This window comes from Argiope bruennichi, chromosome 2 (genome assembly GCF_947563725.1).
Source record: "Argiope bruennichi chromosome 2, qqArgBrue1.1, whole genome shotgun sequence".
NCBI classification, from domain to species: domain Eukaryota; kingdom Metazoa; phylum Arthropoda; class Arachnida; order Araneae; family Araneidae; genus Argiope; species Argiope bruennichi.
In genome coordinates this window covers 54,336,536-54,480,714 of record NC_079152.1, presented here as the reverse complement: position 1 = coordinate 54,480,714, position 144,179 = coordinate 54,336,536, and the positions used below count along the sequence as shown (strand labels likewise).

At 27.9% G+C, this 144,179-nt stretch overlaps 3 protein-coding genes across 4 annotated transcripts; 2 read left to right on the top strand and 1 right to left on the bottom strand.

Moving 5' to 3' along the window:
* Window positions 1-18,321: 18,321 nt before the first annotated feature.
* On the top strand, window positions 18,322-22,668 carry LOC129959648 (signal recognition particle 14 kDa protein-like). The gene is made up of 5 exons (XM_056072538.1): window positions 18,322-18,435; window positions 21,153-21,225; window positions 22,205-22,326; window positions 22,406-22,438; window positions 22,528-22,668. Exons 1-5 carry the CDS (start codon window positions 18,412-18,414, stop codon window positions 22,615-22,617), a joined length of 342 nt encoding a protein of 113 aa, XP_055928513.1. The 5' UTR covers window positions 18,322-18,411; the 3' UTR covers window positions 22,618-22,668.
* Window positions 22,669-32,480: 9,812 nt separating this feature from the next.
* LOC129954480 (uncharacterized) lies at window positions 32,481-107,081 on the bottom strand. 2 transcript variants are annotated; one of them, XM_056068146.1, is made up of 17 exons: window positions 106,912-107,081; window positions 98,692-98,762; window positions 92,449-97,695; window positions 86,037-86,192; window positions 84,764-84,858; window positions 81,183-81,210; window positions 78,157-79,081; window positions 49,170-49,311; window positions 47,397-48,343; window positions 44,765-44,816; window positions 44,140-44,226; window positions 43,799-44,001; window positions 41,070-41,211; window positions 39,339-39,446; window positions 37,687-37,793; window positions 36,539-36,650; window positions 32,481-33,238 (listed from the first exon to the last, which is right to left on the bottom strand). In XM_056068146.1, exons 3-17 carry the CDS (start codon window positions 97,673-97,675, stop codon window positions 33,149-33,151), a joined length of 8,421 nt encoding a protein of 2,806 aa, XP_055924121.1. In that variant the 5' UTR covers window positions 97,676-97,695; window positions 98,692-98,762; window positions 106,912-107,081; the 3' UTR covers window positions 32,481-33,148. The 2 variants fall into 2 exon arrangements, with proteins under 2 accessions (XP_055924121.1, XP_055924120.1); XM_056068145.1 differs by having other exon boundaries at window positions 32,486-33,391; window positions 106,912-107,079.
* Window positions 107,082-120,781: 13,700 nt separating this feature from the next.
* On the top strand, window positions 120,782-135,204 carry LOC129959009 (zinc finger Ran-binding domain-containing protein 2-like). The gene is made up of 9 exons (XM_056071774.1): window positions 120,782-120,990; window positions 122,648-122,700; window positions 122,806-122,911; window positions 124,300-124,382; window positions 124,958-125,034; window positions 128,819-128,932; window positions 131,344-131,609; window positions 133,679-133,759; window positions 134,818-135,204. Exons 1-9 carry the CDS (start codon window positions 120,932-120,934, stop codon window positions 134,855-134,857), a joined length of 879 nt encoding a protein of 292 aa, XP_055927749.1. The 5' UTR covers window positions 120,782-120,931; the 3' UTR covers window positions 134,858-135,204.
* The last annotated feature ends 8,975 nt before the right edge of the window (window positions 135,205-144,179 follow it).

The window sequence follows — 144,179 nt, the reverse complement described above, 5'->3', positions numbered from 1 at the left end:
TCTACTGCTTGACGTATACGTTGCCAGAATAGCACTGATATCCAAATGCAGTCAATTGTTTTCTCTGTAATACTCCCCAATCGCCATTTTGAAGGCACTAGACTATTAGAAGAGTTTTATTGATGAAGTGACGGATAAAGAAAATACCATTGTATAGCTATTTTCACAAGCAAGTGATTAAAAAAAATTTTAATGCATTGTTTTCAAATTTATTATGCTGTTATAAGCAGGCTATTGTGTTAAAGACTGTGAGGGCCTAATTTCTGATACACACTTTGGTGCAAAGTGCAATAAGGAAATTTAAATTCATACTGGCTGAATTTCAACTATACATTTTTGTTTAATTAATAATAAAACAGTTATGATAGCCTCTCTAGTTCCACCCTTTTTTTTCTTCCTAATTTAATTACAAGAAGAAGTAACAAAGTTGCTCTTCAGTTACATAAAAAATAATGCTATGCTATATTTTTTATTGAATACATGAATTTATTTCATTGTTTTAAGTAAAATAACTATAATTATAACTATAGTTATTTTATAATACAACTTATAGTTAATAACTTATATATAACTTATAGTTATTTACTATATAGTTTATATAGTAAAGTTACTATATTTATTTAGTAATAATTAATAATACACGTAATTTAAATTTAAAAATAATGTAAATAAATTTTTCTTGTAAAATATATTTTATCTCTGCGCTTTTCTTAGGTTGGTGATCTCTACGCGGAAGTTCAAAAGGTAATTCGGCCCTTCTACGATGTCATAGGAAAATTAGATATGACAGGAAGCAGTGATCAACTGAAGCCAGCAAATGACGCCTACGGTTTAACGATTCCTGGATTTTACTATAAAAAATACCTTAAACTCAGACAAGCTATAGTAAGTCTACTTTATTTAATCTCTTCTTTACGATTAGTGTAGATGCTGTACCAAAATAATTTTTCTTTCGGTTTACGAATTGATTCAATGGCATAAATACAGCATCACTGACGCAGAGTTCCTCTTTTTAGAGGTTTACTCATAACCACTTAAACTAGACTCAACCAGAGGGAATCTTTTAAATTTGGAGACAAGAAAGGGACTTTTAAAATATAAATTAGATTTTATTTATGCAGAATTAATACAGGATTTAAGCTTTAAATTTTCACTTTAAATTATGGCATAACTTGAGCAACAAATTTGAAATAACAATAAATGCTAAAACTGCCAGTACCGCAACTCTTTTCATCCCTTCTAAAATTTTTATTATACAGAAACTATTAAAGATTTCTTGTTAGGTACAGTTGTATTACATAATTTTTCAGAAAATGTTGAGAAAAAATAAGTTTTGTATAATAAAGTTATATATTATAATTTTGTTTGAACAATTTTTTAAACACTATTTAATAAGTGAATCCTATAAGTAAAGATTCTCATTTTTCAAACTTTTATGACATTTTCAAAAGCACTTGTATTAATGAATAAAATTATAAGAAGAAATTGAATAAATCATACCTTCGATTTGAAAACAAAAATCATATGTGATGATTATTTTTTTATCTAGAATATTATTCGAGTAAACAAAATTGTTATTAACATAAAAATTATTAAATTTACTTCAAAGTATTTGTTTAAATTTGCACATAAGTATTTTTACATTGCATTTAAAACATTTTGTCAAATGCTATTTGCACATATTAAGACAGGCCTTCATTTAAAATTTCTTAAATATGGGAGTTAATAGTATATATTCTCTGAACTTTATCCATTTATTATGAATATGGGAATTCTCATTTATCTGAAAACTTTTGAATCTATCTTTAAACGAAAAAAATAAGAAGGTATCTTTGAAAGAAATATTTCAGTCACTTAGTTTAAATTTATGACAGTTACAAAAAAAAGGAAAAAAATATTTTAGAAAAATATGTATAGTTTACATACCAAATAAATTTCGAATATGAACAAACAAAAGTCTTATAAATTTGGAAGCAGCAAAAAAATAATAAAATAACCTCAATAATATTTTTTTAAAAATCGCTGCTTAAAATATATATTTATTGCTATTAAGTAGAATTTTTCATTTTAATTATTTTCTCCTTTTCACCTTTAAATTCATAATTCCTTAGTATAAATCTCAGAGTCTAAATTATAATAATTATATAAAAACTAAAGTCATATTTTCTCAAATACGCTTATCAGATGATGTCACTATAAGGGGAAAAAATTTTATATCATTAGTGAATTAACCATAAATTAACTTCGGATAATTTAATATAAATAATATAATATCTCGAGAATGCACACATTTATAAAATTTTAAAAATCTAAAACATCAATATCAATCGGTTTCATTCAAAACAAATGAAAAAAATTAAGTAAAAATATAGTTTTTGTAAAAGTCTTAATCTTAAACTAATTAATACTTGTACCTCACATGCAATACTAATAAATATTTTAATATCTTTCAGGCTAAAGACCAAGGAGGTGAGTTTGATGCTTATCTGCAATAATTCTTAAATTTGATAATAATATTTCAGCAAAGTATATGTTTTCTTAAAATGTATTTTACCATCAAGTAGTTTATTATTGATTTAAAAAGGAAAAAGTTATTTATCATAAATCATCAAAATGAAATTACAGACAAATGAAGTTGATTGGAGTCATTCTTTTCAGAATTTATTTTACGAATCGTGTTTAGAGAACTCGAAAATACTATTGAGTTTTTAATATTATAAGCTTATGAGATAGTGAAGCTACATTTGTAAGTGGATATATTTTAACCGCAAGTAAAAAGTGTTGTGGAAACACATTTCACGATAAAACTAGGAAGTAGGCAGACTAGTTTTACTGATTATCATCTTCAGTATATTAATTGTGGATTTTGTCGTTTAGAATTTTATGAAAAAAAGGTGTTTTTTTTTTTTTTTTTCATTTAGGGGCATTTTTATAATTATATTCACTGTAAGAATAGTTAGGGATATGCAAGTTAACAGTTTGAATTATATAAATTTCTGAAAGTTGAGCCATTTTTTTCAAAAAATAAAATTATTTTAATTTAAAGATTCTGTTTACAGTAATTCAATTATTTATTATCAATGTAACAATATTCATTATTATAATTATAAAGGGCGATTATTAGTTAAAAATAAATTGTTATAAACAAATAGTCATTTATCTTTCCTCAAGCAATATGCTGAAATTTTAAAAATTTTATAATATATTTCATTTGTATGAATAGTAAAATTCAGATATAATTTCATTAAAAAAATTAATTAATTTCTATAAAATTAATGTATAAAATGATAACAATAGAACATGATGAAGTTCATTTTTCACCTCGTTTTCGGAAAACAGTAAAATATGAAAAAAAAATGTGCACAAAATTTTATTAAAATTTTAATGAAAATTTTTATTTGAATTCAATATTTTTACAAAATTAAAATATATTATTACGAACTTAAGAAGAGCTGCAATTATTTATTAAAGGAGCTTCAGACTGCTGACTCCTAAGCTAGACCAAACATATCAAGTTTGTGTCTAAGATTAATTTTTTGTTAAAATAATAGAAACCTGCAATAAGTATGTAGAAAATGTTTTTAGCAATTCAGACTTTTTTTTACAATTTACTTTTAGAAAAAAATTTTGCACCTATGGGAAAAAATAAATTTACTATGACGAGCAGATAAATTTCATTCGGAGTTGGCTTTGAAGAAATTTCTGTAATGAGAAATTTGCATCAAAAAATTTATAGAAGAGAAATTTATAACAAAGAAAGCAAAATTCAAATTTTAAAAAAATGCAGCTGAAAAAAACAAGATTCATTTTAAATGCCATTTTATTTTTAAATCTCTACTTCTCGAAATACATATTCATCTCTATAATAACTGAGCATTTTGTTTGTTTTTTACCCATTTTCAACCTTGTTGTTAGACTCTAAATTTTATATCTTTGGCTCAAAATATTTCATTGTCCTTTGCCAATCATAATTTGGATCTTTTCCCATGTAGCTTGGACGATGAGTCGGGGAAACGGTGCCACTTACATCCATTGGGGTAAAACCAACTGCACAAGCGATGCGGAGACGATGTCCAAAGGTAATGCGTTGGGACCGTCCGACTATGGAGGTGGTGCCAACTTTCTCTGCATTCCAGATAAACCCGAATTTGGTGACCCTCCTGCAAACCAGAAGGACGCAGCAGCACTACAAAGTAATCCATGCTTGAAAGAATTAATACATTCTTTTTTAGGCTACAGATTTTTATGCAATTTCGTTAAAATTAGAAATTCTATATACTTGTACATTCCATACTAAACTTAACATTCCTTCCAAAGAAAAATAAGAAATCAATCAGTATGGGTTCTTTTTCATTACTTTGGTATTCCTTTATATACTGTCCGTTTCAGTATCCTGAGATGACCACTTTCCGACAATTCTATCTCACTAAGAGGTGAGAAGTGGAAGAATGTTCGCATTTCCGGAATTTACTTGATTATTAAATGTAAACATCTCCTCCTTTCATCTTTCCTCTGGCCCCTATTTTCTAGAATTAAACTCATCCTAGCGCATCACGAAAGTGCGGAATGTTTTAGAATACGTTGGCAAATGATATTTCAATGTTTTCAGGATGAAAGAGATTGCAAATAGATGACGTAATGATCGTTAGCAGCATAATAATTAGCTTCTAGAGGAGAATAAATTAAATATGTTAGATAAAAAAATACAGCCTTAAGTCAAAAAATCATCAGAAACATGATTGAATTTTTTTCACATTTATATAATTGAAAAATAAAATGATTAGGTTAAGGAATAAAAAGATTATATTAAACTATCTAAAGCATTATATATCTTTGTCCTGTGCTTTTGAACACGTAATATCAAAGGGATGGAAAAAAGGAAATATGAGCAGAGTAAGTGGTTAGTATTATTTTTTTAAATATCTATCTCTACTTTTGTAGATTCGGGTGCTTTAATTTTAAAATCACAATTCTTCTAGATTTCAAATAATGAAAATTTTCCAAATTAATTACATTTGAACAATTGAACTAATAAATGATTTAAGGTATTTCTCTTCATTTTCTAAACATTCGGAGTTTCGAAAAAAAATTTCAAACGTAGTATGATGATTGGAAGAACTTCGAATAACTATGAACTAAGCACAAGGACCGCTGCACTTTCCCTAAAGGGCAGATTGGTTATATGATTATCTCCGATTTCAGTCTGATATCAACAAAATAAATGCCTGAAAAAATATATAGAAAATTATATATCAAAGATCTGGAAACAAATTGTTTTATTTTACATCAAAATGTCAAATTTTTTTGTGATTATTGATTCAACTTAAGATAGAAAATATACTTAATAAATTATATAGAATGAAAAAAAGAAAAAAATCTTATCTTAAAAGATTTTAAAGTACATTGATCAATATCATGTACATATAAACAATATCTTACAGAGTGCATCATAAATTCGAATAAACTTCGACGGCTCATTATAAAAGAATTAATTATCGAGAAAAAAAATTCCATTTATATGAATATGATCAGAGGGATACTGAATTCTTTCTTGTATGCATACAAAATAGTCTCAAAAATAACCGAAAGAAGGCACTCAAACGCAAATATTGAGAGTTCTATGCAAATCAGGCAAACACAAACAGACAATGTAAAAACATCACAATAACGTAACACTGTTCATTTACATGAAAAATGTTCAATAGGACTACCACCGCAATGTATTTAAAAAGTAAAGCGCGTCACAATGTTTATTGCAACTGAATGTAACATGTTGACATCGATGCCACTGATGGCCTATCAAGTTTCAGTTCCAAAGTGACTGTAGATACTCGATATATACGAGACTTCAAGTATCTCTACAACCAAAAATCTGCAGATGTCAAGTTTGGTGATCAAGAGTGTCAGTGAAACTTGGAGCTTTGACTTATCACAATGTCTTCAGTGAAAGTTTCCATCAGGAACGTTGACTTCAGATAAACTTGCTGGGCACCTTCCTGCATGGAGATGATTTCAAATGATGCATATCTGTTCTGCAGTGTAGACATCGACATTTCAGAATCTTCCACATTATTCTTCTAGTTTCGCTAGCAATATTACTCCCATTGATGTTTCGATTGTCAATTCTTCCATCACACTTTCGGCAACATGGACAAGTTTTTAACTCAAGGCTGGTCTGAAACTTTGTGACAATCCTCCAAACTCCCCATTTCCTTAAAACGTCGTACTGAATTCAATATCCCATTCAATAAAATAAAGCGGTTTTGTACATTTAGTCCTTTTTACGAGCAAATACTCCAATGCAATAGTTCACCATTTTTTTAGAAAAGTTTAACTACCTACAATAGTTCAGGTAACGATAGAATGCCACAAAGATCGAATGAAGAATTCCTTTCCAGACAGATGATAATTTTCTTACCCCCGATTTGCATAAATCGTCTCAAAATGATATGTAAGCTCCTTCATTCAGCTACTTTTCTATTCATTTTTTTATGCGTGGAAAAAAAATATCCAATATCCTACCGATCATATACGCGCAAATCGAAATTTTTTCCGCATATTACTTTTTTTATTATAAATTTGTGATGCGTTATAAACGAATTTATAACGCATCACAAAAAAAATTGCATACATATAAAAATCAAAATTATTAAAATACTTTTTTCATTACTCAATTAAAAATCTTTCATTAATTTCTTTTTGTAGAATTTTCATTTCACTTCATATTCACCATTAATATTTCATGTAGAATATAAGTTATCCAATTTAAACAGGAAGTGTTTAGACTTTTCTGTAAGGAAAATTACTCTAACAACTTCTCTCTAATTTCATACACGTTTACTTGAACATGCATTTTCGATTTCTGAAAGAAAACGTTTAGTTCATAGTTCGGCCGGCATCCTGGCATAGGGGTAGCGCATCTTCCCCTGATCTGGGTGTCCTGGGTTCGAGTCCCGGTTAGGGCATGATTGTTCTATCTGTGAGATGTGTGGATGTGCCCTCCTGTAAAAAGGAGCAGTGCAAGCGATTGAGTGATGGGTGAGTGGCAAAGTCGTACTCTTGGCCCTAGTTGGCGCTACTATAAAAACAAGAGACGCTCTCCCACCGGCTTAAAATCGCTGTCTTCGTAACAGCGGACTTGTCCATGGCAAGTGCCATAAGAAACAACAACAATAGTTTATAGTTCGTCCGATAGGGAAGGAAGCGGTTCTCAAGAGCAGACAGCTTACATATTTTTTAACATGCGCAGCTTCCCCTATCTATATAAAGAGCACCAAAACATTTTTCTTTTATCGAACGAGTGACTCCCTCTTGAAACTGATTTTGCCAGATCTCCAGTTACCTATAATGTTTTTTTTATCGAGGGAACAACAATGCTTCTGTTTGATATAAGATATTTTGGTAGGTAAAGAGTTTTATTTAGTGGCATCTGACAATTATAAATATTCTAAAAAAAGACATTAAATTTTGGAGGCTACAACGTTCGCCCTAAACCCGGACAAAGCAGCAATAGTTGTAGAAGTGGCAGTTGCTTTAGTAGAACAACGTGCAGCAAGTGTACATGCTATATCATGGGAAATCGGACATGTAATATATAAATATGGCAGAGTAGGTAATTATGAGAAATGTTTTGAAGTTATATTCGTTTAAGACGTCCCACGCGCAACTGTTACTTACTTGCGATATTGAGGTGAGAAAACATTTGTTTCGATGTTCATTTCACATATTACAGTGGATTACGATGAATGATCTTTGCAGGAACTATGGATTAGTGAACTTTGTATACACACATAACTATCGTATAATAATTGTAAACACACATAACTGTCATATTTGGTCGAACACAAATTTTCACATTCATTAACAAATTCAGCTACAATGTTTCAAAAATGATAGTGTGGTATGGCTTCATCTCATCTTCCGTTATTGATTCTTACTTCTTTGAAGAAAACATGGCCTGGTGGCTGATGATACATTCTGTAATTGATAGATAATCCAAAACTTAATCATCCCAACACAGAAATTGTCTTTAAATGCAAAATGGCAAATGCAATGCTTCATGCAAAATGGCGCACTCTTGTTTACTGTTCAAGAGTTTTCGACAAAACATTTCGAAGGACAGAGTGATTAGCAGGTTATTTTCAAAGTCTCGGCAGCTTCAGTCACTCGATCCAACCTTTTTTATTTCTGACTATAGGAAAATTTAAAGAGCTGCATTTATAAAGGCAATGTTCTGAACTTAACTATTTTAAAAGACAGAATTTCGCTACATGCTTGTCATGCTTATATTATCTTAAATAGCATTTTTTCCCTTAAATTAGTTATTGGTTAAGTATGTATTCATTAAATGTTTCCGTTAAATATGAGTGAAAAAAACTGTTTAAATTTCCAATTTATTTTTGCAGCAACAACTTACCAATTCCCTAATGGAAAAAATATGGCGCTGACTTGTTCTAATTGTCGACTGGCATCAAGAGGGACAGTTCAAACATTTGTTGGAAGAACACAATGCCCTCAAGAATGGGACTTCGTGTATGAAGGCGTTTTAATGAGCGGATCGCGCAACACTCTCTTCACGAATTTTGTTTGCTTGGACAAGAATCCTGAAGAAGGAGACGAGATCGAAACACGAGACCCTCTTATCCCTGATTGGGCAATCATACCAAATGAAAAGAATGATGATGATGAAGAAGAAAAACAACTCTTGTTTACGTGTGTTGTTTGCGCCAAATGAGTTTAAATTGAATGAATGTACTCATTTGACTTAATATTAATTGTAAAAGTATACAAAATTTCGGAGTAAGCGTTTTTAGGTAGTTATGAATCCTTAACTTATTAATATTGCATTTCATATTCCTGAGTATTTTATAAATTTTATTTATACTTTTGTTCCTTTTCGTGTATATTATTGTATGAATAAATTAATAAAAACATTTGTAAATGTGTATCTTTTATAAAAAAATATTTCTTTATAGGATAATTTCAAATTACATCATCAATTTTTTTTTTTTTTCTTCTCGAAATGAAAATATAATTTATCAAAAACTAAAGCGATCTTTTAAGGTTGAAACTTTTAACTTCCACAGCTCCCAAAGAAATGTTTGTAGCCCTTTGAAATTTCTAAAATGGCTTAAAAAAATTTTCTCACCTAGAGAATGAGGTCTGGACTTTAAAATGTATAGAAATATAGAAAGATTACGCACCCAACAAATTCATTTAACACTGGTACTAATAATAATATAGAAACAAAACGTCATAATAATATAGAAACAGAAATTTGAATCAACCTTAATCCAGTATATACGACCTGTAATTATTTTTAATAAAAAAAACATATGCTTAATTCTGGATTTGATAAAATTCTATTTTTACTTTGTATCAAGATGAAAGCATCTTCAGCAATTAATTTTTAATTCAAATATCAACTACAATTCAAATGTATATTTAACGATAATAAATAATATCAAATATCGAGATTTGAATTAAATCTTTTAAATTAAGTCGCATGACCAAACGCTTCCAAATTTGGCACATATATACATAATTTGAAAAAAAGAATATACACCTCGATGTAATTTTTTCGAATTATTATTTAAAATTTTAAATGATCAATAAATAAACGAGATTCTGACATTTTCCTTCAATAATTTCAGAAAACATTATTACACAAGAAAAAATTTAACTGTTTTAAAATTTTAAAAAACATGCCTTTTTATCACACCCATTTAACAACTATACTATCTTTTCCAAAATTTTGACAAAGTATTTTTGAGGGTAATTTTCAAAAATTACTTTTTTTGTTGTAATGGAATGTAAACGATTTTCATTGTTTCATCATTTATATAATCACATGATTTTTCTTTTTGAAAGCAAAGAAAGGAAGATTCTGTTCATATCTGCTCAATTTACATCAGGAATAGGAAAGTGAAGTTTAAGGTATCATAATGGACAATGAGCAATTAAAAATTTAATTACAGGCGCAACTATACTTTTAATGACAATATGATATCATGGGATATGACTTCATTAGGAAAGATTATGTGCTTAATAATGTTCAAAGTTTATGTGCTTAGTAATGATCAAATTAAGACTACTAAAATATCTCGTTTTATGTCTATCCCAATTTGATGCTTGGGCTTGTGTTTAGGATACTTGAAATTGTGCATTACAAATTTTTATTGAAATTGAACAATATTTCCGCCGAGTTATAATGATAGCTAAAGGCGACTAGTAATAAAAATTGCGATTAAGTCTCATATATTTTTAGAAAAAAAAATACGTATGAAATTCAAAGAAAGAAATTCATTCTGTTGAAAGCTTTTTAACTTATAAGAACGAGCTCATAACGCATTAACTTCATTAGCTACCAAAACATTCAATGTCTTTTCATTTCATTTATACATCAAAAATTAGTTCAAATAGTTTCATCTTTTATGTGCTTTGGTGAGATTTTTTTCTATATTTTACAATTTAATTTTTTACTGTTTTACTCAATTAAAACCTTCCGCATTCCAGAGATTAAATACCTTTAATTATTAAAGTACAGTAGACTCCCGATTATCCGCGCCTGCCACACTAATTTTTTTTTTCTTTTTTTCTTCCAAGCAAAGAGAAAATGCTTCCAAAGCAAGAAGCAAACACAAATGACTGATTTCTTCAAAAAGGTGCAGTTTTACAGTTATGATTTTGTAATTACATAATACATTACAGTATTAAAACAGTACATATGTATTCATTTTTCTGTGTATCCTTGACGCCTCTCGTAAGTACAAAGCACTTTTCTGTTTTCATTAACAAAATGCATTTTAGGTTAGTTTTGAGTGATATACTAAAATATTAAGCGTTAGTTAAACGTTTCCTGCTGTTTATTTTACGTTTTATTGTACATAAAACGATTTTTCAAAGTTGGAATGACTGTTTTCTCTGTTGCTATACCCGTTTTTAGCTTTTTTCGGATTATCCGCGATTTTTGTTATCCGCGGCTGCCGCGCCACCCAATTCCGGGGATAATCGGGAGTGTACTGTAGTTCACAATGCGATATCAATAATTTAATTCGGTAGATGAAATGAGCGCTGAAGATGGCTAGTTCATATTCAAAAATGTTATATATATATATATATAAAACATTTCATCACTAGTTAATATACCTGGTGTTTCTCGGTATTAAAATTTTTTCACGTATAACATTTTTAACGAAGGAATTTCTTCATTACATAATTTTATAAAATACAGATCCTCTTCAAGTTATATGTATTGAAATAAAAGAGAAATTTTAAAAAAAGTGGCGGATCATTTTAAAGTGACCAACAAAAAGGTGCCTTTAAATTCGGTTATTTCAAAATCATCTACGATAAAAAATAAATAAATAAAATTAAACAATAGTTTTGAGAAAAAATTGCACAAAACTAAAACTGGAATCATTGAAAAAAATTAAAATTTCAATTTTAAAACAATGTAAATATTTTTGAATAATTTCCTCCGGAAAATCTGGAGGAAAAGTTAAAATATTGGTTTATTTCTCTAGTGTAAGGCCACTGCTATTGTTGGATATCTGTTCCGTTTGTTCGCAAGCTTACAAACTTTTTTTAGCTTACTTTTCGTGCTTCCATTTAATCGATTGGCTCATAACTATCTTTAAGAATTGTTAAATCACTATTTTGAAACAAATGAAACCCCATCAATGAGTTAAGTATTAAAATGAAACAAAAATTTAAAAAATAGTGATAGAGTAACATTAATTTTAATGCGTTTAAATTTATTTAAAAATTATTAACAATTGAAAGAAATATTGTATAGAAATCAAATTAAGATCATTGATATAATATAATTTTAAATTTTAAAATGATTTACAAATATTTTTTTCTAGAATAATTTCTTCTGAAATTATTATTGGAAAAAATACAGCAAAATTTGTTTGAATTTGTTCCGTTTGTTTGGGAGGAGATATGAAGAGTAAAAATACATTCTTAGCCACAATGACTTTTATTAAGATTAGGATTATTTAGATTAAATTATTATTCTATTTTTGGCCGCTTCAATTAAAGGTTTCAAGGGCAGACCGATATGCGGATTGCAGTTACAAAAAAATGTGCACTATGCACTTTGCAAATGTGCCTGTGCACTATAGCGAGAACATAGACTCGGATGGCCAAGAAATTGGATGTCTTTTGACGTCCAAGAAGTCATAAAAATTTCAGTTATTAAATCTACGCATTAAAGACCTTTTGTCAAAGCTCTTGTCTTTTGTTCTCTCCTAATGTAAAAGGTTAAAGTACATTTAATCTATTTTAAGCATTTTTAATGTTTAACAGTTTAATACGTAATGTAAAATGTTTTTCCCCCTATTCTTTTGACGTCCAAGAAGTCATAAAAATTTCAGTTATTAAATCTACGCATTAAAGACATTTTGTCAAAGCTCTTGTCTTTTGTTCTCTCCTAATGTAAAAGGTTAAAGTACATTTAATCTATTTTAAGCATTTTTAATGTTTAACATTTTAATACGTAATGTAAAATGTTTTTCCCCCTATTCTTTTGACGTCCAAGAAGTCATAAAAATTTCAGTTATTAAATCTACGCATTAAAGACATTTTGTCAAAGCTCTTGTCTTTTGTTCTCTCCTAATGTAAAAGGTTAAAGTACATTTAATCTATTTTAAGCATTTTTAATGTTTAACATTTTAATACGTAATGTAAAATGTTTTTCCCCCTATTCTTTTGACGTCCAAGAAGTCATAAAAATTTCAGTTATTAAATCTACGCATTAAAGACATTTTGTCAAAGCTCTTGTCTTTTGTTCTCTCCTAATGTAAAAGGTTAAAGTACATTTAATCTATTTTAAGCATTTTTAATGTTTAACATTTTAATACGTAATGTAAAATGTTTTTCCCCCTATTCTTTTGACGTCCAAGAAGTCATAAAAATTTCAGTTATTAAATCTACGCATTAAAGACATTTTGTCAAAGCTCTTGTCTTTTGTTCTCTCCTAATGTAAAAGGTTAAAGTACATTTAATCTATTTTAAGCATTTTTAATGTTTAACATTTTAATACGTAATGTAAAATGTTTTTCCCCCTATTCTTTTGACGTCCAAGAAGTCATAAAAATTTCAGTTATTAAATCTACGCATTAAAGACATTTTGTCAAAGCTCTTGTCTTTTGTTCTCTCCTAATGTAAAAGGTTAAAGTACATTTAATCTATTTTAAGCATTTTTAATGTTTAACATTTTAATACGTAATGTAAAATGTTTTTCCCCCTATTCTTTTGACGTCCAAGAAGTCATAAAAATTTCAGTTATTAAATCTACGCATTAAAGACATTTTGTCAAAGCTCTTGTCTTTTGTTCTCTCCTAATGTAAAAGGTTAAAGTACATTTAATCTATTTTAAGCATTTTTAATGTTTAACATTTTAATACGTAATGTAAAATGTTTTTCCCCCTATTCTTTTGACGTCCAAGAAGTCATAAAAATTTCAGTTATTAAATCTACGCATTAAAGACATTTTGTCAAAGCTCTTGTCTTTTGTTCTCTCCTAATGTAAAAGGTTAAAGTACATTTAATCTATTTTAAGCATTTTTAATGTTTAACATTTTAATACGTAATGTAAAATGTTTTTCCCCCTATTCTTTTGACGTCCAAGAAGTCATAAAAATTTCAGTTATTAAATCTACGCATTAAAGACCTTTTGTCAAAGCTCTTGTCTTTTGTTCTCTCCTAATGTAAAAGGTTAAAGTACATTTAATCTATTTTAAGCATTTTTAATGTTTAACAGTTTAATACGTAATGTAAAATGTTTTTCCCCCTATTCTTTTGACGTCCAAGAAGTCATAAAAATTTCAGTTATTAAATCTACGCATTAAAGACATTTTGTCAAAGCTCTTGTCTTTTGTTCTCTCCTAATGTAAAAGGTTAAAGTACATTTAATCTATTTTATGCATTTTTAATGTTTAGCAGTTTAATACGTAATGTAAAATGTTTTTCCCCCTATTCTTTTTCTGTATCAATATGCGTTTTCTCTTGAGCGTCTTTTGTTGTTTGCTAGTTCTAATGTCATCAAATAGCGTTTGTTCCTTCGTGCTAGGTGGGATTACTCTTCGGTAGCCTCCTCAAGTTTCCCGCATGGCCTCTAGCTAAGTAGGGGTTTTGCTTGCATGCCATTTGCCAAGATGAGAAAATAACAAAATGGGCCGCTTTACTTTTAATATCTTTTCTCAGAAAAAAAATAAATAGATGTATTCGCTCTTATTATTTTAAAAGATTCGATTTGAGTAGAAGTAGAAGGGTGAAGATTATGACGACATTCCCCACTATATTTTTCTTTTCCCTGTTCTTCATCGTTTGAGGAAATTTATTTATTTAAATCTCAACAAAATGTTTCCCAAATTTTATCAAATAAAATATTGACTTAAGAAGCCCAAGCTGTCTTGGCTTTCCTATGTCACAATGAAAGCTGGATTTTCCTAATGGAATAATAATGTTTTCTGGTTCTTTTCGCTGTCTGAACTAATTTTCCTTATTTTGGACTTTGTTTTCAGTCGAGCCATATGTTATTTTATTACAAAGAAAAAGGTACTTTTTGTTGGTAATACCTTGTTGTATACCATTTTAGTGTTCTTCTTAATGTTTTCAAGAATTAATTTTTTTTAACAGTATCACCTTTTATTCGACCCTGATTCCCTAGCCTTTCAAAGAATGCATAAAGAAAATCAAGTATCATTAAAACTAAAGAAAACCCGTAAGAAAAAAAAAATGTAAAATCAACTTTTTTCCTAGCCTTTTGTTCCTCAGCACGGATTCTACAAGACTGAGACAATGTATATATTTATTTCTTCTTGATTATTTTTCTTTCTTTTTCCATTTATTTATTTATGTTTTTTTTTTCTCATTTCTCTAAAACTCTTTTATTATTATTATTATTATTTCTAATTTTCTATCAGCTTTCTAAGTTTAAACTGCCTATCTTTAGTGCATTTTATTTGTATTGATTATTTTTGGATGATAGTTATTGTTTAATGTTACACAGGTTCTACTGTTTGCATCATCTAGAACTCCTCGTTTTCCTTTTATTTTCAGAACTCCTCCTCGTTTTCCGCCAGTCCTTTTATTTTTAGTTTTGACTTTTTATTTTCTTTGGCCGTCTTTAGTTTCCTTTGTACCCAGCACATATGCCTGTGAAACTTTTTTAAAATGTTAATCCTGAGATAGCTTTTTAAATTCTTTTTTTTTTTTTAATCTTAATGTTGAGCTCTTTGCCGGCGTGACGAGTAATACCACCTTTGCCATGCACTTAATCATCATCAGAATATTATTTTATTTAAGTGACATTTAGTGAAGTTATACCTCTGTCCTGCGATCAGCAATTTATCGCCTTGATTTAAAACTACTCTTTCTTTTTTTATCATGTTCTGAACAGAAGCGGCGGTAGCAGGGGGACAAAGGAGGCAATTGACCCCCTATAGGCAACTGCTTGCCTCCACTCAGTCGGCGAGAGGTTGAGAGTTTCTTTGTCAAAAATCGTTAATACTTCTGGATGGTTGTGGAGAACTGCACATTCTCGAATATGATAATGTATAAATTACCTTAATATGTTGTAAACATTTACTATATAAGTATATACATTTATGTAAGTTAATATGTTGTAAACATTTCAAATATTCAAGTAATGCTTTAAGAGGTTTGACTGTATTTCGCAAAATAATCGATAGGGTGGCAGATCAATAAATACCGCATTTTGCGGACAATTTTTGATGGCCGACTTAGAACTGAATATGATGGATGTCGACGTCGTTAAATCCACAGAATTTCAGATATCTGATTCAAATGTTGTTCATTCGGCTTTTAATTTGCACTACTTTTAACAATATAACCGACAAGATAACAAGATATCCATAAGGTGATAGACAAATTTTGCTGACAATTTTTGATCAGCAGACTTTGAACTCAGGGCAGTGGATATCGAACACTAAGTCCGTAGATTTACGGACATCAGGCAGAAATGTCACTCAATAAGCTTAAAATTTGCACTATTTTTGACAATGTATCCGACAAAGTGAATAATATAGTGAATTCTGCCGACAATTTTTGGACAACCAATTACGAACTGAATTCGATGTATGTTGAAGACTAAATCCATAGATTTTCAGACATCTTATTTAAATGTCGTTCATCACAACATACTCAGCACTACTCTTGGCTATATAACTGAAAAGGCGGCATGTGAATAAGATATTGCATTTTGCTAAACAATTTTGATAGGGTGACTAAGGACTCAATGCGATAGATATCACTAATTTTAAGTCCGCAATTTTCAGACATCTGATATAAAAGTCGTACATTCAGCTTATAATTTGTACTATGCTTAGCAGAAAAATTAATAATCTGGCAAGTGGAAAAGATGTGGCATTTTTGCCGACTAATCTTTGTCTTTCGAATAATATATTATCATGGGTTATGGAAAAAAAATTTTTCCATCGAGTACTTCGATTACCTGCCAGTGGAATTATGTGGAAAATTTAAGCTTTTATATTATACTTGAATAGGGAGATAGAGTTGTTTTCCCTAATTCAACATTCAAATATAAGTTCTAAAATTCTCTAAATCTAAATATATTCATTTTATTCATCTAAGTGATTCTTCATCAGTTAAGATTTGGTAAATTTATTTCACCGTGAGGATTGTCTGCTTAAAATCTAATTAATGGTGAACTAAATTTAATAAAATACTCTTTTCTCTAGACGCTTTTGCACAATTTGCATGTCAAGAAGGGTTACTTTGCTGTAACCAAATCATGTGAATTCTTTAAAAATCGCTGGAGTAAGTAAATTGTATAGTTGTAAATGAAGTTTATTTAACAATGAATTATCTGTTTTTCTTTTTTCAATCTAATTGTTCAGACTGAATTATTACACTAAAGAAATATTACCGACTACAGTTGACGACAATAAATAAATACATGTGGTATGGTAGCTTTTTAGTACACTTAAAGCGTTTATCCAACTGTGCCCTAAATTTGTTAAATAAATTGTTACCGAAATTCTTCAGATTCTGCATTCAGTATTATAACTATGTAGTCGGGAAGCGTATCTTTTTTATTTTTTTATTTCCATTACTCTTCACAGCGAAAACTATATAATTTCAGGTGTTTCTAAATTTTTAATACACTTTGGTTCAGGATGACAAAAGGATGATTAAGATAGTTATTTTATAATATTCATATCTAACGAATACCCTTGATATACGAATTTACTTAACTTCTTAATTTGATGGTAGATTTTATTTATGGTGTATTTATTAATATTATTTTATGGAGGTTACGCTAAAAAAGTCGATTTTGGGCGAAAACGAATATTTTTTATTTATTATTCTGGATTTCTATAGAATTCCTTTCCAAAAAAAATTTGAATTCAGTTCTTCAATTCATTTTTCATAGCTTCCATGATAGGAGCATACGTTTGTTCATTTAACTTGATGCATCATTCTGATGAAATCTGTGTTTTGATCTATATACAACAATAATATATCAATAATCCTTCAATATATAACAATTATAATGAAATATAATCATATTTTTTGTAAAATTAGATCTCAGTGCAATTAAATTTCAAAAGTCGCATAAAAACTACACTCAAATATTGACAATATTTTGATGGTCAGTAAAAGAAACTGAGGACATTTTTTACAAATATCTTTGTAAATATTTAACAATGAAAGAAAAGGTCAATATTTGAATAAAAAAAGCTAAAATACATAATTTAATTAAATGTAAAATTGATTATTATGAGTTATTTTAAAGCTAATTGGAGATATTGGACTTGTCCCCTTGTCGGATTTTTACCCCCTCCCGTCGGTAAACCACTGAAGCCGCCATGAAAAAGGCGTTGAAAGGGTTGCTGCCCGTAACAATGATGATTCCAATTTTTGATTCAAGTGGTTCTTTTTATCGATTGAATTTTCTGTTCAAGAGCTATTATTAAAAATGTCGTCATTAAGTTCCTTTAACCATCACACTTCTTCAGTTGCATTCATCAAATACACGTCATGAATATACCATCATACGAAATAACTTCATGTATGAAATGCGCACCCTCATATGAAATAGTTTCATCTGTTGTTTTACAAATGGACCTGCATACTTCTCTGTTACCAGCAAAGAATCTAATGCCACTCTGTGAATATTATTTTGAAATAATCGGGGAGAATAATTGTTTTAAAATGCACTGGAACAAAGCCATTCATCAAACAATATAGATGTCCATTGTATTATGATGACCTCTAATTATTTGTTGACTCTGCCATGAAGGCGACTTTACAATTATTCCATGATCTTTATAAACATAGGATCCATAAAGAAATGAAGTGAAGAGCTACGTACACGACGAAATCCCAAAGCAATGCTGTAAACAGAAACTTAGCAACATGGTACTGCTTGAAAATGAAGCTGTAAGTTAAATTCTTAAATTGCGTTGCATTTCAAAAGGGTGTAAATAATTATATTTCACGCAATATGCGTCTTCAGAATTTTTATCAAATTTCTTAATGACTGCTTTGTTTCATTTAATTAATAATTCTTAATCTCATTTTTCTTCGAAAGCTTTGACATTTTTAATTAAAATTACTTTTTTATTTAAAAATTAGTCAAAGAATTGTTCGTATAATTCGAATGGTCTAATCCTAAAAGAAACAACGTTATTTTAATGTTATACAAAATATTGAGCTTCTGATAAACTTCAATGCCATCTGTAAATTATTTTGTAAATGCGATAACATTGTACTGTTATCATTTTTAATGTTAATTTTCAGTGCAAAGAGAATCTGTTTGTTAAATTTTAAATTAAGTTTTTAACTTATAAAAATTTGGAAATTTAAATAAAGATTTTTTTGAAATTCATTATTAGTTCAAGGACTGTAAAGTATATGGATTTTTTTTATTATTATTATTTGTGAACTGATGTATATATTAGCAATTCATCCAAAAATTTGTTTCACTTTAATTTGAGTGTAAGGATTATACATCATCTTATATATTTCTTTTTAAAAAAAATTGAGCAATTAATATTGATAGTAAACATTTCGCTAAATTATTGTTATTTTATATACTAGGGTGTATACTTCTATATTATAAATAATATAATTTTAAAACTGTTTCTAGTGCTTTTGCTGTATTAATTTTAGTTTGCAGCAAAAATTCTTGATCTTGCAGAAATGTAAATAATTTTAACTATCAAAATTAAATAAGTCTGTGTAACATTAATAAATTAAAATTAAATCAATTGTGTGTATGCGATTCCCCCTCCCAACATGTTATTCATTGTTCAAATTGCATCTAATTCAAGTACTGTCTTTTTTTTTTTTTTTTTTTTTTTTTATAATTGTCTGAATTCAATTGCTGACATGTTAACTTTGTGAACCCAATTTGCTATCAATTGCTTGATGGGAAAAAATTCCATTCTTAACATATAAAAATTGATTTTGCCAATTTCTTTCTCCCTTCCCTTAATTAATATTATTGGGATTTCAGTGCACATTTGCACTCCAATTTTTTTAAAAAACGAGAATTAAAATCATAGAATTAACATCAGTAAAATTATTTTAAATCAGCTTCTAGATAAAATAAATATCTTCACTCAGGATTTACACATACACTTGTATATGTATATATACACACAAATGTGTGTGTGTGTGTGTGTGTGTGTGTGTGTGTGTGTGTGTGTGTGTGTGTGTGTGTGTGTGTGTGTGTGTGTGTGTGTGTGTGTGTGTGTGTGTGTGTGTGTGTGTGTGTGTGTGTGTGTGTGTGTAATATAATTTTCCAGATGCATGACCAATAAAGAAACTCTTTTGGAATAAATTTCTATTTATTTTTTCATGGAAGATCATAATTTGAAAACAGGAAGAAACAATGCCATTATAGCCTAACACAAGAGCAAAGTGAAAGAGTTTTTTTTCATTTGTTCATTATAATAAGATTTATTTGCATGTGTCTATTTAAGAAAGGAAACCTTGGGTGTCTTTGAAAGAAATGCTTAGGTTTAGGGATTTTAATCCCTTCACTTGCAACATGAAAAATTGTTATGTTCAGCAATTGTATAGATCATGCATTAAAAATAATAAAATAGATATTTGGATAGGGAAATAAGAGTAAATTTCACAATAAAGTGCCATGAACTAATTTAAGATTTTAAAATTTAGGATATAAATTATATATATATATATATATATATAATACTGAAGTATTTTAAATAAAAATGGCTCTTTTGACTTATTTTTACCTATTGATTTAGAAAAATCAAACATAAACTGATGCTGACAATATTTTCACAGCTCATGATCTTGATTTCATTTTGAGGTATAATGTATAACTTAATTCTCTGAATAACATAATTTTTTTATGTATATTTCAAAATTAGATAATTCCTATTTAATTAGATATTTTCTTTAACATACATGGATAAATTGTTCTTCTAATTTCAGAAATTGGGTTTATCAATAAGAAGTTTAGTTTATTCACTTTAAAAATTAATATCTAATCTGAAAGCTGTATGATCAAACTAAATGTATGCTTGGAAAGTTAAGAATCCCTATTATCATTTCTATTGTTTTGCTAATAAAAAGTACTTCATAAGGAATCAGTAAATGTATTCACATTTCTAAATATCATAGCACACCTAAGTACACATGTGTTATAATTTTTTTTCTCCCTATTTATTGATTTTTTTTACTTAAATAAAATTTAACTTTTTTGTGTATTTGGAAATGCTTTAAAATTATAATTTTCATTTATATCACTTACTTTTAGTATGTGACTCAAAACAAATTCACTAGGTACAGTTGATAGATATATGTCTTGTTTATTACTTTTATAATGCCTTTATTTACCTTAAGGATGCCAAGGGTTTTTCTTGTATATATATATATATATATATATATATAAAAGAAAAAAACCTTGGAACCCTTAATATGCCCCTTAAAACCTGCCTTTCTTCCTGCTTATATCCTTCTTGGAATCCTTATATATATATATATATATTCTGTATGTTTATTATGTTTTACTAAAAGATTAAATTTTAATAAATTATTTATTTGCATTTTGATGATAAAAATTATATTAATTTTGAAAAATATACGATTTTTTTGTAAAACCAAGTCTTTTATTATTTCAGTTTCTCACTGAGCTGACAAGGCTTTTTCAAAAATCTAGAAGTGCTGGATCGATATATATAACAATGAAAAGATGTATGTATATTGGCTGTTAAGAAATTAATAATATATTTCACAAAATTGATTTTTAGTCTTAAAATTAGGAATTTTCAATATGTCTTTAAGTATATTTTATATCTTTTATCCTCTTAATATTTTCCAGTATCTATTTTTCAATAATTGAATATTAACTATGAAATTAGGAAAGTTTTTTAAAAGAGCACTTTTACTCTTAAAGTTGAATGATTTTATATTTAATCAGATAACTAAAAACCTTTTAGTTTATTTTGCATTTTTTATAATGACATTCAAATGTTTGTGGATTTATTTACTCTTTTCAGGAGTTTAAAAGTATTATGTTACTAGTATCCATATTCTTTACTATTTGTAAAACTTTTTTCTTAAAGCAAGTCATGTATCTGCTGTCAAAAAATAATTATATATAATTCTGTGACATGACAAGGGAAATAGATGACACTTCTAAGTATCACCTCACACCTCTTACTTTGATATTTGATTTCAAAATCAGGAATAAATGAAAAAATAATTTCCTCCTCATCGTGGACTCATGTTGGAGCAACTATATACCCACAGATATTCATTTTACCAGTCAGCAAGATCAGCTGTCACTTAAATAATATTTAGTAACAAATAGAAATTTTCTTTCTAGATTGCAAATTTAGTCAAACTAAGATTAATCTTCTTGAAATTAATTCTTAAATGATTTATTTATTTATTTTCTATGTTTCTGTAAAAAAAATTGTCTTTAATCATGCCCACCAAACTCTGTCTTTAAAAAAACTAACAATTTATAAAAACTGGAACAAAATTTACAGTAGAAATGTTTTTTGAATATTAAACTGTATTATTGTTTGATAAAAAGCAATATATTATGGTATTAATTTGATATAGTTTGAATAAAAAGAATAGTTATTTAATAGAAAGAATTTTCTGCATAATCTTTATGAAATTATGTTATATTTAAAAGGGTTGTAATTAAAGTCTATTATTTCAGATGATGGTAGAACAAAACCTAAACCACGGCCATCAAAATTAGCTACAAATCCATTACCACCTGTATCTGAATATAAATGTTTAATTCGAGCTCATCTGGGAAATAAAAAACTTAGTACTGTAGTAAGTGAATTAATTGTATTTATTGCTGCTCTTCTTATATGAATTTATTACTTATTCATATTTAAACTTATTTTTTCAGGTTAATGCAAAAGATGTGAACAAATTTCAATTAGTAAGTTAATATTTGCATTATATTCTATATAACTGATGCAAATGTTTCTAAATATTCTTCTAATTTTTGCTTAACATTTTCATTAACAGGCTTATGCTAATTTATTGAAAGGAAATATGGATGGATTAAAGAAAAAAGACAAGAAAAAAGTAGGAACATCTACTAAAGCCACTCAATAACCTATATATAATTGTGTTCTCATTTCCTGTAATAAATGGACCTATTAAAAATACTGTTGATTTTTATTCCCAGAAAAGCATTCCATTAAAAAAAATATTTCATTCCTTTAGAAAGGTCATGCAATCTGATTATTAAAAAGATGTTGAAATCATGTTGATCTTTTTCATTAATGTTTAAGCAGTTTGTTTTATTCAAAAATGTAATAATTCCATTAAATAGTGTGTATTATTCCATTTCAGTAGTATGTCATGATATTTATTGCGTATGTTGAAGAATTGTAGTTGCACTAAAAAAATCATATTGAATTTCTGTATTAACAGTTGATCTAGCTTTAAATGTAAAAGGAATTAAAAAACCAAATTTAACATGCTTGCACTTTCAAATTTTAAAATCATGCATCATACAGGCAGCTGATATTATACTTAAAAATATATGTATGTACATATAAACTACATAATTATAATTTTTATTTGGGCATATTTCAGTCATTTAACTGCATATTTAGATAATAAGTTAGATTTTTTCAGACATTGGCATTAAAAATAATTTTTTAAAGAATTCTTTGCTTTCATTTTTTTCTGTCTCCCTCTTTCTCTCTCTTTTTAGTTCATAATAAATCTAATTGTAAAATTTGCATTTATTTTACTTCAAAAGAAGAATAGATCTTACATTAATCATGCATATAGTATTAGAATAAAAATAAAAAAATAAGAGAAAAATTTTTACCCCTCTCTACTGTATAGAAAACATTTTTATTGTTTAATAGATAATTATTCAGATTTGGATGATACAGTTTATTGTAATTGCTGAAAGTTTAATTATTGAACACGGAAAAATTATCAGATTGTTATTACATTTTTCAGTTAATAGCAAGTCATAACAATTTGAAGCATTTAGTAATTTAAAAATCTGTTTGATTAATAATGCCAAGCTAAAAAAAAATTTAATGAATGTTGCTTGAATTTTAAATTTAAATTATTTAATTTTTGTACTGTGCTAAGGTAGTTTTTAATAACATTAAAATCTGTAATTTAATGATAGAGAAAATCCTATTGAATTTCTGATTTAACATTTGTTCTTATCACATATACAGAGGAGAGAAAAAATTACTCACCAATGTGCAAACATAAATAAAACTTTATTTACTTTAGACACTTCATGTATCAACACAAGGCAATTAATAAGATGCAGTATATTTGGTTTTTTTAATTAATGAAATCTGAAACGTAATATGCTTCAATTTAGAAACTAAGCCTAAATATTTTCTGTATTTGCATCCTTGCACATTGTGATATCTTGATTATTGATATTTTATAAAAAGTTTGTTGAAAATAAATAGATGCAAAGAAATTAATACAGTTTTCTTTCTTTTCCAAAATACTATATTTGAAATTTAAACTTGTATCCATTTCTGTGATTGGTGCCAATAAAAAATGTTAATGTATACATACATTTCACTTGAACAATTTTTTGATTTAATAAAGTATAAGAGATGACTTTCAGTCTATCCAATTCCATACACTCGAATCTGTGCAATAAAATATCTTGTGACAAAAATTATTTTTGAAAATATAGAATTTCTGTATTTGCGAGATGTATACGCCTGTCAACTTGTTTTCTAATTTTGTCTTAAGTATATTATTCAGATATTAATTGTATAAATCAAATGTCAAAATAAAGAATGCTTTTAAAAAAAATTATCAGATTATAGTCAAAAAATTATGAGCTACAAATTATACTCATTAAAAAATATATATGTGCAGATTTGAAATCATTTTTGAAAAACTGCAAGGGATAAAAAATTCCAATAGAGGGATGTTAAAAAAATTTTATATTCCATTTGTTCCCAGTTAGTACTTTATTTTTAATATCTGAAATCCTAATTCATCATCTTTATTTGCAAATTTTAAATCTGAATCTAATACTTGAAAGGATAATTTAAAAGCAGTTGTGCATATCAGAATGATTTTAGAAATCATTCTGAACTTTTACTACGTAATAATATATTGATACAGTAACTCTCAAAATTTGAATTTTCTCCTGTTTTTAAGAAGACAATTTAATACTTATTATATTATGTTCAGTAAGCTTTTTAACATTACAAAATGTAGTAAAACTTGTGCAAATTTTCAATAAATTAAAAATGATTTTTTTTCCCCATATTTGAGAGCCCGAAACAATTTAAGACTAAATTAAATGAATATCAGAAAATTAGAGCTCTTTGAATACTGTCATGTATCATATTAGTAGTTTGAATCCTTATGCTAATGAATTTTGGAGTTTTAAAATTTCATTGTTTAGGGAATTGTTGATGTAGAAATTGTTGATACAGAAAACATTCTGATTCCTGCTATCAAAGTTTTTGTGTGCCTGATAATTAAAAAGTAACCTGGTATTAGCCATTCTGGATATAACTAATGTAATTTTAAAATTTGTATAGATACTATAAAATAATCAATAAAATTGTCTTTTAACCTCTTAACTATGATGCCCAAATGTGGTTATACAATGAATAATCAAATTCAAATAATAAGCTAAAATTAAGCCATTTACAGACATTATAATTCAATAAATACATACATTATATAGAATCCATAAACATCCCAAGTATTCCAGAGACTTTTAATTAAATCAATACACCATTATCTTTCCAAATCCAAAAATGTTGTCTAATTAGATAGTGAGGAAAATCACACAGGTAAGCGGTTAATATTTGAGCATTTATCTGATTTTTCATCCATGATCTTTCAAATAAAAACAGCATATTTAACTAAATAAAATTATTAAAATCAGCAATATGATTTATAAATATTTCTAAAATTTAATATTACATTGCCTTATGAAGCAGCTATTTGCCAAAGTGTTGTGTATTTTTATTTATGATGAATGATTCTTTGAAGGATAATGTATAAGCATTGGTGTATCTACTGATAATCAGTTCTGTTACCTGATTAGGAATGCTTTTCAGTCAGCAGAAAATAGAAAAGGCAGATTCCTTTGCACTAAAATTATTGTCACTTTATTTGTATTTGCTTCATCTGTCGAACTCACATCCATGTTGCAATTTTTGAGATGAATGTCTCCATATTTTAAAATTGTATTGTATTGCAGTTTAATATCGCAATTATTCAATCAAAAAGTAAACAAGCAGCAGAAGGAGATTCAAAATGTAAAAGTTTTATCTATAAATCAAGCCGAAAAAAGTGGTGTCTTGAATTGTAATTTATTTATTTATTTTCTTTTCCCCCCTTTATTTTGTATGTTGGTTTCAAATGTGAAAATAGTTATCCCTTTCAGGTCTGTGTATTGATGTAACTGAATTAAGGAATGTTTGGAGATTTAAAAACAAATTATTCCATAAATTAATTAATCAGGTGATGAATGAAAAAAAAAATGTGAACTATTGTGTTTGCCTAAGAGTAAAATAAGTTGTGATGGGTGATTTATATAGATTTAAAAACAGTTCACTTTCAATTTGATCAGAAAAATGGGCTACATAAAATATTCTTAGTCCTTCTGTTGATGGGATAGCAAAGATTAATAATTTGAATTTGATAAGAAAAGAGTGGTCTTCTAAAGGGAACTGGAACTTTTAGGAGAAAGAAATGACAATGATCCCTTAGTTGGTGCAGACGTCATCATCTTGATTCCATTGCAGATAAAGTTGTGTTAAAGCAACATTATTTGATAGTTCTTGCTCGGGATGACCCTTGCTTTGTACATGTTGGATCAGAAAAGCTGAAATAAGTACCCAAAAAATTAAAGCCGATTTTTTATATTCCTCAAAGCAAAATCTTCTCTTATGTCCACTTCACTTCTTAAATATTGGATATGCTCATATTAGCTTACAAATTATGGGTGTCCAAAGTGAAAATAATTTTCAAGATCTCGTGAATGATTCTCATTTCGTGAATTCTACAAATCAGAGGGGAACGAAAAATTTAAATCTCATTCATCTTTGGTAAGAATTTTCTGGGCAATCAAAAGGTGGAAAGCTATACCGATTCCAAGACCTTAGTGGTAATATGAATATTATCCTGTTATTAAAACAGTTTTCAGGAAAATCTTGGCAACATTAGTGAAGAAACCACCGAGAGTGGTCTCCCGAAAATTTTATCACATACTCTAATAAATATGTTACCCCCATTCCCAGCATAAAATTGAGAACTTTTGAGTAAGGCCGTGAATGTTTAGCTTGGTATTCGCAGACAATAGCTACGAAATACTCTTTGAATCACTCTTTGATTCTTGGCGATTCATTTCTTGAATGGGGTTAATAGTAACCAAAAATAGAGTGCGATTTAGATATTGTGGTGAAAGCTTATAAGCCAGTTAACATCTACGCTATCTGAGCTAATCTACACTGAATAAGCTGATAGTTTCTCAAATAAAAACATTCACTAAACACTATCGTGTTGCTTCAGCAGATTGAATGTTCCGACTAGAGAAATGTATTCCATTCTTTCATGCAGCTACAAAAGTCTCACGTATGCTCATTAGTTGCAGTTGGGTTTGTGGTGAAAGCTTATAAGCCAGTTTACAGTGACGCTACACGGGCAATTGCTTTTGTATCGTGGTTATGTTACTGGACTGCGAACCACAAGGTCCCAGGTTCTATCCTCGCTCATAACAATCCGCTAGAATATGTTTTTTCCAACCGACTGATACAAAATTCGACTAAACTATCTTTTAAATCAGGAACCAAATTTCATACATTTAAATCGTTGCGTTTTGGAGTTGTTGCGCTTACATACTTGTGAAAGTATAGAGTGACAGAAAGTCGATCTTTAACGGAATGGTTTCCAAATTCTACACTCTAGAAGTTAAATGTGTGTACTAAATTTTCTAGATCAGATCTAACTTTCTTCGCTTTGCAGTTGTGTTAATTTATAATATTCGGATAATCAGACGGAAAGACTTTCTCGGATTCCGCCCGAAATTTAAAAGAAATCTGCATATTTGGTGTGCATCAATTTCATCAATCGAATTCAAAACGTTTTTGATTATCTTTATCAAAGATTGGTAGATACAATGCCAAAGATGTGTTTTTCGGATTCAATGAGACCTAAAACATAGAAATTCGTCAAAATCTCGAATTCGAATTTTTTGTCAATTACAATATTTTCTCTTTGTATACCTGAAACATCTATGAGACAGTAAAAATATTATTTAAAACGTAATGTAGTTAAAATACATTTCCAAGCAAAACTTATCTTGAGTTTCACGAAATCTAGCAAATAATTTCCGTATTAGATATTTTGATAGTTTTGTTCATGATTTTTTTGTTTGATGAAAGAGCAAAATCAAGTGGATCGAAAATCAATGTTAAAAAAATAATAGCAATAATACTTTTTTCGGAATCGGGCAGATCTAAAACGTAGAGATTTACTAAAACTCTCTAATTCAAATTTTTGGGGATTACAGTACCTCCTCTATACTCCGTATATAAGAAAGTAAAAAAAAATGAACGATTTCTCCAAGACATAAGAATAAAGACACACTCATTATGTTCCTAATTTCAGTAGGAATCTATAAAGAAAATGTATAAGCATCAAGAAATCAAAGAAGACATCATGGTAGAACAAAACTTTCCCTTAAGCTATTGCAAACTCACAGGAATGTTATAATTTGTTTTAGTTAAATATAAAATGATTTACAAACTTTATTAAGAAAATTTTAATTAAATAGCATTGGCATTTGAAACGTTTTTCTGAAAAAAATTGATATTATAATGAAGAACAAGATAAACAATTTCAATAAAAACCTAAAGACCATGGAGAACCAATACCAAAATAAATGTGATATTCATATAAAGGAAAATTATTGTTAGAAAGGTAATAAAGAGACTTTAACAAAATTCACTGTGAAACGTCAAACAAAAGAAACTTTCACAATGGAACAAAACTTTCCCTTGTATTTTTATTTGATTCTTGTCGTTTCTAATTAAGCTATTGTAGATTTACATGAGCATGTCTTGAAAATTATAATTGCTTTACACAATTTATTAAAAAAAAGTTTTACTTCAACGCTTGTACTTTTCTAATTTAATGTGTTTGCTTGATTAAGCCTTGTTTTCATGGCATGTGTTGCTGCAGATCTAGCCATGAATAAGCCATTCTTCTCTTCGTTGATATGCAAATATCTGCTTCTTTTCATTGGGCATCTAAAATGGTCCAGCCTTACCCACATCATGTCGGCAGTACTCCATCATGTAATTGCCAGTAAATGAACGGATGATAGCATACGCTCCATTAAAACGGCGTAACTCGGTCACCAAGTATTATTTCAGGCAAATATACTCCGCGTAAGGCAACAAGCTTCAAATCTTGCAAACAAGAACTGATGATCAGCCATTTGTTTCAAGTACGGGTACAACCGGAGTTTAACCCCCTGCTTGGTGCAATTTTCAAAAATCGCCAACAACGGTCATGCGCCGTGTTTTGCGAAATGTTCAAAAGAGATGAATCAGATGTCCAATCATAGCGCATAATAAAGGCGAAAGATAATAGGTTTGCCAATGTAGAGAAAACGGAGGCTGCCAGCTTTGGCGCGTTATCGCATCTTGGCGAAGAAGGGGGGTTAAACTCCGGTTCAACCCAAGTGCGTAAAACTGTTTCAAAAAAAAATATACATGTTTCCTTTTATAATTAGTGACATTTCAAGTTGAATATTTAGACAGCTATGCGGCATATTTTTACAAAAATTTAAATAATCCTGAACATAATCCTAATATATTTTAAAACTAGCTGTATTTTAAGAATATTGGTTGGGTTTAATTTAAAATAAATCTGACTCATTCATGATTCCTTAACAAAATTTTGTCCCAAATTGTAATAAGGCAGTCATTTTATTAGCATTACATCTGTTCCATTTATTGTGTTTGTGAATATTCCTAATTAAGTTAATTATCATGGCATCATAGCGCACTTAAAAACATAATATTAGCAATCTATCTTTCAATAGCACCCTGTCTTTACACTACTGTAACTACACTTACTTATTTGCTACTTTAGATGTGTGATTAAATATTTGATGGAACAATGAAAATGGTTCGAATTTCATTGAAAACAACGAAATATAAGGTATATATATATCTTTTTTTAACTAACAAAATTCGGGGAAAAGATAGCAAAATAACTAAACTGCTATAATTCAAAATAATTTTTGAATTTTAAATTAGTTTAAAAATTATTTTAATGCAATATTTTCGGAAATTAGCATGGAAAAAATCTCATCTAATTTGAAATAAAATTTCAAAAAATGATTTAAATTGAATATATATATATATTGCCATATCTGACCCAATCCGATGGCTCTATGTCAAATGTCTATCATACAGTGCATCAACAAGCAAAGTAATGAATATTTTCTTTTATTATAATTAGAGATAGTTTTATAAAACCAAAAATCCATTCTTTAGATACCAACACTATTTTTAATAAAGTTAAAAAATAGATTTCTTTTTCTAATCCCAAGATATGAAGAAAATTAGGTCACTGAAAACTAATTGTAATTTTTTCATTTTGTAATGTAACTAACCCACTGTAGTAAAGAATATTAACGTAAACAGAGCATAAAATGTTAATAACTTCTGAATGAATGTGGAATACATAAATGTTTGCACAATTTCAGGACAATTAAATGTGCAATGTCTTAAATAGTTTGTATCCCCCCAGCAAGATTAGTTCCTGCCAGCAATTATTTGACATTACATCTCAAATACATTCATTTAGCCATATTATATCAGTTTTTCGTATATAAATCAACCAAGACATAGACTACGTTAACATAAATGAATGAGCAGATATTAAAGATTTAAATTTACAAAATTATTACAGATAATATAATCAGTAATATATGGAAATAAATCATAAATATATATTTGACTTACAAATGTTTGGTGAGTAAACCTACATAAAATCGAAAAACATAGTGGAAACTCCTTGTTTAGGTAGATTATGAATGTCCAAATCCAAATAAGATGTTTGAAATCCCATTAACATCTTGTTTTTATTATTAATCTTGAAGTTGCGGACATAGCCATATTTCAAACATGCCCAGATAACTGCCCCGCATTGAGCAGTGTTAAAAACAAAATTTTGATTTTTTTTATACATTATTTTTATTATATGTAATAGATTTGAAAATATAATTTTTTTAATCCAGTCTTTCATTTATACTAACCCTGTATTTTCTATGAATAAATACTTGGAAATGTTACATTTCTGTAAAGATAAATAAATTTTTAGGATATTTAAATGAAAACAAAACCATTTATGCTAAAAAAATTCCCCTTTCCTTTGGAAATTCATTCAAAATTGCCATTTAAAACCAGTGCTTTACATGCTGCAAAAAAAAAAAAAAAATAAATGTTGCCTTATTTGATATTTTTATTAGAATTCTAAAAATATATGTCATAAAGCATCTCTTAACAGACATAATATGAATATTCTTTTCTAATCCTTTGCATGCATCACGTCTGAAGTCAATTTAGTCATTAATTTTAATTACGGAATTTCTTTATCTAACTAATTTTCAACAAGTCTGTAAAACACAAACCTCCTCAAAAAAAAAAAAAAAAAAAACTCCTCATATATGCAAAATATGCAATGGAAATGAATTACATGAAGAATGAATTATACACTTTCAATCTTCACAACTACAAATTTATTAATTAATTTTTCTGCACAACTTGGAATAGTTTACATTAAGAAAGCATACACGTTTATTTGTTTTTTCAATATTTTATAATAAAATATTGAAAAAATCAATATTTTACTATAATTAACCACGCATTGCTTTATATATTTAGAAAAACAAAGCAAAAAAAAAAAAAAGGCATTCATTCATGATATATTTACCTCTATATGTATACTCTTTTAACCTGTGAAACTTTATTTCCTCTGTGATGCACCCTCGATCATGCTTTTGCTTTCCATTGTTTGTTTCCAATCTGAGCATCCAAAAGTAATCATTAAGCACGTTGACATATCTTCCTTAGTATTGTCTCATCCCGGTGAAATCTTTCAATCTGCTCTTCACTATAGGCTCCTCAATTTTTGGGAAAACAGCTACTATGCATATGCAAGAAATGAACTTTTAAATTAATTTCTTACATTTGCAATCATTACTTACTTGCATCCTTAAGTTTCATATATTATCAATTTGAATTATAAATTGTTTTTGTATAGATTTAAGCATTCTTCCAAAACATGTGTATTACATTCTTTAAAGCGATTCATGATTCTTTTTCTTTGTCCTCCAATGTTTTTGAATAATGTGAATCAGGCAACATTTTCGTATATTGAGGATAGTAAAAACTTGCTCTAGCAACTTGAATCCCGATAATTCTGGGAAGTTGGAACACAGATATCTTCTACATCTTTAAGCAATGATTTAATAAACTACTTCAAGAATCCACATTTCGAATTGGTTGCAGGCCTGCATTATCAGTGGGGATTAAAATTTTGGCTATCATTACCTAGGCACTTCTGATAATACAAATAAACGGATAATGTAACAATCATTAAGTATATTATTTAATTTTGTGTGCATTCTCTTTCAAATGATCACTTTTAGAAAGTGTTTATCGATAAACATTCCTTTTAAGTTCCACCACAAAGAAAAATTCATTGTGAGTAACACCTGGTGATAGTTTTACAAAATACCATCAAGCTATTTTATGATTCAACAAAAATGAATTTTGATTGCATTCATTTTGAAATTTTAATGCAGTTTATTGTTTGTAGAATTATAATTAAAAGTTGGAACAACCTGTAAATAAACTTGCATTGAGGTAGGTATATTAGTAACATCTACAAACAATTTGAATACTTTTCTGTGAAATTTGTTATTTTTATCCAATAAAACCAATGATTAAAAAAAGTAAGGCTGTAACATACATTTTAGATCACATATTACCATCTAAAAGTTATTAATAATCCATACACCTGATATTTATTTATGATTAATAACTGCAAACTTACACAACAAAGAAATTTTATTTACATGAATATAATCACAGTTAAAAACATTTACATCTTTCGCATCACATTTATTACATTCTGTACAATTTTATACATAATATTCATATGTAATTTTATTTTACATTGTGCTGATTTTGCAAACATAAGTAGGATTACAATGTTACAAAGCATTTTATCCTTATATATCCATTAATATATATAACATACAAGAGTTCAACAGGAAGTTCTAAGTAACAACTATGGTTTTTACAGCAATATTTTAAACAATTTTTTAAAATGTAACAAAAGACATATATCTAAGACCATACTTCAATTATTTTCAATGAGAGGTAGACAAGGGTCCAAGAAAGACCATCATACATAAATAAAAACACAATACATGATAGTAACAGCTGCCTATGGTTACATTTCCAGTATGTTACAACATTAAATGGAATTTTTTCAAACAATTTTTGTGCCAAAATCTGGAATAAATTAACAAAAACATTGTTTGGCATTTTTTACAGTATAATGGCAAAACTAAAAATATGTCCACTAACAAAAATTATTTCCGGGTGCTACAGAACTCCTTCCAAGAACTTCTAGCAGCCCATTTCATTTCCACTCTGCTTTCGGGGAATAATGCAACCAAGCCCTTAAAAAGATTTTCGAAAGTAAGCTCGTTTGAATTTTCCATTTCTAAAAATTTTGGAACACATTGACTTTCAGCTATGATACCCCAACACAGATATTTAAGGTTCTTACAACTTGAAATAGCATGGAATAAATTTCTATTTACAATTGCTCCCTGAAAAAGAACAGTTCATAAAAATCAAAAAAATTTGAGAGATATAAAAATAAAATTTTAATTTATTACTAAAATACTAAAACACATTAATTTGCATAAATGATCTGCAATTAAAGAGAAATTACAGATAATAAGAAATTAAATAAAAAACTTTTTGAACTTTAAATTTGAAGGTTTGTAGTTCCTTTCAAAAGTTAGAATGCAAAAAGTAGTAATGAATAAATAATTAAAAGGTATTAAATGTTATTAAAGTTATATTGGTAAATTTCTTCATAAAGATATATATAAAAGATATAAAAAAAAAGAGTTGGGGGTGCCATCTAAAATTTGAAAGAGGGGATATCATTGTAATTCTTTTCATTTCACTTTCAAAGTTGTATTTCATAAGAAAATATAGTTAATATTTAAAGAATTTCTAATACCAATACAGTTTGAATTATTAGAATTATTAGTACAAAAATAAATTATTAGAATTATAAAAATAGAATAAACATAACAAATTAATATTCCTTAAAAAAACATACTAGTAAATAAGCATGCTTATTTATTTCAGGAATATTCATACCTTGTAAAGAAAGTCTATACTGAAACAAACTAGTATAATTAACCACATATTCCATTAAAAATGCTTTCAATGCATCTGGCAGTTGTTATAAATTAAAACTGTAATAAATTCATCTTCATACTACTAAAAAATTAATCTCTTATAATTTAAACATTATCAGTTAACCCTTTAACTGTTATGCAAGATACATTTAACTGGCTCCATTTTTTGACAAAGTAAGCTCATTACATATCTTTACTTCTTCCAAGACAAATTATCATGGTCACCAAAAAAAAAAGAATTAATTTTTAGCTTGATTCCATATAGGAAGTTTACTATAGTAATGGTTCAAATGATTTAAAACAAGAAAAATTTCTATACATTTTCTTTGCTTATGATTCTTAGAGCCTGAAACCACTTTTTGTTTAAAATATATTATTGGTATACTTTGCTCATGCTATTTAGTAAATATAATAACTAGATTAATTTTGACTGGATTTGAATTAATACAGAAGAGAGAGTCAAGATTTTGGGTCAGTTAGTGAATGGGCAATTCAAAAGCAGTAAAAATTGTGGATGAAATTTTAAATTTCCAATAAAATACCTTATGACTGAAAATAAAGATAATTCAAATTATATGAATTTTGTCCAATCATAATAAAAAAAAAAAAATTGTATTTAAAGTTTTTTGGAAGCTGCATTCTCTTAACTTTAGAATTACAGCAGCCATCATTTTGATTAGAAATATAATTTAATTAGATACAATAATTTAATTTTCTTATTTAAAGTTTTGATATTTTTTCTTTCCTTCTATTTAATTTTGTTAAACATAAATTTGCATACTCATGTATACTCATGGGGCTTTGACTGCAAAAGATCTTTCTATATGAGTTTAAAGCTGAAATCCTGGGGCCTGACATTCTTTATTGAGGCAGCAGCTTGGAACAGATTTCTCGAAATTATGCAGTATTTGTGCTATAACAAGAAGTCTATTACATCCTAAAGATTACAAACAGATCTATTTACCTTGTTTCAGATGTTTCAATTACATTTACAGAAAGTTGATATGTAATAATTTAGAAGAAATTATATCAGGGAAAGAACAATCGATTTTCATGAAGATTCAATGCCAATTTATTCCTAAAAATAAATCCTAAAAAACCTGATATATTTGGCATTAAATTTTAACACTATTGATGTGCAGCCAACATAATCTATTGAATAAATATCTCTATTTGGCAAAGATGAAACAAGGCCAACTAGAGAAACAGTAGGTGAATATGGCGTTTCCTATTTGTTAGAATTTTATTACAATCTTGGAAAAAAAAACAACAGACAATTTCTTTAGTTCACTGCAATTAATGAGTACGGCAAAAATACTGTGTTGCCACAATAAATCATTTACGGAAAAAAGAATCTTGCTAATAAAAAAAAAATTAGCTGAGCAAGATTCTAATAAGATTGCTAAACATAACAATATATAGCCTATGCAGTAACAAGAGAACAAAAAAATTAAAACATCATACTCATAAGTACTCCACACCAAAATAATGGAAATTATATCTAAAGTAGTGATATTTTACAATTCAGACAAATAGAATTGATGTTTTGAACCAGATGGCCAGGAAAGTGGTAAAATCCATTCATTGGTCAGTTCATTTTAACTTTCTTGATAAAACTTTAATAAATATAAAGAGGATATATTGATAACTTGCATAAACCACTGGATATAAAAATACTAGCTAATGCGGTTTTATTCTGAATTTGATTTGAGCCTTCAAAACTTCAAAAGCATATATTACTTTGAACCAACCCCCTAGAAAAAAGAAAATTGATAATTGTGAGACCTTTTCTCATGAATGCAAATAATGCAACATAATAAATAAATACAAAGGCAACAAAATAATAATAATAATATAAAAAAAAACCTGCAAAAAATATATTTGTAGAACTCCAATGAGAACCAATTAAGAAATCAGTAATCTACATACATTCTCAAACTGAAAAATGTAAGTAATACAATTATATAAATTTTAATATATTTATTTCATAATGAAAATTAAATTACAAACAAGTTAAGTGGTTTTCTCTTTTTCTTTCTAATTTAGCCTTTTCTGTTTAGTTATTCTTTGTTTGCATATGTTTATTAATTAAATAAGTAAACTGTATATTTAAGACACTTTCTTTGATATTAATAAAAAATTAATCTTTTCTTTTAATGAGAGCAATCAGTCAAAATGACTACTGATCATAATTTAAAGTATATGAGAAACACCATGATGCTAAAGATTGAAAAACAATATTCACACCATAAGTTTTAATTTGACACCATTGTTTAATATGTTAAATTTCACACCATAATACCATATTAAGAAGCATAACACCTCATTAGTTGCATTCTCTTCTACCCTTTATTTTTATATTCCTAATCTTTGTGAAATTAGAAGTAAAAATATTGGCAAATACATGAGAATTTTCTTTTCCTTCTATTCATAGGCAAAAGAAATCTAAATTTGCTTTACAATTTATAGATACTAATTTCTCTTCTCAGAGTAATATAAGGTGTATTAAAAAATTAATTTTAACATTTTATAAGTACTAACCTTTTCTGTATTATCTGGCCAAACATTCAGATGAATCAAATGTTTTAACTCACTAAGAGATTCAGATAAATTTTTGGAAATCTTGAAATTCATCAACTCAAGTACTTCCAATCTATAACATTTGAAAATAAAAATAAATGATTAAAAAAATTTATAGATAAAAACTTACACAATTTAAAGTAAGTTAAAAGTAAGAATCACTTTATAATCCAAATACAAATTTTCAGATATAGACTATTGTATTTAATTAGTTTACAATAAACATAAGCAATATTATTATTATTTGCACTAGCTTCATTTTTTTGGCACAGAAAAGATTTTACATTTAATAAAACTGAAATGCAGTTTCTTTATAGACATAGCAAAATTACAGCACCCTCGTCTTTTTTTTTTTTTTTTTTTTTTTTAAGAGTAGAAATATAATTATTAACTTTCGTATATTAATATGTACATTCATAAGCAATAATGCCCTATTCTTTTTAGATCTTTCACAGAAGATAAATCACAAAAAGTAAATAATCTTTTAAATAGTACTGATTTTTGCAGCTGCATTTAATGTTAAATGAAAAATTAATCAAAAAATTTTATGCTGTAAATGTTTTTCATAAACAAACATGAAAATTAAGTAACTACCAGTGTTTTATTTTAATTTTATACATTCACGATTTTTTATTTATTTATTTATTTTTATTTTTTGAGAAAGGTTGAGTAATTCTTTATAAATGAGACTAAAAAGTGCAAGTTAATACTTACTTTAAAATTCGTTTCTTTTTTTAAAAAAAATAAATTAAAAATTAATATTGCTCAATATTGCTTATTAATTTTAACCTATAAGAAGATAAAAAAAATTTCATAGTTAATATTTAAAGTATGCAAATTTAATTACAAAAAGCAATATTGAGCTTTTCAAAAGGCATCAGTGCAACAGCAAACAAGCCACCATTGTTGAAATGAGACAGTCAGTGACAGAATAATAATAAACTGATTACAAAAACAATAGGTAGTATGCAAAACAAAGGTTTTAAAAGCATTTAATGTTGACATTAATTTTAGCTTTGGAAAACTATGAAAATAAGTCACAGTAAAATTGAATTAAGAGTAAATCAACTAACCAATATAATTCTTATAAGAACTGGGAAATAATTTACCCTTTAATATTTAATAGTGCTTCAGATAATCTATAGTCATCCACATTTCCGCCATTTTCTAAACGTAATCTCTTTAAATTAGTCAAATTTTCGAGTAATGAATAAATCTGAAAAATAAGACATTAAATGGTTTAATATAACTCCAAAATTTTAGTAATGAGCCATGTAGGTTAACAACACAAAAATAATTAAACTGCAATACTAGAAAATTAATATAAAATCCTTTTCTATTTAAAGGATATAAAAAGCCTACAATAGTTAAAGTACTAATGCTAAATTATCAAATACATTTCAGCATTAAAACATAATAAAATATATCATAACCCACATTACATGTTCCTTATATCTTTAAAATTACATGGACATATTAAATCTTTTGCAATGCATGTATATATGTAATAAACATTTGCAAAATTGCAGGCAACATGCCATTTATATATTGCACACAAGATAAAATTACTTCCACAAAATTAACTATCTAAAGAAATATATATATATATGGTGTAAATCAAGTATGTATAATTTAAAAACACCTGATTATTGCTTAACAAAAAGGGCAAAATTAAAAAATGCCAATAAAAAGGCTTTTTTTTTTTTTTTTTTTCTTGATATAATGATTGGTTTGAAGAATTTTGTCAGGCACACAGTTTTTCAAAACTCTTGAAAGTACCTTCTCTTTCTATTTTCATCAACTTCCATTGCAAAATCAAACAATTCCATTATGTTTTTGAACAATTTATTTATCTTGATTTGAGTTACGTGTATTCTTCTAATTTTTTTAGTCTTCTTCCTACAATATTTGAAAATTTTTTGCCATGCATCACTATTGTAATTTATATGCTTTAAGTTTCAACAACTTCTGGCAAGACAGCAGGTACATAATGGGTACTCCACAGTAATCCATGTATGAATAAAATTGAAATACAGGCCAAAAAGCAAATAAAAACTATTAAATCTTGCATTCTGTAAAGCTGCACTCATTAAGTCTCTCTTCTTTCAATTTATATTTAATCAATTATACAAAACAAGATGCAGAGTACATAATAATAGCTGAAATAGCTTTGAAGCTTAATGTGTTATTTGCTATTTTAACTGAAAATTAGGGAACGGAGGTGAGGAATTGCTGGCTGCTGCCAAAAAAACTTTTAAACATATATTCTTTAATGCTGAAACTTAAAACTAACATTCCATAGGAATTGTGTTCTGATTTAATAAAATTTTTTAAAGTGCAAAAATAGAAGAGGGGGAAAACAAAACATATCAACCCTTCTGCTAGTAGAAAATGAATTCAGAGTATTTGTTAGCAAAATTCATTCATAGTCTTAATAGCTAAAAATTATGTAACAGTTTTAAGCAATAATAGAAAAGAAACAAAAAATAGTATTATGCATACAATAAAAAAGTTGGAACTTTTATACTTGTCAAACAAAAATATAATTTTTAATGAGGGAAGGTGATTTCCAAGTTTTAAAATGTAAAATAATTTATTATTTAAGAAACAAAAATATCACAAAATTATGCCCACAACTATCCAAAGTTGAGTTCTCATAAAATAGATTTCCAAATGCAAATTTAAATTTTAGAAAGAAGCCCGCAAGCACTAAAAATAAAAGCAGAGTTTTAATGAAATAATTAACAAATAAAAACATTACCCCTGGTTCTATTTCTTTGCAATCTCCTAACTCAAGAGAAATCAGTTCTTTCTGTTTTGAAAGACTCTCCAAATTCACATTGGAACAAAAGTTGAAGCCAGTCAATGTCTGTAATAATGAATTAAAAAAAATTCTTTAAAAAATTAATATAATTATCCGTTTGTTAAAAATTAAACAAAAGTCAGCAACAGTATTGTTCATATAAATTTACCTACAGAAATGTGGATTCAAAAAAATTTTTTAATAATTTTACAAACAATTTAAAGTAATAAACAAGATTAAATAAACATTTTTTTTAAACAGTAAATAAGATAATAGAAAAGAGGAGAATACTAGTAGGATATAGTTAGAATCAAATTTAAAGAAACAGGTTACATAAAAAATTATTGAAAAAGAATTCTAATGTTGCACACATCCATAATTAATTTCTTTATTATATAAACGTAGTCGGTTGAGCATTAGATTAGAATTAGTTCAATTACACACAGCAAACAATATATAATTTTTAAAGATGAATTCAAAAATCCAAAATATGGCAATTTGATCTTGGCTGCATAACTAGATCTCTACATTATAAGATCATTATGAATAAAATAAATTGCCATGAGAAACTACAATACAGTATCAAGTTATAATATAAATAAGGAAATTTTCATAGCATAGTAAGATTCTCAGAGATGCTTTGCATTAAACACTTAACATCCATTGCAACAGTAACTATATATATTTCTATAATGAAGGAAATCACTTTTCTATATTTCATAGGATATATATTTTCAGAAATAATAATTTTTAGTTGTGATAATATTTGCCATAATGCCTTCATTCTATCACACTAAAGAAGATCAGGAGTGTTTGTGGGACCCCAAAAAATCCCCTGAAACTTTTACGGACTTACTACCGACATTTTGGAGTTTCGAGAAGGGGGGGGGAGAAATGAAAAATTACGATTATGAAGTATTGAATGACCTAATTATAAAAGTCCGATGAATTACTTTTTTTGCAAAATTAATAACCATTAATTTTGCAAAATTAAGACGTGATCACACATCTGGTCGAACGAAGTCTCTCCCTTTTTTTTCTGCCGCGCCTACTTGCCGAAAAGAATTCAGAAGAGAATGTCCGAGAACCGGGGGAATGAGTCATAACTCGCAATAAGGAAAGAACAAAAAAGAAGTTTTTTCCCCCTTTTCACGCATTATCACTGCCTTTGGAGAAAGAAAGGAAAAGTTTTCACTACACACACTGACCTTGCGTTTTCTGCTTTCAAAGCAAACAAAATTAATCAGATCAAAATAAATAATTCATTATTATTCCTACTTCCTTTTGAACGACGATCCCCGGAATTTCCGGGTATCGAAGTTCAAAATCCCCGGAATTCCGGGGTTTCCCCGGAGCACAAACACCCCTGGAAGATGTAGTTGAATTGTATTAAATATATTGCTTTTATAAAGAAAAAAAATCACTTAACTAATTTTATAAACAATTTGATTATTAGTCTTTGATCGAAATCTGAAAAAAGATATAAAAATCAAATTTCCTTTATTTTGAAATGAAATAAAGGAAATAACTATAATGCATAAAACATAGTACTCACTCTATATTTCATCATTATACTTAAATAGTTTAGATGTTCTTTCATATATTTTACTGAAAAAATATATGAATTAATGCATTTTTAGTCTTTCTTTTATGCAATCTAATCACATTAACTCATAAATTAATTCTTACCACGTGTCTAAGATGTGGTAAATAAGGCATGACAAACTCTTCGCTATTCTTTAATTCAATTCTCGAACCAGAGCCAATTTTCAATTTTACAAGTCTTCCAAGGTATCGTAATGAAGATAATTGCAATTCACATGGGACAGTCCTAAAATTAAAAATGTAGAAGGAGATTAATTCTTAAAACTTAAAAGGTGCAGATAAAATGAAGTTGCTAAACATTCTTAGCTTTCCATCCACTTGAACTACTTAAAACATAAAAGATATATAGCATATTAAACTTCAATCATAAATACAGAAAATGAAACTACACATTTACTTTGTCACACAAAAATGCAATATATCATTATATTCATTTTACATATATTTTAACATAATTACATCTGTGCTATAATTTCATGGAATTTCTACTTTACTATTTTGAGTAGTTATGAAAAGTTTTTGTGATTATTACATTTCAATTTCAAAATACTTATATAACAATACTTTTATAAAACTTTTAGAGGGTTGCCACACAAATCTGGAAAAAAAAATTCCCTGTACATATATTCAAGATACAAAAAAAAAAATGAAAGAGTACCACTCGCGTGTTAGTTATAATGCAATATCATTTTAAGGAGTGGGAAAAGCAACGAAAAGAAGTAACAATTTAATATTATTCGAAATTATAGCATATTAAAAGAATTTTGATATTTGCTTACAAAAAATAATTCTCTTTATTTATTATCTAGAATATAGCAAGCCAAAATTTATATAAGAGGGGGGATACTACCTCTCATGCTCTTTAATTGTAAATTTAGGATCCGAGTGAAATAAAACGCAAAACATTCTTGTAATCATATACAAATAATTTAATAATTACTTAACAAACAACAAAAAAACACATTACAAAGCAAAATTACTTTTATTTATTTATTTTGCCAATTCATATATTGGGTATCAATTTCTGCAGATTTTTCAACTATCAGTTTCAAGGAGCTAATCCTTAACAAATAAGTATGGCATTTTTGTACAGCCTAACATACATTTTTTAATTACTTCATTTTCAGTAAACATATGTGAAAATATTTCCAATATATCATGAAATGCATTAAAGGATGAATGTGAAGCAACAAGTTTTAATCCCTTAAAAATTCAGCTTTGAATTATGGTTCTTGAGCTAAAAAAGTTCGAAATCGGTTTATTTTCGGACACTGCATTTGACATTTTTGGACTTGACATATCACCTTCTCCTTCATTTCTTCAGGTACAAAGTCTAATATTAATTATGACTTTTTTTAATTGACTTGCAATTTTGTTTTCCTCTTTTGGCATGATTAATAAGTGTCTGTTTTCCTCATATTACTTGGGCTTATTATTTCCTTAGAAAATGAGCAGTACACAACAAATGAATTTTGAGGATCTTCTTGAACCCACTCAGCAAAATAAGGTTGTTTTTTTTAATCCATCCAATTTTTAATAAATATGGATTTTGAGCAGCTCAATGTTATAAAAAGATGGGCAAATCTACTCTGAATAGGCTCACAATTTCTCAAATGATAAACAAACCATTTAACAAGCTCACGTATGATACCAGTAATACCATTATGATGTATCCGCAGATTGAATTTAGCTATTCGTACCAAAGAAATGTATTCTAATCTTTTACACAGTAATAGAAGTTCCGCCCATGCTCATTAGCTGCAGTTCAGAGATCTTATGGAAAAAGAATAACTGTCTCACAAATCAAAACTGGACTGATCTATACATAAAAAAGGAGAGAGTAGAAAAGGTACAAGTTTCTGCATTACACAATCACAAATGGTATTGTTTCTTTTTTGGACGCAATGACTACAATCGTTTATTCTTTAAATCTTTAGAGATTGGCACTTTTTAGATGGGCAAAATAAATAAATAAGAAACTTGAAATTCCCTGTATTTTCCCAGTTTTTATGAAAATTTTCAAATTTCCCTGCATTTTCCCAGTTTTTTAAGTCAATTTTTAAATTCCCCATGTTTTTCTGGTTCTCTCGGTGGCGTGGCAACCCTGTTTGAAGTTGTGTATATATTAATTAAATAACAAAAACATGCAAAATATTCGTTTGATATTAAAAAAATAAGCCCAACATTAAATTGACAGAATATAACTGTAATACATATGATCAAATGCATATTGATAAAATATATCAGACTGAGTTTTAAGCATCCAATAAGCTACAATAACTTTGAAACTCTTTAGCCAATAAAGGTAAAATACAAAATCACAAAAATTTAAAAAAATAAGTTAATCATCAAGGATACCTATACATAATAAAATATATTTCTAAATAGCAAGTTATGTTCATGAAATTCTTATATAAACACAACCCATATTAACCAAATTAATATTCTAGTTCAAGTTTCCTAACAGGTTACTAATAACAAAAAATATTATAGCTAATAATAATTTAGTTTTCAAAAACAAACTGAAAACAATATCAAAACCTAGAACTCATTTCATTATATTCTCATGAATATAAATGAATCTGATCACTATTCATTTAATGAGCAGTATGTATATTCGAGTCGGATAAATACCAGAATTCACAACCCACAAAGAATGCTCCATACATAAATATTTTTCTATTATATTAAAGAGCTTGTAAAGACAGCATTTAAAGTGAATAAAGGATATACACTATTCAGAAATAAATATATTACATTATAAAACACTTTTCTAAAATATAAAATAATAATACTACAACAAAAAGATTTACCATATTTCGGGTTCTGAGCAAGCAGTTGTTACAAAATGGCACTCAAACTTGCGCAGCAGAGGCAAATTTAAAGAAAGGCTCTTTAAGAGAGATGGAGTTATTTGATCAAATGTTAACTCTTCAATTCCGGCTAAATGAACTACATGAATTTCCAAATCTTTACAAGAATTTGTCATATTCTGCTGCACAATGCCATGCAAATCCTATTTTTTTAAAAAGTATAATCTTTAATAAAATACAACACAAAACTATATCTATATTTTGTATTGATCTACAATTATTACACATGAAAAAAAAATACAAAGAAATGAATAAATAAACAGGTATTTTGTTAATCTTACTATAGTTTTCGTTCCATTTTTTTTCAAAGTAAGACAGCATTTTTCCCAGTTTGTGATAGAAAGTCCTTGAAATGAAACTCTTTCCCACTAAGAAAAAAATTAATGCAAAAAATATATTATATATAATTTAAATTTCATAACTCATGTAAGGAAAGTAAAACAACATTTTTTATAAGCCTGTAGAGATAAACTATAAAATGTATTAATCAACTTTACATTAAGTTCTAATATATTACAATCAAAAATTTTAAATGCAGAAGTTAAAAATAATTTTTTTCTAGAAATTCTATGCATTGAATAAATACAAAAATGGGGGGAGGGGGCTTAGTATCTATATCCAGAACTGTAAATATTTGCAGCGAGTGTATTAATCATATCTGACATTGATTCTTATAAATGAAAAAAACATATAAATTATGCTCTCTACAAAACAAAAGTTTTGACTAATTTTTCAGCAATAAAAAATGTAAGCATAAATCTAGAAAATCTACACTTAAATTAGAAATACCATCTGAGTAAACAAACAGAACAATGAAATTAAATTAATGAATTCTTAAATATTCATATATTTTAAAAACAATTTACTATTATGCTACTAAAAGTAGAGTTGAAATTAACTACTTACTAATACACTTTGTGATGCTACGTGTTTCCAACTTGAACAAACCTGGCCTGCCCTGAAAAAGTCATAGTTCATATGAAAACTGCAAGATCTAATGCTTTTTTAATTTAAAAACCTAAACATTTTTTTCAAATATATTATTAAAAATCTTAGGGGAGAGATTACCACAAAGAAAAAATATGCTATGGAAGAATGTCCAATACTTGAAATCCTAATGAACTGACTGCATAATACTAAATCCTGATTAAATATTTATAAATCCATGAATAATAATTTCAAAAGCAGTTTTTTTTCCCCCCACAAAACATTCATTACATTGATGGTATCAATTAAGGTGGGATATATATAATCAAACTAATTTTTATCTACAAATGTTTTGTTTTTTTAATATTTAAAAAAAAATTTTTTTTTAAAGGCTGATCTTAGGGGCTTTAGTGTTACTCACCCCATGTACACCGAAATTAATTTTTAGTTCTTTGTAAAAAAAAAAAAAAAAAATTAATGCTTAAAAGGCAAAAATACACTATATTTAAAGTTATAATATTTTATTCCAATTAAATAATTAAAATTATTCACACATTCATTTAGGATCTGAATGGATTCCAGATTAATCTCCAAGATTATAGTGGCATATCTAGCATGTATGCTGAATTATTGATTTTTTATTATTTAAATCAGCAATTAAGTGGAGAGAATTAAATAATTTAAAATACAAATGTCACTTTGAAAAGCTTTATTTTTAATGTTCTCTTTGTTATTATAAGGATAGAAATAACAATGAATGCCGAAATTAGGATGTATCATCTAATTAAGATATTAAATAAGTTCATAGCACAAAGTTACACTCCCATCTAGGAGCATAGAAGTGGTGACACTTTTTGATGATTTAAAGCAGATATTACAGCCATTAACTTGTTCTTATGATACTAAACAGACAGAAAGGATTAATAGATAGGTTTAAAAAATTATATTTGAAGGGACAAAGAAAAAAAAAAAAACATTTTGCATATTTCTGACAATAATATGAAATTTAAAGCTAAATGGCACAATGATCCAAAGCTTAAGCATTCTACTGAAGATTTTATGTTCTGCAAAGCCATTTTATAGCATTTCCCTGGGAACATTTATACCAATGATCTTACTGTATCATAAATAACCGAACTTCATTAAATATAAAATAAAAAGAAGCTGCTAAAATTTAGCTTTATTGCCACAAACTGGTTTTCAGCAATGTCAGTTAAAGTTCTATAAATGCCTTTAATTATCCTTAGTTATAACAAGACATATGGTATCCACTTTTACTAAACATGAAAAGTCACTGTCAACTAATTTATGGCTAAAATTAAGAAATTTTTTTTATACAAAAAAAAAATTAATGACTGTATAAATTTTTTGAAAAAAATTATACAGCCAAAAAAGATTAATAGCCTAGTTAAAATTAATCCAAGCAATAGAATTTATGAATGAAAATTGTTTTGCTTTTCATCCTCGAGAGAATCTACATTCCTCATTACAGTAGTGCCTGAAGCAGCTACAAATTTGCCGAATATCTAAAATTGGCCCTCTTTATATTTCTATAAATAAGTGCTTAAATATTAAGATTTAAAAAAGAGAGAGAGAGAGAAATAATAATACAAATAACAAAAGAAGTAATATAATAATCTGCATTGAATTTTTAGCAACAGCAACATATTTCATATAAGAGGGGGGGGGGGGCAGCATTAACAACCGATTGATAATTTTCACGAATATTTCATTAGGTATCCGCAGTCAAGCAAGAGAACAATTATTTCAAACAGAAATACATATAATTTCTCAAAATGAAAAAAGAAAAAAAAGAAAATATTTTTTTTAAAAGTTAATGCATTTAACACAATGCATACATTAAGCTCAAAATTCAGTTAGAAAAAAAAAAATTAACACAAAATTTTTACATATAAAGGACATTTAAGAAAGATCTGTATTATTCTAATTATTAACATAAAAAATATAAAAAGGTGAATCAAAATAATTGTTACAAAAAAAAATGAACAGTGAGGATAGTTAAATAATATCTTTTCCTTTAAACCATTAATATAGGAAACAGATATATAATGTTCTTCACGTGATTCCAGAAGAAGAAATCTAGGAATAATAGGTGATGATCATAATGGCCAAATTATTAACAGTTAAATATCTTATCAAGTAATTCAAGTACAGAATATACCCAGTATTGCACAGCACCATTCTGCAGAAATGATTGGAGTTTCAATTGTCTGTTAACTGCAGATATTTCAATAGTGGAATAATGTAAAACTCAAGAAGATCCCAATGCATACTTGCAAAGCACTTTGTAAAAGACCTCATTAAATATTATGTAAGAAGTTCTTATTCATGTTCCATCCTAATAGATGGATTTTTCAGATGCAGATACCCCAATGTTATGATGATAAAGCATAATGAAAAATGACAAATTTTCTTATTCATTTACAGTATACTGCATTTCATTTCAACTTTTTGTAATTTTGTTATTTATGTTTACAATAACAGATATTTCTTGCGCACTTTGTATTATAAAGATTATTCAAAATTTCAATGAAAACTACATTAAAAATTTATTCTAAATAAGAATGAAAAGCAAACAAGAAAAAATTACCTTAATAGATCAGGAATGCTTAATCTTTTAAAAATATTAAGCAGGTATTTGCATGATGTCTCATTCATGTCCCAAAACAAAGATGATTCAGATGTATTATTTGAAGTAGATGATGATTTGCAATTCTTTGAGTTTAATTCATGCTTGGTCTTCAAATTAGTCAGCAAATTGGCTGCTCTAATAGAATTAATTGTACGATCTGTAGGAACAAATTTCACATTCTGAATATTATACTTATTCCCTATACTACCCGATGCTTTGCCACCCGATTGATTAGTTATGCTTGAAAATAAATTGCCATTTACATGTTCAGAAATGTTACACAGAATCTGAATATTGGGATTAATATTTGAAATGGGATTTTGTGAAGCAGAATTATTAATATTATTCAGTGAAGATAGAATATTAGTAGAGCTACGCACAGCTATTTTTCGACCATCGGGTAACTTTTTAATGGCTAATGGCATTGCTGCAGAAATATTTGTTCCAGGAGCTAGCACACCACACTGGAAAAGTCTTGATGCAGTCTCTTTTGTAATCAACATATGAGACGAACTATTTAAATTCTGATTTGTTGGCTTAGATACAACAGTCAAAGCACTAGAATTTAACCGAGCAGTTGGTTTTAATAAATGAGATAACAGATGTGGTGAAGATGTAGTACGATTTCCTTGCTGCACATTTTTTACTACATCTGATGAATGATGAATGATTCCAGATGGTCCTTGTGGAATGTTTGAAGAAGAGTTCTTAGAAAGAACATTACATTCATTTGTTAACGGAAGTGTAACTGATCCAGTCTGTTCATTGAGTATAACTTCTGGAGATAAAAGTGACATGTCTATATCCGAATCAAAATTTAAGGAGTCATCAGGTAGAGAAGGTTCTGAAGCACTAAAGGGTTTTCTTTCTTTTTCATATAATGCCAATTTTTGCAATGTGCAAGACTGAAAAGAAAATATTTTGATTAAAATTATTTGCAAACAATTATACAAAACTCAATTAATGCCTAGAATTTAAATACACATACATAAAAATATTTATTCAGTTAAAAAAATGCATTAAAATCTGAAAATTGCAATTTGAAAGCTATCAGCAATTTCTTTTTATTTTACTAAACATAATTTTAAACAATTTTTTTTTCTTAATAATGATACTTAAAGATTATCTTATTCACCTCAAAATGATTAAAAATAAAAATTATTGACAGATTCACTCACAAAAAAAAAAAAAAAGTTAAATTACAAAAGAAGAAAAAAAAAGTATTGTGATTTATTATTACTTGATTTCATCTGTAACATTAATGCTATGTTTTGAAGCTATATTTGTAAAACAGAATAAAACTCATAATTTGGATTGCACAAAATAACAAAAACAAATCTTAAGATTGCAATACATACTTTGAATCCCAAACAACTGCTAAATGCAAGAATGCTTTGACTTTTTCTAATACAAAAAGCAACAAGATCATGCAAAGACTGGCTTTAATAAAACTGAGATAACAAAAAATCTAGTCAATCTTTAAACCATATACCCAAATATCTTAAAACAGATCACTGCAAAAAATTTATTTAAAATTATATACAAAACTGAACAATGCATAAAATATTATTGATAATATTTCATTATTATAAATACCTGTTCCTAATCATTAAAAAAATCGATGCATTTAACAACAATAACATGAAAAGGCATACATGCATAAGAATAAATTACAATTTTCATTTCATTCAGAAAGTAAGAATCTACACATTTTTAAAATAGTGTACCTACCTTACAAGCAAATATAACCTTTTCAGCCAATTTTGGAATACAATTTGGGTGGAACAAACAAAGACATATAGCACACTGAATTGTAGGACGCTGAGGAATAGAAATAGCACATCGAACAGAACAAGGTGGTTGAATTATTCCACTATTAAAAAAAAAATTCAGAACTGTAAAATATTTAGAGCTATACAGTTTGAGTTGTATCATAAAATTTTACAAATAACATTCCAATAAAATGAAAATAATTTAACTTTTAGATCATGGATTAGAATGAAATTCTAAAAATTCTAACTAAAACAATGAACTCATATTCAAACCAAAAATGCTTCCCCCCCTTTTTTTTTAAACAACTGGGCATAACATTGGTATTTTCCTCAACCAATTATAAATTTACAATTCTTAATTTTCCTTTTAACTTACGTTCTTATTCTAGCAAACTATACATTACACAGATTACTGCAAAAGGAAAGGTTAACTGGTAAAACATCAATACCTCCTATTGGGAAAAATAAATAAACTTTCTCAATCTATACTATCTAAAAGAAAAATCTACACTTTCATTTTTAAACTGAGAGTATAAAATTTAAAATTTTTATCTCCATTATAATAATTAATAAAAGAGTAATGATAGAGTTTCTTTACTATTTTTTAGTCAGTTTCAGGAATCAGAAAAAAATTATATAATATAAATCAAAAACAGTCAAAAATAATGTAAAAATAAATCTTTAAAATGAAAGCGGTATAATCAAAATTATTAGCAAAACATCTATATCATAATGATGTCAATTTTTATATTATTCATTGTAAGTTATGTTAAATCAACATTTTGCACTTATTTCTACTAACTAGTCAATAAAAAATAAAACTTATATATTAGCTACTGATTTACTTGAATAGTTTCCACTCCACTTTGCATCTGACTTTACAGTATTTATTGATGCTTAGCATTATACTGATCCCCCCCCCCCTCTATAAGGCATGAACTCAATTTTAATGGAGGAGAATGAAAGAAAAATTTATTTAAAAAGCCTATTTTGAAATTGTCCAAATTTTCTGTTATTCATTTATTTTTTCTAATTATGTGCAGAAATCAGTTTTTAAATTCTTTTTAAATATTTTATTACAGTTGATTAAAAATAAGTCTTTGGAAAAATGAACCAAACCATTCGGAAAGTATACATTTCAGATATAATAATTTGACACATAATGAGCAGAACTTGAACTCAAGTAATTAAAAACTAAACATGGTCTTAATTATAAGCAACCAATAATTATAATAGGAACATTTTAAGAGGAAATTTTTAATAATGAATACATAAATCTCAATTCAAATTTCACTTATCTAAAAGTCAAATTAAATATGCTATAAAAATATTCTACATCATTATGCTATTGAATATAAATTGTTTCAAATACACGAAGGATCCACACAAACTACTTTAATAGGTCAGCACGCTACAATTGTGGCACAAATTAGTAACAAATTCAATATTTAAAAATATTGTTTTATACAGAAAATTTGATTATTAAATATGATAGTGTAATACATACTTTTTATAGCTAAAAAAGAATTTATACAAAATACATCATAATAATTTAAATGGGACTTATTCAAAGCTTGGGACTTGTTTTCAAATCAAATTTATAGTTCCACTTCTAGAAATCGTTATATATGGCAAATATAAAATGTGCATATTTTATTAATTACCAAGACAAAAGATTTGAAAATTGATGAAAACAACACATACTTTTAATAATAATATGCAACTTAAAATAATAAAGCTCCTAAATTAAATTAATGCTCCTGCTTGTTTATATATTTAATAGAATGATAAAATAGACAATCCCATTTTCAATTAATAAATCACGTTTAATTTTATTTTAAAGTTGAAGAGAAATCTATTAGCAAAATTAAAACAAATTAGAATAGAATTAGTTAATGTTCATTAATCAGGCTTGATTAATAAAATAATGTGATCATTCCAAACTATTTAAACATCATTTTAAGACAGACATACAATGAAAATTCTTATAGGCATGCAGAATAAATTGTAAAAACAAGCAAATGCATAAAAAAAATACCAATAAAATAATCCAATTACATTTTTTAATACAGAATAAAATTATTCGGCAAAAATCATTAACTGAAAAAAAAAAGACATTCAAATAAATTTCAGAGTTGCCACTCAAATCTGAAAAACAAGCTTCCAGTATTTTCCCCCTATGTATGTAAGGAAGCATGCAAATAGCACTTGCATGCTAGTCACAATAGAATAACAATACCCCTAGTTTTTATCAGTATAAGAAAAAGAAGTAAGCAACATTATTTGTGAGGGGAAAAAACATTATTATTATTGCCTGGAGTGAATAAAGCAAATTCACTTGTTAAGAGAAAAAAGATACTAATTACTTACCTAATTTAAAGTTACATAAAATTAAGATCTCAGGTGAAATAAAACAAAATAACATTCTTGCTATCTTGATAGAAGGCATTTATTGATTACTTAATAAAAAGCATTACAAAACTTTTTTTTTCTTCTTCTTTTTGACAATTTATGTGAGTATCAATTTCTATGGATTTTTAAATTACTAGTTTTATTCTCCCCCTGCAAGAATTTCAATTTTAAAAAGGTGTTTTGCATTAGTTTGATTTTTAATTCTTTTTTTTTTTTTTTTTTTTTTTTCTTCTTCTTCTTTTCTAAAGTTTCATAATTCCTCATTCTGCATACTGCAGCAAATTGATTGAGATCAGAACATTTAAGACATATTCATAAAAGTTTATGGTACCATACTCAATTTATAGACCAATGAAAGAATCTTCTTTAATAGAATCATCAAGCATATCCTAGTTGATACCATATTAAGTTTCCATATCCGTATTGCCAATACAAGGATTATTTTTATGCTTTCCCCAAATTAAAAAAATACTTTGAACCTTAAAACAATCATCTCAATGAATTTCTTCGTTAAATGAATCAATCTGTTTCTTGTATTTGTTTTTTTAACTTTTATTGGTTAATTTCAAACTGGATCTTTGCAAGTGCTGAATATACAGTAGATATTTGTGCTTTCGAAAAAAGAAACAAATCAACCTTTCATTCTTTTCATAATACTGCATTATTTTTCAATAAACATGGATTTCAACAAGAAGCAGTTTTTAAAATAGCAAAGTTTTTGGACATGAATTCAAATACTTTGCTCAGTTTCCACTAAACAATAAATGCCTAAAATATTGATTGTATAATTATACTTGCATAACTATATAGGTAATCATATAAAACCAAATTGCTTTTTATTCTAAAATTTTTCTAGAAATAGTTTTAAACTTACAAGATGATTACAAGAGATGTTAACTTTTACAAGATGAAATAATAGTTTCATATATTAACCCTGTATTTCTTAAAAACCATACTGAAACAATTTATTATTTAAAATAAATCTTGAGAAAAAAACTTTTCAAAAAGAAAATGATTCTGAAGACACTAAGGAAAAACTGACAGCGGACACTAAAATTAATTAGAATTGAATGATGAGTATGTTATTAAAAACAAGAGTTGCTTCTGAAACGTAAATTTTTGTTCACCATAAATAAAAATTCTAAATGATATACATATATAAAAACAATAATAAAAATGAATTATCATTAATAAATTTAACTGTGATTACACATTAATCCTATGAGCCCTGATCACCTAATATTGCCCTGTTCGACAGGGTCCTGACTCGGGTGCTTTGGGCCGGTTAAATAACATTAAATGAGCGCTCATCGAGAAATACCTTTCACCGCTTAAACTGGCCCAAAGCGCCTGAGTCAGACAGGCCCCTGTCAAATAGGGCGATATCGGATAGTCAGGGTTCATAGGGTTAATCCTGCAATGAAGGAATTATACAATATATAATAATTTCTTACAATTATATTATAGGAAAAGAAAACAATACATTATATAAACCAATGTAAAGTACTATTTCCTCAATATACTTGTACTAGGATCTTTTCTGCATAATTCACATATTAGATTATAGCAGCTGCTACTTTAAAAAACATCACAAAAACTGCAATCTTTAAAAATTTAGCAATTAATTAACAGTTTCAGTTCTATTCATGATTTTTTTTACAGATTTTGTTCTATCTGAGAACTTTAATTATAATATCAATCAGCTATATTTTAACAATAAAGCATTTTTCTTTTAATAGTTATTTAAGTCCTGTGGTTCAGCCAGCCTATTTAAAATATTTGGAACTTATGTATTAACCACAAGCCATTAATGAACAAAGTCATATGATATCTTTAATGAATTTTTTGTCAATTAATTTCTGGTAGCAATGAATATGATATTTTTAACAATTTTAACTGGCAATTAGTCACTGGCTTGCAATTAATACAAAAATGCCAATTTTTTATACATATAACTGGAAACCAAATAAAATCAGCAATGACTACAGTATCTGTAATCAGATTAAAGTTTGAGTTGCAATAGCCAAATTTAGCCACCTCCACCATTCTGTTATAAAAACAAAACTGCTTTAACACACATTCCCATTTTTTTTTTTATTTGTTGAAAAATGCATGACATAAAACATTTCGGCTTTTTACAAACAACTTCTGTTCAGAAATTAAAATTATTTTAAATTGTAAAATCAGAAATATCAACTAAAACCAAATAAAAATTCTTTGTCGTTGCTTTGATAAGAAAATGGCAAAATGATTGTCTGGACCTTCAGAAAAACTCAATTTTAGGGGATCCTCTTCAATATTAATAAAAGAATACATAAAAAAACACCTTTCTGAAGAAACATCTGTCTCTATTTTAATATACTTCGAAGTAATGCTTTTCTGTCTAAGAAAACCTCGTAATTCTTGGAATGCCACTGTTCTATACTGTTGTTGTGATCCACTGATTTTATTGACAGATTGAGAAGAGATATGCGATGCAACAACAGGTATTGCACTGAAATCAAAAATACAGTATTTATTTTTTTCCTCTTATGAATTAACAATCATAAATAGAATATAAATTCCTTAAATACTGCATAGAATTTGTCATTTTAATAAATATATTTTATAAAAAGGAAAAAGTCAAATAATAGCATTTTATTATCAGTCTGCTAACAGAGAAGAAATGAATTAAATGTTATTAAAACCTTGACAAGGAAGTGGCTCACTAGTTGAAGATAAATATTAAAGTTTACATTTAATTTCTTTTAACAAGAACATGTTAAAAATTAATTGCAAAAGTGATATCTTCTATCAAAAAACTTCGTTTACATTTTACATCATTTTGTTAAACAAATTAGATAAAATAGAGACAATATAAACATTTACAGCCAATCATGAATTTCAATATTAGAAGCGTACTCACGATTTTGTTCCATCCTGCTGTTTATCCTGTACATCTGTTTTCGACGATGTGCTCGGCAATACTTTTCTAGCTCTGGGAGACCAAGAGAGCTTTTTCCTAAATTGGAATTGTGTTGGTACAGAGCCAGGTTTCAACATACGGCGTTTTGTAAATGGGCATTGCGAAAAGCAATCTTCCTCGAAATGATCGGAGCATAGAACACTGTAATATGATGGTTTAAAGTCTTCTCTGCGAATCTGTGCAATCCAATGTTTTAATAACTCGGGATTGTTTAGCGGAAACTTAAAAAACGTTTTTGTTCGACAATCTGCTTTTTCTTTTGTATTGAAACAGCCCAAGGCCGCACAATAGCGCATTTCTGTAACTTCAAGTGCTGACAAATAGAAGCTCAAAGACAACAGATTGATAACATGCGCAATGACGCTTACCACGTGACTGTGACGTCACACAAATAAAGTCGTTACATGTGACGTCGCAGTCACGTGCGAAGCGTCACTGCGCATGTCTTTTAACTTATGTCATCTGCTGCAAGCCGTGCTGTGGCGTCACTACCTTTTCCTCCCTCAACATGCGCAGTGGATTCCGAAAATAACAGAAGAGGTGCGCATCACCCATTTTTGTTCGCAAATTATTTGTCTTTATAATGTAAATAGATGGGGGAGGGGCAGATCCGAGAATGTTGTCATAAGTATTTCAAATAATAGATGCATATTAAATGATGTACATATAATAAATTTAAAAAAATTCTTGAATTACAGATAACAGTGTTAAAATAAGTAAATATTAATCATCTAAAAAAATAAATCACCATTCGATCACAAACACTCGAAGTATAAAAAAAATCAGAATGAATATATCACTATAAATTAAACGTGTTTATCTTTCCACAATAACAAAAGAACCTATTCGTCTTTTTTCAATTAATAATGTATATGTTATGTATCATCATCACTACTCAAAAGAAAAATGGCTTTGATGCATACCTAAAAGGCAAAACCCAGACACATTATTGATTGAAACAAGACGAAATGATTGAATGAAATCATTTATGTAGTAATATTGTATTACAGCCACAAATTACATGAGGCATTATACTCCATTTAATTGCAGTATTTTATTGGTTAATTTAAATGATGACTCTTTCTTTCGATGCAAAAGATTTTGGACGTTAAGGTGGGGAAAAAAATTAAAATTTCGATTTCGGTTACTTTTTTGTTAGTTCGGTATAAACGTTGGCGTGAAATCCCGTCTTCTGTAAAGTGAAAACCGCCAAAGTGAGAGCGCGCACCAAATACAGCAACACAAAGCAGGGAAGTTCGTTTTGCATTATGAGGTTTCTGTATTGCAACGGTATATCGGCTGATGAGGAAGCTAATGAAATTACTTCATTTGGAACATAATTTTCTACTTAATGACCTTTCAATGATTTTCCAAATATCACACTAGAAACTCAGAAAGGCACATTTGTATTCAATGTACGATGTAAATAGCAAATAATATTTTTCAGTATATTCGTGTTTTTTTAATTAATAAAAAAGATCCAAGCGAAATTATCTCTTCCCGGCGACCTTCACAGCCACACCCTTTCGGGTAGGCGGGTCGCCGTGGGGCAAACCTAGACAGAAATGATTCGAAAAATTACTTTCCTTGAATAATTCCGAAAATCATGGATTTTGATAAGGGAGAGCAAACTTATTTAAACAAAATAAGTTGGAAATAATTTCTGCCCATTTCATCTCAAACTAAATTATTATAAAAATAATTAAAATATGGCAGCATTATTAAGATTTTCGATTATGTAGGCAAACAAAATTATGAAATGACATCGTTATTTTAAAGCCTTACTTAAACTTTTGTTTATTTTGTACACAAACTTTTCTAATGGAGACAATCCTGCTAAATTCGAGGTACTGTTACTTCATTTTTTCATATGTAATATAAACTACGCAGACATTAGACATAATGCTTTTTCGATAATTGGAGAGGTGAAAAAATTGCACGTTAAATTTTTTTGCTGAAGCAATGAAAACGGTTTGAATTTTGAGGCAACAATTTAATGTATATTGTTGGAAGTCAAGAAAAAAAAAATCTTTCAAAATTCAGCTAAAATTTGTCAGATTACTAAATTTGTAACATTAAAAAAAATTATTTTAAAGTACACATTGCTACTCTCGAACAAAAATATTCATCTTTATTATTATTATACTCAGTGTGCGTGCGTGTTACTGCTCTACATTCCTGACCGTTTGATCTACACCTACCAAATTTAGCCCAAATATATTTTCTACTGTACATTTGGGCCAAATTATTGGAAGTTAGGTATGTGTAACTCGGAGGTAGGTGTAACTTTCTGAAATTTTAATTAATTAAAAATTAAATTCCATAATAACTTCCAAAAATGTTATTGCACAAAAAAATGTATTTTATGCCGTTTCAAAATTTTAAAAAAAAATTATTTTTTGAATGATACAAAATTTAATAGACATATGATTATATTTTTTTTCTGAATTTGACAATTTTATTTTATTTTTCATTTATTTATTCATAGCCAAATTTTCAACAATAAGCTACATTGTTACCATGAAATTCAAACCGCTTTCATTGTTTCATCAAATTTTTAATGACGTGTTTTTCTTCCATTGTTTAAAGATTCAGTTTAATATATGTATAGTTTACGTGTCAATTCGGGGGAGTAATCTCCCTAAAACTTCCTCGCACTCTGCAATAAAGATGAAATCTCCTCCCCCCCTCCCCATATAAAATTATGGGCAAGACCGTAAATGTCTTGCAGAACATTGGCGAATAATGGTTACAAAATATAGATCTTTGGTATAAATGTAGCATTATTATTAAATCTATCGCGTAATCCTTGGCTTTTTTTTTGAGAGAGAGAGAGGGGGGAGAGTAACTAATCTCTGACATGCGGTCGATGGTAAATCCATCCCGAAAATCAAATTTGTGTTTTAGACAAGTTTTTTTCCAATTGATTCAAACCGAAATTTGACACAGAATTACAATTGCACTCATAAAATCACAAAATGAAATTCATACATTTAAGTCACTACATTTTCGCGTTTAAATGCTTGACAAAGTAAAGACCAAGAAGTCAACTCCAGGATGGATTCATTCTAAATTTGATGGGTACCCATACTTCAAATGTTAAAATGAGTACCAAATTTTATCCATCTAGCTCTTTTCATTTCATAGTTATATTAGAAAAGACAGCTTTTGTCTGAATGGATTTTGCTTAAAATTTGATAGAAAACTATAAATATGGTGTTCAGATCATACATCAAATTTCACTTGTCTAGCCCAAATCGTTTTGAGTTATCTTTGCCACATACGGACATAACATACATAATCCAATAATGTTTGCTTCTCAAAAGGAAGGTCTAAAAGGTAAAATTTCGTCAACATCTCATATTCGAATTACACTTACATTTTTTCCCCCTGGTGATTCGGAGAGAGCAGTGGACTGTATACTTTTTCCACACTATATTCCACACTTCTGCGGTGAGTTGTTCATGACTGATTGCGGCTGGCTTTGTTAAGCCTAACCAACTGTTTACAGCTTCCGTGGGGGCTGGAGAGCGGATGTGGGTCAACGTTCTAATGAACCCCTGAAAGAATCGACCGGAATTGCGGGTAAAGGGGTTGCCGTAATTTTAAGATTGCCAAGTTTGGCGTTAAGCGACATTCGCGTGAACACCCCCTATATTTCGCATACGGAAAAAGTGGTACGCAATAACGCAAACCTTAAAATATAAATGAACCGCACATTTTTGTTTTTGACAGTGCTATGATTTTATGAGACTGATCTCCACTAGAAAGGTTAATATAAACAATGAACAGTACATATCATAGGTAAATAAAATTACATAACTTTAATGTCCGGCAATTTAATACAATCATGGGCATGAAGTTCTATCTAAACAGCTTATCTGAAATTAAATATAACCAAATAATGTCAATGAGCCTGCTGGTCATCTAAGATGACTAGTTATATAAACATTTCATCATTAAAAATAGAAAAATTGGAAACCATACAAAACGGAACTTGGTTATTAAACTATTACTTTATGTTTGGAGACACAATTATATGAGATGTAAATTACATTCTATAAATTTATATCTTCCACAAATATACACGCCAGATCAGCATATAAATTTTAACAAAACAAATGAAATTGGCGATAGTAAATTTGGAATACATGAATAAACAATATTATGTTTAGAAACTTGCCTTTAGACAGTTCCACAGGATTGGCGGAAGCACAATAAACATGTATATCAAGTTCACATATGCTTCATTTAGAAGAATGCCACAATACATTTTTTTTTTTTTTTTCTCAATAGATTAAAAATTCAAAATATTTCTTTGAGACAAAATGCCATAATTTTAATTTCAATATTTATGACAAGAGAAGCAATCTTGCAATACAGCCATTCTGTTATTTGAAGGATGATACGCCTAAAGAAGCAAACTTGAAAGGCTTCTCAAATTTTCCATATTATACCAACCTTTTTCAAAGAAAACAATATTGCTGACACCATCTTTATAAATCTTTTGATTATGCACATACATCCAACTAAAGCAGAGTTTTTAACAACAACAAAAAAACAAACAAAAAAAAAACAGGTAAATGTCTATCACTCTTTTTAAGAACTAAGAAGATAAAGATCTGTTTTTTCTATCCATCCATCTTCAGATGAAAAGCAAGAATGAAAATTAAGTTTGAAGGAATTTTCTGTTTGCTCATTGTAGGAGCATTATCCCTCTCCAAGTTCTGAGATTTCCCATTATCTCCCCTCTTTCTGATAAGCCAGTGTATTAACGATGCAATCTCAATATTATTTTTCCAAATGTAATATTTAAGTAAGAAATATAATGCAATCCAAACAGCATCCACAATATGGAAACTTAATCTGAAACATTTTTCATTGCAGAAAAATATTCTTCATATATATATATAAATAAAAAAAATTAATGACATGGTAGATTCAGATGTCAAATACATTTTTTAAATTTTAATATTGGTGATTGGCCCCTCTGCACTAGTTTACACTCAATATTATAGATCCAGTACTATATCAATATTAAACAGGATGCAATATTGAGAAAATTTTTGCAGAAGAAATGTCATTTAATATAAATTTAGTAAAATAATATGTCATTAATATAAATTTAATATCACAAAAATAAAAGTATTTTAACCAATTTAGTAAAAGAAAAAATAACTGGAAACGATTTTTAAAAAATATATTTGATTTTGTTTGTTTATTTGTTTTCTGATACACAAACTAAAATCATTGCATTTTATAAATAAAACTATTTTCTAACATTAGTGGAAATAAAGCAGTAGCTATATTTTAAATATTAAATTACATAAAAATGAACTCAAACGAATTTAAATGCAAAATCTACGACGTTAATTTCAACTCATTAATCTTGCATGAAATATTTGACTTACTAATTTTATAAATAGCAGCACTATTTTGCAGAAGACGATTAAGAACCAGCAGAAGATAGAAATAAAACTGATTTTCAAATGTTACAATAAAGGTTTTGCATAAAGCAAAGTATGAAATTCAATACAAATTCTGTGGATTTTCAAGAATGAAAGATAAAAGTTCAGCAGTACAATTATTATTCAAGAGCTATGTATTTTATTGTTTACAGCCATCTTTGGAAATCGGTAGGTTTGTCAGATAAATGTTCACTAAAATTTTCAATTAAATGTTTTATGTAAATTTGTTTTAATGATTATAATATATCAGTAAAATATTTTTTAAATTCAAATTGTGACAGTTATATAATTAATAATATTTTAGAAATCTTACACCATTCTGTTCTTTATACTATGCATTTCACTAATTTTCTTTCATCTCCCCAAAAATTTGAGCTAAAACCAAACATGATATTAAAAATATGAGAGCAGAAAAGAGAATCATCAAGAATTGATGTGTACCATCTTTTTTTTTTTTTTTTTTTTTTGGCAAATTATGAAAGATTTAAAGAAATAAAAATTTTAGTGATTCAACATAAAATTCAGTTTTACTTTGAACAGGATTTAAATAGTATAATTAATAGCATTTTCTTTTGTTTTAGTCAATAAATGTACTGCTGCAAATGTTATTAAGTCTAAATTTGCACAGTACTTTAATCGTATGAATCATATTCAATAAAATATTAGATTTTAAATTTAAAAAAAAGAACATTTCAACCTTCCACAATCAAATCTGAATGTATTATGAAGTCTTTAATACCATTATTTTAATAAGATCAACAATTTCATCAATTGAGGCGTATCAGCCTTGGTAAAACTCTAAGCACTAATTGACATATATTCTTTGAGATGGTAAATGAAGGAATCTAAAATCGTACTTTTTTTTTTAAAAGAATGGTATAATTTTTTATTAGTAGTTCAAGAATATTTTATTAAATATTAATGCTCATAAGACCAAAGTTCAGTATAAAAATTTAAAATTCTGTAATTCATTACAACATTTATTTGCTCAAATTACAAAAAATATATTTTCTTTACTCAGATTATTTTTTCTCATTAGAGACACATGCTAATTACTAACAGTTTAGAAATTGGCTATTGGGCACTGATTAAAATGGATATTTTGTACATATTATAATTATACTTGTCTTAATTCAGAATTATTCAATTAATAATATAGACATCACAGAAGCTTTTTCCTTGTATATATTTTTCTACATAATATCGTGTTTCATATTTAAGTCCTTTCATACACATATGTGCTAAAAATACAATTTTTCTGGTCTTAATTAACAATGAGAGGTAACTTAATCTTTTAATTTGAGTTTTTGGCAACGTCATGGCAACATGTATATAAAAGCTAATTTTTCATATGAACATGTAGCATGCTTGTGCAGGTTAAAATTTATTTTTATTTAATATTAAACATATTATTGACCAATATGCTTAAACTAATTTTTTAAAACACTAATTAAAAATTACAGCAAAAAAATAAATAAATAAATAAAGTATCATTAATTTTTTTTTTTTTTAATTTTAAGATATAAAATCCAATTTTGTGCTATCATATATTCAAAAGCTATTGCACAATGCCAAACTTTCAGATACTTTTTAATTCATTAAAATTCTCATAAATTTTTAATTACTCTAAAATATAAATTGTAACCTCTAAAGTATATATGTACCATGTTTGGAAGCTCTGGGTTAAACAGTCTCACTTGTAGAGTGCCAACAAGAACACAAACATTCATCTTTATTATAAAGTGATTAGGCTGGAATAAGTTAAAATGACAAAAAAGAACAAAATGTTAATGAATAATAGAGAAAAGAGTTGTGCATGTGTATGTGTGTGACAAAAATAGGTTTAATATGCAAAACCAAGTACTTTTAATAATTCAATTAAATTTCAAAGTAAAATTTTACTGAATTTGTTTGCTTATAATGCCATTTTAATTTTTGACGACAAAAATAATTATTTTAAAATATTTATAAAGTCCTTATTAAAACATCATAGAAAATCATCATGTTAGTATATTTCGGTAACATATAAGCTTTTAAACAATAGCCAGAATATCTAACATTTTTTCTTAATCCAATTTCTAACTGAAATGTATTGGTGAAGGGGAAAAATCAAGATTTGTAGAAACCATTGCAATGGGGGGGGGGGGAGTGTGGTGAATGAGAAAAATCCTGTGATCTTGAAACGCCTACTTTATTCATACAGATTATAATTGTGTACACAGAAAAACAATTTTCTGCAAAATTAACTTTCGATTGGAAAATATGTTAAGTATAGTTCAAAAAAACAGAAACAACTTACAACTTCAAAAACCAATATATTGTACAAATTAAAAGAGATAAATGTTATTTAAAATGAGTTTTGTCACTGTTTAATAAATAGGTGCATTAGGTGCATAGTATAATGTTTTTTACAAACTAGTGCTTTTGTTTAAAAATGACAAACGAAAACTTTAAAAGTTATGCTTCAGGAAAACAAAATTTTCTCAGAGTCTCTGATGATTTAGTTTCTTTCTTCATTAAGGTCGATTTTTCATAGCGTGATATTACAGTCAGATAATTCTAGGACTTTTATTAATAGTTCCCCATTCTATAAAGTATTGTACACTAATGAAACTCCAACAGAATCTAAAGAAAGAATGCCTGTTAGAGTAAACATATTAGCAGATATTGAAGAATTGAAATTAGGAAGAGAAGGATTCGTAGGAAGTAAGAATGTTGGTAAGATATCATGAGTGAAATACTTAATAAATTTTTCATAAAATTTTGATTACTGAAGCTTTGTTAAAATTTCGGATACCATAACTTCCTTTTTTTTTTGTTTGTTTCTTTAAATAAAATAAATGTAGCAGCGGTTGTGGCAGTCTCTAAACACCTCACAAGATGGCGCAGGCGCCGCCAGGAAGAACGCTAACTCTAGTGAATATTGAATGAGACTAGAGATCGGGTGCCGGAGTGTTCGGGTTGAATGGCTGTGAACCGTGGTAGCAAGATTAGGTACCAAAATTGTAAATATATACAACAGAATATATTTAACCCCTAGACACCGTTTTGTAGCGAGTTCTTTCAGAGGATGGACAAATTCGCTCCCACAACTTGGGGATTCGGCCTCGATCGAAACCGAAACTAATAGGTGAACTGAGAAAAACAAAATTTATTTTTATGGGCTTAAGAGAGCCGAAAATTTACTTGGAACAAACGGCAATGGGTGCCGCAGAGCGAAAAAAATCATCTTCGAACATTGGATTACCTGTTTAGAAGGATCGTGTTGAGGTCAAGTGGATAATACAAAGGTAGGAACTTTTCAATTCTAAGAATGGTTAGTTTAAACAAAGCAAAGAAAGAAAACTTTTTTTAATTTGGCCAAGTAATTAAACATTGAGGTGCCGGAATCTGTCATTATATCAATACTTAAAGTGTTGATAGAAAAATGACTTTTATGAAAACGATTCCGTGTACACGTGAAAGATTTACTAAATACTGTAATAGAGGAGAGAAATTTGAGGAAGAAAGACGGCGCGAAAGTAATTTGAGTTAGAGAAGATTGATCTTAGTAGAATTCAGGCCGAATTGGAACTTCAAAACACGCAAAACTAACACTAGTAATGGAAAGGTCGGAGTCAGAACCAAGTAGGTTCCCAGACCTGGAAAGCTTAATAAAATCAGTTAAAACTTTAGCACTAGCAGTTCCTTCAAGGTCAGAGAATTTCGCATTATTTTTGAAATTGTTCGAACGAGCATTTAAAACAAAAAAAAATGTGCCGGAAAATTTGAAAACCGAAATATTGATTGCAATTCTTGAAGAAAAAACCAATAATGCGCTGTTGTATATTGGCGATGAGGAGTTAAAATTACTGATTTTGCGTGAATTCCAACTTTCTCTACAGGAGTGTTTGTAAAATTTCCGACGTGCAAAACGAAAGTCCGATGAAACACATGTCCAATTTCAAACAAGAATAAGATCTAATATTGAATATTATCTAAAACTGCGAAATGTCGCGAGTTTAAATAGCTTTGTGATTTGATTATTTCTGATAAAATATTCGAATCCCTATCTAAAGATACTGCCGTCCATATTGCCATTCGTCAATCAGATTCATGGTTTGAGCCATTAAAGCTCGTAAGAGTGCGACCTATATTTTGTTTCTAAAGAAAAATCGTTGCATGAAACGAAACTGCCACATTCAGGTCCTGCAAGTTGGCAAAATCAGCAAATAAATCGTCAGTCAAAACTGAACTATCGTGAACCTAATTATAAAGATAACTTAAGTAATTCCGAAAAAAAAAATCCGGTTGTTTTATTTGCGGACAAATTTCCCATTTCGCCAAGTTTTGCGATAAAAGCTTTAAATGAAACGAAGCGAAGTAGCGAGAAAACGTTACCATATATCAAGTTGGTGCGCAGAAGAAAAAGATTTCGGATGGAGAGCTATTTCAAGATGTGGAATTCGCTAATCTTGTTATTAATGTAACACCGACGATCGCTGGTAAACGTACCTAAACAACCTGACCGATTTATCGAACTGAAAAGTTGCTTCGGACAGACTGTTAATGCAGAAATTCATTATTTCGAAACTACGCTGGAACAAAACAAAAAAGTTAAACTTCCGTACGCAGTAACTAATCAACTAACGCAAAAGAATTATGAGCATTTGCTCGAACAGAATGGAAAAACAAAATTAAATCCTCCTCTGACAGAATTATTCCCAATATGCCAGAAAAAATAAAAAATAAATCGAAACAAAATTCTTTCTAACTTTTTTTTTTTTTTTTTTTATCGTCGGAGTAAAAAGATTTTCTTTCCGATTTACTTTCAGAGCAAAATATAATTGAGAAACACGGTGTAAAGAGTATTTGTAAAGATTCTTGTTTGCTGTGTGAAAGTGATTTTTTATTGTGTGAACTTGATTGTTTTATTGAAAATATGAATAAAGTTGATTTATTGTATATCACAGATACTTGCGTTAAGAATGAAATTAAGGAATTTGTAAATAGCTATTCCCCGAATAAAATTAAAACAACTAATATTGAATATGAGAATAAATTTATTGAAAGATGACCCAATTTATTCAAAGTCGAGGAGGTTAGGATTTTATGAAAAAAATTTAGTTGATAAACAGATAAAAGCGTTACTAGAGGAAAAAGTGATAAAAACTAGTAACTGAATATTCATCCCCAATAGTTCTATGTAAAAAAAAAAGGACAGATCCACACGGGTGTGCTTGGATTTTCGTTTAATTAATAAGATAATGATAAGAGACCGCTTTCCATTGCCAATTGGTGATTATGTATTAGATCAATTGCAGGGAGCTACCGTTTTCTCAACCATAGACCTAAGAAATGGGTTTTTCCATGTAGAAGTCCACCGAGACAGTACTAAGTACACAGTCTTTGTCACAATTGCAGGACAATACGAATTTTTAAAAGTCCCGTTTGGCTTAGCTAATAGTCCAAATGTATTTCAGAGTTTTGTTTACACTGTATTCAGTGATTTAATTAATGAAGGTATAGTAGTGATATACATGGATGACATAATCATCCCATCAAATAATAAATTTGAAGGTATACAACGTTTAGCAAAGGTGCTAAAGACTACCTCGGAGTATGGGTTAGACATTAATTTCAAAAAATGTCCGTTTCTTAAAACTACAGTTGAATTTGTAGGCCATGTCATTCACAGTGGAACTATAATCCCCTCACCAAAGAAAACTAAGGCTGTACAAAAATGTCCAGAACCTAAAAATATCAAAGTTTCTTGGGACTTGCCGGTTATTTCAGAAAATTTATTCAGGGCTATACTATTATAGCAAAACTCATGTGATTTGCTGCATATTAATAGGGACTTTACATTTGGAAAGGAACAAAAACAAGCCTTTAAAAATCTCAAGGACATTCTCTCTACAAAATCAGTCCTTCATATTTTTAAACAGGGAGCAAATACGGAATTGCACACTGACGTATCCAAATTTGGATATGGTGCAATTTTAATGCAGGAATCGGATGACGGGAAGCTTCATCCTGTACACTTTATGAGCCGCAAAGCATCGATTGAAAAGGAAAAGTATTCCAGCTTGAATTGGTGGCCCTAGCAATAATTCAGGCATTAAAAAAATTTCGCAGTTATCTATTAGGAAACAAACTCAAAATTGTCAGACTGTTCGGCATTCCAAAAAACCATGGGTAAAAAAGATATAACTCCCAAAATTAGTAGATGGACTCTTGCTCTTGAGGAATTCGAGTATGAAATTATTCATCGTTCAGGGATTCGATGCATTAAATCATTACCCAGTAACCATCCCCGACTGTGATGAAGTAACACCAAAAATTGTGCCTGCTCAATTAAAAGAAAACTATATCTAAACTATTAAGGAACATCTTGAATCTGGTAAAGCTGAAAATTACCCACTTAAAAATAACGTACTCCATAAAATCGAAGAGGATAGAGAAAAATTAGTAGTCCCTAGAGCTATGCAAATAGAAATTGTCAAACAATGCCACGAGTTAGGACATTATGCTATAGGAAAAACAGAAAATTTAGTAAAGAGACTTATTTCTTCCCTAAAATTAGAAGATGTGTCATTGAAGTAGTGTCTAATTGTGTTAAATGTATTTTAATAAACAGAAAAAAGGGGGAAAAAGAAGGGCTTTTAAACCCTATTCCTAAAAAGAATGTTCTGCTTTCAACATATCATATAAATTTTATCGGACCATTACCCTCCACTAATAAAAATTATAAGCATATTTTCACTGTGATAGATGCAGTCATTAAATTCGTGTGGTTTTACTCGGTTAAGTCTACATCAGCTATAGAAACAATACAAAAATTAAACCAACAGCTAATTTGTTTTAGAAACCCATCTCGGTTCATTACAGATAAAGGTTTGGCATTTATGACAAGTGTATTTGAAGAGTATTGTAAAAATGAGAAAATCGAACATTGAAGCATTACAATGGAGATACCCAGGGGAAATGGACAAATAGAAAGGATGCACGAATTCTTGATCCCTATTCTCTCCAAAATATCAATCGAAGATTCAATCAAATGGTTTAAATGGGTAGATGTTGTGAAAAAGACCATGAACTCTACGACTTCAAGAAGCACAAAATTTTCACCGTTCAAGCTGCTGACTGGTGTGAAAATGAAGACGAAGGATAAGTAACGAATCCTTGAAATCCTGGAAGAGGAGTACACCAACAGCCTTCTGAACTGTCGTGAAATGCTTCGAGATGAAGCGAAGGACAACATCCAGAATATCCAAGAAGAGAACAAGAGGGTGTATAATAAGAAAAGAAAGCTCATTCAGGTGATCTGGTGGTTTTTCAGAGGACACTGATCTCAAACTAAGAGTCCTTATGAAGTGGTAGCTGTCAAACACCATGATCGTTATGATGTTTGCAAAATTGGGAACCATGAGGGTAAATCTCTTCGGCAGCTGATGACATGAAGAGATGGGGAAGTAATTCGTAAACATAAACTGTCGGCGGCATAATCAAAACTGTAAATTATAACTTGTATTATGCAAAAGTATACCGTTCTCTCTCTCTCTCTCTCTCTCTTTCAGAATTCTTGTATTCCATATATGGTGATGTCTCTGACCATAGTTCATTAGTTCATATGTTGCCTACATAGCATTACTGATTACATAATAATAAAATGATGCATATTATCAGGATATTACAAATGAAAATATTTAGGAAAAGCATATTCTGAAGAATATAAGTCCAATGCTTATGTTAAAAATGTCACTAGAATAAGAATTATGTGTATTATCATCTGAAAAGCTGGTAATTTAAATATTCTATCAATAAATTAAAACATAAAAACCAAGTCCATGCAACATTTTGATGGGATTAAAAATCATTAAAAGATATACAATTTCTTTTCCCAATATCAATATTTTTCTTATAGATATGTGATATTTAAATAACCTACCGTTTATAAATATAAGTTTCAATCAAATAATCATACTGCTTTATCCCAAATATTTTTCAAACTTTAGAGCCAAAATATTTTAAAAGCATCAATCTTTTCTCAGATGGGCAATTTTTTTCTGAAGTTGATACTGACATTTGATAAATTAGTTTCAAAAGTACAAAGTAATTAAGGTTTTTATGGAACTTTCAAAAAATGAGGTAAATTATAAATAAACAAAACAAGTTTATGTGAGATATATTCAAATTAAATGCTATTTAATTTAAAATTAAAACCAAAAAGAAATAAAATGGAAAGGCAATTAAAAAATAAATTATATAAGATATTGGTCCACAGCAAGTGAGAAAGAATGATAATTATTGCATAATATGAGAAATACAAGTTCAAGAAGTAAGAAGGAAATTTGAATTCTGATGGAAAATAATATAATTGAAATGTTAATTCAAGAAATAAAAATGTTGATATAACGTGAACTAAACCTAAAGAGAAAATATTGTTTACAGTATGTAAAAACCACAGGGAAAGAAAAAAAAAGAAAAGAAAGAACCCAATGATATGCAAATTTTTGTAAATTCAAAAAGGAATTCAATTTCAAAAGTAATATGTAGCACTGATATAATACATGAATATTACTGAAAAATTAATATTATTCATAAAGGAAGAAAAGTTTACATACAGTATAAAATATACTATCTATCTAATATCTATATATATTAGATAGTGATATTGTATAATGTTGTGTAGTGATATATAATGCTAAAATATGTGGTACAAAAATCGCTTTTATTGCATATTATTGTAAAACACATGTAACAAAATGTGCCATGAAAATAAATCACAACACAAACATTTCAGGACTACTTCACAAAATGTCGTAATAACTGCTCTTAATTCAAAATTTTGTTAATTAATGAAGCTGAAAAATATTATTAGAAATACCCAGGATAAGACTCATCATAAACTCTATTCACTCAGAGGAAATACCCACATCATAAACTCTATTCACTCAGAGAAATAAGCATCTAACTAAATTTAAAAATAGGCTTCAGCATTTTCAGATCGCTTATTGTTTTGACTTACACTATGGAAATTTATGATCATTTTTTTCCCAAAACTATAAATTCACAAGAATGGTTTTTGTACAATTGTAAAATATATATACTTTCTTATATCAATTTAATTTCTACACTATTTTAAGTAAAAAATTTTAAATGTAATTCACAATTTGTAAAAATTTTAATTATGAAATTCAAATTCATCCATCAAAACATACAATTGAATGCTTCTGCCAATGTTAAAATTAAGGCTTAAAAAAGAATTGCCTCTTTTGGGCATTAATTACGAAGTAGAATTCTCACTTACACTTTTATTTTGTAGTATATACAATGTTTGAATTGCATGTGTTATAATTTGTTTTGATATATTCAATTAAGTTTGCTTTTTGTCATACCAAATAATAAGACAAAATTTAATATATATGGTGAGTAAAAAAGTTTCCGTATGCAGCTACGACTGTCAGTAAATGTTTAATTTTTGGCACAAAATATTTTGTTATGAAAATGAAAATTTTAAAATTTATGAATATTATAAAGGAAAAAATATGAAGAAAATTATATTATTAAATTGAAAGAATAAAAAAATGCCACTAATGAGGAACAAAAAAGTTTCCATACGGTATTTACTAAGTACATGAAAAACCTTTCTCATGCTGACCAACTTGCATTTAATGATTGGTAGGCCTTCCTTTGGCCTTTATCGCTTCTCTCAAACATTGTGGTATAACCCCCACAAGTTTTTTGTTCTTTCTGGAGAAATATTGCTCCAAATGTCTTAAATGGCCCCTTTAAGTTCAACCTTGTTCTTTGTGTCAAATTTTTTTTTAGTTCAACACTGAATTTTTTCCATAAATGTTCTATAGGGATTAAACAGGGAGAATGGGGAGGGCTACGAAACGGTTGTTTAGCATGATAAAGACATTACTCTGGAGAAATCTTTGAGGTGTGCTTAGGATCGTTGTCCTGATGAAAAGTAAAGTCAGTTCCAAGGGACAATTTTTCTGCATTGGTTAAAACGATTAGTTTTAGAATGTCAAGATGCATGTACCTATCCCTATTTCCATCTATAAAACATAAATTTCCGACACCAGCAGCATTTACATACCCTCATACTATGTTCCAACCATCACTGTGCTTCACAATTCCACATAAGTTCTTATGTAACATATGCTGTTTTGATTCCCTCCAGATCATAACTTGACCATCTGACCCACGGATATTAAATGTTGAAACATCACTAAAAAAGGACCGATTCCCAAAAAGATAGAGAATTGCTTATATGCTTCTTTGTAAACTCGAGACGCTATTTCTGTAACAAAGACTTTTAGCAGACTTCTTACGAGCCCCACGTCCATTATAACCCTTTTTTAAATGTCATTTCTCACAATTTAAGATGCGAATTTAATGTTGTAATTAACCATTAAATCAGTTGCAAGTTGAGGTGCACTAATCCAAGGGATTATCTTGCACCTTATACACGATATTTCTTTTATGCAAGCTATTTACCTTCGGAGTTCTTCCGGATCGATCTCCATCCTCGAAATTTACACATCACGGTATCTTTCAATAATATAATGCACTGTAGACTTTGGTTGGTAAGCCATTTCACTGATTTTTTTCATAAATAATCCATTTTTTGCAACTGAATCACTAACTCTCAAATGGATTTCTGAATTTCCATTTTAAGACGATCAGCGAAACATTAGAACTAAACAACTGTTGTTATGTCGTATTCTTCACTCTGAAAAACCATCAAACTCCAAATATTTACTGTAGATAAGTTGTAGAGCACGTCAGGAGAAATTTTCATATTGCGTATGGAAACTTTTTTTGCATGATACTTTGCCATTTATCTTAAAAATTGCAAAAAAGACTTGCTGCGTTTTGTAAAAAAGAGAAATTTATTATGAAACTCCCTTTTAAAGACTCATATTAACAATATATAAGTAGTTTATAAAGATAAAAAGCAAAGATTAGAAATTATGCTAGTTTATTTTTATTTTAGTCTTCCGTACGGAAACTTTTTTTACCCACTGTATATACATTCCATATTATTTACAACCCCCAAAAGTCAATAATCTAAGGAAACAAGCCAGTCCCCAAAGGCAACCATTGTAAGCAAATTAATATTATATAGAATCTAACGGTGTAGATAATTATTTTATAGATATTTTGCTAATTAATGCAACTGCAATTATTAAGAAGCAAAAAGCATTAACAGTGGTTCTCAACCATTTATATATCTAATTACAAAAAACAGTCATTTTTGTAAGAAAAACTATAAGGTTAAAGTCAAATGTTTTAAAACGTATATCATTAACAAAACATTTTTTTTTTCGAAATTTATTTTAAACTTATGGTTGAGAAACACTGATTGTTTATAATATTAATTAAATAATAAGTCAAAGAATTTATTAAACTTCTTTTAGAATGCAACTTTTTAAAAAATTTCAAAACACAAGAAAATTTGGAGCCCAGTATGCTCTAAAAATGTTTATTCATCAATACAGCATTTACAGGTTCATACAATCACAAGACAATGATATATGAAAATTAGGAAAGAATATTTTACTCCACAACAAATTTTCACTAAAATTTTTAAATGTTCAGTGTTTCTCAACCATAAACCTTTAAAGTCTAAACAAAATTAATAAATAAATAAGAACAATCATCGACAAAACATTAAAAGCACACAATAAGTACACATATTTAACAACGAAACCAAGAAATGTGCGTGTTTGTATTGACTGGTATGTTCTTATGCAGAATTTATTTCAGAAATGTATAATTTAAATGTAAATGTCTAGTATTTTAGAATCCTGCAATTATATTGAGTTTTTAAGTAATAAATCTTGAAATTAAATATTTACAAAACAGTACAAAATGAAAAGTTATGAATGGAAATATAAGACTTAATATTAAAAAAGCTACTGAATATATTTAATAAATCAAAATGTTTGTAAAGTGTTCTACTGCATGTTAATATGTGAAATTTCAAATTAAAAATAGAAGAAGGACTGTGTAATTTAAAGAACTAATAAAATTAGAAGACATTAAAAGTTTTATTTTTACTTCTTTGCTCTAAATAGAAAAGAATATCCTGAAAGGCAACTGAAGTAGCAATATTATGCACAAGGAAAGAAAGAAATGAAAGTAACATTAAAAATTACTAATAAAATGTTTGGTAACGATAAGTAAAATGCATTCAAATATTAATTCGTAATCATGTATATGAATGTGTAGCAAATCATGTGTATAAATTATTTTTATAAGTTATATAATAAATAATTCATAATATATGTCTATATGCCCCAAAAGTTTTTTACTAGAGAAAATTTATGAAATTTAGTACATGTTAAAAGGATAAAATACATAAATGCTCAACAGAAAATGTTTTTAAAAAAATGAAAAAATAATTCTGAAATGCTTACAAAAATTCACTACACAGTGACTTACTGAATCACTGACCAGTCAAATCGTCAGTGCTCTATTAACAAGAATACAATTGTGTTAAATATTCTTTTTAACATTGAAAGAGCAAAGCATTAATATCAAAAATACCTTTCCTTCTTCACTTAAAAAAAATAATAAGATAAAATCCAACTACATTAGATTTAACCCTTCTATCAGATGGAAGGTACAAAGTCATCCAAATAAATCTCTCCAATAGTGGCTGGAACACAGAAAGAAATTTCTACATTCAAGTATCATCATTTTAGAAAAAGCCTATGTTAGGTGGTCGCTACACACTAGGTACACGAAATTGTTTCAATTCGCCAGAAATATTTAAACACAAAACAATTATCTGACTTTTTTGGAGAAAAAAAAAAGGGGGGGGGGAGAAAAGAAAAGCAATTACTTTTTTTATCAATCATTTAAAAAAGCTTAGTTTTAAATTATTACATTCCTACCTTCACTACTAAAGGTAAAATTGCAGGGGAAAATCTAAAAATCACTTCCTTAATCACAATACCTATTAAGGGAAACTTTTTTTATGTGTTTGGGAATTTAATCTCATATATACAAATATTAATCATGAAATTATGCTCAAATTGAAAAAAAAAAACTGTTTTAACAAATCAAACTTCAGAGATAGAGCAATTTGGTGTCATCAGAATCGTACCAATCAATTTAAATACCTAACATCCACTATGGATATAATTTAACAGCTTTCTATTTTATTAGTATAGTAGCTCTATATAAATATTTTTTTGTACTCGCATGGATGTTTAATAGAAAATCATAACAATAATGGTTATCTAATTACAAGCCCCCACTCACATTTTTACTTTTAAGACATAAAAATTTATATTCGAATAAATGTTTCAGTACAAATTTAAGAGTAAAAGTAATACATTTTTAAACACCTTCAATTAATGGTGCTTTCAGGATGCAACCCAATTAGCTGCCTTGATAAGATGAACATAAACTTACATTTAAAATTACCCCCTCCTCCCCCCCCCAAAAAAAGAGACGGCATTGATAATACCTTAAAATATTTTTAGGGTTTGTTTTGATCTTAGGATTATATTTTAAAAATAATTTAAAATGCATTTTAACATAAAACTATAAAAATGTATTATCTTTATATGTAACATGATATATTTGAATCAAAACTCCTTTTTTACTGAACTTAAGCATCTGATAGCAAAAAATAAAATGCTTGCGAAATATCACAACTTTTAAGTCTTATATATAGAGCAAATTTCAATTACTTATTTTTCTATTACGTCCATTAGTTCACATAAAAAATAATGTTTTGTCTAATTTCTTTTGAAATAAATTATTCTTCTCATTTTCATCATTCAGATTCTATTTTAATTATTAATGATAATATATGATCTTTTTCATAGGATATTTAATACAAATGAAAAATACCAAATATGGGAGAATTCTTCTACAAATAACAAATGAATAAGTTAACCCTTTACAAAACATGCAAACTACATTAACTTGACTTCCCGATAATATTATATAGATATATATATATATGAATAACTATCCACAGATTCTGGAAAATGCCAATATATATAGTGCTTTGCTCAGCTAATTAATGGAACTGAAAAATATTAGAAATATTCTGGATATGTTTCGTCATCTCACCAAAAAGTATATTCAGTCAGAGAAAAGGAAATATAAATGAAATAAAGAGATATATTTCAATCAAAAAGTTTAAATGAGCAAAAAAATAGGCTTAACCATCTCGTGATAAATAATCATGGTAAAGTTTCAGATTACTTAATGGTTTCCAAATGGTTTATCCAAAAACTCGCCTTAAAACTGATATTCTGGATGAATACCAGAAATGGTAACAAAAGGCTTTTAGAGACTGCAAAAAAAAAAGATATCAATTTGCCTCAAAATATTTTAATTCTGATGACCGTACATTAATTTTAAGTTTACCCGTAATGCTAAAACTTTCCTATGGAAATTGATATTTATATTTCCTAAAATAATTATCTTGCAAAATAAAATGATCTTCGTATTACCTTAAGACTGAAAAAAGTATCTTTTTAATAATATTAGTTTCATTTCTGCACAATTTCCTGTTTAAAAGAAATATTTATAATTCAATTTGAAAAAAAAAAAATGTTTTTGAATGCTATGAAGGAATTCAAACTATACACCAAAACATTCAATTGTGTGTTTTTGTCAGTTCATTAACTCTGTACTAGGATTTTCACTTCCTCTTTTATTTCATAATACACTATTTAATTTGCAATATACTATTAACCCGCGAGTGCTTGCACCGGGTATGACATGCCCGATCCATTTTCATTCAGAGTTTTTGTTACTTCCTGTTTTTCGGATTAGGCCAGAATTTCATGTAGCTGTATGCAAGGCCACATTCTTTCAATAGGGGAAAAACCAGTTCTGTTCTAAAAATAGATTTTGAGAAAGAGGGGTTGGGGGCATGTCATACCCGTGCGAGTTCTCGTGTTCGTCAAATGTTTCCATTTCCGTCTCTTAGTTTAGTGCAGTATGACGCGCTATATGAATTACAAGGAAGAAATTGAACATTTACGACACCTTATAGAAACTGTTTCTAGTGACGATGAACCGTTATCTGACGATAGTGTTGCCTCTGAGGATGAAGAATACTGCAGCTATCACGATTCTTCTACTGAAATTGAGACAGAAATAGAAGATGAATGTTCACTGTCAACAACAGATTGTTATATAGGTAAAGATAAAGTAGCAAAATGGAAAAAGACAAAATATCGGCAAAATGTTAGGAAGCCTTCAAGGAATATAATTAGCAAGCTTCCAGGTAATACACCTTATTCAAGAAATGTCGCTTCTCCTGTAGATGCATGGAGTATTCTCTTCGATAGCAATATGCTAAATATGATGGTGCAGTGCACAAACATTTATATCGAATCCATTCAAGAACGTTTTACTCGAGAGCGAGATGCAAAGAAGACAGATGAAATAGAAATAAAAGCATTTCTTGGACTACTATACTTATGTGGAACTCACAAATCATGGACTTATTTCCTAAAAGCATGAGTCACAATCGATTCCTCTTTTTGATGAGATGTTTACGCTTTGGCAATATCAATGATCGTCAAAGTAGAAGAGAGATAGATAAATTGGCCCCCATCAGGAATTTTTTTGAAACATTTGTAACAAATTGTAAAAATGCGTATTCTGTTGGAGAATTTGTCACTATTGATGAAAAACTTGAACCTTTTCGGGGACGATGTGGATTCAGGCAGTATATGCCCAAAAAACCTGTAAGTACGGCCTCAAGATATTTGCATTGGTAGATTCTAGAGTTTTTTATACCTGGAATATGGAGATCTATGCTGGTAAGCAACCTTTAGGACCCTTCTAAATAGACTGTAGTTCGAAAGCCATTGTGATGCGGTTGAGGAAACCGCTTTTTAATTCTGGATGTAATGTGATAACTGGTATACGGGATACGAGCTAGCACAAGAACTTTTGAAAAGCAAAATTACAATTGTTGGAACACTTAGACAAAATAAAAGAGAAATACCACCTGAATTTTTGGTTAGAAAGGAGTTGTACTCCTCAGTCTTTGGGTTTCAAAAAGAAACTACAATTGTTTCGCATTCTGCAAAAAAGAACAAGCATGTAGTTATGTTGCCCACAATGTATACTGATGATAAGATAGACAAAACTACCTTGGAATTGAAGAAACCAGATATAATCACGTTTTATAATCTTACGAAAGGTGCTGTGGATGTTGTCGATGAAATGGCTGCAGCATACACTACCGCAAGAGTATCAAATTGTTGGCCAATGGTTATTCTGTTCTCAATTTTCAACGTGGCCGGTATTAATTCTAGGTTTTTGTTGATGATGTCCACGAAAAATCCTTCCACACAGTTCAGAAACAGACGTTTCTTTTTGAAAACACTGGGACTCGCTCTTTCAGAACAACACAGAAACCGTAAGCCTCAAGGAATAATAAACAAATCCAAGCACTTCTAAGGAATTGGGATTTACTAATAGTGAACTGCCTGCAAAAAAGCTCAAAGGAAACTATAAACGATGTGCATTTTGTCCATGTAATAAAGACAGAAAATCAAGGTTTATGTGCCAAAAATGTAAAAGGAGTCTTTGTGTAGAGCATCAGTATGTAATTTGTAAAAATTGTCTCTACACATGTAAGTAATTATTATTAAATTCTTAAATGCATTGTTTTTTAATATTTAATTACCTAAGGTTTGCTTATAAACAGTATTAATTAATATTTAAATAGCAGAAATGAATTAAGGTATGAGATACCCGGCGCGAGTTCTCGTGTTCGAAAATGGGTGCGAGTGCTCGAGGGTTAATTTCATGTTTTTCTGTCATATCAAATAACAAATTAATCGTTTAACAACCTACAAAGTTGATAAACTGGGCCAATGAACTAGTCGCCAAAGGCAGCTAGTTCATATAAATATGTAGATGACAAGAAAGCAGCTGATCACCAAAGGTAGCCAATAATTATTATAAAAAAAATTACTTGTTGTTCATTTCTCAGCCTCTGCAATATACATGTCATTTATTTGATTCACCTTTCAGCCATTAATCTTCAAAAACAAATATCTGTAGATAATAGTTATTTTCATAAGTCTGTATCTACATTATTTACATCAACAATAATATATCCATTCATGATAAGCAAAATGACCTTCAGAAATATTCTGAATCATGATAATCATAGTCATAACTTACATAACAATTTTCAGATATCCTCTTATTCATCTATTAACGACTATAGTAAAGCAAAATTAAAATATTTGAATAAAAAGTATAAGAAATTTCTTTCAGAACATATTTATCCATGCCATGTCTAAAAAAAAAATCAGATACACACCTTTCCCTTTGCAATATGGAATAAGAAAAAAACATTTTAATTTTGTTGGTGTTGTCACATCTATATGTGAAGTATAAAACTTTTTTGGAAATATCAGACAGTTAAGAGAAATCATAAATGTCTAATTTTGTATAGCAAATTTGTTATCTAACAAAAGAATGTTGTGAAAACAATCCCAAGACTTTAAATAAGTATACACTTATTTAAGCAAAGCATAATGCTGTATAACTATAAAATTGAAATAAAAAAAATTCTCTTATTAAAATGTAAAAACCATTTCAAATATTTCTTTAAAAAAAAGGAATGGTTGAGAAACACATTCACATAATATAACAAATCAGCTAACCATTAAGTAATCCACATTCCACAATGAAATGAATATATTAAAACCTATCAATTTGATTACAGAAATAACACCTTATACATTCATAAATGCATACGCCTGTATCTTTCAACATCTTTCATTTTGAAAATTTTTAAGTAAACATAATTTGCAAAGTTATAAATATTGAAACAACAAAAAAATAAAACATTGTTAAAATATTAATTTATAAACCCTTATATAAATATATACATCAGATATATACATGCTTCTTTTAAATAATTTACAGATTTCCTACAGGAAACAAATTAAAAATTTAATACAATATATACAATTTACTGCATACGTTTGAGGACTTAGTTAAAAATAATCTAAAATTCTAAAACAAATTCACAATCTTATCTAAAAACAAATTTTTTTTTTAAAAAAAAAAAAGGGAATATTTCGTAAAAATATACTTACGAATAATTATTTTTTGAAAACACGAGATTAAGTTTGGGTCTTCTCTTAGTTGCAGTAGATTTACTATCATTTTTAATAAGAATAGACGAATTTTTTCTTGTCTCAGTTTGTTTACTTCTGTTTGAATGAGTATTGATGATTGAAGATTCTACATCATTCACTGTTTTTGTAATTTCAAGTTCAGGAACACTTGTATTAAGAGATTTGGATGGGCGACCTCGCTTTGCTCTGGGCTGAGAATTGTCACTTTCAGAATTGTCAAAAGGAACTTTTTTTACTATTTTTCTAGAAGATCTAGAACTAACATTGTCACTGTTTTCAACAGTATCCATAATACTGCTTGAGACCTTTTCGGATTTTTCAGATTTTTTCTTTGCATTGGAAGCAACAGGTGATTTCACAGGTAGTTCTGAACTCTCCTCACTTTCAACAGTATCTACTTTCCCATCAGAATTGCTTACTGTTTTAGTTTTCTGCTTCTCCTTGGAAGATGCAGGTCTATTTTTGTTCTCATTTTCATCAATATCTACTTTCCCATCAGAATTGCTTGCAATTTTAGTTTTTTGCTTCTCCTTGGAAGATGCAGGTCTGTTTTTGTTCTTCTCACTTTCAATAGTATCTACTTTCTCATCAGAATTGCTTGATGTTTTAGTTCGTTTCTCCTTGGCAAATGCAGGTGTATTTTTGTTCTCTACAGAAATATTTATTTTTTGAGACTTTTCTTTACTTGAATTTAAAGAGTTATTATTAGGTGCAGTAGATTTAATATATTTTTTTATGGAAGTCTGGTGAGAAGTTTCAGAAGATGTTCCAAAAGCTGACTTCTGCTTTGCACTTCGTTCAATTTCAAAAGGCTCACGATAAACAAGTTCTTTCCAGAATGTGAAGTTTTCTATAGTTAGCTTGCTCTCTGGATGCCTCGACACTATACAAAAATGAAAACATTAAATCAATAAAAACATTTCAAAATCAAGTGTAAACAATTTACTATTCCAACATTTCACACTGTTTCACTGGATGTTATTACTGTTGCCCTTAATTAAATATTACCTCTCATTCTCTTTAATTGTTAGGTCGCACAAAATCAAGGACTGAAATAAAACACAAAACATTTTTGTTTTTCATGGTACAAAAAATTTAATGCTTACTTAACAAAGACATTAGAAAGAAAGATTACTTTTTTTTTTTATTTATTTATTCTGTTTTGCTAAATCAAGTATTTGGGCATCAAGTTCTGCAAATTTTTCAGCCATCAATTTCATGCAGATAATGGACCTAATCCATAACAAATAAGGTACAACATATCTGTATTGCCTAACACACATTTTTTAGCTATTTCACTTTTAATGACCATATAAGAAAACATTTTCCATCACTAAATGCACAAAAGGACAAATATATATGATGTAACAAGTTTTAACGCCAATAAAAATTCAGCTTTAAATGATTGTCCTAGAACTAAAAAGTTCAAAATTGGTTTACTTTCAGACATTAAATTTGATCAGTCCTATTTTTCAGTATACCTTTTAGATACATGTCCAACATTAATAATGGCTCTATCAAACTAACATGCAATCTTGCATGTTATGGCATGACTAGTAGTGCCTGTTTTCCCAAGTTACTTAGGTTTATTATCTTCTTATAAAAGTGAGTAGTATGCAATAAATGGATTTTGTGGAACTTCTCGACCCTCCAACAAAAGCAGGATTGATTTTTTTTATCTGTCTAATTTATATTAAATATGGATTTTGAGCAGTAATTGCTTTAAAAAAATTCTCTAATCTTAACTTTGAATAAGTTCACAATTTCTCAAATAATAAACCAACCACGCTGTGTTGCTTCTGCAGATTGAATGTTGCTAATTTCGACAAAGAAATACATTTTATTCTTTCAGGAAATTACAGAAATCTCACATATGCTCATTAACTGCAATTCAGGGATCTCATGGATTCGTAACTGCAATGATCTATATAGAAAAAAAGAAGGAGTGAGATTCTACATTACACACTCGCTATGAGTATGATCTTTTATTCTTGAAATCTATAGAGGTTGGAATTTTTTAGATAGGAAAAAAATAACTAAGAAACTTAAAATGACCTGTATTTTCCATATTTTTTTGAAAATTCCCTGCATTATCCTGGATTTTTTAGATGATTTTTAAATTTCCTGCGTTTCCCTTGTTCCCACAATGGCATGGCAACCCTGTATATACACTTTTCAATTTGACTGTGTTATAGATTGTTTTAACTTCTAATTAAATTTGTGTTTTTCGGTCTTACCAAATAAGAAGATGAATTTTTTTTTTTAATATATGCATTTCTCATTAATATTTAAAAGATTTTTTTTTTAAATCAATAACTTGGATGGACATGCAGGTCAGCAAACATGATGAATTTTCAATAAAATCTATAGCTAAGCACTCACCAGAAAAATAATTTTTTTTTTTTTAATTTTTATAAATAACATTCAAAATACAAGACTGCCTACAGATTTTGTTCATTTATTATCATATTTTAGCTAAATCAACTTGTATGAAGCTTATACTAATAAAATCATCTTGCAAGTGTTTAAAATATTTCCTTTTGTTCATTCTAAATTAAAAGCACCAATAAAGTATATAAGTGAGTTTAGAAATATTAATTCTAAAAATTAGAAAATCTAAAATGTATTCTTATTGAAACTTCCTTTAGATGCATAATCATTAAAATTAATGCATAATGCTTTATCACAATAAATCCTCAAGAGAAATACAATAATGACCAAATTCATAGATAATACTGAACACTCAGAATGTAAATTCAAATAAAAACAAAAAATATAATTTAAATATGAAAATTTTTATTCTTTCTGATATAATGCAAATTAATGGCATATTGATACTGTGTATTAAATTCTGCAAAAAACAAATATGTATATTAATGAATGAATTATTTTTCTTATCTATTTCAAAATAATATTTCTTTGACTGTTTAATAATTTCAAAACTTTTACCAATGCAATTGTATGATAAAAAAAATATTACTTACAATAATTGGATATCTCTATCATTGAACGCTAAAAAATAAAAGAAAAAAATCAATAAATTAATGTCACATAAATGTTCAACAAATACAACATGCAAATACAAGGGATGTTTTGGAGGAAGAGAAAAGGAATCCAAAAGAAAAATGTCTAAATTCCATTATCTAATAGAAAGAAATTTAAATGCTGATGAGAAATGTAGGGGAAACTGTAAAATAGAAAATAAATAATGATCTACTGAATCATGTTGCTTTAAACTATTATATACTAATATACATGCATTATGATATAACCATACAAAGACATGATAAAAGTACAATAGTGCCAAAGATGTAGGTACGGTACTTGAATCTAAATTCAAGTGGCACAACATTCAGTTATTTTGAATTTGAATTTTAAAACACATAGTATTACATGACTGCATGACCAAAATTAAAAGGGTAAATCTAAAGCCAGAAGTCAAATGAATTACGTATACATAAAAATTAAGAAATTTTTGAGATTATAAATTCACAATCCAGAAATCTTAAGAAAGCGCACACAATTTAACATTTTTTAATAGTGATGTTAGTATACAGGCTGACTAATTCATATATTATCATTTGTTCTACTCAATAACTATTTTTATTTATTTATTTATTTCAAACAATAGTTTGTTAACCTATTCTAAATAATATATTTCATATCTTAGTATTAATAACACAGAGCAAGAAAAATAAAGAAGAAAAATAAAAGATTTTCACAATTTTTTCATTTTATTCCATATTAAAGAATAAAAAGAATTGTTTTTAATGGCTTAAGTAATTGGCTGAAGATTGACAAGAACATATTATTAACTTAAAGCACAAACAGATTGAATTTTCTATAATTTGAATTTCTAAATTCAAAAATAATCTGTTGTATATCTTCTTAACTTATAAACACATGCCATTCATAATCATGAAAAAATTTAACATTCAATTTTTATTGCAACATGTACAATAGTCTACATATTATCAGGATTGCCACTCATATATTCAAGGTATAAAGAAATGCACAAATAACACTCATGTGGTACTTATAATAGAATATGGTTTTCAGGAGTGGGGAAAGCGTGGAATTTAACATTATTCGAAATAATAGCATATTAAAAGAATTTTGATATTTACATAAAAAAACAATTTTTCTTTATTTATTATCTAGAATTTATCAAAGGCAAAATTTATATGTCCATAAAAATTCAACTTTAAATTATTGTTTTTGAACTAAAAAGTTCAAAATCAGTTTATTTTTGGACATTAAATTTGATGTTTTTGTACTTGATGCATCATCTTTTCCTGTATTCCTCTTAAGCTACATTCCAATGGCCCGTTGCCTTTGCGATATGTTCATATATATGTCATCTAACACATTGTAAGACTTTACCTGCCAGTGGATATCGATCAGGAGCTTCCCACAACCAGTCAATAAAATGTATAGACATCAAAGAACCCCAGAAAACTACAAGTGAGAGGGCAATATAGGGTTCCGTGTACAGGTCGTCAGAACGGGGCTTTAGATGCTAAGCCCAACATCGAAGATGACTCTTCTCAGCTGGCATGCAGTCTTGTATGTTTTCATCTTTTAGCATGACTTATAATTGCCTGTTTCCCCACATTACTTTCCCCACAGCTTATTATCTTCTTACAAACCAAGTAGTATGAAATAGATTTTGTGGGAATTTCTCGAACCCATTCAGCAAAATCAGGCTGAAATTTTTTATCCATACAGTTTATTTTAAATATGGATTTGAGAAGCTCATTTTTTAAAAAAATTCTCTGAACTATTTTAAATAAGCTCACAGTTTCTCAAATAATAAACAAACCATTATCAAAAAAAAAAAAAAACCTCAAGTATGGTAGACTTAACACCATTGTGCTGTTGTTATTCTCACCAGAGGAAAGTGTTGTATTCTTTGATGCAATTACAGAAGTTTCGTGCATGCTCATTAGCTGCAAATCAGAAATTTTATGGAAAAAAAACAACTGTATTGCAAATGAAAACTGGACTGATTTACACAGAAGAAAAGGCTGGAGAGTAGAAAAGTAGCAAGTTTCCACATTACGGAATTGTGAATGATAGTTTCATTTTTGACTAATCTTTCATTCTTGCAATCTTTAGAGATCGCATTTTTTAGATTGGGAAAAAAAATTAATAACTTAAAGTTCCATGTATTTTTCCAGTTTTTATGAAATTTTTCAAATTTTCCTACATTTTCTCTTTATTATTTTTTAAAGAGAATTTTTAAATGCCCTGTTTCTGTGGTTCTCCCGGTGGTGTGGCAACCCTGATTATTCAATTATTTACATGATTAGAAATATTGCATGCACATAAATGGAATTCTTATATTTTATGCATAATTTTCATACTGTTTGAATGAAAATAGTGTCGGAAAAAACATCATAGTCAGTTGAAAAATCACATTTTTATTATTTTTTGTCATGATTGGGGAAAACATGCATCATTAAAATACATTTGAAATTATTTTTATTAAAATCATAATCGATGTAAATAATCCAAACAGGATGCAGAAAAAAAAAGGGTGAGAGTATTTCCAATTTTAATGGCTTTACATTGGAATTTTGAAGAGAGAGCAGATAAAATAAAGTCATTACATACATAAAATTTAGTAATTTCTTCTGGGCATCTAATTATATATTGCCCGGAAGATATTACTAAATTTTCATAAGAATCTATAATGATCAGTTACTGGAAAAATTTAGATAACTAACATAATCTTTGAATGGGTTATATGAGTGAAGAGATCATCTATGGTACAATTATCCACGGCTCATTGAATGAATCAATCAAAAAAATGAAAATGTTTTTTTTTTTTTTTTTTTTTTTTTTTTTTTTAACAAAATTACAACAGCAAAACAAAACCCTTTTTGTTTTGTTACAATAGAAGAGAAAAAAAATTTTAATATTACTTCATTAATTAAATAAATAAATTCATGAACAAAAGAAAAATTGACTATGCATTAATAAAGGGGAACTCTTTTACAATTAAACACTCCAAAAAAGAGCAAACCTTGAATACTACAACAATAAATTATTCAAATGCATTTGAAAAGTTCTCTGCTAAAACCATACACAGGTGATGTACACCAAGTGGAAGGCAGAAAAAAATAAAAAATAATACTGATAAATTTATATTTATACTTGAAATATTTAAATCAATGTATTTCCAACATGTAAATGAAAAACAAATGCCACTTATAATCTATCACAATATTAAGACAGCTAAAATAAAACTTCCAATGAATGCAAATATGACTCTTACATAAAATTAGATTTTCATTTTTTGCAAGGAGGGGAGAAAGGGACAAATAATATCAATTTGTCTGCTCGATTCTTCCAAGATATACTATTTTAATTTTTTTTTAAAGGGAAAAGAGTGAATCCTCTATTTTCAAATGAAACTAATAAATAATCATGTTTGCAGATTTAAAATTCATGATATGAAATCTAAGGTAACAATTTGTCAATTTAATTTAACATTCTTCTCGAAATACATTAAACACACGTGTTAAATGTACTGGAACCATAATTGCAAAACATATATTACCAATTTTGTGCCTTCAGGAGAGAAGTAATAGACATCTGACATTCTCTTCCCTGTTTTGTCTTCAGTAGATCTATGTACAAGTTCTCGCATCCAACCTAAAGTAAAGATAATATATTCTGATAAATTTCACAGAACAAAAAAATTTAAAAGTTCTTATTCTCTTTCAAAATCTTTACAGTAATTTTTCAAACATTTGTATATTCTATTCATGAATGTTTTCTATGAATTTTAATGATTTAATATATGTTAAGTAAATTTCCAATGTCTGACAAAATTTTAAATAGTAAAGTGAGAATAAAATTCTCAGGCAATATACAGTCAATTCAGAACAAATCCAAGTATTAATTTTATTTATATTATGAAAAAAAAAAATGAAAAAAAACTCTTAGCTACTATGTGAAGTTTTCGAAATTTTTCTGAAAAATTTGATTTAACTAAATCATACTAAACATGCCTTCAATGCAAAATTTTTTAATTATAAAAAAGAAAACATTAAAGTACATGTGAATAAGTAGCTGCTTAGAATTAAATAATACTCAATAATTTTGAAATTTTCATTAAAAATATTGTGTAAAAAATGAAATTACTTTCAATTACAAGAAGAAAAAAACATTCCTATATTATATATAAGGACTGTATTAGTGAAAGAATTTCCATTTAATAATATCAATATAATGTTTAAAAAATTGCTTAATATCTTCAACAGGGAGGGGAGGAAACTAAGCAACACAATTGAATATTACATAATAAAGTTCCTATTCAATATATATAATTGGTAAATATATATAATAATAATATAATAAATATGCATATATATAATTGGAATAAATTAATGAGTATAATAAACATTTTATATGAAGCTTAAGAAATATCAAAAATTAATCATTAATCTTGTGAACTTTATTTCATAAAAAGTCTAAAAATCTATAGATAGACAAAGGCGTTCACAAAGCTCAGGACAAATGTCAATTCTCAAATTATCACAATTGTTAATATTTAATTTAGGAAATGTGAAATTATAACAATTTCAATATTATTTAGAAATGGGGGAAAAAAACAATTAAATAATGTTGTTACATCTGTAATTATACACATTATTAAATGGAGATTTTTTATAATATTTTTTTTGTAATAGTAACAATATAGCAGTTCTACAAGTATAAGATGTAATATATTGATGTAATAAAATAGCTAATAAATGGCAAAAATTAGAAAAAATAATCAAAGCATATATTTTTAATTTATAGTTAAAATACAACAAAATCATTAGTACCTAATGAAAAAGGAACAATAACTGCTTTTGGCGAATAACTCTTTTTACGACTTTTGGGGCAGGATGTTGGTGTTCCTCTTCCTGTATTATCTGGTAATTTGGCAGACTGATCATTTGGTGAATCAGCAATACCTTTTGAACTGGGTTTCTTGATAACTAAAGAAAATTAATTTTCAACATGTTACTGTACATTTTACTTTATTAATTCTTGTCAGAAATCTACCTTATAAAAAAAAACCTTCATGAAAAATTGGTTCTTGTGTTTTAACCATATGCCACCATTAATTACCAAAAATGTTATGTTATTCCAATGACATGTAACTACTCATAAAATTTGCCAATGGTATATGGTTAATACACAAAAGTGGTAAATACGACAAAAACTAATAAAAATATATAAATTAATTTTTAAAACACAATAATTTCACTTTATAATTTTGACAGTTCTCTTAATTTCAGCTTTTGATTTAGTAACTGATATAAATTCCTAATATAATAAAGCTGTATAGTACTATTTCTTATCAAAATTTTATTTTTCAATGACTAAAATTTCTCTGAAAAATTTAATAATTCAAATTCTTACTCTTAATTAGTAAACAAATATATTTAAATAATTAATAGATTATTCCTTCAAAGTAAAAAAAAAAACTTTTTTTTTTTAAATATTTTATCCTTGTCTGAAATATTATAAATTATTCAAATTAAAAATCCATATGAAAGTGCTAAAACCTTAAAATATTAAACATTTTTAATTGTATATAATTTTTTATAAATTTTATGTAAATTTAATTATAAATAATTTAATTGACTACTGATTAAAAAAATATTTACCACTGATAAAAACTACTACTGATACTCTTACTACTGATTAAAAAAATATTTATACACTTTTAAATATATAGACCTAATTATAATAATAAGTTCATTGGCAATAAGTTCAGTTTTGAACTGGCAGACAGTCTTTCTGTTTCCCTCCTCGAACCCATTCAGCAAAATCAGGATCAATTTTCTTTTTATCTACCCAATTCATACAGACTTCGTGCGACTCATTGTTTTAAAAAATTACCTAATCTACACTGAATAAGCTGATAGTTTATCTAATAAAAACATTCAGTAAACTTAAGTATGGAAGACTAAACACTACCGTGTTGTTTCAGCAGATTGAATGTTCCGACTAGAGAAATGTATTCCATTCTTTCATGCAGCTACAAAAGTCTCGCGTATGCTCATTAGTTGCAGTTGGGTTTGTGGTGAAAGCTTGTAAGCCAGTTAACAGTGACGCTACACAGGCAATTGCTTTGTATTGTGGTCATGTTAGTCGACTGGGAACCACAAGGTCCCAGGTTCTATCCTCACTCATAACAATCCAACACATTGGTGACCCGGACGTGATCCTTCTTACAGCTATTGATGTCAGCATACCAAAGCTCCACTAAGCCCATTTTCTGAACCAGATGCTCGTTTTTCTCGCATCCACCTCGATTACATAGGACTGCTTTCCATTTCTGAAGGCAAGAAATATTGTCTTACAATTATAGATATATTTACTAGATGGTTCGAGGTAATACCTAGACATGACAGCTGAGACGACTGCACATGTGCTTGTACATGGATATATATCCAGATTTGGAACACCACTAAAAATCACTACCAACCAAGGTAGATATTTCGAATCCACACTTTTTCGCGAACTCACAAACACGATAGGTAGTCATAGGATACATTCTGCGTCTTACCATCCTCAATCAAATGGTATGATTGAGAGATTACATCGACACCTTAAAAAGTTCTCTCATGGACCACAAAAATTTAAAATGGACAGAGATATTGCCTATGGTTTTGTTACGATTATGAACTGCCATTAAAAGGGATATAAATGCTACTAGTTCTCAACTTGCATACGGAACTGCATTGCATTTACCGTCTGATCTTTTAAGATACGATTCTATTGTAAATGCAACTGCAACACCCATTTATGTATCCAACATCATTTTAATGATAAGGAAACTTAATCCAACAAATCCCTCTTATCACGGTAATGATAAATTTTTTGTAAATCCATCTTTGAAATCATGTTCACATGTACTTTTAAGAATTGATAAAGTTCCACGTCCTTTAAACTCCGCCATATTCTGGACCTCATATAGTCAAAAGTCGAACAGATAAAAATCTTGTCATTGATTTAAATGGCCATAATGTAACTGTCACTGTAGACAGATGCAAACCTGCTTACGAATTTCCAGAGACATTTTCTCCAAGAGCGACAGCAAAAAACTAGATTGATCTAAATAAAAATAAAAGTCTACAGAGTAGAAAAGAGGCAAGTTTCCACATTTAACAATCGCAAACGGTAATGTCAGTTTTTGGAAGCTATGACCATGATCTTTTATTTTTGTAATCTTTAGAGATCGGCATTTTTCAGATGGAAAAAAAATAACTTAGAATTTCCTGTACCAAGGCATTTCCCCAGGTTTTTTTCTGTCGATTTTTAAATTCCCTGTGTTTTCCTGGGTTTTTTTAGTTTCTCAAGGTGGCGCAGTAATCCTTATGTGAAAAGCAATCTGTACTATCTAAACCACACATTTCTAAAGATTAGCTTCGTTGAAAGTGATTGCAAATTCCAATCAAAATCAAATTGCAATCTCTTAAACTGAAATAGTATATTTATTGGAACCACAGAAATGCAAAAAATAAAGGCATTTTCACCTCTGAAAGGTCATGAAAAGAATGTTGCTTCTATGATGTCGCTCAATATATATATATATATATATATATATATATATATATATATATATATATATATATATATATATATATATATTAATGGAAAGCTATGCGGCATTGAAAAACTTTGGTTGTTTGCTATTTCATAACATGTTAAATGGCATACAATTTTCAATAACAATATATACAATGGTATTCCTGGCATATCAAGTGATTCAATAATTTTGTTGGATAATTAACCAAAACAATCCTGACATTCTATTCAATGTTGAATAGAATAATATTTTTAAGTTCTTAGATGTCTTTATCCTTGACTGCAACAATAGTTCATTCATTCAGTCAATCCTGATTCTTATAATTAGTCTGAATACTAGGTACTACTTTTGAAAACTAATTCTTTTGACATCTTTAAATTGCAGAAGTTATGAGGCAGTGAAATCTGTCTTGACATCAGATCAATTATCACATTTCGTACCCAATTTTCAGAAACTGATGCGATAATATATCATCTGATCGATCGTTTTGCAGTTGTACATGAATATTTGTAATTAATTCCAACATCTATATGTATTGCCCCCAAGGGGAATATTTCCGGCAAGTATTTATTTCATCCATTGATATTGATGAAGGAATTATGGTAATGAAATCTCCAACAAAAATAATAATAAATTCCCAAATAGTCAGATATTTCCATGCAAATCTTGCAATGATCAATCAAGAACGTTTTTGTTGTATAAGGCCATTAAGAATTCATCCCTAAAAATAAATGTTCATTTCTGTAATACTTTTCATATACCAGATGCTTTGAAACTGTTGCATATGTTAGCTTCAGTAAATTATATGTTCAAAGGCAATTTCAAAGTGGAATTAGCACTTCTTTCACCTAATAATAATGTTGCAACTTGTTCAGAGGAGGCAAGAGCTAAGGCTATGTCATTTTGGAATCAAATTGTTACCAGAATCAATCCAATTAGGAATGTTAAACCATTTTGCCCTGACACATCTTCATCCCTGAAACTTTCTCCTGTCTTATTACAGACAACTTTCTTTAATTAAATATCTGATTATACTTTATGTCAAAAGATATGTATATGCAATATTGTAATTTTGTTCACAATGCAATTCTACATAGAACGAAGCTGCAGCAGATCGATTTGGAGATGGCATTCCCAGCTAGTTAAAAACTTTGTTCACAATTTCTAGCAAAAAACTGCAATCATATTTAATGCTTTGTTATAAATTTCTGCTGTCAAATCCATGTTCATATTTGAACTTTCTTACACATTCAATGGAAAATATCTTTATCCATGCACGATTCATATTTCTCCTATAACTCTACTGGAGAGGAAAGGGAGTAAGCAGTCAACATAACTGCAAACAAAGCTCGAATTTGATTTAGATGTGATGTGTTGCAAGCAAAAATAATGCAAATATAGGATGATCAACATTTATGAGGCTTGAATTGTCCTTTTTCCTTGTTATTTCCAGGTTTTAAAATAAATTTTCCTGACTTTTTTTTGGAAATATCTAAAATCTTCAGAATGATTGTTTTATTTATTTATTTTTTCCCCCCTCTTATGTATTGCATACTACATTCTCAATAGTATACAAAAAATAGTATTCCTACTCTTTCTTACTAAAATTAATGCAGAATAAAATTTTAATGCTTAGAAAACAAAAAATTATTTTCAATCATTAGGTTTCATATAAGCATAATTTTCATAAACATTTTCCTAATTTTTGAAAACAAACTAATCAACATATACAATATACTAAAAGATGTGTGCTTGTCTAGATGGGCTTTTCTCAAAATTAACTATCCAAATTTATTCATGAAGGATACAATACAAAATCACATGCATATCAACAGAGCACTTAAGGATGAAATAATTTATTTTCTTTCAGTATAATTTTCCTTATTTGTACTGTTTACAAACACCCAAATTATAACTGAATAATATCACTAACAGAAAGTTATCATTTAGTAACAAAATGGCAGCCAAATAGCTACCTCAAAATAATAGCATATTAAAAGAATGTTTATATTTACATATGGAAAAAGAAAAAAAACTCTTACTCTCTCTTGAATTTAGAAATATAAATTTTTTATATAAAGGGGAAGGGAATATTGATCATTTCTTATGCACTTTAATTGTAAGACTCAGAAAATAAAGGCTCAGATGAAATAAAATACAAAGTAATATTTGGTTATCATGGTATAAACCATTCAATGATTACTTGAATGGTTAAAAGCAAGTAATTACAAAGCAAGATTTTTATTTATTTTTACCCATTCATAAATTTTACATCGATTTCTGCAACTTCTGGAAGCTTTTCAATCACCAGTTTCATTTTATTCTTTTGTAACCATGTCATTTGCAATATTGCTCTGTGTTTGTTAGAATCTTTTTTTCTTCTTCTTTTTTTCTTTTTTTTTCCCCCTTTTCTTGCTTTTTATTATTATTATTATTACTCCTACAGCTGTATAATATCTCATGTATGCTAATTTAGCATACTGAAACAAATCTTATGAAATTAGAGTATTTAAAACACTTCCACAAAAGTTTATGATGCCATACACAGTTCTTAGACCCATTACAGAATCTTCTTTCAGATTTTGATTTGTGCAAGATTCAGATTCTTATTTATATAGTTATAGATTTTATTTATATAGTTGTATGCAGTTAGCAATTTCAGATTTCACTGAATGAACGAAAATTCATTTTCATTCATTCCCATTTAACATATGCAAAGTTAATTTCTAAAATATCTCATTAATAAACTAAAATGAAATAAAATACACAATATGTAAGATACCCAACATCAATAGGTAAAAAACTAGTATATATTTCAAACCATTTATTCACTTTAAACTGATTGGCATTTATACAATCTGTATTAAAATCCCTTAAAGTAATGATAATTAAGGGAATGGCTGAAAATTAATAACTATCATTTTTTCTGATTCATAGGTTAAATAATGCATAGGTTACTTAATACTATCAATCAATTACTCTCACTATATTTTAGATTAACTTAACTCATTCACCGATTTATTTCTGTATTATATGTGCACTAATAATTACATTTCTTATCTTAAATTCAGCTATGCTGTAATTTGATACAGAAATTCTATGAAATCTATAAATATCAATAATTTAAGCTTTAGCTGAATAAAAATTATAATTTATTTTGATAACAGAAATTGCCCTGTAATCAGATTGTAGAAAAAAATATTTTAGTGACTAAATGATGCCCATTAATAATTTAGTATAATATGACAAATGTCTAATCGAAAATTATAACAATTAAGAATGTGAATTGATACAAACAATCAGAAACGTATATTTTCGAAATATATAAATATAATCTCTAAACTCTTAATATTTTAATTACATTAAATATAATAGTAATTAATTAATTAGATTAGAATTTTAAAAAATAATGTATTTTCATTGAAAAAAAAAGACTTAGATTTACCGTGCTCTAGCAGCCACTATATCAATTCTAAGCTTTTTAGTTGCAGTTAAGCTTACATTTTATAAATATATAAATGCAATCACTAAACTTTTAACATTTTAATGATATTAAATATAATAGTAATTAATTGATCATGTAATAATTACTTAGAATTTTAAAAAATATTGTACAAATTTCATTGAAAAAAAAAAAGACTTATTAAATTTACCTTTTTTCTGTATTTGATTTTTCACAGGAGCACTAGCAGCCACTGTGTCGATTTTAAGCTTTTTAGTTACAGTTGAGCTGGGCTGTCCTTTTCGTCTTGAAGACGAATGTGATGTATCAACTGTAATTTCATCCATCGCTTTTGTAATTTCTTCATTTTCTAGTTTAATATTAGCAGTAGTTTCTAAAGCAGAATTGCCACTGATATGCGCAGGCTCTTCTTTGATTTTAAGTATGTTAGTGGAAGGTTTTACAGATGTCGATTTTCTTTTGGCGACAAATTTTGTAAGTCTAGTACATGTATTACTAGACAAGTCCGCTGCTGATACTTCAGAACACATTTCATTCTCTTTACTAGAAACTTCAGGGGAATCATTATTAACAAAATTAGAAATAACATTAATTTCTGTTGAAACCCTACCACAGGATGGATTTATGTCTGTGTCAACAGCATGTATTTCTGCAACTGTCTCAAAACATATACGTTCATTTTTATCTGAGGTTTTCACTGGGAAAGATGATTTTGCAGCAGTTTTCCTACCTCTTTTTGAACTATCCATTTCATCTTTTTTATGTTGTTCTTCAGACTGAGTAGAATCAGTTGATTCTTTCCGTTCAGAGATATACCAATTTTTTGAACTACTAACAGATTCTAAATCATCTGTCTTCTTTGCAACAGATAATTTAATTTTAGGACAAGACTTTCTTTTAGGTTTACGCCCCCGTTTTTTCTCTGGAATTTCTTCAATTTCTGAAAATGAATAATCTTTTATGTGAGATGAAACGTCATCAATTTTAGAATCATCTAATGCATTCTGAAGGTTATTATCCTCAGAATTATGATTCTCTTTCGGAATTTTTTCAACAATAGTTGCAACTTTATAGGAAGCACTATTATTAATTGAATCATGATATTTCATGCAAGTATCGTTTATTTCATTAATATTTTCAGCTATTTTATTATCATCAGGATTATGGTCTTTTTTTTGTATTTCATCACAAGGTATAATTTCTTTGGTTTCTTCATCTATTACATGAGCAAAATCATTATCATGTATTTCTTCAGAAACAGATGCATTTCCTAGGTCGTTTCCAATATCTTCATCTATTACATGAATATGATCATTATCATGTATTTCTTCGGAAACAGATGCCTTCTCTAGGTCTTTTCCAATGTCACTATCTTCAAGCATAGCATCATCAAAATTATGCTCATTCATTTTTAAATTTTCAGTAGCAACATCAATTTTATTGCTTTCAACCACATCATTATTAAGATCATATTCTGGAACTTTGTGACAAGTTTGAATAGCTTCATGGCTTTCTTCAATTATTATATTACTATCAGGATTATTAATATTCTTCTGTATTTCATCAGAAACAGAAGTATTATTACAACTATTGTCACAGTAAGAATTAATTTCAGGTTTATCATCTTGAAACAATGTATTAACATTCGATTTACAAGCAAATTCTTGTACATTTTCACATGCAGAAGCAGTATCTTCTTTAAGAACATTAGTAGTATCTACAGACTGAATATGTTCTAGAATCTCTTCATCAGAAGAAATTTTATTTTCATTTGTTATATCCTCAGATAATCCATGCACTGAAACACTGGAATTTTCCGCTTGAAATTTCTCTCTCAGATCTAAGTCAGCATCTTCAGAAACATTGTTCAACAAGTGTTCAGTAGATGGCATGACTAAGTTGGAATCATTTGAAATATCTAAATCATTTTCTTTCAAAATATATGATGAAGAAAGATTTTCAGAGATAGGTGTATCAGTTTGTTGTTTATTATAAGAAGAATTTATTGTCTTTGATTTTTCATTTTGAGATATATCTTCCGGTGTTTCTACTTTGCCACTAATGCTGCAAGATTTTATTTCTTCGGAAATACAAATATTATTCTCACCATGAAGAGATTCCTCACTTTCAGTACCTACAGAATTTTCTACAGAGCTATTATCAATTCCATTTGAAAGCAATTCATTTTCTTTCAATATATTTTCTTTTAATGAGTCATCAGACTTCAATTCTGTTGGGAGAACATCAGCATCGCATTTATGATCTTCTTTAACTGGAGTATCCATTTTATGACTTTTTGAATCTCTGAAAGTAGAATGAAGATTTGTGTTATTTTCTGATACAAAATTTGGATCAGTTTCATTATCTAACAATGTAAGGTTAATATCATCAAATGGCATTTCCAAAGATTTTGATTTCTGTTTAGGAGCAGGTCGTTTAAATAAAACTTTAAGAGTTTTTATCCGTTTCTTTGTTTTAGATCGAACAGGCAAACTCTTTCTAGTTTGCTTTGGTACTTTAGAAACTGTTTTTGCTTTAGATTCATTTTTAGATCTCGTACAAACATTCTTAGAACTGGAATGGTTTATTTTCTCAGATACAGAATTTTCTTTCGTTTGCAGCTTTTTATTAAAAATATTTCCACCTGTAATTGTCTTTATTTCCTCTATGATATCAGAAGTTCTGGATGATTTTTTATTATTATGCATCATCTTATTATTGGATGGTTTTTTGGAATTAACTTTAAATTTAGCACGAATACAACCAATACGTTTACTTTTAACAAGGGCTACAGCAGTTTGACCTTTTAACGTTGACTTATGTCTATTACGTAAATTAAGAATACTAGTCTTTGACTCCTTTACAGTCTTAACTTTTTCTTGTGTATCATCCTTTGTAGAGTTATTTAACTTATCTTCATCATTTTTTGAAGTTGCATTAGAGAGATAACTAGTTTCAATTTTTGAAGTTTTGGACAAACGTGGTTTATTTGTTGAATGACATTTCTCTTCAGATAATTTCAGAGACTCTGATGAATTTTCAAAATGTATGTCTGCTTCAGCTTTCTTAAAGACTCTGTTTCTTTTATCTGAGTTAGTTGCATTCTTACTAAAGGAAATGTCCATAACTGTTTTCTCAGAAGATATATTTGGATTTTCATGCACAGAAGTAGTTTTTGGAGAGTCTGTAGGTTTTTTACGATTGTGAAGAGTGTTAACATTTAACTTTCTATGTTTTCTTTTGGTATAGGATAACCTTTTCTGTTTTGGATTATTTTCTTCTTCCCCCTCAGACGCAGACAAAGTATCTGAATCATGAGGGGATGGAATTTTTTTCTTGCTACACTTCTGCTTAGAAAATATTTTATTTTTATACTTCTCTTCATCTGAACTTGACACAGTACTGCTTTCTTGAACAAAATTATGATCTGACTGATAAGTTTGTGAAGACTGCAAAATATTATTTGATGCATCTGGAAGACAGTTATCAGAAGAAATATCAATGCTATCATCAAGAGAATAACTTTCATCAGTAAAATCATCATTAAAAAGCATGTCATTTAAAGTTGTATTATAAGCTTTACATTCTACGATTGCACTATCACCCCCACGATGTGAACGAAGATTATTCTGCTTACTTTTTGGTTGCTTTCTAATTTGTGATTTAGAAAAGACACTTGTAATTGCATCAATCATAGTAGATTTAGATGAGATTATTGACATATCTGTATTTAAATGATCATTTGTTTTATTAACATCGTTTGAAGAAGTTGTTTCCTCATTACAATGAACAGAATCTGTCATATTTATTGAGAGCAGCTCTTTTTCTACTGTAATGGGAGAACTTATCTGATTTATCGCTCCATTGAGAAATACAGATTGTACTGGTTTTACTGATTTTAAGGGAGACTTGATTGGAGAATGTATCTCTGTTGCAGTACTATATAATTCTGGTGGATTAAAAGCATTTGCTACAGGTACAATATCCAATGGAACAGTAAGAAGTGGCTTTGGTTTTACTGGAGATGTTGGATCCTCAACATAGGGTTGTATGACAGTATAATCTTTTAAGAGAACAGGTGAAATTGTCTCGGTATTTGGTTTGGGAAGAATTGGTGTAACAGGCTTGCTTTTTTCAGTTTTTGTAGCAACAAAAGTATTAGGAGACACAAGTTGAAATGTCTTGGAACCAACAGTTACTTTGTTAACATTTGTTATGATAGGGAATTTTTGAGATTGAGCACAGAATTTATTCATTTGTAATGGGGATGATGCATGTACTATTTTAATTATTCTTCGACTTCCAGGAGGTTTAGTTAAACCAGGAGGTGCAGGCAGTTGGAAATTCTCTGGTTTGACGAATGTAGTTGAGCCTCCAGTCAAATTAGCAATTTCAGGTTTCCAACTATCAGTTTTGATAATCAAAGGTGAAGAGTTAGCTGCTAATGCATCAATTAATATGCTTCGAGCTTTATTAACAGTAGCCAAATTTTGAGAATTGGAATCACATCTATTAAAACTAATTGGCTTGTTTAAAAGCTTAGGTACTTTATTTGCCGGAGATTTGCACTTCCTGGCAACATTATTATTTTTATTTAAATTGGTTTTAGTTTTAAAATGATTATTTGTAGGCATTATTGGCCAATTTCTCACTTTGATGCTATTTGTTTTAATAAAATTTTCAATGTCTAATCTTTCACATTTGACAACAGGATATTTTCCAAACACCTCCATATTATTTTTGTTAAAATCTTTCAGTTTAGAAATATTTTTATATTTTTGAAATAAATTTGCTGACTTGGTGGATTTTGCTTTGTGGTTTTTATTGGGTGAAGATTTCACACCAATAAGTATGTTTTCTTTGTGAGGACTTATATTATTACTAACAATGTCTGTAAGAATTTTAGTCGAGTCAATTGATGTATTATTTTCAGACAAAACATTTGGAGGCATTTCAGGCATTTTTTCTGGTGGCACTGGAGTATTATTAACAGTTTCACTAATATCTAAGCACTTTTCCGTCACAATTGTTGGTTCGTTAACATTCAAGTCTTTTTGAGAGGGTAAATCGTCTATTGGAACTGGAGTTGGATCTGCTAAGGAGCTTGTAACACGAAACTGAGAATGACAGTCAGTTAATGTTGCACCTGAATCTGTTAAATTTTCAGAAGGTTCAGTTAATAATGGATTTTCATTTAAAAATTCAGATAAATCAATAGTAACTTGCTCTTCATCAACATCGTCTAGATTCTCAGAGAAATCATATTCTAGTTCATTTTCAGGGATATTAACTTCATTTTCTAACTTTTCATCTTCATTTGGAAATACAGGTTCAGCAGAATCTACAAAAGGTAGTCGTCCTTTTGTACGTCTACGACTATTAGTAGGAACAAGCAAATTCGAAGCCAAAAAATCCATTTCAAACTATCAGTTTGACACTGCAAGGAAAATAATTTGTGACTATTTTACTGCAAAAATTATTTCTACAGCAAATTGGAAACATAGTATAAATAACATGCAGTTTATAACATGCAATGAATTTCACGAGTCAAAATTTAAAAAACACACACACACATTTGATTTTTTTTCCTGCGTAACTTATTTCATAAAAGTAAAATATTCCATAAATGATGCTTTTTTTGAAACAGAAAAATATAAAACATAAAACCAGCAAATTGATTTTCAGTTAATAAGGTTTTTGGAAGAATTTATTAAAATAAAGAGATTTTTTAATTGAAAGAACAGAATTGTTTAAATTTCTTATAGCAATACATTAAGGGATTAAAAGAACAGAATAAACTGGATACATTATTTAGTTGAAATCTAAAGCAGAAATTTCATTAAAACAAGATAGTATTCTAAAATTTAATTCAGTGAGATCATTTCATTATGGCGCTATAATGAGGACAATTTAAAACAGATTACAATTTTGAACAGCAGTCGTACAAGCATGACACCTCCGAAAAAGAGATTGATATTTTTCCCAAAGCATCAACTTCATTTTTTTAATGTTTACATTAATTCATACATTTTTAGAGTCTCTCTCTGCTTCTTCACTAAAGAACACTTGCAAAAAAAAAAAAAAAAAACTAAACATTTTCTCCCTAATTCTGTTTGCACTTTTACCATGTAGTTTATTTACTTTTTTTATTCTGGAAATAAAAAGACGAAAAGCAAAATGGGAAAAAGAATAATAATAACTGAATAATACTCAAAATTAGCACAAGCTCTTGTAAAGTATATAAACAAAAATTATTTCAAAGTTATTAATTTATTAATATTTTAAGACAACAATTCTTGAATTATTTGAATAGTAAAATAATAAAATACAACTCTGCTTTATTTATTGATGAATAATTTAATACATCTTTTAGGTACTAATTTGCATGCTTATATAAAGTTTTAAACTACAAAAAAACGTTATTAAAACTTACCACAGAGATAATATACTGTTGGTCAATCAAATATGCTGATCGCACTTGATGGAGAATACAAAATTTTATTTCTGAAAAATAATACATTAAAAATAAATCAACAGCATAAAAAAAAGAGTATAATAATAAATAAATCATTTTCAAGCATTCTGAAAAACTATATAAAGGAAAGAAATTCAAAATACAAATGATATTTATTATAAAAGTATTTCTCCGCAAGGAAAGAATGACTGGTTAATGTTTTATTATAAACTTTTTAAATTTAATTCTGTATCAATACCTGAAAAGTTCATAGTCACATTTTTTTTAATCTGTATTTTTACAAATTACAATTTAAAATAAGTAAATATTTTAAATATCTGCTGAAAGCAGCTGTGCAAAATAATCCTATTGTGCACTAAATGACAACTATCAAAATATATATGCCAAACATAAAAAGAGAAAAATAGACATAATATAAATAAACTTCATATAATTATAAACAAACTTGCACTACAAAAAAAAAATCAAAACTTCTATTTTCAAAATAATACAGTTGAGCATATTTATTTATTCTTATTAAAGTAGAGTGTTAAAATTGTAATGAGTTTTGATTACAATATTTCAAACTCCAAAAATGCACATAAGTTTTAATTATTTCTTAAAATGCCATTATTTTTTAGAAAAGAGTATTGTTTTAAATATTATATGTTCATAATAATTAGAATGGCTGATGGTGAAGGTTAAAGTTATCCCATTTAAGATAGCACTTTTTTTTCTCCCCCCCCCAAGACCATTTCTTGAAACTGAAATTATTGAATTGCAATCATTGCACACACAATTTACCATCTTCCTTTATGGTTTAGAAATTCTTTGCAAATATTGTGCTCAATCTGTTTCGAATGAGCTCAACGAGCACAAGTTGAATTTTTGATTTTAATAAATTAAAGTTTTCTTAGAAAATCAGAAACGGTCTTTGAAATCATTAAGCCCTGTCCAAGAGTTTAGAGATTTCACCACTATAACAAGATTTGAACAATGAGGTATTAAAAAAAAAGAAAACAAAAAACTAGCAAAAGAAGTATTAATTATCTAAATCAAGTATTTAATATTTGTACAAGAAGTTTGAGATGATGTACTCTGATCAAAAGCATAGTTATAAATAGGAAACAAAAACAATGGAACTTTTCTTAATAAGTAAAATTCACCCCTAAATCTTGCTTTAAATGTGAAATCCTCAGTAAGAAAAGCACTGTTTTCTATAGGAATCAATGTTAAAGTACTGTAATGTATTCTATTCCAAATAATAATATCAAATTTATAACAATATTATTTATAATATTATATATTACATTTGTCTATCGCTATATTTTAAAATTTAGCAGAAATGAGACACACTATTAATGGTAAATGAATTTGTAATGTGCATAGTTGTTGCTTGACAAGGCAATGTTTCTCAATGTATCACACATTACTTTGCCATGTTTTCAGTAACTCCTTTATTTCACTGAAAGGTTGTTGTTCTGTTGAGGATGTTATAGCCTCATCTCCTACAAAATGTCTTCTGTAGCTTTTTATTATAACACAGAATGCTCTATAAGCTCTTCCGATTTTCTGGCTAAGTTCATCCATTAGCTTATCATTGTTCAATGCTATCTACCTATATTCTTATAATCTTGGCCAGAGATACAATCTCATCGATTAAAACTCCACTCACTCAAACCTTCAGAGTTGCATTTGTCAACACTATCAAGCCAAAATTTCTTCCACTCAGAAATAAAGATTCATTTTTAAAAAGTACTCAACATTGATTGATACACCAGATAATCCAACATGTCATATCACAATGTCTCCTCCTCACTCATCTTGTGAAACTTCAGTCATTAAAATAATAATTTTTCTTATATTTTGCTGTGCTCATTAAGACAAGTGTTACTGCAGAAGGAAATGTAACATGAGTACAGAAAAATAAATGACATATCAAAAGAGATTATGCAAGGATTGAAATGTAATGTAAAAGCTATCAAAGTTTGCCATCATGGTTGATCAGCTGTAGAATGAACAAACGAAAAAAACATCTGTAAACAAAATATGGCAAAGCATTTTGCCTTTACAAAATGCATTTTTGAGAGATTTATAATTCTGCAATAGCATTTTAAGATCAGATGAATGCAAGTATAAACATTTCAGTCAAAAAATATTCAAGGGATGGAGAAACAATGAAGTAAGTACTATAAAAGATTAATGTTTTTCAAACAGTAAAAACATGGAAGTGATAGGAGATGCTTCCCTCAAAAACTGTTTACGAAATTGATATGCTTAACAGTAAAATTAATGGAAGTATATAAGTCAACATTCTATCCCATAAACTTTAAAAAAAAAAAAAAATCGAGCACAAATTTACGAGATGTATTTATTGACAGTACATCTTTCAATAAGACAAACTCAAAACATTTGTCTGGAATTATTTCTATATTAAAAAAAAAAAATCCTATTTTGAATAATTATAAATAATGCATAATTCAGTTATAATGTCCTTATTCTGAAATAAGATACAATTTGAAAGACTTTCTTAAAAAAATACATGAATAATATTAATCTAAAATAATACATTAATTTTTATATAAATTAATATTAATATTAATTACAATTAAAATTAATACATTAATTTTTTACAACAGGAAAAGTAAAATTTTCATTGGTGACTATAGAAACAGCAAAAAAAAATTCCCTAACTCTTCCTTGCCTAAATACAAAATGTTTCTCTAGCTTATTGCTACTAATTATAATAGATTCTTAGCTTTCGCCTTACTCAGAATCACTTTATGTTTGCAATGTTCATTATTAAAAATAGTTTTAAATTATTTAATGTGAAAAACTACATTTCCAAGTAAAAATGAATGAACATCTTTAAAAAACTATGAAAACGGTATATTATATTTCTTATATGGAGTAAAATGTTAGAAATTCTAAAAAAATACTTTGTTTCTAAAATTGCATAATAATTGTAGGAACTCTTTTGCATTTACACTTTGCACTACAAATTATTTTAATAGTAAAAGTTATTATGATCTTCGCTCAAAATTTTAAAACAATTGAATAGCTAATTAATGCATTTTGCAAAAATATTAGAATTGCATATTGAAGCATAAATATTAAATATATATATTATATATGATTGTATGCATCTAATAATATATATTCTAGCAAAGATGTAACCAAAACAAATTGCAAAATATTACTTTCAATCTTTTTTTATCTTCAAAAAATCATAAGAAATTACTTCCTCTAATAAAAAAAAACTTATCCTTTTATAAATAAATAAAAATATTTTATTACAAATAATACTTAATGAAAAATACTGATTTAAAGATAATAACTAACAAATGCTTACCTATTACAATTAAAATGCAAAAAATGTACAAATAATTAATAATTTCCACTTGTCAGTTGTAACAGCAATCAAAAAGAGCCAAGAAAAATTTCTGCCAATTTGGCAATTTCAATGGTCAAACTATATAACATGTGATTCAAACGCTCAAACTTTTTCACAATAAATGATAATGAGCTTCAGTATATTTTTATAATTTGGCAAAAAATTTTCTTAGCGCTTTTTCAGATTACCACTCAAATTAGGAAAAAATTCCCTGTGTTTCTCCTGTTTTTTACACTGTAAGTATATTCAAAATACTTCCACATTCCACAATTTCTTTCAGCAAAATCAGGATTAATTTTTTTTATCCAATTTGTAGTGAATACGGATTTTGAACAGCTCATTGTTTTAAAAAATTCTCTAATCTATTCTGAATAAGCTCACAGTTTCTCAAATGATAAACCATTCAATAAACTCACGAGTGAGAGACTAAATACCACTGTTTTGCAGATTAAACTTTGGTATTCCTGCCAGAGAAATGTATTCTAATCTTTCACACAATTACAGAAGTCTTGTGCATGCTCATTAGCTGCAATTCAGGAATCATGGAAAATCTAGACTGATCGATACAGAAGAAAGACGGAGAGAATAGAAAAGTTGCGAGTTCCTGCATTCCACAAATGTGAATGGTATTATTTCGTTTTTGACAACGATCTTTTATTCTTGGAAAAGTAACTAAGCTTAAAATTCCCTATATTGTTTAGGTTTTTATAAAAATGTTCACATTTCCCTTCAATTTTCCTTCTTTTTTTTGTCGCTTTTGAAATTGCTTGTGTTTTTCCGGTATTCCAGGTTTTTTCGGTGGTGTGGCAATTCTTTTCTTAAAACTGAATTGTACCCAAAATTGAGATATCAATTATTAGAATACTAATAAGAAATACTTAGTTTAAAATAACCAGTTCTGCTTTAAGTTGATGAAAAAGTCTTTAAAACTTTGAGAAATTTGGAAGTTTGCAATTACTTCAAGCCTTGAACTTTTTTTTTTTTTTTGCTTTTATTCTTTTGAGCCAATACTCTGTTTCCTTCTTCTCTTTCCAAATTTTCACATAATTTTTCTTTTCTTTTCACTTTTCAAATTTGGCTCATGAATTCCTCATACTTAAAATCAATAGTTTTTACACTTTAAAAATGCTTGTTCCACTATTTTATGAATGCTATCAAACAATTATTTTTGAAATGAGCATTAATTCTTTCATATTCTCTATAAACAATGAAATCGAAAATCCTCTGTTAATACAGTTACCATGAGAAAGTATCATTATCTTGGTAATAAAGATATGGTATCATTGTAAGGTTTATACTTGAGAGCCGGTGGAACCACAATTTATTCCTATTATATTTTTTGAAAAGTGAAAACAAATCTTTCCTAAAGTTTCATTAGAGCTGTGGATAGCAATATTCTATCAGCTTATTGAAATTCTTATCATAATGAAATTCTAAAAAAACCATCATACCTTTGAAAGAAAACTGTCCCAAATTATTGTTGTTATGACCATTTTGGCAATATTAGGTTTCAGATGTAAATAAATGATAATAAGAAATCAACAATCATCCACACTTTTGGCATAAAATACTTTTACATGGAATTTTCCCTGATTTCTAGATATTTTTATAAATTTCCCAGACTTTTCCCCAATTTGCACAGATGGACAAAATTCTCGGTTCTGCTGCCACCTTGTAATAATTTTGAAAAATGCATGGTCAACTATCAAAGCCAAGTTTTTCCAAATATAAATTTCACGAGTTCTATTTCCCGATACTTCACTTTGCCCTAATTTGTTTTTTAAAAAAATATGTATTATATAAAATTTATGAAGTAATAAAGAAAAATTTAATGAATTTTTCTCTGCAATGTTATAAAATATACAAAAAAAATTTGAAAAAAAAATGGAAAAAAATTTTTGTTATAAAATTAATGATTTTTAAATTAACAGATATACAGACACTGGGATAGAACTAATTCAAAAAGTTCATTTACATAAATAAAATGTCACATTTCAGTTTTGCAACCGAATTAAAAAATCATTTCAAATGGAAAACACATTTAAACACATCATGGAAAACACATTTAAAATGTAGATAATGATGCATTCATACAAGTTTTTTTTAACTGGATACTTTAAATATATTAAAATGAATTTTTAAACTAATTTTAAAATAAAAGCAACCTAAAAGATAAAATATGTCACATTTACTTCTAAGATCAGAGGAATTGAGATGAAAATAATTTGAGGTCAAGACACTGTTTTAATAATGAGAAGAAAGTACAAGTCAATATCAAATATATGTAGCACAGTAAATACTTTCTGTTAGAATACAGTTACCTACTTTAATAATAAAATTGAGCAAATAAATGTATAGCGAATTTTTTTCATTTCATTTTTTATAAATGTAAATATAAAAAATCTGAACATACATAATTTCCTTTAATGAAATAAAAATGTGTTAAATATAATTTAAACCTTTTTTAAATATATAAACACTGTAATGATTTTCAATATAAAGCAGCAAAAATCTTATTTGTTTGAAAGGAAAGAATTTTCTTGAAACATATTTTTACATGCAAATCCCAAATCAATAGGAAAATATTTGAAGATAGGATGAGGTAAAAATGAGCTAGATAAATCTTTGGCCAAGGCATTTTGTGAATAATTTTTCATCTAAATTAACATCTTTTCACCAGAATAGAGCATAAAATGCTTCATAGTCATTTTAAAATCAATGCTCTATCACATTATGTTTATATGTAATTAACTTATTTCAAATTTAAGGAAATCCTAAAATTTCTAACTAATATAGATAAACAATACAGATGCTTAAAAAAATTATCTGCCTCTAAATTTCATATTATTTTTAAACATATCATGAAATTTAACACACATTCTTATTCAGAATCATTTTTTTAAATGTAGAGGTCCTTTAATTTATTTGCCAAATAACAGATAAAGTATTATAACCACAAGAAGTAATACAGCCCACCCAAAGGTTGTCTGCTTATAAATGCACAATAGGTTCCTGTGAAGTATTGCAAATATAGGTTCAATGCCTTCATTGAATCAAATAGAATTCATAGAAAGTTGCCTCAAAATGGAATTTCAAGCATCACAGGTAGAACCAATAATTAACTAATTGAATACTATTTAAGTCCAATGTAAATGAGAAAATTCATTTGCTTACATAGCAAAATATTCTTTATACTCATGACAACTTTAGAAGAAAGAAGATGAAAATAATAAGATATTCATATATATAAATTGAAGCAGAAAGTACCAAATAAATAAATGTAGACATAATACAGGTTTGAAACAAAGAAAAAGATGAAGCTTATAAAATTATGAATTTTGCCATACGAATTAAATTAAATATGATTAATAAAACAATTACCAATAAATTTATATAAAAAATGCTTGAGGTATTGAAAATATTTTGGAATTACTACATAAAAGAAAAATAATTGAGAATGGTAAAATTCGATTCTGAAGAGGTTGAAATTCACATTTACGAAATGTGTCATGTCTATACATGAGCAGAAATACAGCAGAATATTTTTTTACTAAAAGATCAATGCGTAAATTATACGGAAAAAAATTATGTATAATAAAGAATAGAAAATTATTCAACATTAAAAATCGATGAATGGTAAAAACTTTATAACATAAGAAATTATTATATATTTGATGCAATATAAATACTCTATCTTAATTCCCCAAAACCTTTAATATTTTCACTTTTTACATTCTGTGGCAGACCAAATATAAAAATCAAAGAAAAATTTTTTAAAAAGAAAGGCATATATTCAAAATACAATATTTTAATAGCATAATTAAAAAACGATACACAAGAATAGTTTCATTCATTTAAAATTTAACTATACATTTTTTTTTCTAGCATTAAAAAGATTTTAGAAAATGGTTGACATTTCACACTTTTTATAATAATCAAAAATCAAGAAATTAAAAATTTACACCAAGAGTAATGTAACTAGTAACAATAAAATAAAATGTAACTAGATACACAAAATGCTGCACAGTTTAAAAACATTTCGAATCAATTTTTTTCCATACTAAATTGTAATAAATTAGAGCAATAATTAACTACCCACACATGATAATATAATAATCAAAATCTAAATTTTACACAGCTTTTTTACATATTAAGGATATTGGTGTTCAAAGATAATAAATTTACATTTTGAATTGATTTTATATACTATTTAAAAACAAAAATTCCCATTTACATTCAGAGAAAATTTTGAATTTTTTTTAAACAGTATTTTAATCACACAATATTTTATTGAACAAAAATAAAATATGATTGGATATACCACATTCTGATATATTTTTAAATCAGATTTTTTTAAAAAGTTAAGCAATTCAATAATCAAAAAGGTATCTGTAACAGGTTAAAGTATATGTCAAACATACATTTCTAGATCAACAGAAAATAACAGTCAATAAACAACACTCGCACAACAAACTAGATTCTGGTGAAAAAAATGATTATTCGATTTACGCGAAGAAAGATATCGCTACGTACGCAAATTTCTTCACTAAACGCCCTTCCGCCTGAACTGTAACGCGAAAGAAGTGAACAATGGCTGCAACTGAACTCCATGATGGATATTCACCAGCGTCTTTGAATTATATTTAGCAAAATAAATATTATAAAATCAGCATAAAACAGAACTATTAATCGATTAACTGCATTGACTAATTATAAGTGTGGTAAACTCTGTACCAATAACAGAATGGAATTTAAAAATCTACGTAAAAGGCATCACTCGCGCCAAAATGACACTAGCTACTTACCACATGAAACAAAGCATTACGAGTTAATCGATTGCTGCTACCTTTTCATTCTGCGAGAATAGCATTTTCTTTGCAAATATTATACACACACATAACAAATCCGAGTATATCACAAACGAAAATAATTACAATTACGGAAAGCTTACAATAAAAAAAAAATATTCTTTCAAAAACAGTTACGATCAAAGTTAAATACAAGTAATTTCCTGAAAATAAAGAAATTCTTAAGTAATTGTAGAGAAACTCTATGGACGCATTTTGGTAGAAATCTCTGTTACCGAAATAGGGAAGGTTTCGTATCTTGGTCACAACTTTGCTCCTTTTTTTTTTTTTTTTTTTTTGACGTACAGGATTAAAAAATTATTCAACACAATTTTTTATTAAAAGAAATATTCAAGCCGAGGCATTATTTTAATTTAAATTACTTTAATTAGTTTCGTAAACCATAGAATTTTTTTTTTACCATTTATGATCATATTTACAGAAAACGTCCGTGATTAATAACTGATCAGTTTTGATGATCAACTTCCAATTCTTAAAATAAATTATTCATTTTTAATCATTTCAACTTGACTGATTAAGGGAGTCCATATACTACTTTTTTATAAAACTCATTTCAAAAACTGTTTAATATTTCCAATCTCTAGTGGAATTATCCTGCTTAACCTTGACCAACAGTTGCAATTCTTGAGAGGGAAAAATTGAAGATACTAGCATTTAGAGCGAAATATCATGATAAAGTTTTACGCTTGAATTTAAAAAAAATTTCTTTTATTAAAAAAAATGTTTTAAGTATTTGGCAATGATAAAGTGTTCGCAAGGTAAGTATGAATGCAGATATTAAAACAACAAAAGGTGACGATTTTGCATTGCTTTCATGAAATTGAGTAAGTTGTAAACAAAAAAGATTTTCTCTGGTTCAAAGTCTCTGAGAATAAGTTTGTTCCTTCTCAGGCTTTTTTTCTTCAAGGAGGAGGAAAGATTTATTTTGCTCTATTTCTTGTTTTACTTTTTGAAGCTATACAGTTTTCATTCTAATAAACCGAATCATTCCAAATTTTCTATTTTCGAAAAAACTTCAGAAAGAGTTTTATGAGTAATGCAAAGTCAATGGGCATATTCTAATTCAACCGAGAATTTTTAGGTCTATTCCTAAAGGCCTTATCAGACGGTCAAATACCGTGTACATATTCATAAACAGTTTTCCGTTTATGCCCGTAGGCAACTGGTCAAGCAAGATTTTCATCATCATGATAGAGATGACGAATATTTCACAAACGGTTATTACGTAACCAATATCATAAAGTCACAAATACCAGTGATCAATACTTTTCAAAGAGGGGTGTGATTCAAATCCTGGATACGATCTCACTGGTGATATTTCGATTACAGGTTTTGGATCACGATAAAAAGTCAAAATCGATACGATATCACTGAAATTTACCGGAGCGGTGACTTCACTGGAACGTAACAATCGATACGATCTGTCCAATGGAAGCTCTCGAATAAAACTTTAAAGTAGAAATCTGTAAATGGACTGAAAAGTGAAAGGACCGGTTATTGGAATTATCGTATCATTGAATTGCATATCACTGAAATTTATCAGAGCAGTGACTTCATTGGAAAACGTGAAGTCGCCGCTCCACTTCATGAGAGTAACCTTGACTCTCCGATATTTACATTTGATGATGCACTGTTCCATACAAATCCTTTTTAATTGCTTGTGATTTGACTTTGTATATATTCCGTTTACTGCTGGCGCCATCTATTTGTAGAATATAGAACTAAAGTAAACAATTTAAAGAAATGACGTATATATTTAATTCAAATTTTTCAGAAAATGGTTTACTCCAATAAAGAAATTAAATAAATAGTTTGGAAAAAAATCAAATTTAAGAAGTAAGCTGAAATAGATAAATTTATTCAATCACACGTTTATTAAATTAGTAAATTAAGTATTAATTACAATGGGGTCAATTCACGGTCACGTGTCAGGTACCAAACAAACCGCTTCTATTCAATTTCCACCTTTCTGCGCATGTCGTGATGTCTGCCGATAAGGTTGACGAAACCATTGTTTAGTAAATATTACGCTAATCGATCAATTATTAAAAATTTCTGATTTTTTTTAAAGATATTATATTGAATTATTTTCTCTCAATTTTCTTAGTTATATAATTTTAATTCTTAAATTAAAATTTTAATTAGTATTTTTAATGGAATTATTGTTTTTGCATAATTAATTAACATCGCTTTTTAATTCGTTTGTTGCCGTTTTATTCTTTCCTTTCCCATATCCTCTCCCCTCCCCCTTTTTTATCCGAAGGATACATGTTGACAAATGACTATAGCATACATATGTTCTTTTTTACATATTATTTAAATATTATTGAATGTTGAATCTTATGAATATAGTTCCCCCAGTTAGTTCTTTTTAAAAATAATTATTAGTCTTAGATAAGTTAATGTTTTAAAGCTTACTAATAAAATTATTATTTCTTTTTCTTATGTAATTACTTTTATAAATATTGAGACTTTGATGTTTTCAGTTTGCTCAGAGGAAAGAACATGAAACTCAAATCAGTATATATTGAATAAATTATGTTTACAATTTCAAATTATGAAATTTAAAAGGTATGGATACCTTTTTTCAAAACTATGCAACTTGTGACTAAATAATTTAATTTTAATTTGTAGAAATCGTTGAAGGAAAACAAACAAAAACACGCTTTCATAATTTTTATTTACACATTACAAATATATATATATATATAGAGAGAGAGAGAGAGAGAAAATATATGTGATAATTATTTGAAAAAATATGATCAAATGTATGTTTCAATCTACTCACTAATTCAAAAATCTAAAAAAAACTATTTAGTATTTATTAACATTTATTTTTCTAGACACTTAGAAATAATATAAACACAGTATCACAAGAATGTCAATGTGAATGATGAAATCAATTTTATTCAACAGAAACATCCTAGATACAAAAGAACAGTTTTTTTTTATCTCTAATAAAAACATAATGTTGAACAATATACTTTTAAAGCAGAACATTTATGTAATTTTTTATAAATGCTAAAGTTACATTGATAAAAATTACATTGAAAATATATGATAAAATAAAACAAAAACATACAGTACAGTAAATTTAATAAACAAGAATAAGGTCATTATATATATATATATATATATATATATATATATATATATATACAGAGAGAGAGAGAGAAGTGAAATAGGATATAAAGAGGAGTTGAAAGAAACACTTTTATGCTTTCACAGAATTTTACAATTGATATGTTAAAGAAATAGAAAAAAAAGTGAAACATGCATGTAGCAATGAAGTTGGGAATAAAAATTATATAATAAATGCTGATATGGAAATAGATTTTCAGTGAAAAGACCTATATTTATTAAAACAGAAATCACAGAGGTGCACAATGGTATAACATGATATTATGATAACAGTCAATTTCAGTTTAAATACAATAATCTATTGATATTACATTTTTAACAATAAAAAAAGTTGTTTGATATAAGTTCACTTTGAATCCATCACAAATCTGCAAATGCAATTAGAAAACTAGTATTATTCACTTCCACCTAAGTTTAGCATTATAGCAGTTGTTATTGTTGCAACAGGAATTTGTTTACTTACATTAGTGAAATTTAGATCAGATTTTGTAGAAAAATGCAATGTAATATTCAAGTAAACTTTTAAAACCATCTAAATATATTCAAAATTATCAGAAATTTCATCAAATATGATTAAAGTAAATTAGAAATGCACTCACGATTTTGTTTGATTGTTTTTGACGGCAAATCGCTTACCGATTTCTTTTTCTTGTAAGAGTTTTTCTGATAAATTACTGGAACAGCTATGTTTAATAAATGGACACATGAATTAATTCTTCAAAATGATATGGGCATATCACCGACTTCGAAGGCTTGAAAAAATCTATACCAAAGCTATCTACCCAAGTCAGGATTGTTGAAAGGAAAATAAGAAAACATTTTATCATGATAGTCACTCTTGCGTTTCACATTAAAGCATGCATCCATCAGCACACCAGTATTTCCTCTGTTAACACATAATAAAAGAAAAAAAAAAGGGATTCAAAAATTATAACTTCAAATGTAAACAAAAAATCCGCTTCATACTTGGCGGAGACTGTTAATGGCAGACTGATCGATGAAAGCGGTGCGGATGAAACTTAAATGCTATGCGCAAGAAGTACATGACATGTGACTTTTACGTCAAACGAATTGACCCCATTAATAAATTTTATATTTAATATTAACTAATAATTTTTAATTAATAATATGATTGAAATAACAGATATTTGGAACAAATATATAAAAATAACAATAGCAAAAGTATTTGTTATTCAAAGAATCGTGGATTATGCATCTCTACATCGTGAGCTGTTTTCAACCAGCTTCAAAATGTTGACGATAGTGACGGAAAGATCGTTTGCCAACGAAATTTAACCAATCGTGAATGGCTTTGGTAGTGATGTAGTTGCCAAAATTGGCGCGATTGATGATGTGGTGAATAGCATAAAAGCCAGTTAACAACGACGCTGCACAAGCAATTGCTTTTGCATAATGGTTAAGTTACTGGACTGTGAACCATAAGGTCCCAGATTCTATCCATCACACATGACATACCGCTAAATTGGTGACCTCGGACGATGAACTTTCAACCTTTGGTCAGCTGTTGTGGCGCCATCTACCCACAACCAAAGTCGTTAGACTCACTTGACGCAGCAAAACCAAAAGTCGTCAGACTTACTTGACGCAGCAACCACTTACCCACACACACTCGGTATTCAACTGGGTACCGGCCCATTAGACAAGCTTAATACATCACCACTCAACAGTCATATCGTTCGTCTCACCTCCGACTCACTGGAGGGAAAATCTGTGGTGAATATCATATAAGCCAGTTAACAACTATGCTGCACTGGCAATTGTTTTTGCATAATGGTTAAGTTACTGGACTGCGAACCATAAGGAACCGACTTGGGACCTTATAAGTTCTATCCTCGCGCATTCAATACAGCTAAAATGACAACATAAAACTAACTTGTAAACATATTTCTGAATCACTCCTTCTATATATATATTCTATATATATATATTCTTCTATATAAAATGACATCAAATACAGTTGTATGGCCGTGTGATAAAAAGTCAGTTTCGATTGGCTTTATTCATGAAAAGCCGACTCTAGAATCCACTAAATATTCATTTTTTTTTAAAAAATGTTACACGAAGAAATTCGTATAAAAATTCTTAGAAGATAAAGAGATATTAACACCCGTTGAGAGTCATCAAAACCAAGAAAATTTATTTTCAGAATTTAAAAAATTATTAATCTTTATATAAACTGTCTGCTTTTTGTGAAATGCATTTGATCATATTGAATCTTTAATTTTTTTTAAAATAATGGTAGAATTTTTGATTATATACTTTGTATTATATGTAATTATTATCTTCCATACAATTAAAAAATTATTTAACTCCTATGCTGATGTGAAAATTAATAAGAATCAATTTATTTTTTTATCACTGAAATATTGTGCAGCAAATTATATAGTCGCATTGAGTAAAATAGGAATAACTCTGTTACTATTTAATGCTTGATGAAAAGAATAATAGTGATGTTTTTATTTTTAAAATTAATTGCATATACAACCATATATTCTTTTTTAGCATATTTCTGTATTAAATTTGATATTCACAATTTAATCTATCAAATACAATACAGACAAATTATGCAATTATTAGACTTTTTTTTATACGTAAATCTGTCCATGTAACAAAAAATCCCCAAAATTGATGGGACAGCAATATATCCCAGGATTAATAACAAAAATAAAATTGTTATTAAATATAAGTATAGCAAGTAAAAAAAACTAAAAATTGCAATAAAAATCCATTATAAGCAGTTATATACGGAACGTATGAACGGGAATCCCACTAACGAAATGAGTAAACTACAGATATTTACAAAACTGGAAGAGCGATAAATTAGCAGTAAAGTACAGTTGTGTTTTTGGGTTTATCATACAGAAAATGCCCATGTGACGTCACTGAATACATTTTTCCGTGTCCTTTTGTCCACAAAAGTGTAAACGGTTTTGCCCGTCTGATAAGGCCTTTATAAGAAGACTACTAATTGCATGAATTCTAATGGCACGACTTCGGGAAAATTTTTGCACATCCATCTTTTCTTGTTAAGAAGATAATTAGAGTTTGTTTGGATTTTAATTAATTTGAGATATTTTTTAAAAAATGTAAAAATTTCGAATGAATTCGTAGACAAATCATTTAGCTCGAAGGGGATGGAAATTGTAAGAGGTTGAATTTTTCATTTACCTATAACTCTCTTAATTTTGAAGATAGAAAGATAAATTAGATTAGCCACATTAGCGCCTAATTAAGACGAACAACTTCTATCAAAAAGTTTTTCGTTGGCTTCAGTTCTGCATATTTTGAGAAATGAACTTAAGTTTTGTTATTTAAAAGCATTTTTTAAATGAATTATTCGTTATTCCGGAGCTTTGGTTTGATGTCTCCCTCGTTATTGAGAATATATTACATTAAAAAAAGCCATTATATCTTTAACAAGTATAAGTACTTGTATTAACTGTATAATAATGATTAATCGCCAAAACTGACAGCAAATTTATGATTTTAGTCTACTGATTATTTTTTCTAATGGCATGCATTTAATATACAAGTATCGAAGTGTATTTTTTTTTAAAAAATAAATGATGATACTTGACTTAACTTTTTCTCGACCTTTTACTCGGCTGAAATATTCAAAAGCGCAATATACAGGGTGGTTATAGTTAAAGTTACCCTGTTAAGACCTACGTAGACCATCCGCTCTAGTAGAAGGATGTCGAAGAAACTTGATACTTAGGTTGTATGGATCATGGGAAACAGAAATTTACAATAAAAAAAATTAGTTCAAATTTCAACCGCTAGGTGAGAAGGTGGTGCATGAAAAAAAAACACAATTTGGAATTAAAAAACTTTATTTAATTACAATATATGTTCAATGTTCATTCTATTTACGTCAAGCATATGTTCAAAGCGTGTTATGGCGTGTTCAACAGTGGCACGAAGGGTTTCTCGATCAATTACAGCAACATGATGTGTTATGCTTGTTTTCAATTCATGCAGAATACGTATGCTTCCTCCATAGACACGATCTTTCAGGAACCGCACAACCAGAAATCACAGGGATTCAAGTCCAGAGAACGCGAAGGCCAGGCAGTTAGGAAACTTCTTGAAATTGCACGTTGATCTTCAAAGTGGGCAATGCCGTCGCTGATCGAGCAATGTGAGGTGGTGCACCATCTTGCATGAAGACAGTAGTCCCTAAACATTCTCCTTCTTGTAACGAAGGAATGACTTGTTGCTGAAGAAGATCGTGGTAACGGGCACCCGTAACGGAACACTTTTGAGGGGCATGAGGAGTGTTCTCCCCCCCCCCAAAAAAGGGACCAAGAATGAAACCAGCAGTAAAACTACATCATGCAGTAATGTAATCAGGATGTAGAGACTGTTCATGCACATCATTAGTACTTGCAGTTCCCCATATGCGATAGTTCTGAGTATTAACTGCTCCGTCTAGAGTAAAACGAGCCTCGCCCGACCACAAAATGTTCCAAGGCCATGAATTGTCAACGGTTATTCTGGCTAAAAAAATTCTAGTAAATTAATTTATAGCGCAGTATTCAGCGCTTACACATGATGGATCTTGTATGGATACTACTTTAGAATGGATTGAAGAATCTTTCATACTGTAGACAAAGGGACAAATCACGTGCCACCGCTCGAGCACTTGATGAAGAATATTGCGAATCGGGACGCTCTTTCGACCACGACGAGAGCGACTTCTTCCGCAGCTTCATTTGAAATCCGTTTCCGTCCTCTTCGTTGTACCACACCCAACAATCCAGTCTCTTCAAATTTAATAATCATCTTTTTCAGAGCCTGCCTGGCCCTTTCCGTAAGTCTTTCAAGCGCCGATATTCTCGTAGTGCAGCTGACAAATTACTGCTTTTCTGATAAAAACAACTTTATCATTAAAGCTCTTCCTTTCTTCTTTAACGGCATGGCGAAGAATGATTTTACGGCAATGAGTACTGGCTTTTTAAACTACTCTAAATTTGCATAACGGCCTTTATCGTACAGGAAAATCGCCATCTATCGTCCGAAATTTAAACTATTTTTTATTTCAGATTTCTTTTCCCCATGATTCATACAACTTAAATATTAACTTTCTTCGACATCCTTCCTCTAGAGCAGACACCACGTAGGTCTAAACAGGGTAACTTTAATTATAACCACCCTGTATATCTTAATTCCAACATTAATTGTGAAACGCAAACGGTTTTTCCCTAAAATGTAATTCAAAAATTCCTCTCGGCAAGCTGGAAAGCAAAGGCAGATTCTTTTATATCTAAGTTACTAACTGACAGCAAAAATTGTTATTAAAAAGAGTTAAAATAGGGCGTAAAAATCACTTTTCAGCCTTCTAACTTCTAAGATATTGCAAGTATCGAAAAATTTTAAGTATAAAAGTTGTTCGTCTTAATCAGGAGCTAATTTGGCTAATTGGATTTATTTTTCTATCTTCAATATTAAGGTAGTTATAGCGAAATGAAAATTTCAATATGTAAACAAGTCTAACACATTTAAAATGAAATTTGAGACCAATATAAAGAGAAAATCGTACTTTATTTAAGTTTTTTTTAAACATTTTTTTAAACGATGTAGTTCGACTTTATTATATTTTTTTACATTTTCTCAGAAAAAAACCTTTTTTCAAGTTCATTTTTCAGTTTAAAAAATAAAACTCTAAACTATTCGTTTATCATTACGTTGAAATTTCCAATGACTTCATCTGGATTACGAAAGTATGAGAAAATTCCTCACCAAAGACAAAGACAGTGCCTGAAAGGCACAATAAATTTATTTATAAACAAAGTTTAACTTTTAAAATACTGGTTAGTTAATTTAAACCAATCTTAAATTAATTTTAGATTTGATGATGGCATGAAAAAAAAAAAAAACGCTCACCTTCGACAGACTCATCAACCAAAAGGCATTCCATTATATATATATATTTAACAAACCTATATTTGTATAGTATTTTAATAATATTTGTTACTTTAATATCATTTAATTTGTAGTAAATACTGAATTGTGTGATAGCAATGGAATCATTAAATATGATTGCCTCAACACGGATTATTTTTTTAGTTTTATCTTAGGACTGAAAGAAAATTGAAAATAATAACTTAGATTATAGGAAATCTACCTTTGCCTTCCAGTTTGCCGAAAGAACCCTTTCTAAATAGGAAATCTACTAACGGATTGCTCATTAGTCAAAGACAATATGAACATAATTGCTCACCACAGTAATGTTACATCCAAAATTCCTCATACAAACCCATTCCTTATCCAAATCTATATTGCGCAATTTATCAATCGACACAATAACATTTCGAATATGAAGTTCACAAGACAAGAAAAAAATTATCTTGTCTTGTTATTATATACATTGCCCATGTCTTTTCTGCAATGCAGACATAAGCGGCCACGAAAAGTGTAACATACTGTTCTGCAGTGATTTCTTTTTCCCACCACCCCGCTATACTGAAAGAAGTAATATAGACTGGATTTATTGTGGCCGACGTTCTGCAGTGAATTTAGGAATTTTCCAGCCGGATACATGACAAATATCTTTAAAAAAAAAAAAGAACCGAGAATGAAAAATTTGGTAAAACCACATCAGTTATACCGGGTGTCCCATAAATTTGTAAATACTTTAAAAATTCATAAAAATTGAAGGACTGGGTATATTTGAATGCGGTTTGTGAAACTATTATTCTCATGAAGGGGAATTTTTTTTTGATACAGAAAAAAAAAATAATTCAAAAATTTGTCAATAGAGGGCGCTCCACACAAGCAAATCAGTGGAAATATGCAAATTAAAGTCTTATGAAAGGCAGAGTGAGCGATTGACACATCATTTCTAAAGGTTTGCATAAGGTTTGTATTAAGATGTTGACACTGGTGGATAAAGCACTATTGGTAAAGTTGTTTTATGTCAGCAACGAATCGGCGGCTGAAGCCTTACGAAAGTTTAGGACCCAGAAAAGATTGAAAAAAGGTTCAGGTCTGATCACTCCTGCTGGACTTGTTTCCCTAGTACGCCGTTTCGAAGAAACTGGAAGTTTGTGTCATCGGCCACGCAGTGGTGCACCTCGTTTAACAACAGTCCGTACCCCCGATGTCTCTTCGCAAATGGAAACGCTAAGGGAACAGTCTATAAGTGCAGTCAGTAGCGCACGAGAAGTGGCACGAATAACTGGTATACAAAAGACTTCGGTGTACCGTATCCTTCCTGGTGTATTGCAATTGTACCCATACAAATTGCAATCGCTACATCAGCTCTTACCAAATGATACAGCTAAGAGATTGGAATTCTCAAATTGGGCTTTGGCGAAAATTGAAGATGATCCGCGATGGCTGCTGAAAATATTGTGGACAGATGAGGCTCATTTTGCTTTGCATGGAGAAAGTTAATACCCATAACTGTACAATATGGGCACATGAGAATCCACATGCTTACACTGAGGAGCCCCTGCATTCACCACGGGTTACTGTTTGGTGTGGTTTCACTGCATCCATTATTGTAGGCCCTTTTTTCTTTGAAAAGCTCTGTAAAAAAGCAGGATGGAAGACATGTTCAGTTAATGGAAATGTTACAGAAGGAAGTGATACCGTCCTTATTGGAACACGATGTCCTTGACACAGTGACATTCATGCAAGACGGGGCACCTCCTCACATCGACACCGAAGGGAAGGAATTTTTGAGAAGAACTTTTACTGAAGAACGGATAATCAGCTTTCACTTTACACATGAATGGCCCCCACGCTCACGAGATTTAACACCCCTTGATTTTTGGCTATGGGGTTACCTTAAGTCTCGGGTGTACCGCCATAGGCCAACTTCGTTAGTGCAGCTAAAGGAAGCCATTCGCCACGAAATCTCATGCATTCATCCGGATATGCTGTATGATGCAGTTACCAGTGTTGTCTCCCGCTTCCAAACTGTTATTTGTGGTGATGGCGGACACATAGAACAAGTACTGTAGTACTGGTGTGATACGCATGTAAACAATTGCTTGCATGCAAATAAAAGTATTTTTCCGTAGAATTGTATGTTTTGCTCGTGTTTAGCGCCCTCTATCGACAAATTTTTGAACTATTTCTTCTTTTTTTTGTATGAAAAAAAATTCCCCTTCATGAGAATAACAGTGTCCCAAACCACATTAAAATATATTTATTCCTTCAATTTTTATGAATTTTTAAAGTATTTACAAATTTAAGGGACACCCGGTATATAAAGAATGTAATGGCTGCGTCAGGTATTCATGAGACTTGGATGTAACCTAGATATTACATTTTGCATACTGACATCACTAGGCTTCATCCGTTCCATATGACATTCAATACCCATTATGAATCATATTCCATTAATGATAGCAACCAAATAGCAAAGCTCAGTCTTTTATTTGCATCTGCCAGTAAGAACTGAAGAAGTGCCTGTAGTTTTTACAGATTCAGATCCAAGATTCTGTGCAGAATACACCAAATTGACATTTCCGAAATCCCCATACTTCTCCGAATTTCACGAACACCGATAATATCTGGGCTGCCAATTTTTACATGACACTTTTCACGCCATGGACGTAAATGATTATCAAGTTAATTTACCACTTTGTGGATGATCTTCCAAACTCCTCGTTTCCTGAAAACGTCGTTCTAAATTTAATAACCCATTCAATAAAATAGGGCTTTCTTTCTTCTTCCGTCTTTCCTGTGTGGGAAATTTTTGTTCACTATTTTTGTAGAAAAATTTAACCGTCAATGCTCGATATGGTAAAGATAGCATGCTGGTGAGATAGAATGACAAATCCATTTCCAGCCAGGTGTTTCAATGTTAACCTAATTCATGAAATTGTTTTCTACATGAAAAAAACCCTCCAATGTTACTTTCATCATATTCGTACCAACCGAAATTCTTTTTCAAGCATTACTTATTTTATTTTATTATTTTTTTTATTTGGGGTGAATTTGTGAATACCCAGTATTAAGTTTTATATTTGGAATTAAATGTAATAGATTTTTTGTATATTTAACCTCTTTTCTTAATTTCTGGATAGATAATATTTTCTTTGCGATAAAACATTTTGCTTCAGAAAACTCTTCGTGAACCCAATTACCCATACACATTGCAAACAATGTAATACGTATGCATTCTGCCATTGTCACACAGAAACTGCATTAATCACCGTCCCGGAATTGTCCTAATGTGTGCAACCCGCTGACAGACAGCAATTTGGATGTGACTTGCATCAGGAAATTCTACTAGTAAATAATATGTGATAGCGATCTATGATATCAATATAAGTAACAAAAATGCTGTTGGATTCAGTGCGCTTGGAATTTTAAACCAAATTTATTATCAATCATATCAACAATAACTTAATCTCTTGTCAAATATAGCTCATCATTGTACTGTATGGCATGAAAAACCAATAACGAGCTACACTCGTTATTTTACCTGAAGAGTTTAAATAAGTATAGATAGCAATCACAGAACTGATTAAAAATAAAGATTTTAGCAACATTATAATTTCCACGTTATTCATGAAATTCAGATTTACATGAATAAATTTATTGATGTATCCTTTCACAAACAATTTTTTTTTTTTTTTGTTTAGAGATTGAAATAAAGAATGCGTTAGTGATAATATGCAAAAAATAGACCTTACAATCCAAAATATTTGAATTCGCAAGCGACAAAATTCATAGTATATCAAAAGTAAAGCGAGTTAATAATTCATGGCAAAGTCCCAAAATAAACAAATTATAAGCATCTAAATCAAATCTGACAGCAGATAAAAGAAAAGTAAGGATAGATAAAAATATACTCATTACTAAATATTTCAGTTTTTATAAATTTAAAAAGGGGACTATTCCAATGTGAAGCAAAAATAATATAATGTCAGTTATGAAAACTTACAAGATTGTATCCTTATCTCCTCCTAAACCATAATTATATCTTTTAAGAGATGAAAATAATAATAAAAAAATCTTGAACTAAGGTCGAGGAAGAAATTATTCTGAACATTATATTTCTTAGTTACATAATTCAGTAAAAATTTGATGGACAAATATATTAAATTATATTAAAATTTTTTTAGTAGTCGACAAAACAACACTTTTTATATGAAATAGAATAAGATATCCTTGATTGTTACAAATAAAAAGTAATATCTTATGCTCTTTATCCTGAAATTAGCTTTTAAAAGTGACAGTCATAAATAAAAAAAAATATTTTATGAGTTAGTTAGTTTTAAGGGCAGTTCACTTTATGGAAAGGTTTTTTTAAAATTTTTTTAAATCAGAATATTTATTTACATGGATTATTTCACATCTGTTAAAAAATCGCCACTCACTTTATTGATTGCCCAACAGCAATTTTTTTTTGATACTTTCGAACCCAAATTTTGCATAAGTCCATTCTTCTACATGCAATTTTCTTATGTTCTCGTTACTCGACGAAGTCAATATTGCTTTGATAAGTGCGAAACATAATATTTTACTTTGAATGTTTTAATTATTTAATATGCTGAAAAAGTTGCTTTTTTTCTTTTTTTTTCTAGAAAAACATGACAAATTTTTTTTAGCAGTTTCCGAGGCATCGATAATTACACTTCAAGGCATCGTACATATATTTCTTCGGTTTAGTTTGGCAACATGCAAAGAATAAATTTATTATTTAATTTTTTTCGTTTCCAAACTGATTGGTTCATTAATGTAGTGTGATAGGACTTCAAAAGTTTTGCGAGTATTTCTTTTTTTGTATATTCTATTTAACGTTTGTATTCAAAGCATATTTCATTCATTATTAATGTCCTCCAGCGAGAAATTCAAAATGAATGACGGCGATTGGATATGTTCAGATACTCAGTATGTTCTATTTATTTTTTATTTAAATGCTTGAAATAGCTAATTTCAATGATGCAGCTTTGAAACATAAATGAAATTTTCATTCATCAGCAATGATTGTTTCACCTCTAGCATTCTTTATATGAATTAATGTTATTTAAAAAATAACATTAATTCAGATAATGCGTTTAAATGTTAAAAAGTTGTAGTTAATATATAATGATTATAATGTTTTGAATAAATGTTCAATAATTTACTGATAAGAAGATGAATTTATATGAACTTGGCTTATATTTTAAAATGCAACTTTATGATAACTTGTAGGTGAATTTTTTTTTTTTTTTTTTTATTCTTTGGTATAAACCGTGGTGAATTTTCTAACTATTTTTAGAAACTGCTTTGTATTTAAGTGCAATTTCAGCTTCTTGATAATGCATAGTTTAGTTACTTTCTTTCAACAAAACATAATTTAAATATTTTGGAATATTAAACATTCTATGCTTATTCATTATATTTTTTATACTAAAAGTTTTGCTTTGATTGACTATGATTATACTTGGCAGCCTGGGATAGAACGGATTTTGATGCTAAATTAGTTTATACTAAGAGCACTTTCCTTTGTTTAATAATGCAATATGTAGTAATTAAATAATACCATTAATGTTATTGATTTATTAATTTTCTGAATATCATGAGGAGTAGGGATATTTCAAATGTAAGAATGAGAAGTGATTGGACTATATTTTATTTGCCAATATAATATTGGTAGTACTGCTGTTATAATGGGTCCATTGTCAGTAACAAGATGTACCTCTGTAGAAAGAAGTCTGTATGTGGGCTTTGTTACTTTAAGGGCTATTTTGTATGGATTAGAATGCTTACATGAGCGCTGATCATTAAACATACCCAAATACTTTATCAGGAGGGGTTTTTTTTGCTTATTTTCTAAAAATATGTAAGTTTTTTTAATTCAATTATCAAGTTTTTAACCATATTATTTATATTAATATAGTTCTTAAACTGTTTTTACTATAAATAAAATTATAAGCATTTCTTAGGCAGATTGAAATTATTGAAGTTTAATTATTAAGTTCCCCATTAAGTAAATGGGGAAAGATATGATTTATAAAGACACTATCTGTGTTATGTATCTGATGCATTAATGCTTATTTCATTACTGGTTTTGAAACTGTAGTTTCATTTTAGATAATTATTTTATTTTGAATTTGTAACAAGACCTATTCATGAAACATAAATAATATTCTTAAAGAAAACTGTGGAAGAACAAGATAATTTTAATTTAATATTTTGCATTATTTATAAGGTGAACACAATGCCTTGATAATAATATTTACAGATGGTTTTTATGTCATGAAAAGTTTAAATATACTTTTTTTTTTTTTTCCCATTCTAGAATCAATGTAAAATAAAATTCTGTATGTTTTAATTGTTAAAAAATGTTATAATCACTGTGCTGATTTTATTTTTACTGAAGTAAAAAGAGATTTAGTTTTATTAATAAAATTATAAATAATAGTAACTTTTCAAATTCTGATTTATTTGGCCTCGTAAATTAAATAATTTATCTGTTAACTTATAATTTAATAAATGGTTGTATGTATATAATGACTATATATTATTAAAATACTGCTTTTTTAAATTCTGTGCTTTTATTTAGGTGTAGTAATGTGAATTTTGCTCGAAGGTCTACTTGCAATCGTTGTGGAAAAGGTAATCATTATATTTGAGTTATTGATATCCTGGATTAAAATCTTGAAATTGAAGTTTTTAGCAGGAATTTATTTAATTTTGAAAATACTTTGTTTATTTTTGTAGAAAAAACTGCCATACCACAGCGCAAAAAATTGGGCCATGAAATTGGCAAAGCTGCTGCTGAGAAAAGTAGAGGTCTTTTCAGTGCTGATGATTGGCAATGTGGAAGGTTTATATTTTAAAATTTTCCTTTCTTGTATTTGAAACAACTTCAGGATATTTTGCTTTAAATAATTATCCTATTGAAATTAAATTGTTTAAAGATGTATTGTGCAATAGATGCTTCTGAATTAATAAGAGTACATGGCTCTAATAAAAATGTAATGAAATACATATATGTTACATTAAATATTGGGAATGGTTCCACATCAAAAGAATTGTTATTTGTATCTGTTATTCCCCTTCTTCCCCATAGTTTAAATGTAAATCATTTGTATTTTACATGAATAAGATGATTACATTCAGTGCATGATAGTGTATTTACATGATGGAAAATTTTGTTGTTTTGATAAATATAGGTCTTTACATAGTTTATTGCATGTTGTTCAGGTAGTTACATGATACAAAAATTTTAATTGCAATATATGTTTCATTGTAAGAACTTGCATTTTATGGAAATATTGTATTATTATATTCTGTTTTAAATAAGATTTTATCTCCTCTTTACTGCATTCAGATTTGGCACATTTCCAAATTTGCTAAATTATCTGACATTCTGGTATTTATTATTCAGTTCATAATGAACATAGTATCTTCATCTGAAATCACAAATTGAAAGGTATTGTTAGTAATTTTCTCTCTCATTTGGCCAGTATCTTCTTCATTATTTATAAAACATTAAAGTCAGATGATTGTTTGTCTTCTGGATATTTAAACAGTTAATATTTGTAAACTTTATGCTACGAGATTATTGTGGTAGAAAATGCAATTGTTAATCTTATATTAATTTTGTGCATCTCATGTGTTTTGGTGAATCCTTTGCATTTATGTTGCTGTTTTGTTTACAATGGAATTGATATGGTGACTAAAATGAAAAATATCACTTGCCCCCCCCCCTCCCTTAAAGGGTGGATTGTGTGAGATCAGCAATGCTCAAATAACTGATAAAAATAGACTGTTATTGAAGGAATTTCAATTGTATGGAACAGCAGGATAAAGTCTAAAATGTGGATTTAATGTTTTTTATCCAGTGGCATGATATAACTATAAAATATGAATTTGCAGAAAACCATCTTGCTGTCAGGTTTTGTTTTTATAGGTTCACCTGTTTTACTTGCAGTATTAAAGTAATCATAAAATGATTAACTTGATGGTTGCATATTTCTTTTTAATTTAAAAATAACCCTGATTAAAATTATTTTATCTAAATTGTTCTTTTTTTACATAACATGAACGTTCATTTTGATATTGAATAATTAATTTTATAGTAGATTATTGTATTAATAAACTGCTTTATATTTGCTTGTATATTTTCTATCTCAAAATATAACATTATTATGTATGACAATAGATTTTAAATTAAAAAAATTGACAGTTTTTTATTTTTTTTTATTAAAGATGTGGTAATGTAAATTGGGCTAGGAGACAGACTTGCAACATGTGCAATGCTCCCAAATTTGGTGAAGTGGAAGAAAGAACAGGTAAATGTTTACAAAAGTGAATAATTTACAAACCTCATTCAAATTTTTATGTAATTAGTAGCATTATTATGAATTACATTGTTAAAAACAAAAATATAGTTTTTTTTGGGTTAATTTGTCTTATAAAAAACAAAAAGGTAATGTTGAAATTTCTTGCTTATTTAAGACAATTTGTTATAACTAAGAATGTTTGTCTGGCTAAAATTTAAGATATAAAATTTTAATTTTATAAATTTGAAGATTTTGACTTCAAATATAGCCTGTGAATTATTCTTATTTAACAAATTCAAAATAAGTAAATTTTTAAGATCAGAAACTTTACTACTAATAAAAAAATTTAAATTATGCTACAAAACAATTTAAATCATGTTACATATTTAATAAGCATACTTTAATAAATGTAAACTGCATATTTACCAAATACCAGGTATCTGCTAAAAGCTAAAAAATATGTGCATTTATTTTAATACTTAATTCATGAAATTTTATATTTTGAAGCAAATATTTAATTGTAATTAAATATTTCAATCTTTATTAACTTTAAGAATATAATCTTTTTTCCATGTTGTTGATAGGCCTTGGAGGAGGCTATAATGAAAGAGAAAATGTTGAATACATTGAAAGAGAAGAATCTGATGGAGAGTATGATGAGGTATTATAAGGGAGCTGGTAAAAATACTTTTTTCCACCCATTATTGGTTTCTTTATAATAGATAATTTATATAGTTTGTAAAATTGAGAAATATAATAATTTCTTTTACTCCCAAAATAATTGTCAATTTTTTATGTATTATAAGATATATTTAAATACTATTTATAAATTTGTGTTATTTTTTTTTTTAAAACATTTTAATTGTGATATGTCTACATAAAGATTAAGAATTTTTCTATTTTTATTTAGAAAGCTGAAAGATTTATAAAGGTTAATATACAGTTTCAAACTAAACTAAAATAAACAAGACAGATTTAGATTAAGATTTGAAAATCTCTTCTAAGATTGTTAAGAACAGTAGTTGGTGATAACTGAGCTTAAATATAAATTACAATAATTAAAGGGAGGATTCCAAAAACTTTTGCAATGGCCTGAAAAAGTGATAATACTGAATTTTAAGAACCTTTACAAAATAAAAATGATAGTCACTATATGTTATTTTTAAGCTAAATAAGTAAACTTCAGACTTTATCAAGAAAACATTTATCCCAACATTTTTTTTTCAAAGTAGACCATATTAAAAAAAGTTGTATTCTATTAATATTCTTTCTAATGAGGACATTGACAAACTCATTGAAAATTTCCAAAACTAAGACAAACTCATTAAAAACAACAAACTAAGCAAACCAAAATTGTTTAAGCCAAGTAGTGCCATATTTAATGACCCTAAACAAATATCTGAAGAGAAATGGAGACCCAAAATAAAGAATTTCGAGATGCTGAACTTTGAAGTTAGAATTTCTTTTCAGTCTAAAAATAGTAAACACTGGATTGTTTAAATGCGTTTATTCTCATTTAATAAAATAATGAACAAAAGAAAAATGAGTTTTTTCTTTACAAAAATAGGCCAAATATTTAATTCTGTCTTCAGCAACTTTAAAACTAATTTTATGTTCAAAAACAAAAAGAACTTTATATATTTTCTAGATGTGTATTTAAAAGGAAGAAGGTCATACAAGAAAAATCTTAAAGATCTTGGGTTCATCTCTGCAAGAACCTTTAATAACATGCTAATCAAAACAAATAAAATAGTGAGAAAAATGCTATCTGAAATCAGAAATCTCAAATATAATTAAGTTATGGGGAAAAAAATAAGGCATGAATTTAAAATATGGTTCAATAGCAATGTAAAAATGAAAAGTAGAATATTTTAAATATGAAGAATTGCTTTGCAGATAATTAATAAAACTTATTTAACAATTTCAAATAAAGCATTAAATTCTTTATCACTACCTTCCTTTAGATATCAGTATACAAGTTGAATATAGTATATCTAAACAAATTGAGAAACTAAAACTAATAGAAAAAAATAGCCTTGACTGAGAAAATTTTGTAAATTCAGGAATTGGTATACTGGTATTTTTATGAGAACATCAATCATCTGACAGGAAATCTATACTTTACAGATGACTCTAAAATGAGACATTGTTGGTTGCACTTTTGCATGATACTTTAATGAAAATGAAACACATTTGAAAATCTGCCTGGTAAATAGATCCATAATTTTCATGATTAAAATAATTGCAATAAAATAAACATTTCGTTATATAAGTGAATACAATCTTCTAGAAGCCAAAATTATCCCACCAATTCCAGATGTTCTTTAACAATATTAATATTTTCTTCTGAAGCAAATCTATTAATTAATGAATAATAATATAAATATTAATTATTATAATACAATAACAAAATCACTATTTTCTGAATGAGAGCACATTATGGATATAAAGGAAATAACTGAATTTATGAACTTGTCAAAATAACGGTAACACAAGCATAAATTATCATTTTGCTGACATGAAAAATCTAATTAAAAAATAGCAATAATATAGCAAAAATTAATAGAATGACAAAAAAAAAAAAAAAAAAAAAGATGGTATACTATAACTTAAGGCCTTTAAACAAATATTTTTTTAAAGGAAATTAAGCTTGAAAGGAGATTTTTATATTAAATTCTTCACCAGTCATGGAATTTTTAGAAAACATCAGGCACGACTCTTTAGTAAATAAGTATGTTTGACTGCAGATATAGAAAACTTAATAGAATTTAGTCTTTTGGAATACTTCCTGTGTAGTAATAAGAAAATCTTTAGGCCAGAAGCCTGGGAAAATCTAGCTATCAATAATCTTTTATTTATTCTGCTCTTTCATAAATAGACTATAATTGTTTGAACAGTTATGACTGAACTGAACTAGATAAACTCTGGTACTCCTGCTTCTGAAAGTAGCAATTACAATTTTTCTTCATTTGTTTGTTACCTATCATTTTGGACTAGATATGAATTGATCATGCATTGATTTTTTTTCTTTATTTTATTTTCTATTCATTTTATTTACTTACTTATTTTTTTTTATCTAAATTTATTTAATTTAAAATTATATTTTTCTGTTAGCTTTAATATATTTCAGCTTTATCATAATCATATCTTTTTCTTTTCGTTTCTTATTCTGTTTATGTATTCTATTTATTACTTTATGTTCACATAATTTTTATTTACATACAAATTCTATTTTAATAAGGTCATTTCGGTAATGCAGAAAATCATAGATTTAAATATTTCTGATTAGGGTTTTTGTTTTTAATGATTAAGGAAGATCCTAAAATGAGGTGGTTGATTATGTTCTTTAATCGTATGGTTACTTCAAAGTATATATGCAACCAAATGTGTTAGTTACTAGCTTTAATGGTGTGTTTGTTGAATCTGACACACACAAACACACACAGTTCATCTTCATTATTCTTTGAGATTATGATTACAGTATTATTTGTTGTGTATTTAGTTACTTTAAAGTGAAATTTTAAATGTAAAAGAATGATTTATATATTAGAGTATCCTTGTATATGAAGGTAAGTCTTAGTGCCTTCTAAAATATTTTGTACAATTTGCAAAAAATGAGAATGTTTTAATTTAAAGTATATTTATTTTAGTTTTTACAATGTCTTAACAGTGTGATTAAGAATAATTTTATAACTGAAAAGAATTTTTTCCATTGTTCCGAGTTAAGAATTGTTGATTTGAATTTAAAAAAAAAAAAAAAATATTATCTAAGGGACGTTTATTAGAAGTCCAGTTTGCATCTAAAACCATTTTAGCTTATAATTTCTTATTGTATTTTGAGATCGGAAATTATATTTGTTTTTCAAATCGGATTATGGTACTTTGCAATTTGAAATTACATGATTTAGACTGATGGAAAATATCTGGTCTTGTTGGCAGTATTGTAAATCTATCAAATTTTGTGTTCCATCGGTAAAAAAAAAAAGTTGTCTATAATTCAATCAGAAGGTTTAATTCAAATATTGGCTAGCTGAAAGCATTTCTAAAAGATTTGAAATTTTCATCAATTATCTTGAATAGTGTTGATAACCTAAATGGGGGAAAAATCATTCATAAAAAAAGATTTATCATTTATTCTGGATGGTAGTGGTTATTATAAGGATTTAAGTAATGTAAAATTTTATGCGAAGTTGGTTTATAATAGGTTTAAATAGGTTTAAAAAGATTATAATAGGTTTAAAAAGATTATTTGTTGAATATTATGTGACAGATAAATGACTAATGTAAAATATTTTTTAAAATTTTATTGAACTATTTTATTTTGTAGTATTGTTTTGAGTAACAACAATTTTATAAAATGTAACACTTTCAAATTATTCTATTTTATTGTTTTCTTTTTGTATATGAATAGATGTGCAATATGATACTTATATGCTCTCTTTTAGTTTGGACGAAAGAAAAAGAAATACCGAGGAGATGAAAAACCGTTAAAAAATAAATACCAAAGTCTTAAAGATGAAAAAGTGAAAGAAATCTCCAAGCAGAAATATGAAGAGGAGGTATTGTCATTTCTCCTCCCCCCCCCTTTTTTTACTTGGGTTAAAATAAATCTTCCATATTTAAACATGTATTCAATATTTAGATTTTGATGTATGAATTTTTTGCTGTGAAGTATGGAGAAAATACAGCAGGACAATTAAGTTAATTAGTTTATTTTTAAGAATAGCGTATGATATATTTGTTCATATTTTTTTGTTATTAGTAATAGCTATTTAAATACTTCACAACCTTTAAGTGTTTTATAACATTTATTTATCTTGGAATGTTTAAAAAAACTTGTAGAGTATCTTGATTTTTGCATTTATTGTCAATGCTCTGGTACGATTGTAATATAATCAGTTTATTTAAATTTTAGTCTCTTTTTGCAGTTATATTTTTCTTCAAGAGAAGGCCAAATAATAGTTGTGTTAAAGTGGAAAATTGAAATTTGTATTAGTGTGAAAATGTTTTAAAACGTGAACAGCATTTTGAAGATTTTCTTAATATTTTATAATAATTATATTTATTTAGGCATTTTTTATAAAACTTTGTTGCCTATAATGAGAATCTGTATTCCATACCAATTATGGAACAAATATGCTATAGAATGTTAAAATTAATATAATTTCAAATGCATTAACAACAATGTGCTCCTTGTATGTACATAATAATATTCAATGTATATATATTTCAACATCTTATCCTAACAGCAGGAACTATTTTGATAAAATCTGCTACACTTTTCATTGATAGACTGCAAGTATTGTAGTTGTAATAGATATTCCTTATTATGAGATTAACTAAAAAAAAAAAAAAAATCAGAAGGGAACTTGAATTGCATATTTTAACTTTTTGATAGTAATATCTCCTGACTGAAGATGGTGAGAACATAGTCCCTTAAGATGGCAACTGAAGCTAAACCATGTAATAAAACTTATTTATTATATGCTTGAATGCATATGTGCTGTTAATGGTTGGAGTTATTTTAAAGAAAGATGCTTTTTTTTCCAGTTGATTCAGAGACATTAATTGTTGAAATATAATTGAATAATGATAGTGCATTATTCAATAAAAGTATTGTAATGAGAAATGAATAATTATCTTCTGGTTTGGTTGAAAGTATCATTGAAATGGAATTATAACTATGAAATTTTTATACACAAGGTTTTTAAAATAAGAAAATGCCCTAAAGTATAACAATGTTAAAATGATATATTAAATAATTTAATTTATGTATTCAGTTAGAAGAAAAATTTTATTCTGTGGATTTATTAATCATTTCGTTAGAATTAATTTGTGCCTTCAAGGAAGTAATATTAATAAACATTAAATTATTTATAAAATATTTCATTTCCTTGTTGCATCAAGATTATGATAAGAGAAAGATTGGGCAATGCTGAGTATTCTTTTAGTTTCGAATAAAATTTAATGTTGGTATTTTCATTTAGAAGAACAACAATAATAATAATAAAAAAAGTTGATTTTGAACATGCTATTGTATCTATCAAAAGGCCAGAAAATTGGAAGATAACTTTGCGTAGCAATTTGGGCCAACATTAACCCTATTTTTACAATGACTTATTGTGGGAAGTAGGAAAACAAGGGTGGAGAAATTACCATCAACTCGCTAATGCTGATGCTAATTAAATGCTATTGAAATTTTAGATTTTATCAATGCATTTAAACAGAAAAATTTAGATAGGAAGAACTTGAATCAAAAGTTAAAAAACCTGTGATTCATCATTTCCCCCAGATCTGTACTTTATATAGCATTCTTGAGGTTTATTTTAATGTCAAATTACTATTTCTCCAAATACTGTGGGTTGTCCTTATTTCAAAACCCATTTCATTTGACTCTGTTTCAAAATTATGTCGTCCATTTCAATAGGTTGAGTAAAGTATAGAAAGCTCTGTTTTTCAAAACCTGAATCAGTGATATTATTACTTTGGAGTAATTTATAGATTACGAGCTGCTTTGTCTTACAGAATAGTTTCATTATGGCATTTATTTAACATTCTTATTGGACATAGCTAAAATTTTTCATAAATGTTAGCATTTAAGAGTATGTTTATCAAATTAAACTAATCAATCATCAATTTTTTCTAATCAACCTTAAAAATTAAATTTTCCGATTTCAAATTCTGACATGTTTATGATGACTCTTTATACAGACCTCTGTATATGTTCTGATATTGCTATTGTTATAATAAAGTTTTCTATTTGTTTAATTTTTTAAATTTTATATTAATTCATTTCCAGTCTTACAAGGAAGGAAATTGGAATTTAGAATTTATATAACTGATTATCATCAACAAAATAAATTAAGATTATAAATTGTCATTTTTATGGAGGAAAATTAAATATTTTTAAATTTTTAACAAATAATGTTTATTTGCAACATTGTTTTAATTCTATTTTTTTTTTTTTTAGGAAGAAGAAGATGATGAGGATGATGAAGACGGTGATCTCTCCAAATATGACTTGACAGGTTGGGGAGATGATGATGAGGAAGGAGAGAATGATAAATCCAAGAAAGAAAATTCTACATCTCGATCTCACTCTTCTGCATCATCTAGGTCATCACGTTCTAAGTCACGATCATCCAGCAGTTCATCTCGTTCATCAAAGTCTTCACATTCTAGTTCTGATTCAGAAAAGCCAAAGTTGAAAAATAAGAGACAATACTCCAGGTCCAGGTAAACGGGAGGGTGGTAATGGTTGAAAGGTCAATATCGCTATTTTACTTTGCCTTCTCATCTAACACTTGATTTTGATAAGTCTGAAATCTTTGATTTCTGTATAATTACCTTTGCACATTTTCAAGTTAATCGTTAAATTCTTTATATTTGCATGATTTGACGAGGGAAAAAATTTACTTTTCATAGTATAAAAAGTCTTGAAAGAATTGATTTAAAAAAATTCTTTCAGTTTCATTATTTGAAATAGCAAATCAGTTAGTGAGGCTAATCGTTCAAAAGAAGAGTATGAATAATTGTTTAGCTGGTTTTATTAAATTTTATTAGTATGGTTTTCTAAAGTAAAACTGTTTTTTTTTTTATCATGAATGGAAGAAAAATAATTATTGTTAAATTTTTATTGAATATATTACATTAAATTGAATTCAAAGTTGAATTAGTCTTTTCTTAGTTTATTTTGCCCTTAAAGAAAACTTTTGCCTTTTTTGAAGTGTGAGAATTATGTTAAATTTCATATTTTAAACTCTTTAATTTTTTTAAGTTAAAGCAAAAAATTGTAGCTTATTTTTACTTATTCAAATCACAAAATGCATAAATGTTTTATTTTTAAGTATAAAAAATCTGTTTAAATTAATAAAAATAGTTTTGTTGGGGTGACAGTGCTTTGTATAAATGAAAATTTTTGCTATATGTTCCATATAACTTCTGGATACACCCAGTTATTTTGCTTAGTTTTATTTCATAACTGTTTTAATTAATGGCAGGCAGTTTAATTCAAAGATTTTTGTTTTCATTTTGCTTTAATTATGTTATGAAAATTTTGTTAATAAATTTATAGTCTAGAAAGAATAATCTAGCAATTAGTGAGATCTAATTTGTGCTTTATTAGTAAAGTTTTTGCCTACTTTTTGCAGAGTTTAAAATATCTTTAATATTTTGTTATTGAAATGTTATTAGAACTATGATTATAAATTATCATTGAATGTATTGTAACTTGAAGTTTTTGAAATTCATAGAAGTTATTTTTTTTTATTTTACTTTTGTGTTTATAGAAAAATATTTAATTGAAACAGTGATATTTATTGAAAACATTTTATGATATACTTCTGCATGAAAATTGTCAGTAAGAATACTTCATTAAATGATCCTTTATATATTTTCATATATTATTTAATTAGCAGAAAAAATTGATTTTGTTTATTAAATGTAATACACAATTTCTGTTTTAATGATCATTAATTTTTTTAAAATTTGTTATAAATTTTGCTTCATGGAAGAGTTTTTGCAATTTGATATAGTGTTTGCCACACATTTATGTTTTTCTTTTAAAATAGCCGAAATGTTGATTACCATCTCCTCTTCCTTTTTTGACATCAAGATATTTGATCCAATTTATTGATTATAATTTTTTTCTTTCCTGATTCCATTTTCATTATATCTGATATGAATTGATATTACTAACATCTTAAATAAGCATTTATGATCTCTTAAATTATGAATACAAATAATGAATGGTAATTACAATAAATACACAGGTAAGCTAATATGATTAGAGCAAAATTAAAAAAAAGTGCTCTAAATAAAAAAAAAATACTATTTGATAAGAGTTGATAAGTACTACTTTTTAATTCTCTAATTTTGTTTTTGTTCAATGAAGCAAAGTTCAGCTTTTTCACTTGATTTATTAGTTATCACTGTTTTCTTTCTTAAATGTATTTAAGCTTTGCAACTCAAAACTGCTTGCTCCTTTTTGTTCCATGAAGAGTATAGGAATTGATTATTGAAATATGTAGGCAATTCATTTATTATTTTCCAAAAAATTATAATGCATATTACGAGAGGATTTTAAAACATAATTTTAATATGTATTATGAAGATACATTTCTTAATATTTAGTCTTTTTAAAGATAAACTGAAATTCTTTTAAATCCTGCTTCAGATTAATTTTTTTAATTATTGCAGTTAATGGAATAGTTATATGCAATTATCAAGCATTTTTGAATAGTAAAGCATGAGTGTTAAAGAAATTATATTAAAATGTGTATCTTTGCTGTTCTTGTATTTTTCAGATCTAATTCTCCAGAAAGAAGAAAGAAAAGTAGGAAAGGTTCTTCAAGTAGCAGTAGATCATCTTCTAGGTCAAGATCAAGGTTTGCGTTTTAGAATAAGAATTAGAATAGAATGAATTTTTTTAAATAATATAGTGTTTAAATTTCGTTTTTGTAAAATGTTCTAATTCTGTAATTTAATGCTTTTAAATCTTTTTAATTTTAAGTAGCCATTTATGCTTGTAGAATTTAATTATGCTTGGATATAAGTACTAATTTCCAGCATTTTAATTTTGAAGAAAAATTTCACTTACTTTACTAAATTCTAGATTTTAATTAAAATACTTGACCAAATATTGTTGTTGAAAATGCATTTATTTTATTGTATTTATGGGGTTGAAGTTTTCAAATTGTGCCTCTGCTATTTTTTCTTGAACAAAAATATATATTAAAGTTAATTGGCAATATTAGAAGCTTTTAAATCCAAAAATATCGTTGTTAAATCTAAAAATAAATTTTCTGTTATGTTATCACAGAATTAAAATAAACAGCAACTATAAAATAAAGATGGAACTCTGTTGATAGAGCTCAGTTATTCATTTTTTAAACCATATTCATATTTTTATCAGGAATTGGAAGAAATTCAAGCATTGTAATGCTTATTTTTAAATGTTTCTTTCCTTTTTTTTCTTTTTTTCTTTTTCTAATAGCTCTACTCAAAGAAAAGATTAAAAATATCTATTCATTATAATTCATTTACATTATCTAATTGGTTCATTAATGCTGTTAAATTATTCTATAATTATGTTTAAATAATTTAAATCTTGCATTTTTTTTTCATTTGCTTGTTTGTTCTAACACATCTTTTTTCCCCCCATTTGTATGTTTATTTAACAGGGATGAGTATCTTACTTTTCTATTGCAAATTTATATTGCCTAAATTTTAAAAAATGTATATAATGATAAAAATCTGAATTTTCTAAAAAAAATGTCATTATTTTGCTGCTATTAAAAAGCACATCAGAATTTAAGAGAATATAAAAAGAATTGTTCAGTTATTCTGCTTTATCATTTTTTAAATTGACTTCCTTTTAGTGACTTTTTTAAAAACTAGTGTACTTACTTTTTCCTTCATTCTGAAGTTTTAAGTGTTTTGTTAGGTCTAAGTCTCATTCACCTGTGAACAACCGCAAGAGATGAAGCAGCAAGCTGTTTGCTTGACAGTTAAAGATAGTTGGCAAAGATCAGTTTCTGGATGAAAATGCATTATCAAGTGCTCTTCAGTATCAAAGATGCATGTGCGTCCTTTTTATATACCTCCCTTTCTTTGTTTTCTTCCAGTTAGTATTAAATTTCTTATTAAGTTTTATTGAATAAGCTAATGCATATAAGATTTTCTTAAATATTTCAGAAATTAGTAATATTTCAAGAGATGTTAGTTATAGGAATTTTGATGCCTCATATCATCCTGTTGTGTTTTTATGCATGCTAAGTCATTGCATATACAATTAAAAAATGTAAGCATAAATAAATTATAAACTTAGAAATGTGTTTGTTTATTGTTTTTACTTGCATGATAAAGCATTCAATAAATAAATATCCAAAGAAAATTTATTCTTATATTGAAATTGTACATTTTATAATTTTTTTAATAAAGGGGGAGGGGGAGTTTTGAATGTAAAAGAAATTTAAAATCAAGAGTTTTGCTTTTTGCTTGATAATTATTATTTAATTGCCAGGAGAAGTATAATCTCATAGTTTCTAATTAACCTGACATACATTATAAATCAGTTTGATAACAACAGAAGTATCAATAGACAATTTCAGCCCATTTTCACTTGCTGTTTTTATGATATATAATTTATCTGCAATGAAAATGATTACTAAACCTTATTTTAGTTTCTTGTTTATGAAGCAGGAAGATGGTAACTGTCTAAATATTTGGCCAGTAATTGTCAACAAATCTGTTCTATATCTGATTTTTTTAAAGTCTTATCTGTTCACACAATAATTCAAAAATAGAACCAACCATAGAAAGTGGATGAATTTGGTATATAGTGTCCACATCAAAATTGCAGGTTTATGTTCAAATTTCAGATGATATCTGTTTAAAGAAATCAGTTTGTGCATGTGTATATAATTAAAGAAATGAAAAAAATTGATACATCAGCATTATAAATATATATGAAATTTTGAACAATTTCTGTTAATGATTGACTGTCTGTCAGCTTGTGACTTGTCTGTATGTGTTTGCGATAACTCAGAAATGCAGTGGCTTGAATAAATGAAATCTGATAAGTGATTTTGAAGTGAAAAATTATATATCTATTAAATTTTATATCTAGTAGACTGAAAAGTAGGCATCCAAAATGCTGATTTAATTGAGTTTTTTTTTTTTTTTTTACTTTTCTGCAAATTACAAAATATGGATATTGTATCATTATGCTAAAAAGTTGAAAGGAGAGTGCAATTGTACTTGTGTTTATATTGGTTAGCATTCATCTATTATGTTTTCTGGCTGTATAACTTGCTTGTGAAATTTGACAACTTTTCTGCCAAACCTCATGTTATATCTTGTGAATGCAGTCTTTTATAAGGAGAAATTAAGTTCAACAATGTGCAAGTATATAAATTTGTCAGGGGGAAAACACCTGTATTGATATTATTGATATTCTGTGAACATAATTGAAATGCAGAAAAAAGTAGATGAATTAAATTTGGTTTACAGTTTTCATACCTAGATTGCAGATTTCTGTTAAATATCGGTGTAAATTCATCAAAGGTGGAAAAAAAATCTGAAGATTGTTCTTGTGATCAGGATAATTCAAAATTGCAGTAGACTAGATGGTTGTAATTTGGCATGTGGGTGGATTTAGCTGAAAATTATCAAACTTTCTACTAAATCCATGTGCAAAATTGATTATCTGTAGATCTCTTTATTCTTGCTTATGTGAGTGTGCTAACTCATAACTGTAAAAAGCTGGGTAAATCAAATTGAATTTGGTTATAGTAAATACACTTAAAATTGAAGATGTATATCGACTTGTGACTCAGTTTATCATGGTGAAACGATTTAAACTGTGCACTGTATTTCATTTCTGCGTTCCAAATCCCAAAACATGACATATTATGTTCTGCATTTTTTTTTTTTTTCCATGTGTTAACATAATTGTAACATATAATACATATTAGCTTAAATAAAGGTTTTATAACCTAAAATAAAAATGTTTGTGAAATAAAATATATAAAATGTTTAACAAAGTATTAACTTAATTGCTTGAAATAAAATATATTTTGATGTTTATTAAAGAAGGTAACGTGGAGATATCTTTGGACATGGGTAATTAAACTTTGGATTATAATTGAAAAACGTTGGCTTTGGGTGGATTTTGAACAAGATAATAACTTTTTCAAATCCTAAATTTATATATGCTAGCTGCTTAGATTGCATTGCAGATTCGTTAAAATATTAACTATGATCAGGGCAATGAAAAAATAGTTCTACAAGAACTAGGAATCTATAGGTTTTTATTCTTTTATAGTGTTACCTATAAGCTTTAACAACTTGAAATAAACCAAGTTATAACTCAGAAAAATTGATTTATTGTTGAAATGGGTTTCATAGATTTGTATACATTTAAGCAATTGTAATTAATTATTCTGAGTATGTAGTCATAATATTGTTTTAAAAGATGTAAAATAATTACTTTTATGTACATACTGAGAGAGGGATTGGTAGTTCAGATTTTATAAGATAATTGTAGTTCTCATAAGATGAGATATTTTCCAATCTACTCAAATTTTCTAATTCTGAAAATAAAAAAAATTATTCTTTAGCTCGTACATAAACCACGTAAGCAAAATTAAGAGCAAGTCTATAAGCTTGTTAAATTTTTCAATTATTATTATTTTTTGTAATTTAACAAAAATTGATTTTTTTTTTCATGTACATTTAACTTTTTATGCAATATTGTTCTATCTACATGAATTGTTGCTTGAAATCTATTTCTTTGAATTGTCTTGATAACTTGAATTTTCTTTAATGCTTAATTTGCTTTGAAAGCATAATTTAAACACAGCTTGTTTTTCTATTTAAAGCAACTAAAAATCCTCAATCTGCAAGATACATTAAAAAAATGTCTATGCTATAAAATATAATATTATAAAAATAAGATTTGATGAAACTTTCTACACAAAGAAGGATTATATTCCCATATATTGGATATTAAAGGTATAGATAAATTTTCCATACCAATGGTTTTATTGGATGGTTTTTATATATATATTTACACTTCCATTTTACTAGATGAATTGAATGAACTAGATGAATTGAATGAACTAGATGAATTGATTGATCTTTTCTATTTTGAAAGGCCATATGTTATCTGTATCAAAACATTTCCTTATTACACTAGTGTGGATTATCAGGAAGGGATTAGAAGTTATAAAATTGAGTTAAGGTAATTTTCTGAAATACTTGATTAATTTTCTAATAATTAGAAAGAACATTGAAGATATGAAGAGCTTCCTTTGTCTATGTTTTCTTGATTAAAAATATATGTTTGATTAAAAAAACACCTTAAATTCCTAAAAGCTATTAAAAATTAAGCTTTCTTCTTACAACATTCTATTAAACATACAAAATTGTTTCAGTATGTATAATATACTATGTAGTTTAATTTATTTATACAGGCCAACATATACTTGGGTATCAATGATTTTTTTTTTAAAATTATTTTACGAGTATTTTGATACTAAAAACAAATGCTTATATTTATCATTTATTTCTTTCCAAGATATTAGTTGCAGACATTTATATTGAATCATTTACAATACATATAAAGTTAAAGTTATTAAAAAAAATCTAAGATTTTTTTTTATTTCAAAGAATTAAAAAAATGTTAAGAAATTTAAAAGAATATTTTAAAAAATTTAGTTAAAACTTGAGTGAAGTAGGCATTTTTCTGCAATAACTTGCAAAAATATTACAATGCAAAAATGGTTTTTGCATCATCTTAACATTAAAAAAATTATCTTTTCGATAATATGTATTATTTTGTTTAATATTTTTTCAATTTTTTAAAAAAAATATTTCATTTATAATAAAAATAAAATTGAATATGAGCGAGCACATTATGCTTGAAAGGGGGAAAAAAATTAATTAATTTAGTTTTATCTACATGTTGTCATCACACTGACAAAAGCTCAAATTCTAAGATTGAGTTAATTCTCACTGCAAGCCAAACTGCACTGTAATTTTTGACACATGCCTATAATAAATAAATAATTATGAAACATGATATTTTCTGAAAAAATAAATGCAACAAAAAGGTTATTCATAATTTAAAGTAGCTGTATTTTTAATTCATCTAAAATTACTGATTTTTAATTCAGCCATTCTATGCTATTTTAGACAAACATGATTGGGTAATATACAGGATATCAATTCTAATCTAAACCCAACAGTTAATTTCTAAACCGTTAATAATATGCATAGGTATCTAATAGGAAAAATGGTCTAAATGAAGCAGAGAATATTATTTTACACAGTTTGAGTTAATAAATTTTTCTATTGAATTACGACTTTCATATTTTTAAGCAGATTCTCAAGCTAACGAGTCATATTTAGTAAAATGTTCTTAATGCACAAATGTTCTAAATTTACAAGAAACTCTTTTTTTCTATTGCAACTTAAACAGAGAAAGTTATAAAATTTTTATTATTATTATTGTATTACTATCTTATAATGATTGATAGATAGTAATACTATTTGATTGATTTAGACCAATCCATTTAAAAGAAGAAATGCCATTCAGTTCCAGCATTTCTCAAGGCTGATTAGTCTAAAATTATAAAATTGCTGTATGTTTTAAAGTAGCGATATTCAAAGCTTCATAACTTGGTCAGATATGAACACAGAAGATAGAAATTTTTGTGCGTGGGTCAAGAATATTTTATACTGAATGTGATTCCTCAGGGCCAAAGGATTGTATGAAATTTGTACTTAATAATTCTTCAGAAGTACATTTATTGATTGACAAAAAAGTATTATTTATGTTGTTTAAATCCTTTTTGAAGTTAAATTGAATTTTTGGTGAATTTGAGAAATTTTTATGAAGTAATCCTTGAAGCATATTCTGCTTAAAAGAAATTAGTTTTTATCAATGTGTAATTTTGCTGAGAAAAACTCAAATTGAAACTGTCACTGTAAATTTAATCCTAAAAAAATACTATTTTTAGCATATATTTATATGTAATGAAATGAATACCTATCATGATATTTTCTGGAAGAATAAATTAATTTTTTGTGACCTTTTAAAATATCTGTTATTCATTCAATAATTCTCTATTATATTAGTCAAGCATGTTTTATGTATACAGGATGTCCACTTGGGACCAAATAGCTAATTTCAAAATCATTAGTGATATTTATCTAATAAGAAAAATGGTCTTAATGACAAAAAAAAATTATATTGTATGTCAATACATATTTTGATGAATTGTGAATTTTAAATATTTATACACATTCTGAATACTGTGAGCTATATTTAATAAATTCTTTCTTAATGTAATAAATGAATTTTATGTAGAATCAGAGGACTTTTTTTTTTTTGAATAATCCTATGAGATATTGCATAAGACAAATATTCTATAATGCACATAAGACTTCAATGTTGAAAGATTCTATTTTCTGTACTTGTATTAAAAAAAAAAACATGTTTGGTTTCAGTAAAAATGTTTTTTGTAAAATTGAATTTTAATTACCTCTATTTCAAATTAAAATCCAAATTTAAGCGGACATGGCAAAAAAAATTATAGAAATGTATAGTACAATGAACAAAATGTATAAAATTTCTAAAATAATATGAATTATGTAACTATTAAAATTTGAAGCTTAAAAATATTTTGCTGAAGAAATTAAAACCAAGTTGCAAGAAATATTTAATTGAAAATTTTAGTGACCTTTAATCACTGTTAACCAGTTGGTTGATTAAGGCGACTAGTTTTAAATTTGCACAGAAAGGTCCAGTACATACTCTGATAATCTATTTCAAATAGCAGTTCAAAAACGATTTTATTTTTTCAAGTATTGCTCCTTCTTATGTTATTCTTTCACATTTGACTGTAAAATTACAGTAGCATTTTAAATTATAAAATGATATTTAAATTAGCTTATTAAACAAAAATAGTCTTAAATCTAATGTTTAAAATTAATAAATCAGAGTTTGTGAATTAATAAAATTCACAAAATACTGTTTATCAGTAAGTATTTAAATTTTCTTTCTCTTTATTAATTCTGATATTTCTCTGATTGTATGTAAAAAAAAAAAGAAAAGTGTAAGAGCTATTTCTGCACATTATACTACTTCTATGTACATTGTCATGACTGTTTCTGGAACAAGTTTATACAAATTATCAAATTATATTAATTTAGAATTTCCAAAATTGCCTTCTTTCAATCTTGAAACTGCAGTTTTTAAAGAGTATCCTAAAACCACTCTGATTACTTTTATCATGTTTCTGATCTGTAATTGAATTAACTGAATTATATTATTCATTCAGTAACTTATTATTCGTTCAGTGAAAGTGAGAGGACAATTATATTTTCTTCAGATTTATTAAATTACATGGAATAATAAAATTGATGGAATATGTTTGTTTTATTTACATTTCTGTTACATAACTTGTGAAGAATTAGCATTATTATAAATTACAAAAGTGACAATAATGATAACTTAAAATATAAGAGAATTGGAGTAGATTCAGATTGAAATGAGGCTTATTAAATTTTGACAAACAAGTAAAAAAATATTGACAGCAGTATTTAAATGTGTCAATGCATTCTACCGTGATAGAAAAATGATAAAAAAATGCTTATTAAAATTTTTTTAATAATTGTATGCTAAAATTAATTTATGAAAAATAATTTCTGAATCTGTATGCTTCTTTTCATATAATGGTTATAACATTGTGCATTGTGTTACAACATGTTTAAGAAGTAATAAAAAAAATTGCAAAATATTTTTTCAAGGAGGCAAGGTGCACAAAGTGTCGTGCAAAGAAGCATTTTTACTGTAAAATTATGTAAGAAATACATTTATAATCTATATAAAGTATATATTATATTACTATAATCTATACTAATATAATTTTATGTTACTATAATCTATACAAAGTATAGATTATAGTAATATAAAAATTAGAAAGTTATTAAATAACTATAATATATTTTATAAAATTTTTTTATTAACACACTTTTATTTGTATACTAAAAAAATAGTAATATAGTATATAAAAATAGTATATGATTTTTACCTTTTATTCTTTAGTTTATAATTCACTATCTGGTACCCGACGCGTTGTTGCCGTGGAAGAAGTAATTTCGGAAATATCGTTTGAAATTTAAAATGGCTTTCTTGTTTAATTAGGAATGATAAAAAGAGTGATATTATTTTCTTGTTGACAATGGATACGTTCATTGAAATTGAATGATATGTAATGGAGAAGTATAAATAATATTTATTCTACTTTTTTGACTTATTATTCTACTTTTTTGACTTATTACTTTATTCAAGTATATTTTAGGATAGATATCCCCCCCCCCCCGTCTTCAGCAAAAACAAATTTCGTGGCTGTCCGACTCGTGAAAATCCAACATACAACTGACCATGTGAAAAACATGGATTTTCTAAATTCAAAGCTATACGGTGGCAAAGTTTTATCGCCATTGGATGAACGGTACGACAGCGTATAAAATACGAATAAATAAAAATTCATTTTTATACATTAGATTATTACACATATCTTGAAATCAAAATTTCTACAAAGTGATGCTACTCATAAGACGTGTATTAATTTAATCGATTGACTGATAATTAAATAATGAAAAAAAAAATAATGCATTGTAATTAAGGACATGCAAGCATGCAAAATTTTGAAACTTTCTTAGGAAACGAGAGAAAGATCGATTACAAAATTATGTTTCTGTAAATATAAAATAAGGTCAATCAAATAAAAGTTTATTACGAAATATTTAAACAGACATTTCTTAAACACAGATGTCGTGGCTGGTTCGTGAGTGCTTTGAAAAAAATTAGGCAAATAGAAAAACTTAACAGATTTATTTCAGATTCGTTCGAGTTACTCTGCTCAGTAACTCCTTCTCCTCCAAGAGCCAACACTCCAATGACATCACTCTTTTAATTACACTCGCGCTAGTTGCCTAGCGCCATCTATGAACGTTTATTTTCTTAACGCTTCAAAATCCAATCACTACACCCCCAACGTAAGAGTAGTGTTTATATGAAAACATAAACATACCTCTGAATTAAAATTATGAATTGGATTTTAAAACGTATCGAATAACATCAAATTATCCAAATAAAAATAAACACAAATGCAAAGTTAACTCGAATGAATAACTAATTACTAACAAACATTTAAGAAAGCAATGAGATAAAATAAGAAATGCACAATTGAATATAAATACCATCTTGATAATAAGAAACTCACTTATCAGTTAATATATACTTAATAATGTATATAATCACTTATCAACTAATAAACATAAATTTATAATGAATATAATCACTTAGTAAACATTAATACATAATTAAGAAAGGATTTCACTTGATAACATTACTCAAATGATATTTCAAATACAACCAAAACTGCTGAATGAAAATTTATAACAAACACTAGAAAAAGTTATATTCCTATTTCAAATAGTTTTGCACATTATACTCTTAACCAAACTTGCGAATACCAATTATTCAACATATTAAGAAAATGATAATAAAAAAAAACATTAAAACAAATATACATAAATATCAAGCACAAATTATTATTATTTTACAGTCATTAATCCCATATTGATATATAAAACAGAAAAATGATATTATTACTAAAAAAATGTTTTTCAGTCTATTTTGGCAATAAACGTGACAAAGCATCAGCATGCGGCATTTTAGAACCAGGGCAATGTTTTAATGTTATGTTGAATCTCTGCAAGGCAAATACCCACCTTTGTAGTCGAGATGACTGAGGAGCGCACTTGGTCAGATAAGGAAGGGGGTTATGATCGGTAAAAATGTGGATCTCGGATCCAAACACAAGGGTTTCAAACTTTTTCAAGCTCCAAACTATAGCAAATGCTTCCCGTTCGATTGTCGACCAAGATTGTTGGCTTTTGTTTAATTTTTGACTTGCATAAGCGATAGGGCACATTTTTCCATCAACAGTCTGTGATAAACACGAGCCAATCCCGATTGACGAGGCATCACAATGAATCACAAAGGGTTTGCTCATATTCGGGGTGTGTAGAGTAGGAGCGTGTAACAATGCTGATTTTAATTTTTCAAAAGCAACACTATGCATTTCACACCACGGCAACACATCAGGGCTTCTTTTCTTAGTTAGTTCCGTTAATGGAAAGGCAATCTCGGCGAAATTCGCAATATAATCACGATAATAGTTGAACAGGCCAAGAGCACTACGTAGTTGTTTCTTGGTTTCAGGTACG

Coding starts and splice junctions, on each gene's coding strand:
- LOC129954480 (XM_056068145.1), bottom strand. CDS start 97,675: ATGGATTTTTTGGCTTCGAATTTGCTTGTTCCTACTAATAGTCGTAGA. Junction 44,817..47,396: donor AGCATTCCTGATCTATTAAG/GTAATTTTTTCT, acceptor TGACTTTTTCAG/GGCAGGCCAGGTTTGTTCAA. Junction 39,447..41,069: donor TACCACATCTTAGACACGTG/GTAAGAATTAAT, acceptor TCATTATTACAG/ACATTGACTGGCTTCAACTT.
- LOC129959009 (XM_056071774.1), top strand. CDS start 120,932: ATGTCCTCCAGCGAGAAATTCAAAATGAATGACGGCGATTGGATATGT. Junction 122,701..122,805: donor TTGCAATCGTTGTGGAAAAG/GTAATCATTATA, acceptor TTATTTTTGTAG/AAAAAACTGCCATACCACAG. Junction 122,912..124,299: donor GATGATTGGCAATGTGGAAG/GTTTATATTTTA, acceptor TTTTTATTAAAG/ATGTGGTAATGTAAATTGGG.
- LOC129959648 (XM_056072538.1), top strand. CDS start 18,412: ATGGTACTGCTTGAAAATGAAGCT. Junction 18,436..21,152: donor TACTGCTTGAAAATGAAGCT/GTAAGTTAAATT, acceptor TTATTATTTCAG/TTTCTCACTGAGCTGACAAG. Junction 22,439..22,527: donor ATGTGAACAAATTTCAATTA/GTAAGTTAATAT, acceptor TTTCATTAACAG/GCTTATGCTAATTTATTGAA.